The sequence below is a fragment of the Pseudopodoces humilis genome, chromosome 4, assembly GCF_049639895.1.
Source record: "Pseudopodoces humilis isolate 2021_Gansu_Grassland_sample_001 chromosome 4, ASM4963989v1, whole genome shotgun sequence".
NCBI lineage: Eukaryota > Metazoa > Chordata > Aves > Passeriformes > Paridae > Pseudopodoces > Pseudopodoces humilis.
Genome location: NC_142203.1, coordinates 21589504 through 21720412, shown reverse-complemented (window position 1 = coordinate 21720412; position 130909 = coordinate 21589504). Strand labels below are relative to the sequence as shown.

Below are 130909 nucleotides of genomic sequence, written 5' to 3'. Positions count from 1 at the left end.
ACAGGGACCCCTATCTCAGTCCCTTTCCCCTCTCGCCTAGGTGGGAGGGGACACATAGCATCATTGTGAAGTCCAAGCAGCAGAGAAGGATAAGCATGAGGAGTCCTGAATCCATCTCCCACGTAGGCACTCTTCTCATTCAAAAATCCACACTTTTCAGCCAGACTGTTTTCAACACTTTTCCAAATTTAACTTTTGCAAGCTTCATACTTTCCGTGGAAGTTAATTCTGACAGAAACAATGATAAGTAATTGCTACAAGAAAACACCACTGGTTCAAACATTCCCATGGCAAGTGTTCTCTGGTGGCGGTGCCAAGAGCAAGCCAGCAGAGCTGCTTTCATGCTGCCCCTTTCTGCATAACAAACTATAGTTGTCACTTAGTGAAAACTTAAAATGCACAACAGGCATCGTTTATGTAGGGTCATGCCAAGAGCAAGTGTTCTGCTAAGCAACAGAGATCTACTGCAAACAAATTCTAGAATCTGTTTGAAATTTTCAGTGTGCCTGGTGTGCTGGTAAGGCCAATGTGAAGCAAACCTATCAAACAGGTTTTCCAAAATCACATCCTTCAACCAGGTGAATTCCCAGGCCTGAGACCCAAAATTATGTTTACAAAAAGCTGTCAGAGAAGTAGAATCAGGTTGTCTGATTAGAACATGCTGTACTGCAAAACATTAGTGTGCAAAGTAGGAAAATGATAGCAGGCAAGGCTTTTTGGTGCTGCAGCACCAGTAAGCCCAACAGTTAATTTAGCTTAATGCTGTCTATGACAAACAATGTTCATCAAGTCAGTAGCACCTGGATTAAAAGCAAATGACATTTAACCTGCACTTTGCCTTAGGGATTAAACACAATTTGTATTGCACCAAATTTATTGTCAGCATGACACAGCGCTCCCACCTTTTGACGGAATTAAGATACAGACCCTCTTTTTAGCTGTATTTGCAGAATGCTTTAATGTCATGAAAAATACGAGAAAAAATATTTCATCACTGGTTCTATCACCTAAGACTGTTAATTATTTTAAGTTACGAAATGGATCATTGTATGTGACAGATAAACAAATACTAAAGGATAATAGTGCAGTTATGGAGTAAAAATCTAGCAAGTACTAAAACTTAAGATACCATTTGCCTCACAGATCTAACAGAAAGTTTATAAATAGAAATAAAAATATGTTTGCATGTTGTAAACACCTACGTTGACCTATGTGTCTTCAGAAAATAAAAAATATTTTTCTCCATTATATGATTTCAGGTGGTAGACAGGTAAGACTGTTGTTTCCACATGAGCTGTCTCAGATGTCAACTCAAGGGTCTGAAAATAGCAAGAGAAGTAATTGCATTACAAGATTTAGGAAAAAAACCCTAACATCTTGCTATTTTTTATTTAAATTAATGAAAGTGTTTTCAGATTATTAGTAATGAGAAACAAACTAAGCAATACTTCTACTCCAGTTTAAAAGCCGACCCCAAATCCTTAACATAAAGTTCTCATCAAAGTGATGGAATACATTTTCTATTACAAGTACCATCAATAAGTCAGATTGATTTTTAATACATTACTATGTATATAAAACTTGGTAATTTTTTGTATAGATTCATACCAACAATATATTAAAGATTGGTGAGAAAATTCCAGCTGAATTCCTGATTGGCATATCATGTATGTATATACATATGCTTGTATGTATGTAGATGTTTAGGTATTTGAAAAAGCAAAAATGGACAACCCTGAAAAATGTTTGCTTTATTACATATACCATACGTGCGGTTTACTGCAGCTGACTGGTACAGATCTCTGTGTTATATCAAATTAAATGGTACAAAATTACATTTAATTTCTTCTGGTTTGTATCTTTTCCATACTCCATTATCAACTCTTGCTGACTAGCAAGCAAAAAAAAAAACCACAGGAACTACCTTTACCAGAGAAAGAAGAACAGCAGAAATTAATTTCTTTCCATTGTGTATCTTCTTCAAGCCAGACTCTATCACATAGTGGACAAGATACTCCTTAGAACCGGCTTTATTATGTGAAATAATTTATATTTCATGTACGTGTGCAATTAGGGCACCCTGGCATAAAAGGAAGGGTCATACAGAAGCCATGGGAAACATCATAGGATATCAATGTGTCTGATGATTTCCCAAAGGGCCTGAGACAAACATCAATAAAAATATTTGTGCCCAAGCAAGACAGGAACAGCCCTGATATAATCATTTCGCACATATTTTTGTAACCATCATTCCAACTAATAACTCTTTTGCTTCTGCTGCTCTATTTTGCTTCATCCAAAACTCTGGGTGAGATCCTATCTGAAGGTCAACTTGGAAGCAGCAGAGGAACAATAAATAAACCATGAGTATGAATAATGCCTTAAAAAGTAGCTCGGATGGGGTAAAGGTGAGAGGTCATCAATTTCTAGGACTTCTTTATTTTTAATGTTTATTATAGCTCATTTGCTCATGGAGAGAAAACAAATGAGGGAAATCCATTTCATTATACATTATTTTTAGTTTCCGGCTTGCTTTTCTGAAAGTTTGGAAGTGTTTGATACATGTCTTTCCCATTACCAGTATTTCTTTTCTCTTGTGTGTAAAGCAGTAATATTAGCTCCACATAGGAAGATTTTCCTATGACAACTTGTTTTGGTAACTGAAGATTAAAAACTTGACTATTCAGCCCATGAAATCAGTCTATGTTTAATATGATTCAGTTGTTGTGAAGACATAGGAGACCAATGTATTAATTTTGTGACATTGTCTTGTTAGGTGCCACCCTCTGGCTTTGCTCTACAGATTAGCATGCAGACCCTACCTCAGAGTGTATCTTCAAAGCATCTGAAAAAATGTCAGTAAATTAATTACCATCTGTGTTCAGTAACTTTTCTTTTGTGAAGGAAGGTTACACCGAGGCTGAGAGGAACGCGTGCCTTGTTTTCATTACCGTTTCCAGTGGACAACCAGAAGACAGAAGAGATTATGTTGCAGCTAAGAACACAGTTCAAACGTGTGCAACCAGATTTCCCTTTGAAGCTGGAAGCTTTCCCAGGAAGATGGATATGGCTGCAGCTGAAGCAACAATCATTTTTCATAAAGAGAAATACTGCCACATGTTCCAAGGCTGGACTACTCCAAGCAAATTACAGAGTGTTAATGACATTTCCCCATGTGACCACCTGAAAATACGTAGTGCTTTTTTCATCACAACTGTGTTTATCTCACAATTATACTCCTATGATACCTTTGATAATACTTGTCAGTAACAAAGGTATGTGGGAAAAATGTCAGATCCTCTGAATTAGTGTCTACAACAAGAGAAAGAGAAATTCTGAGAAAGAATTCTGAAGCTACAAAATGCAGTAAGAGGGAGGAAGGATTCTTGTGTTTGGACAGAAAAAGATCAAACCCAGTATTTAGAAGGAGTAATGGAAGAATAAGTGGCAGCATGAAGATTGTAAAATGATGAACTTCGCAAAAAAAAAAAAAAATTTCCAGAAGGAACAATTTTAATTAGTGCACTGAATTTCTCCCTATTGGCAAGAAGGTTTGATGTAATAACCAAATCGTTGGTTATTAAAGACATCTATATGTGAACTGTTTCTGTCAGTGGTTGTGTAGTGCTGTAGCCATTAGTCTTATGTTTCTCAGTCCATCACAAAGGATGCATATTATATTGCTCTGGACACTGCTATAATTTTATGCTCCCTCTTCAGGACTGTTGTTGCAGGACATGGTAGCCAGGTTTATTGGCCAGCCTCCCCAGAAAGCAGCCTGAGAATCATCACTCTGCACACACCAGAGCTCTCTGCTGTGAGTTTCCTCCCCTGACTGCCAAGAACATCAGAGGAATTGGATTTGCAGAAACCCGAACTCCTCGCCTCCAGCTCAGGGCAGCCCAGGGCTCCTTTATACAGCCTATACATTTCTTCCAGCCCCCTCAGAGTGGCTGACTCATTGCAGCCTCACACAGTCTGCCATTTCACACTCTTTCCCTTCTTCTTATGTCCCACATAGGCAGCCACCATTACCAAAAGCTGTCCCAAGAACTGGAATCACTGGTCTCCAGTGCAGCCCCCTTTGCCCTGCTATCACATTGTCTAGCCATCAGCGAGCTTGTGCCCCAATTATCAATACCTAGATGCAAATTGGAACAGCAGTGCATCAGCTGCAGGGGAGCCCAGCTACATACACACAGTATACTTCAGGATGAGACGGTGCAACAGATGTTCCCCATTCCAGTCACTCATATTACTGCTCCCTGGATGCCCTTTTTTCCGCATTATCTTTTGTACCTAGTGTACCCTTCTCATTTCATAAGCATCTTTCACATCAAGAAGAAAATAGGTAATCCTATTCCAAAAGAAGGCTTCCAACAAAGCAGAAAAAGCTTAACAGCAACAACAACAAAAAGGAAAAAAAAAATAGAGGCTGAACTGTATAAAGGTAAATATAAGATCAACCTATTTTAAACAAGAAGGAATAAACTACCAGAGGAGAAACTGTTAACATGCATTGAGTTCTTCAACCCCTCAAATCTCCACATCAAGCCCACCTGACTTCAGGAAAGACAGGCTTTAGTAGCTGCAAAATTAATTGAATTAAATACTATGGCCATGTTACACAGTAGGTCAAACTAACAATCTGTTGATCCCTTCTGGCTCTAAAATCTGTGAGTCAAGTAATTCTTCCTAAGTGGCCCCCACAGGGATTTGAGCCTCTGCGACTTAAACTCCTACCATTTCTTTTTGCATTTACATGCTAAAGATTTTTGTTTTTTAATCTACCAAACATTTTTCTTCCTATTTTGTCACAGTAGCCCCACCAAAATGGATCTCCATGCAGAATAGCTCCAAGTGATTCCCAATCCTCTGCAGAGGATATTTTCCCTCTAATAACTGCATTGGAAAAAAAATAAGCCAGAAATAATGTCAGCAGAAAGGACTGATTTACAGTTCTTCCTTAAAAATCTCTCACAAGCAAGATCCAGAATTTAATTACAGCCAAAAAAATCAAGAACTGCACTTAGATCAGTTTTTATCCCATACTTCTAAGCCAAGATGTCACTAAGACAACAGCTGCATATTATAACTGGAACACAGACTTTAAACTCTGCACTCAACCAAAGAGTGAAGAAAGTCAGAGATTCTCCATTTCAGACCCATTTCAGATGGGTCTGAAAATACTTGAAGGCCTCCTATGTGCAGTCTGTAAATGCATCAGGTGCCAAATGTGTAAAATGTCCACTGAGCCATCTCCTGGGAACCTAGATTTATGTTCTGAAAGAGACCAGGCAAATTCTTGGTGTGAGAAGTAGAGTGGCCACTTTGCAAGATCAGCAGCCCCTTTGTATTAATAATAGATGAAAGAATCTGTCACTGTCACATTGGTCACTATCTCCCTTTTTTCTGTCTGCTTCCTCTTTCCCTTCCCATATTGCAATCTTCCTTTGTCTTTTGGTTTTGGGTTTTTGTTTTTTTTATCTTTGTACTCTTTATCCTCCTAGCACTTGACTTCGGTAATGTTCTGTTCTGTGGTGAGCCTGCCACTGCCAATTTCCTTCTTCATCATCTTTCTCTTTTTCCCCAATTTGTTTTCTCTGTTTCACTTTTCAGCATGCTCACCCTTTGTATTTATTGCCCAGCTGTACTGTTTGAGCATTTTCTCTCTCCTTTCTAAGCCACTTACCTATTTCAGTCATATATTTGTGTCCCCAAAAAACTACACCTATCTTTGTCCATGACACTCTTTTAATTGCTTGTTTTATTGGAGGCCCATATACAGGTTTACTATTCAATATATGTAACTTGTAACTGCAAGCACTGTGTTGATCTCCTAATTTGCTCATGCAAAAAACACTTTAATTTCTCCTTCAGTACTTCTTCTACTTTCTCTGAATCATCTTCTAGATTTCCTTCCACCACAGCATTCAAGTTTTCTAGGCTTTCCCATCATTCTCATAATTTTGTAGTCAGGTTTTGCTGCTGAAGAGAAGCAGAGGAGTTGAAGATGAAGCATGGGAGCCATTTCTAATCACTGTCACCTGCTAAAGTCATCCTTCCTATTTATTTGATTTAAATTCATTATTATGGAAGACAACAGAGACAATCTTTCACCCATTTTCTCCTCTGGCATTGATCCCCACATATTGACCCTTTTTGGTACCTTCTTGAGTATTTTCTCTTTCTGTATCTCTTCAGCTGTCTGTCTGCATATCAAACTACGCAGCTCACCTCACATTCCCTAAGCTCAGAGAATTTCCTCGGCCCTTCCAAATCCTGTATGATGCAAGCATGCCAGACAAACATTTAGCCCTAAAATGTACTTATGTAGTCTCTTGTTTTCCCCCTGTGTAGCTCTGAAGGGTTATGAAAATAAGAGGCCAAACAAATTCATGCCAGCAGTAATTCCAGCCCCACCCTGCAGAATGGGCAGACACCACATGGCCCAAGGAACAGCCAGATTTCATGATTACATTTAAATAAATGTTGACAGTTGAAAAGACTGCTCTGTTTCCCCCAGTTTTCACTCTCCTCATGTTCTTTCACTGCAGGGGGCTATCAGCACCTTGGCTAACTTGGCTGCAGTATGACATGAAGAGATTTCACTCTGTAGGAACAAAAAGTTCCTTTGAAAACTTGGAAATACCCACGTAACAAAGCAACACTGGTAAACAGGATTTCAGCAAGGACCACAAAGCTTAATGACTTTGGGGGTTAAGAAAAGTCACAGATGAGGTGGGAAGAATGAACTGCTTTTCCAAATAGTTCAAGTTCAGTGTTTGCCAAGAGCTGCAGGAGGGAGACACAAACAGAAATATTAATAACAAGAAAATAAAGGCTTTAGATCAGTATTTCACTTAATTTTGTAGGCGGTTTGGGTATTTTGTTTGTTTGCTCTGCTTTTTTTCTGGGCTTGGCTGAGGATACCTGTGGTATTATCTAGACACACCAGACAGGAATTTATAGTTGCCTTTTATTGAATTGTTCACAAGCTGCATGGACGGTACATTTCTTATAGTTCTTCTCATCCTTAGTTCTACAGCAGACTTCTATGCTCTGCTTCTGGCTGTACAGGACTTGGTGTTACCAGAATTAGCAAGAGTTTTCATAAGCCTTTTGAAGAGTGAAATCTTTGTTACCTGATTCAGAAAATCAAAGGAAGATATTGTATATACATTAAAGAACTTTTTAAAGGAAATAATTAGGAAAAAAAATTAAGATTATTCTCAGTCCTTTTGGTTTCTGAAAACTGAGAATATGAGTTTTTTGCTCAGCAATTTCACTTTAATTTCACTGTGCTCTGTGATCTGAATGCTGTCAATACAGATTAAAGAGAGCATATGAGGTTATTTTTAATGAATATTTCATGGTCAAATAATTTAGAAAAGTTTACTTTACAGTGGTTGGAAATACAACTGAAAATTTTGCAAATCCTGTCTTCATAGTTTGTTTTATATTTATTGTTAATGGCAAATACAGAATTTGTTTGGGTTTTTTTAACTCTGTTACAGAAGAAACTTGAAATTTAGCTGAGACCTCACTGAGGACCTTCTTGATGTTGCCTATCTTACAAAGAATAAAAATATTAACAACTGCTCTGTAATAGATAGCTGTCAACTGTAAAAATGCTATGACACATTTGCATTTTCAACTTCAGTATTTTTTTAGAGGTCAGAATGGGGCTTATGTTGTTATTTGCTTGGCATCAGTTATAGTATCAGTACAATACCGTGATTAAAAGTTTTGAGTCTATTAATAAAATGTGCTAAAGACAGCATGTAAGTTTGGCAGTTTGGGATATACACTAAAGCTAGATTACTTGTATCATCCTTTCAAACTTGTTTTTTCCACCTCCCCTAATTCTCTTTGCAGGTATTGCCAGTAGCAGACTCTTGCAAGTTGGCCTTCAAGATGCCTAAGGATGTGGTTATAAGTAATAAGAGAGCAATAGCATTGTGTCGAGGTTTCGTGGACAACACAGTGCTATTTGACTTTCATGTCCTCCTTGCAGATGGCAAGACAGAAAACAACAAGAAATCAAGTGGCACAAGCATAAAATATTTCTCCATATATTTCCCACTCGACTCTTTGTCAGTGATGGATCTATACCATTGATTAATTGTGTCACAGAAGACAAGAAAATGCTGGTTGTGCAAGAACCTATCTGGTCTCCTTGGGATATTATCTTTGGGCAAAATGCAGTTTATGCAGAGTGTAGGGTAGGCTTGGACTGGGTTTATCTCAGTAGAGAGCCAGATTTGTTGTCTCTGCACAACACACACCAAACCAGTACTGTGGAACCCTCTGAAACTGCATCCAACAGGCTCTTCTTTGCCATTATGACGCCAGCAGATTTTATGCACTTGTGTTCATGCCATATCAGGCATCATCTGGCTCCTACTGTGCTGCAGAGCACTCTGGGTTCCTAGAAAGCTTGTTAGCTCTGTTGAAATGTGGTGCACTTAGAGATCGGTTAAGGTCAGGTGCTGTGCATGAATGAGTGCACTCCTCCTCCAGTTTGGAGTGTTGTGGGGTACAGTGAAGGGATACTTCTATGTCTGGCTGGTCTTGTGAGAACTAGTTCCCTGACTGCTCCTGGTACTTGCATCATCCATGTTTTTCTGCTATGTTTGTTTCTTTCCATCAGATAATGGAGAATTCACCATAATTATTTTTGGCTGGAGTACTGCCATTAAGAACTATTTCAAAGTAGTGTAATGCAAAATGGGCTCATGCCAGAGAATGGTTTCTTTGTTTTAGAGAAAATGGTGTTACTGAAGGTCAGACTAAGCCTGACTTAGGTCAGGTCTGACTTCTGGCAGAAGAGAGAAGGCTGAAACCCTGGTAAAAATTACAGTGATGCATAAAACGGATTGAACCTACTTGTCACATCAGTGTCCTAGCGCAGGGACTTAACCTACTGTGCTCAAAATGCATTGACAGCTACTGGGAGAGAAGGACTCTGCAGCCTGGAGGTGAACACGACCAGTGTCTGTGACAAAGAAGCATCAGGCCAGGGGGTTTGAGAGCCCAGGCATCTCAAAATTTCCTGGTTTGCTAAGCAGGTAGCTCTTCTTCGCTTCAGAATGTTCAAATCATAATTCCTGTGACCTGGGAGAGGCATCAGATCTGTATCCTGCCTGCATATCACCAAGTGCCCTGGACACTTCAATGATGATTAAAAGCACTGCCATTGGCATTCACTGTCTCAAAAATGTGAACTACGTGCATGATTTGTTTCCTGAATGGGCAGTCTACATGCCTGCAGAAAGAGAGACAGAAAAAAAGAAACAGAAAAATCACTAAAACCACTGTATTCTTAAGCCTAAATGTAATAATTTTTGCAATCATGCTCACAGGCCTAATATGCCACAGAGAAGGAAATTTACTTTTGCACATTTTGTGAACAAAGACTGGTCTTTTCAAAGTTCAGTCACTAGACTCTAGCAAGGTGCTTTGGAGGAGTTGTGTTTCAAAAGAATGTTACAAAAAATGTGAAAGCTTCTACACTGGCATAACATGAGAAGACCCTACAGAAATTGAAATGCCAGACTAGTGAGTTGGAATTTGCCTGTGTTGCTAGCTGGGATGGGAGCAGGGGGAAGAGCAGTACACATTCCTACTCCAGAAGGAAAAACCTGGTTGTGACTCAGACTGGGGAGAATTTTTTCCAAGAACAGTTCATCCTAGTGAAACTAAGACATTCAGGTCATGTTTCCAAGGTCATTGACATTTTTGTTTATCTGATCCTTAAAGGGAAATTACCAAGTTAAAAGTCGTTGGCTCTATCTTCCATAAGGCAAACTGTTGCACTCCACTGGAGCCACTTAATGAATGGCACTATGGGTTTCATGCTGTTTCTTAGGAGTTCCTTTCTCATGTTATTTCAGTTTTGTATTACATCCAGTTTTCATAATCTTTTCACAGTAAATTTCTGACTCTTCACAGTCTGGCTTCCCTATATGTAATCCTATAGCTGCATGGTGGTAAACAGAATAGTGGAATGAAAACTTGCTTGAAATCAAAAACAATGTAATGAGCATGCTGCATTAGTGTCTAAAGCAAAACTGGATCACAATTCCCTGGCACTTGCTATTTCCTACCTCCCCCATTCCTGATCAAGCATCTCACAATTAGGCATTGCATTTATTAAATGTTGAACCCATGATCTCCCTATAGAATAAGCTGCACAAAACCCATCACCATTGCTTTTACAAAGGGCAAATTCTTGCCTCCAGCAAGAATTTGAAAATAACTTCTTTCTCTAGGTAGTGCCATTTTTGTTATTTCAGTGTGATGAGTTCCATCCATAGTTTGAAATTGTGGGATTTAACTAGCACAATATCAGTTCTGAGCTCTTCTTACTTGTCTTCTGAGTGGACAGACACTTGCTGGCCAATAAGGGAGATAAAAGAGTAGTCCCAGATTCACTGCGTGTAAATTAGACCAAAAGCCAGCATTTCTTTCTCCCCATTGCTTCAGTATTTTGCAAGTGTATAGTGAGCCAACAGAAAAGACTCAGCAGAGTCCTGGGATCAGAAGTTATTTTTCAGTAAAAGCAGTGATTCTCACACACTCAGATAGGTGGGGTTTTAAGAGAAGTATCTCTCTCTGATAAGAGTTATCCACTTGTACCTTTTGTCTTTAAACACACACCCAAACTGTGAACTTGATGGGGCATGTTTTCTTTCTGCTGTGACCAGGGTATGCAGGGACCTCTTTCTCTCCTTCTCACTTGAAACTTGTGGATGACAGTGATATGATGCCATTAGCAAAATATTAAATGGCTGTCAGTAAGGACAGATCTGTGAAATCTGATGTCCCTTTGATGAGGTTCTCTGGAAGTGTAATCCTCCCAGGCATCAACAGGGGACCCTGGCATATACAGTGGCACTACAGAGAATGTCAACAATACAAACATATTCCACAGATCAAAAGAGTGGTTATTCTCCATGTCTTTGAGTCATTTCTCCTGCAGAGTGCAGCATGATGGTTCCTGGCAATACTCCTCAAGGAAAGGTTTTGAGTAGGTTATCACTTCATCTTCTCATCAAGAATAGGGTCCAGGTTTTCCCAACCACATCAAGCCAGACAGTCAGAAGCCACTGTCATTTTATGTCTGACCTCAGCACTGCTTAACAAAATATTTTCCTGTTCTGGAAAACACTTGTCTATTCAAAGTACAAACGGAGACCCTAGTAGTCCCTTCAAGCAGCCTCAGTGTGAAAAGAGTACTCAAGAGAAAAGTGCTGAAGGTTCAATAACAAACATATTTAGAAAACAGTAACTAATCAGATGGGAAACATCTTTCTCATTTCAGCACTTTGCTCCATGCAAGATTTTTTTGTTACAGAAGGATTACCGAATCAAACTGTTGATTATTGAGAGAGACTTCTTCTATGACTAAACATTCTCCCTAATAAAATTACATATAAATCTACATGAAATACAAACTTTATCAGACTTCTTTGTCTACAAACAGTCTCTGCATATCCCTAAAAAATTCAATAAATTCTTGTCTGAATTTATTTGAAGGCCATGTCCATTAAGCAGTCAATTTTTGTTGCTCCCCTGAGAGACCGCTTGCGGCAAAATTTACTGTATTTCCTTCCCTCTTGGTATTGACTTATAATAAAAGAAAAACATTTTTTCCTCGTTTAATGCATTTTCCAAAATTACATGAGTATCCATCCGCTTCAAACAATTTCTAACAAAGGCCTGGTCCAGCTGGATAAACAAAACGATTTTACATATATTTCATTGTGTGTTTTTAAACTTTTTTATTGTGAAATATTAGAGCAAAACTTCTTGCCACTACTCAGACAAATAATGATTTACATGTTTAAGCTGAGGTGTACGTGCTTTTACTCTCATGGTGAAAGTTAAGAAAAACATCCCAGTGTAATGAACTTGCAGTCTCACATGAAAAAAGGGCACTAGTATGCAGCAAGGATATCTCTGGTACAATAAATACTGAAAAAAGAAAATAAATTTATCATGCTGATACACCTGTTGTAAAGATGAGAAGCATAAGATATCTGAGCTTGTTTTCTTTTTCAGAAGATTAAACACAGATCATTACCAAAGTTGATGGACAGATTTCCTGAGTGCAAAACCATTCCCAAACAAGTAGCAATGCAGGCTGCCTACCCAGTGTCCCATAAGACAAAACTGTTTTCATCCCCAGCTGCTGAGGGCATGCACTTCGAATATGCTTAGAATGAAGCTCTAAGCATAAACTTTTGTGCTTTTTTTTTTTTCTTTTTTTAATTAAAAACATTAAATCCAAGGAAACAAATCCAGTATGAGCCATTCTTCTTCCTTTGGTGCTTTAAGAAGTTTCTGTTAAAGTTGCATTGAATTCCATTTGATGTTAAGGAAAGGAAAGCCTGCTCCTAAGGACAAGCTGAGTGGCAAGGTGGGCATGGGAAGAATGCTGCTGTTTCAGCATCTCTGGTTATTTTTTTAAATTTCTTTTAAGGACATAAAGATAGCTGAAAATTAGTTGACAATACAGAGGAGTTTTGAGTTACCCTGAAATATTCTTCAAATCTAGCCTTCTCTTCCATTATCCTGATTTCAGTGGAGTCATATTTTCTTGTGGTGTTCTGCTATTGACTAGAGAAAATTTAAGAAAAGGGATTCTTCCTGTACTGATTTTTAAACTGATGAGTGCTCATAGCTGCCAGAGTTATCCTGACTGCAGTATCTCACCACAGAAAGTCCATGGAGTCCAGTTTTTTGAGAGCAGCAATGTACATCAGTAATTACTTGTTATATGAAGTACCAATTAAGTGTGTGTGTTTTCTTTATGTCAGGGTTTCATTTTCCCCCAGTGACATGTATTTTACAGCATCAGAGAAACTGGTGACTGTCTAGCTGATTCATAAGCTTGTGGCACAGGAATTCTGGGTCTTGCTCCAGGGTGGTCTTCCTGCATAATCTTTACATCAAGGGTCATTCCTTGTCTGATGACAGCTGTGACCTCTGCATGCCACCATAACACAGTAATGCATTGTGGTGGGTTAGCTCTGGCTAGCAGCCAAAATCCCACCCAGGTGCTCACTACCCTTCTCCAGCAGAGGAGGAGAAAATGTAGGTTGAGAAAGTTCATTGGTTGAGATAAAGATAGGAGATTGCTTAGCAGTTGCTTCATGGGGAAAACATAATTGGGGAAAATAAATTTATTTTATTTTCAATTAAAATAGATTTACATTTTAAATTTCAATTAAAATGATTTACAATCAGGGGAGAAACTCTCCTACCCTCCATTCCAAGGCCCACACTGACTCCTTCACTCCTCACTTCTCTATCCCACCCTGAGCTGCACAGCAGGGGCTGCAATAAACACAGAGAAGTCAAAGTCCCACCCAGCTGCTCCTTCCTCCTCACAGTGTTCCCATGTTCCTGTGTGGGTACTCTTTATGCACTCCAATTCTTCAGGATAAACCTGTTCCAACATGGGTTTTCCATGGTCTTCAGGGAATTTCTGCTCTGCTGTGGAGGATCTCCTTCTCCTTGTCTGACCTTGGTTTTTCTCTGTGCTGCTTCTCATTGTTTTTTGTTCTCGCCTTCTCATTTTATGGCTTTTTCTGCACTTTTTAAAGTAGGTGCTCCCAAGATATACCAGCAGCATGGCTGAAGGGCTCAGGTATGTGCTGTGGTGGATCCACTGGAGCTGCCTTGAGCAGCTGTGGCCAGCATGGGGCATCCCCTGATCTCCTCTTGCAGAGACTGCTCCCAAACCCTTTTTGGACACATTATCAATATTGTATTTCCTGACTGTGCAAAGAAGTGCCTGCCATGATACTTCTTTTGTCATATCATTCTGTGCTGTAACATTAAGAAGGAAAAGTGGCAAAAATTTTTGACTGGAATGTTGTATTGATGTTGAAGGTTTGCCAAGATACTCCTTGTGTTCTTTTTGTCCCAGCAAATTTATTTTCTCTGTGTCCCTCTCTCAGCTTCCAGAACATACAAAAACTTGTAGGTTGAACCACATGGGAAGATTAAAACAGAAAGGAAATACTGTACCTACAGCAATTTAATCATCTAAACAAATATTGTCAGACAGCTATCTGTGTCTGTGTGCTTGTGTGTAAAAGAAGAGAGGGATGATAAAAGGAAAATAGGGAGTGAGAGAGTGAGGAGAAAGAACTTGGACATGAAGAAGGGGAAGTTAAAAACATACACTCCAGACATTATGAGGCATTTCAAACAGCCACAGATGTAGTTACCTATGGCAAAATAAAAAAAAACCAAAACCCATGCATAGGTGCAGACTGAACTAGACTCAAAGAATGTTCACCTGCCTGTAACTTAGCCAGTAAATCCATACCATACAAGGTCCCTCCATTTTTCTGCTGGAGTCCCAGAGCTGTGAGGAATGTAGAGTTGAAATAAAAAGGATTAACGGAGTAATAACAGTATTTTAGGCATGGAAAGTGATTTGTGGTATCAGATCTTGGCTGAAAAAAGCAGTTGAGGACAGTGGCAGTTAAAGCGTATTTGATCGAAGCTGCTACAACACATTACAGAAAAATCAGCATCTGTTTAATATTACACCTATAACAAATACTTTAAAGAAAGAAATTCTGAAGGCAACTACAGAAACCGCAGATTTTGAAACGAGTTCTGTACTCTTAGTGTCAGTAATCCTTCCTGTACCAGCCCTGTAATACTAAACAGCCTGAGCTTTGCACAAATTATGAGCAGTAAAATGCAGTGTATCATATGGGCAAAAAAACAGAAAAATCTGCAGTTGGGAAACTTCTGAAAGTTAAAAATTACATATTCAATGTGAACACATTGTGGCTGCACTGGATCCTGAAGTATGATGAAATAAACAAGGAAATGCTTTCACATTTAATTGCCTTTTTGAAGCACTTTAATGTTTTCAGAGGAAGAGGTTTCCAGTTCTCATGTATTTGATTCTAGGAGATATTTATTTTTCCTAGTCTCCTTTTTTCTTGCCTTTTCAGAATTCAATATTTCTCAAAACAGGAGAAGAGCAAAAAATACCAACAGGAGGAAATGAGAAAAATATATTTTTAAAAGAGAAAAAGAGGATATGTGTAGCTAATATGTTTCAAGGTTTCAAGAATGGTGCTGTTCTGAAGAAACTTGTCTGACAGTTTCCTGCTGACCCATGATTTGTATGGGCTCACTCAATGTATATATAAAATAAAGCCTCTCCCATTTTTAGTCCTTATTGGCATACAAGAAGAGACACAATGGATCAAGTGCAAAGTATTTTAATTCAGTTGTACAGAGCACCTGCAGTTCAGGACAGGGACAGATTGACTAAGTATCAAGCGGATACTGCTATGAATTCTTCTGGAGTAGGACAAGACAATTCATATGGCTGACAACCTTTTAAATGTCATAGCAATAGAGTTGCTATTTGTCTGGTTTGATAGAAATCAAAATAATTTCTTTATTAAAATACAGTGATGATTTCATAGATCAGATCTTTTGTGCCTTCAACTCTTGCTGAAACCATAAGATAGAAATAATATAAATAGAAATAATTAAATTGCTAAGTAGTAGTTTTACAACTTAATTACTGTCTGTTGTATAGAATGATCATCTAGGATTGGAAGGGGAGCTCAAGGATCATCTGGCCCAACTTTCCTGGCAAAAGCACAGTGTAGACAAGATGACCCAGTACCATGTTCAGCCAAATTACCCAATCATGCTGGGGAATTCATGACTTTCCTGGGGAGAATAATCCAATGGCTTATTGTTCTCATGTGAAAAACTTTCCTCTACTGTCCAAACAGAATATCCCCATGAGTAACTTTACCAATTGCCCCTCATCTTTTCCATGTGACTCTTTGTGGAAAGGGAGTTCCAATGTTTTCTTTGTAGCCACCCTTCAAATACTGGAATGCACCAATTAGGTCTTCCCTAAGTCTTTTGCCATCTGGCAGGCATCCTGGTTCTTTGTGCCCCTCTTCTGGACTCTCTTCAGACTATCCATGTCTTCCATTTTGTGTGGCAGGGGCCAAAACTGAACACAGTGTTCCAGGTATAGCCTGACAAGTGCTGAGTAGAGTGAGACAATGACTCCTCTGTCTCTGCTGGTGGTGTCCTTGTTGATGCAGCCTGGCATCCCACTGGCTTTCTCTGCCATAGCAGGACTGTTCACTGAGTTAGTCCAAGGATAACAAGGTCCCTTTCCACAGAGCAGCTCCTTAGCCCAGCCCCTGCTGCACTCATGAATTCTGTTTATCCAGGTGCCAAACTTTACACTTGTCTCTGTTCAACTCCGTAAGGTTCTTGTTACACCATTCTTGCAGCCTGTACAGATCTGGAATGCTGGGGGCAGTTTTGGGTGCCACAACACAGAAAAGACATGGAGCTGTTCGGGAGTGTCCAAGGAGGGCCATGAGGATGGTGAAGGGCCTTGGGGGGAAGCTGTGTGAGGAGCAGCTGAGGTCACTTGGTCTGTTCAGCCCGGAGGAGACTGAGGGGAGACCTCACTGCAGTGACAGCTTCCTTGGGAGGGGAAGAGGAGGGGCAGGCACTGATCTCTGCTCTGTGGTGACAGCGACAGGATGGGAGGGAATGGCCTGAAGTTGTGTCAGGGGAGGTTTAGGTTCTTCACTCAGAGGGTGGCTGGTTACTGGTACAGGCTCCCCAGGGAAGTGGTCACCAGTCTGATGATCAAGAAGCATGTGGACAATGCTGTAAGGCACATGGTGTGACTCTTGGGATGTCCTATGCAGGACCAGGAGTTAGACTTCAATGATCCTGATGGGCCCCTTCCAACTCAGCATGTTCGATGTTTCTATGGTTCCTCAGGGGTGGCTCTTTCTTCTAAAGTGTCCACATCCCCACTCAGTTTAGAATTACCAGCAAACTTTTTCAGGTTACGTGTGATGCCATTTCCTCAGTGACTTACAGAGCTATTAAACAGAGCATTGAGCCCAGTATTGATCCTTGGGAGACCCCACCTTGTGCCAAGCTCCCGGTTTTAGAAGGAACTATTTGCCACCACCCCCTTGATGCATCCAGGCAGTCCCTCATTCACCACACAGACCTCTTGTCTAGGCCATAACCTATCAGTCCTCCTTTAGGAGTAGGCTGGGGAAACTCTATGATTTATTCACTTGCTTTAGATGTAAAGTGACACCTACTTTAATAAAAACTGAGCATTTCATCTTTTCTGGTTTTCCTGTTTTTGTCTGGTTTATCTGTTTTTCCCATATGCAAAGAAAGAAGTGAAACTTAGCCATACACATACAGCATCATGTCCTGTCCTAAAATGAGATTAGGAATGACAGCTATATGCAAGACTGTGTGTTCCAAAATTTCTTGCTTCATATTGCTTGCTGGAGATTTTCCCCATTGATCTAGTGTAGATCTAGTGATTCATCCTTTACATCTAACTGAAACAGGTGTGTTTTGCTTCACAAATAATAGGCCAGCTTTACTTTGACTCTAGGTTGCAATGATATTTGGGAATAATGTTGTCTTCCTGTTAAATAAGGCAGTCAACTAAAGTAAATGCTACTTTTGTTTGTATTTTGGAAGTGGTTCACACTGACTAAAAGTCTGGAATGGCAAAGCCACCACCTGTGGCACCCTTCATTGTCAAATTGTGGGAATCACGGTAGTACAAAAAAATGGAAGAATCATGTCCATTTAGCTAGGACAAAGTTGATAGAGGCTGATAGAATGGCTTAACAGAGATGCACACTTGAAGTGTGTTACTGTGAAGAGTAGCCACAGGAAAAAGAAGTGATGGCAAAACATAAAATATGCAATACATTATACCCCATTATACATATGCATTATACATATAAAAAAGTGAACAGTTCAGAGCAGGTTTGTATTTTGAGCCAGGAGCACGGAATTATTGGGCTAGGAGCACAGAATCATTTTGATGAGAAATCACAGACCATCAGATTGACTGCAGCTCCAGAAAATATCTTGGTACCATTTACAGGTATAATTAAAGCTTTCTATAGTTTTATCTGGTTTCAACTATATAAAAATTCTTGAATTTAATTTGGACTGGGGCCTATGTAATTGAGAGTTAAATACACTATTCTGCTAATTAATTAATTTGAATTGAATAATTTAGGTGATATTTTAGGAATATTTGTTTGAATGGAATAATTTAGGTGATGACTAAGTGAAATAGAAATACAACCATCATATCAGCCTTGCAAAATTCTATTTGTCTACTTATACACAATAAGTAATTTATTATTACATACACGTTCTTTTGATGGGAAAACAAGTTATAAATAGTTTTTGCATCAATAAGTATGATGCAAGTATAAAGGGGAATTCATGTGGGTGTACTTACTCATTCACATTATCACTTGGCTTTTATGCCAACATCCTTTCTTTCTTGAACACTTTTTGACATATAATGGTTGCAAGTTATTTAAGCTGTAATTCTCCCCTCAGCTTGTGTAACATGGTGTACCTTGAACAACACAGCACTTCCTACCTTTGTGCTGGACGACGGGCTTTGTTAGCAGTCAGAAGGCTGTTGTCACCATGTAGTGCAGTGCTTTACAGCACTATACCTCCATAGAGCTGGAGAGAGCTGAATATATATTGTCTGATTTCCTCTGGACTACATTTAAGACACTGCTTCTCAACTATTCTCTTGTATTGTTTTAGCTAATCTTCAGCTCTCTGTTTAAAAATTGCTTTGCATTTATGGTTTCTTAAATACATTTAAAGCACTTTATAACAGAAAAGTATTTGTACTCTTCAATATCTAGTGGGCTTCGTGATCTTAGTTAAATAAATCATAACACATAGAAATGAGCCTAGAGTACAAAAATATGTTAAAAATATATTTTAGAAGTATGTTGAAAATCTTTGCCTGAATATTCATTCGGTACTACTATTTGAAAAATCAAAATAGTTGGTCTTATACACACACACATGACCCTGGAGCTATAAGGAGAGTAGCAAAAATCATTCCTGAAGGATGCAGGAGTCCAGGAAGGCAGGGTGTGCTTTCAAAAGGAACTGTTAAATACTCAGGAGCAGGATGTCCAAATTTGTAGAAAGACAGATTGTCAGGGGAAAAAGACTGGCCTGGTTAAACAGAGAAGTTAGGCTAGTGCTTAGAGGAAAGAGAGAATCTACCATGTCTGTAAGGGGGGGTCAGGTAGCTTGGGAGACCTATAAGAACATCCTGAGGTCATATAAGGAGAAGATTAGAAGGGCCAAAACTCTGCTAGAATTTTATTTGGCAGCTACTGTTAAAGTAACAAAAAAGATTCTATAAATACATTAGCAGCAAAAGAAGGCTCAAGGAGAGTCTCCGTCATCTGCTGATAGCAGAAAAGTACTGTAGTGACAGGGGGTGAGGAAAAGGCAAAGGCGCTTAATGCCTTCTTTGCCTCAGTCTTTAATGTCAAAACCAGTTGTCCTCAAGATACTCATCTCCCTGAGAAGGAAATTGGGGATGGGGAGATCTGTGAAGCCTGCACAGTCTGGGAGGAGATGGTAAGTTACCTGCTGTGCCTCCTGGAAGGAGGTTGTGGTGAGGTGGGGATCAGTCTCTTGTAAGGTGCCTGCAGTGAGAGGATAAATAGAAATGGCTTTAAATTGAGACAAGGGAGATACAGATTAGATATCAGAAAAAAATCTTTCCCTGTGAGGTGGTCAGACATCAGAATAGGTTGTTCAGGGAGGTGGTAGATTTGTCATCCCCAGAGGTGTTTAAGAGGACTCTGGATCTGGTACTGGGTGTAGTCCTGAAGATTTACTAAAGGAAAGGCAAAGTAATTCATTCCTTTCCAGCCATTTATATGCATTAGATGAAGAGTCATGTAGTTTGTCATGGATTTGGATTGGACTGAAGTATGTAGTCACATAACAAATAATCTACAAGTAACCACTGTGTAATAGCTCTTTATTTTCAATTTAAACCACAAGGCTCTCCCACCTTGAACCCAAAAACATTGATGTGCCTTAGATAGCCACTCCCTGTGTGGTGGCACATGATATAACCTCTTCTATACTCTGGCTATGGATCTACACAGGATATGATGCCTTGTGGCTAGTATGCTAATAGTCACTGTATATCTTTAGCTGTAGGACAACCAGAAGCTCTAATCCCTGTTAGTGTTACCATGTTATATAAAAGCCAGATTCCAGGATGTGGACATTTCCACTAAAACCTACCAGAATGTCTGTTAAATCTGGCAGACAGATTATTTTGGGAGCACTATGAAGTTATTTTAGACAAATTCTTTAGTATAAACAGTCAGTTCAAAGTCTCATCCCATCAGAAGTTACAGACTTTTTACTCCTGGGAGGTCTTGGAACCACCAACATACCTCCTGGACAATTTGGGATCTGAATGGAATTATCTTCAAATGTAGATTAATACATAACATAGCTAAAGGAAAAGTGAAATTTCAGATTTGTCCCAATATTTTGGCTTTCACAACAACATAGCATCTGCAAGTTTGTGAGGGCATATGAATTTGTGAGATGCAAAATTTTGCTTAAATAATTGTAGATGTTAATGCAAGTTTTCTAACAGAGCAAATGACTGAGGGTTTGATAAATAAAAAATGCTGATCTTGCATTATAAAACACAGGGTCTTGCCATTCAAAGGAGGAAAATCTGGGATGATTCACTACTCTGTCTCACACCCCTAGGCTTACTGCTGATGTGACCCTTATGAAGCTGCCCTTGAAGACACCTGGTTTGTTCACTGTCACACTTCCAGGCCTGGGAGAGTCTTCCCTCAGGTGTGGGCCTTCAAAGTCTCTTTTACTACTTCAGCATTGTCATTTTGTAGAAGCAGGACAGCAGGTCAGAGAATAACTTTCTGAATGAAATGTACTGATTGTATTTACATTTTATACATGTACACATGCATGTATAACATACACACACACAAAAGAAATGTGTGTAGAAATGAGATAGCATTGTGCCCTCTACATTACTCAGATGTAGCAAGTTCACAAGCTAAAAAAAATTACATCTTAGTGTAAACTTGGCAATGGTCATGTTTTTTAGTACTTAAAAATATCTCCCTATTCCCCTTCCCTGCACCAGTCATGACTTGGCAATTCAAGAAGTGCCTGCATGGCCTGAAGTAGGTGTTGCAGTCAGGTGCTGCAGCAGCACAGGGAGAAAAGAGCTCACAGGTGTGACTGCAGTGAGACCTCTTGCCTGGTATCTGCACCCTAATGAGATGAGAGGAACCATTTGTGCTACCTGAAAATTGTCTTCATGAGTGACACTTTTGACTGGCAAGGGCAAAAAGTCTGTCCAAGGAGGGCTTAATGTTCTTAGGAAATCCATTTTGGATATATTAAACCTGAAAACTTACCAGAGGAAACCAGGAGAGGGCAATGAGCACACAGAATATTGCTGATAGCTAGAAAAGCCCAAGTTACTGAATGGTATGCCATTTTTTATTTATTTATTTTTTTTTTTTATCAAGGGATAAATATATATTTGCACCATCACTGGCCCTGAAGAACCTGCAGTTCTGGGGTTAAATATTACTGCATTGCACACAATAGGTCTAAGGGTCTCCCAAAGCAAACCAAAGGTTTCCTCATCCATCTTGCTAAAATAAAAAACAGTTCAGGATTGCTGCTGAGAATTTCCTCTTGCGCTAAATGGAAGAATGTGTTTAACTGGAAAAATTCCCAGAATTAATGCCACAGAAATTTGCATTAGAAAACAACAAAAACCCCCACCCCAACAATCAGCATTTAGAACTGGAAAACCCATTGAAAAAGATCTGTTCTAAGAAATTGCTTTCACAACAGTCTTCAAATGAATGCACTCTTGAGTTGCTTCTTTCCCAGCACATATTCTTTTTAATAATCCTATTTAGTTCATTTTAGTCACTTTCAGGAAGTTTGACTTTTGGTGAACTCTGAAAAAATCTATGTGTTCATTAACAAAAGGAGGACAGCATTTGTTTGGTTTCCTCAGAAAAAAGATGCTTGCTGCTCTATGTGTTGCTGTTAAGTCCACTGCAGACATAAACAACAATAAATTGTCCTTCTGGATTGAAGCATATAATTTTCTTAGTTTAAGAAGACAGGGTAACTGTTAACTTCAAAGATGCTGCAATAAAAAAAAAGTTGCTTTAGCAGAAACAAAAATAACCCTCTCCAAAAGCAAATGAATAAGGTACATCTTTATTCTCAGGTATAAACAAGTGCAGGGGTTTAAACTGGAGGCTTTTTATAGCTGAATTGGAAATATGTTCCACCAAAAAAATATTCTTCTGAAGCTCAAGTCCTGATTTTTTATTTTTCAACCTTAGTAATTTAGGTGGCATGTGTTGGATTCTGTTTTTGTCCTAAAGGTATTGGTTTAATATTTTATAACATAATATTTAAAGTCCTGAGGAATTCAGAATACTTTTAGTATCCACGGGAGCAAACAAACACATATTGCTTGCATACCTAATAGTCTAGTGGTTTACTGCAGTGAGAAGCTGCCCACCACATTTTATGGTTTAACCTCAGTGCTTAGTTTTTTATGGGTTCAAATGAGTTGAGTTCATGTTTCTCCAGGACATTGTTTTCTCACCCTTAACCTACACAGTTTGCTCGCTGCTTGGAAGATCCTTCTGACATAATGCATTTTAAATACCTGTTTACAAAAACATGATCTCATGGGATATGAAGAAGATGACCATTTTTTTGGTCACAGAAAATGACTGAACTAAATCTCATATTCTTCAAGAGGACAAACTTTATTGTTTACGAGAGCCTTACTTTTACAATTGGGGTGCTGCCACAGGGAGCAAAATAAAAAGGAAGGTGAATTTTTTCAACAGTATTTTAAAACCTAGAGATGAGAGGTGCTCTCCAGATGCTATACAGCCACAAAAGGTTCAAAAGAACAGGAAGGAAAGTACCAGTAGTGTCTATTTTTATTTGCAGGCTTTTTTTTTTGAGAAGTACTTTCCAGTAAGGGTTTTATCACACAGAGATGGAGGTGCAACAGACAGGTGCACAGGACTCAGTGGGACTGCACAGGCAAGACAGGACTACCTGGGTCACACTAACTTCAGTGGAAATGTATACCTTGTTTCTGGCCTCTGTTTGCTATCTTTTGACCCCAGAGAAAGGAACCTGGTCAGTTCCTTCAGGTATCCAATATAGTTTACCTGACATCTTTTAAGCCTGGGCAAAAGCTGCAAATCATGTTGTAAGACTAAACATGAGGACCTCTGTGGTCCCCCAGTACCAAGCTTTTCTTGGGAAGCCCCTCCACCCAGTGTGCTTTTTGACTGCAATGTGGATCCTAAATGTAGTTTTATAAGCTACATTTATAAATGTGTTCTGAATATAAATTTTGAATGGTGAAGCAATTTGAATTTTTTCAAGCGATGCAGTGCTCATTCCAATCCCAGTGTTCAGCAAGCAAAAGCCATATAACAAAAGAGAAGACTTAGCAATTTCTCCTAATTAATGTGTATGTGAAGACATCAGACTGTCTTCAGGAGCATGGATATGAAAACTTCCCAAAATGCTTCTGGGGGATAAGTGGATCTCTTTCTCCCAGCTGACAGCAGTTTTCTCAGACCAGTATCACTCCATCATTTGCAGGAAGAATGAAAAGTTAGATAAATACATTTTCAGCACACCAGAGTCTGCATCCAAAACTTCCTTTACAGCAACATGCTCCATTCTCAGTTAGAAACCCAGGGAAGGACAGTCACTCCAATGACCAGATAATGGCAGGGGTCATTTTAGAAGGTGTTCCAAAGCTGCTGCAGCTCTTCAGCCAAAACCTCATCCTCCCTCATAAAGCAAGCAGCCAGGAGGGAAAAGTGAGGGACCTTATAAAAATGAGGGAACAAGAACAGTAAACAAAACTTTGCTTTCTTTTTCTTAAGTCTCTAGTCAACATTTTTCTTAATACAGGTGCTGTCCTGAATGACAACTTCAGTGGAGGTGTTCAAATTATAAACAAGGCACAGTTTGTTTTGTTTTGTAGGGAAGGGAAAAAAGTATTGCATCAGCTGACTTTGGGATGTGGTGTGCTCTCTATCATTTGACCTCTTTAATCCAAGACTGTCTTTCTAAAAAAGATATCTTAGCTCAGATAATTATGATCTTTATGCAGAAATTACTGGGTAAAATTCCATTGCCTGTGTTATGCAGAAGATCAGACTGTACAGGTCCTTCTTGGCCTTAACATTTTGTAAATCCAAATTCTAACACATATAATCTTACTTACAGATTTCCCCAGGGATTTCTATAAAAGAATATTTCTTTTTTTTTTGTCCAGCACTGGTCATTTACATTACTGCAACAGAGTTAACATGCTCTTCCTCCGTGTTGTGCAAAGATCAGTCATGGGAGAGATTTCTGTAACATGCATTTGAATCTTTCATGACATGGCATGACACAAACCAAAGTTTCTTCTTGCTGGTTTTCAGTCTTTGGGAAATAATAACCTGCAAGGAGAGTGCAGTAATGATGGCAAGTCAAGTAGTAGTTTGAGAAATACAGTACCTTGCTCATCTTAACTCAGGACTCCTAGATTTTGCTTCCTATACATTTAAACTTAAACTTTAATTAACCAAAATTTTGCACCAGAATTGCACTATTAACCATTATGGTTTTAATGAGAAGTGAAATCCAAAGCCAGAACTACAATAGTTTTGTCTCAATGAAAGACATTGAGGTGTTAGGGAGTGTCCAAGGAGGGCCATGAGGATGGGGAAGGGCTTTGGGGGGAAGCCGTGTGAGGAGTGGCTGAGGGCACTTGGTCTGTTCAGCCTGGAGGAGACTGAGGGGAGACCTCACTGCAGTGACAGCTTCCTTGGGAGGGGAAGAGGAGGGGCAGGCACTGATCTCTGCTCTGTGGTGACAGGGACAGGATGGGAGGGAATGCCCTGAAGTTGTGTCAGGAGAGGTTTAAGTTGGATATCAGGGGAAAGTTTTTCACCCCGAGGGTGGCTGGTTACTGGAACAGGCTCCCCAGGGAAGTGTCACAGCACCAGCCTGACAGAGCTCAGGAAGTGTTTGGACAATGGTCTCAGGCACATGACGTGATTCTTGGGGTGTCCTGTGCAGGGCCAGGAGCAGGACTTGATGATCCTTGTGGGTCCCTTCCAACTCAGCATATTCTGTGATTTTATGATTCTGTGAAATAAATGGAAAATACAATACCTGGAGCAATTTTCATTCTTTTAAAATTCCATCACAGGACACATAAAAACATGTTAAATGCTCTACTCTAAGCTGCAAAGTCTCATGCTGATGTAACTCAATTTCCATGGGAGTTTTTCACTAGAACTCAGTATTATCCACAAAACTTTTAAAAGGAATCCAGACATACCGTATTCCTTTCATGTCTGTGGGGGAAACATCTGCTTCTGGAACCAGACATTCACTCTCCTCAAGCAGCATCTTTGCTTCTTAAACCTGCCAATGCTTAATCAGGTTCTGTCTTTCTACATGGTCTCTTCTACTGATACGATTCTGCAGCAGCCCTATAGCAGTTTCTGTAGTTTCTACTCTTCATTCCTCAAGAGGTCCATGACAGTGAGTGAAAAAATGCCACCAAGTCAAGATTTTTGTATGTGTTTTTGATTTCTCGTGACTCACTGGAAAAACTCTATCTGGTTTACCCAACAGTGACTTCCCTGGAGCAGGCACAGAAACTTGAAAAAGCAGAAAACCTTGGAGCATGCACACTCTACAGCCCCTTCAGACTGCTGTGCTGGAAGTTGTAGTCTGTCATACTGTGACTGCTAAGACAACCCATGCTGCAGAACAGCTGCTGCCCTGCTGAGTTCCCCATAACAAAGGATGGAGGCGATCAGAAGTATAAAATCTCCTGAAGCTTAGGATTTTTTGTGGGGTTTTTTTGATGGTCTGTGTAGATCCAAGAATTTGATTTTGTTCAAGCTATGCTTGGAAATTTTACTTGTACCTAGATACAATGTCATATAGACAGATGCCTAAAGAAAGTTGTGTTAAACAACAAGTACAGAAAGAAATTACCATGGTAAAACTAGACCAAAAGAAAAAGCACTGTGGATTTAACTATAGATTCATTGGGGAGGATAAGTAAGGGGTTTAATTGTTCCTGTTTTTCCCTATCTCATGTCCTCAGATCATGCTTCCATGTCACCACACAGGTAATTCATACAAACCCAGCCACTGTGTGAAACCACAGCTTTTCCCCAGTGCTTTCAATGCCACAGGGAAGTGAGTGTTGCAGCTGAGTCAAGGCTGATGGCTGTGTCCCTCAACCCACTGCCTGTCCTTTCCTAGGCCTGCCTGATTAGCAGCATCAGCTCAGTGCCTCACCTGATGCTATCACACCACCCAGACACAGCACAGGGAGACGACACAAGTCAGATGGAGAGACAGAGAAGGGGCTTCCCTTTCCTATTTAAAGGCAGCAGCCACCTCTGTCACTGCAGTGTACAGCTGAATGTACACACTTTTGAATAAAGTACCTCTTTTCACAGAAATTTCAGTTTGTCTACATGCCATTGAATGTTGAGAAAATCTTGAATGCTTTGAAATTACACACTTTAGAGTAGTTGAAACCAATTACTGTGTGAGACTTCAACTCAGAATAAACCTAGTGAATCAGCTTGGCCTACCATACAGGTTCTGAGCTTGCCCTCAAAGAGTGGTCTTCAGTTAGGACCTGCTTGGCCCATTCACTGTGAGGGAAAAAGGTATTTAACATCAACTTTATTTCAGCTCATTAAAACAAGTTCTTTCTAAGTACACTTCTATATATTCTTCTACTCCTAGCTGGTAAAGCAAATATTACAGTCATTGCCCTGATATACCTTCAACATATTTTTATAAACATTCCTTTCAATCTAACTGAATGACTTAATGTTTTGATGTTTTATGTTTTTAATGTTTTACTTCAAAAATTTTCCCCAATCACTGAGAATATCTAAAGTGAAATCTGATAATTATGTGTGGATGAAAACAGGGATTAGATTAGGAATGTATTTCAAAAAGGATCTACTATAAAGCAGAATAGTAAAAGAGTTCATAATATTGGTATGTAAGACAAAATATTATGATGAAATTTAGACCAAAGGGAAAACCACCATGGGTGTTTTATTTGAGTCAGAATCACTGAGTGTCAGCTCTGTTCAATAACACACACAGCTGCATGAGGGTTTTCACATGTTCTAAATATCACATTTGTTCAATGCAGCATTCTGTATTCAAAGCTGCTCTTCACATTGCAGCAATGGCCAAAAGTACTCAGTGTCCGACTGTGAGCATCGCTGAGCTGACACACAGGAAGCTATGATCCCTGTCTCGGGGAAAAAGGGACATAACAATTGGATAAAAACAAGAGTAGCAAGGAGGAAAGATAACAGAACCAAGATCCTGTGCTTGATAGGATGAGAATCTGAACAACAAACAATTTCTCAATAGGTTTAGTGTTCTCTTCATCTTATAAGAAAGGTAAATAAATAAAGTCAGTTTTTCCCAAGACTTATTCCATTAGTTACTGCTTATTTCAATCTTCTTAAAATAGTTTAATTAGTTATGCCTACACAGAAAAATGCTGAGAAGCCAAGAAATGCTCACTAGTCCAGACCATCACTTTAGGCTAATTGGCATCTATCTCTACTGTTGCATGTATGCTGGCTTGTTTCAGGATTTGAAGTATGTCTATTGTACCCCTTCTTTCCAGCAAAGAAAACTGCACCACTCAGAAAACTTTTTCAGGATGCCTTCAATCCCACTGTCTGTGTCATCAATAAAGGTATTGAGCATTACTAATCTAAATATGTACCCTTGAGGGACACCCTTTGTTACTGATCACCATTTGGACAAATCCTGTTGGATTTGGATTTTGCCCTTGGTGAAGTCATGCTGGCTGCCTCTAATTAACTCCTCATCACTCCCATGCCGTGACAGATCATCCAGGAAGATGCACCAGATATGTTTATGTAATCCACACAGAAAACCTTTTTCAGACTTTGCACATAAAATTTTCTGAACACAGCTGTCTGATAAGCAAAATAGAACCAATAGGTGTTAATAATACCTAATTTTTGCTTGCCATGCTAGGAACCAAGACTGAGTTGCAAATGTGAGGTATTTATTTTAGAAACATCCTGCCCCTGATCAGGTTTCCATTTTGACATCGGTACAGCAAAGCACTACTGTAGATATTCAGGAGGGATATATGCCTAAACAATACCTTTCTGTAGGAGCTTGCCTAATACAACTCACAAGCTGGAACCTGCCTTTCTTACCAGAAGACCTTTGTCAGGTTCCTGTGTCCTGCTAGAAGCAGATCTCATTGTGCAGAAGTTGGACCATTCAAGTGTTTCTATTCTACTCTCATTTCTTTTTGAATGCAAACTGCAAACTGTATTTCTAATGTCCTTGATGCCTCCAAACATTCTCTCTAATGCAGAAGTGAAGGGAGCTTGCTTGTTTTTTACCTTGTACATATTCCCCAGTGAAAACAAAGCAGACAATTAAAATCCTAGACACAGGAGTTCCTCTGCCAGCTCTTTATTTATCATCAACAGTGCCCCACTTTTTATGCATTCACATTTGCCCTATGAAGGGCAATACTGATCACTGTTTTAATTGAGCCTTGTCAGTATAAGACCAAATTTTTTTCTAATGTCAGTTACGAAAATTCACCTTGGGATTTGAAACAGGGATTTTCTCTGACATTTTTCCATCAGGCATTGAAGTTACATGCATAAAGTTATCTGTGATGTCCATGCAAATTCAGGGATGGTTATGAAGACTAAGATGCTATTTAAAAAAAAACATTGCATCCAGGTATTTAGGAGAGTTTTTGATGAGATGCATAGTAAAATCATGTTCCAAAATTTCTGCTGACAAGTTCCATTCTTATATTACGTTGGGCAGTGTTGTTCTTTGTGGATGATTTACAGGGACTCATCCCCTGCTGAAGATGGAAGGAAAATGACAGATTTGGAAAGCTATCCATTACTCTCACTTCATACATAATGCTTATAATCCAAATCTGGTAAATGTCTCAATTCAAAAGTAATTATTCTCTCAAGCCTTCCTCAGCTTGAACTTACTAGATGGTTTTTTTTACTTTTATACAAAATATGCAGAAGGGAAGACTCATTTTGGAGCAGTGCCACAACAAAGATATACCTGTGTATACAACTGTTCTGCCAGTTTGTGTTTTTCACAGTAACCTCCCCTCAGTATTCACAAGTTTCAATAAAACTAGATATTTGTGTCTGAGATGGTGGGCAGTCCTTTAGCAGGTGCTCAGCTTGTGGAGACAATAGAGGACTGAACTCCCAAAGCAATAAGGCACTGTTTACCCATGCACTGTCTAATCTAATCTGAACTTTATTGACCTTCCTAAATGAATCCAACTCTGGTACCTATCACAGGTGTTAATGCACAGATAGTGGGCTCTTTACTTTGAGTGTCTTGGATTTCTGTTCCTTTGAATGGGTCATCAGACAACTTGCAGACCACTGAGTAAATACTACATAGACAATAGGTAGGGAAACTTTCATTACAGGTGCTAATATGTAAGAAAAGAAAAAGCATTGGTGGATTTTCAAATCTCTGACTGAATTTGCAGTAACTGAATTTGTATATTTGCATATTTATCTATTTATCTCACATTTTTAGAAATCTCGCTTTTATAAAAATCTTGGAAGACAGAAAACAAATGGGAAAATTAGAAAAAATATACAGAGATTGAACACATTATAAATTCAAGAAATGAAAGCTTTTTGTTTCATATTCACTATGCTCTTTTAAAATCCACATTCAAGAAAGAAACCATACAACTGCATCCTGTGAAACCACTCATGTTCAGCTTTAGCAACACATCAATACTCAGTATAATAATACAGTTTAAAAAATACTGCTATTAAAACCTCACTGTAAACCTCAGATTTGACAAAAAAAAAAATCCACTGATATCAGAAGGCTTTGTCTTCAGCCCTCACCATGCAAGAAAAGAGCAACAGCTATCTCAGGTCCTGTAGCTGCTTTTCCTGATCAAGTTGTCAGATCCTGAAGAGACAGACAAGTGAGATTAATTTACTTCATCAGGTGCACATTTTTGCAATTCAACAATCCTACCCATGGTGTATAAAGCAAAGCAACCACAGATTGGTACTGTAATGCAGATAGATAAAAACAAAATATTAGATAAGGGACAGGTGGCCTTTTGTCAGTTAATTTTGAATTGAGGATGTTACCTGCTAATAAAATTATAATGATTTTCTTTTTTCAGCAAATTGACAAGTTTATTGAATGAACAAAAATCTATTTGTTCCTCTATAAGTTCAGAGCAGAAAAAAAAAAAAGTCTGAAAGTTTACTTTTGCATTTTACTTATGGCAGTGGAAAGTTGCCTGATTAGAGACTTCAAAATCAGACATACAAAGGGTAGCTAAATTTAACTAGAAGACTAACTTTTGTAAAAATAATAACTGTCTTCTCCAAAGACCAAAGACTTCTGATGTCAGAAAAAGTCTATAGCCCTTGTCTCTAATTAAGTTGGTTGTTAAAAAAAAGCTCTTTACAGACCTGAATCTGAAAGTTCTCAGTGTTCTTAGGTTCTAGAAAAGTTCACATACTGTAAAGAATACCTTTATTACAGTAACTTAATCCAAAATATTAAGGAGAATTCATTATAACTAGGAACCTTTTAATCCAATGGATTTACAAGTGACTTCCTAAATATACATGTATGTTCTGTAAAATACGCTTCAGAAAAAATCCACAATGTTCAGGTGTGCAACAAAATTACACAATTTGTAATAGTTGAATGCAAAAAATGGCAAGTTATATAAAGTATTATAAGTAAGATCTATAAAATAAGATAAATTTGAGTAATCTAGTTGCAACTCAGTGTTTATGCAAACAGAAGAATCACAGTAAATTCTTTGTCTATTCAAGCATAAATCATATTAGTACACTAATAACTAATACACAATATTTCCCTGGTAGAAAAAGCTGGAACCAACCACTACTTTTCAAGATTTTTCTTGTAGTGACTCCTCAACACACAACTCTTCAATTCCAAATGAAAAAAAAATCAATTTATAAATATACTTAACTCATATTAAGTTTGTCTAGTTTTCTGTTAAGATTTTTTAAAACTATTTTTATTTCTTGTTTTATGTGAGTGACCCTAGCTATGCATATCAGTTTATGACTAAACAAGAACATGAATTATCCAACCCATTACTGATATTTAAAAAATAATATTAAAAGCAAGAAAAAATGTGATTAATGTAAACTGACATTTAAAATTCCTTCCCCTTTTTTACACTATCATACTTCTTTCATAAACATGTCAAATAGTAAGATTAAAGAACCTTAAAATGGGTGTCTTAGGGCATGTATTAAGACATGCCAAATTCAAATAGCTTTGGTTCTGCTTGGGATACTTTTGTTGATTTTTGTGGTGAACAGGTTAATATTTTTCCATCTTCCAGATTCACAACTGAATTAGCAGTTTAGCAGTAGTGTACACATTAAGGTAACTCCAAATGCTACTAATGCCATTGGAGACATTTTTCTATTTGTAACATCTGAATGAGGACTACTACAACCTTACAATTAAATGTAAATTTAAATATAGGTTACCACCTGATACCAGGTTTTGAGACATTACTGCAGTTACTTACTGACATCTGCTTTAATTAGTGTCATTTTTTAGTGAAGGAAGATTTACTTTCTCAGTTGATATACACTGTATTTATTTCTGTAGGTGACAGAAATCAAAACCACAGTGCAACAAGTACCCAGGCATACCAGTCATTCCAGACAAAAAAGAAAAGGGAAAGCAAATGCTTAAGTAACTAAATTAACTGTGATCAGTATCAGAACTGGACTTTACAAAGCAGCTGTATCAACCTCATGAGAAAGCTTAATACCAGAGGGCATGACTGTTTTTAAGGCAGTTTTAAAGCAGTAGCAGTACCTGACTTGCTTATGATCTTTTTAAAGTATTGCAGAAATTTTCACCTCCACACCTCAGGTCACAGTGCTTTTTGATGGTCTTTTCAGACCCATGATGTAAAAACCTGGTGTAATTAGGCAACCTGTGGGGAGAGGAAAGTAGTTAAATGGACACAGGCACCTAATGCTAAGTGAAGGACATGACTCTCTATGGATGCTAATAATGATTTTTCAGGCATTATGAACCCTAAATGAATTAAGAAATGAAACTTGTGCTATGGAAAAAATGGCAAACAGTGTGAATGGCTGATAGATGGGTAAGAATACCAGCCTCAAATATTCTTTCTCCAGTTTCATGAAAAATAGTAACTTAATCAGGCATAAGAAAAAATGGCTCAAATCCCACTGTGTGGAAACATTGTCTAATATCACACATTGGGCAACAACCTGCTGTTTGTAACATTAGTAAGATTTGGAGGAAGATTAAAAAGACAGAAACCTCATTCCTTCAGTGTTGCATTTTCCCTATCTTCAACCTTTCCGTTTTACTCAGCCTTAGTCACTGATTGTTCCAGGCAAACCCGTAAATGGATTTTCAAAGCCACAACGAGAAAGATCGCAGGGGATGAGCAGCCTGCAAATACGATGAATAAGAGAACCCAAACCAAACCACCTCTGCAGCAGACTGCCCAAACTAGCACACACAATCTGCTTGCAGAGAGACACCAGTTACTGTCCTGGCTGTGGGCCAGAAGTCCAGCAGATGCTCCCCAATATCATGGTGTTGGCTAGCAATGGTTACAAGCACCCACTCGGCTATTGGAAATGTTCTCGAGTAGGAAGACTTTGCTGTCTTTGGAGCACTGGTGCTTTGAATGCCCTGTGTTCCTCACTGCTCTTCAGAATGACCATTTTGCAGTGAGAGTGGAGCCAGCAAGCCTGCTGTGGCAAGCAGCTGGTGCCAGCACCATTTAGAGCCAGTGACCCCCGTCCATGGGGGGACCTTTTGCATGCAGGGTCACACCACTGATTTCAGGGTGGTGAAAGTACTTTAAAGATGAGCACTGCAACCAAAAATTCTACGGCAGTGTAAATCAGCCTTCACCATCCATCACAGCCACAATGTGGGACCACATTTTGCTAGTTTTCTATTATAAAGTGTGCACCATTTAAAGTAAAATGCAATCAAAACAAACTACAGCAAATGACAGGAGAACTGTATCAAGAACATCAAAACCCAGTGGCAAATATCCACCTGGCCAGTAGTAACATGTGGACTGTTAACCTGAACTGGGGAAGCTGGCAGCAGTCCCAGGTTGCCTTAAATCTACCTGAGTAAGGTGAAAACCTCCAGCCCAGGCTGATCCTCGCTGACAGGATTCACTTAAATATCCTCACCACCAAACTTTTGGTGAAGGAGAACTTTTGTGTATTCTCCTCAATTCCTTTGCAAGGATTCATAAGCAAACAGCCTTTGGAAAAATACACCCAAAAGAAGTTTTGGCTGAAATCCATGGACCTTAATTCATTTGCCTTACTGGGTGATTGTACTTATCAAAACACAGCCCCGATGAACTCTTGCAAAAGCAGGAAGGAAGGGAGAGGCTTTCGGGCCGCAGCCTGCTCCTCTTCCCCAGCACAGTTTTGGGGAGACACTACCCAAACTAGGTTTATTTGTTCTGGTGATGGGGCTAAGCCTCTCCCATGTGAAATTTCACTTTTCAATGAAAACTTACTCCAGGAGGAGCATCGCCAGTATATTTCTCGTGTGACTCATATGCACAAAACCCAAAAGTCAATAGTCAAGAGTTTATTTGATGGAGGTTTTCTCCTAATTAAGAGGTCATTAAGGGGATCCGACTGTTACTCAGCGCTGAGACGAAGGTCACCAGCAGCTGCTCCAGCCCGGGAGATGTGCAGTCCAGCACATTTTCCAGAAACATGTTTCCTCTCTCGCCAGCGGCCCCTTCCCCCTCCCCGCCACCCCGTTTCTAGTCTCTCCAGCGCTGATGAGCTAATAGCATTTTTCCTTTGCATACTTTGGCGCTGCCCCACGGCATACTCTGGCAGCCTACGTGTGTCTGAGCGCGCCCGCCCGCCCGCCCGCCGCAGGCTCGGCACGGCTTGGCGCGGCTCGGGGCGCGGGGGGAGGCAGGGAGGCAGGGCAGGGCAGGAGGCCGGCAGGGAGGATGGGCAGGGGGGATGGCAGGGAGGACGGGAGGGAGGATGGGGAGCCCCCGTGGCCCCCCCGGCTCGACCCGCCCCGTCCCCCCCGAGCCGCCCCCGCTCGGGGCGGGCGGGGGTCGGCCGTGGGGGAACTGTCAGGGCCGCACGTTTCCAGCCGCATTACGTGAACAAATGGCGGGGGTGCAGCCAGCCCAGCCAGCGGGGCTTGTGTAACTTTGCGAGCGTGCCAGCAAGTTTAAAGTCCCTGGTCTCTCCTCCTCCTCCTCCTCCTTCCCTCGCTCCAGACACCAGCGCGGGCCGGAGGACGAAGAGAGGCTGATTGTTTGCTCCGGCTCCCATTCGCATCCCCTCGCCTATAAATACCGGGGAGAAGAAAAGCCGCTCTCGCCGCCTCCCCCCGGGCCGGGTTTACTTTCCAAGGGCCCGACCTGCCCGATGGCACCTCCCGGGTGCCGCAGCGCCTGAGACCCCGCTGCCCGCCCGACCCTTCCAGAGGCGCAGCCCGCACCCCCCGGCCTCCCCGCACCGCCCCCACCCCGCTCCATCCCGAGCAGGAAAGGCGCCCCTCGCTCTTCTCTCGGCCCCCCTCTCCCCCTCCCCTCCCGGTTTCGCCCGTATCTCTCTACCCGCCGGCGCCCACCAAAGAGGAGAAGATGCGTTTCGCGCCGCCGGGGCTCCTGCTCGCCCAGCTTCACGCGTGCATCTACTGGAGCTGCCTCTGGCCCGCCGGCTGCCAGCAGCAGCAGCAGCCGCGCCGGGATCCCCCGCCGCCCCCCGCCGCCTGGAGGCAGCGGATCCAGTGGGAGAACAACGGGCAGGTGTACAGCCTGCTCAGCCTGGGCTCCCAGTACCAGCCCCCGCGGCGCAGGCAGGCGGCGGAGGCGGCGGGCAGCCCCATCCTGCTGCTGCGGAACAACGGCACGGGGCTGCCGGGGAGAGCCCCCCCCCGCCCCCCCGCGCAGCCCCCGCCGCAGCCCCAGCCCGCCGCCGGCAGCCGGGGGGGCTCCGGCGCTCGGCACTGGTTCCAGGCCGGCTACCAGGCTTCCTCCGGGGGTCGCGCCGCTGCCGCGCAGCGGAGCCCGGCGGCCGCCACCTCTGCGGCCCGGAGCGGCTCCCCGGGGGCGCCGCGGCCCAGCGCCGCAGCCAGCCCCGGCACCGGCGGCAACGGGAGCAGCACCGGGGCCGGCAGCCTGCCGCCCCTGAGCAGCTCCAGGCCCGGCCGGGAAGATGTCATGGTAGGAGACGACCCCTACAACCCCTACAAGTACACGGACGATAACCCCTACTACAACTACTACGACACCTACGAGAGGCCCCGCCAGGGCAGCAGGTACAGACCCGGCTATGGCACCGGCTACTTCCAGTACGGTAAGAGCCCTCCTTTCCGCCCGTCCCGTCCCTCCCCTGCCGGCGGCCCCGGCCCCGCCGCACGGTCCCCTCGCTCCGCTCACGCCGGTCCCGGCGGGATCAGCTGCGGGGGTACCCGGCCCTGCCTGGCCCTCGCCCGGCTCTCGGGCTGCGGGCAGCCCAGTCCCCGCGTCTGGGAGAGGGGGCGAGCTGCCGATAAGCCAGCCGCGGGGCGTCGTGTTGGCCATGAGGTGTTTGGGACAAGCCTGAGCAAAGGGGAACGCGAGGTTAGCGGAGAGCAGGGGTCCGCAGCAAAACGACGTCTCCTAACGACTGGGATGGTAGCCAAGTATTTGCAAACGTGTCCTGGGTTGATCTTGCTGTTATGTGGTTGGTTTGATGAACTGCAGGTCTCCCTGACTTAGTCCCGGATCCCTATTACATCCAGGCGTCCACATATGTCCAGAGGATGTCCATGTACAACTTGAGATGTGCTGCCGAGGAGAACTGCTTGGCAAGGTAGGCATCGTCCCAGGATTTTGCCCGTTTGCTGTGGCTTGCTGTGCTCCTGTTTCCACCTGTGAACATGGTGAAGAGTGGAGAAGGGTGAGGTTGGAGGGCTCAAGGAAACAAAACACAGCCCTTTGTAACCTTCCAAGTTTGTGGCAGATGGTAGAGCACGCGCATCAGAAAGCAATCCTGCCATATTAGAGAGACAAGCTGCAGATCTCCTGAAGAACCTACGTGCTGTGGGAAGTTGTATTACATGTTTCTATTGTCGGGATCACTTGAACATTTCTGAATTTTATGAAATGGAGGCACCTAGAAAGCCACTTCAATCTGTTGATTTTCATCTCTCTCCTCTACTCCCACAAGATCCTATGTTACTTCATTAAAAAAACAAAAAACAAAAAAAAAAAAGGGAAAGAAAACCTAAACAACAAAACCCCTATTCTTAACCAGCACAATTTGCTATTAAGATTATAATAAGCTAATTGTTTCTGGGCCTATGCCTTTTACCGTCTCCTAAAACTAAAATCCCTCTGAAAAGTGTTTCAAAGTCTCTTAAGGGGTTGAAATAACAGCTTTGTTATGAAGTTAGGTCTTGTCCAGTTGGCAAAGAGAGATTTTTCCTGTTTTGTTTGGAAAGAAATCAACATGGCTGTTTTTAACCATTTTAACATGTTTGATACCTTATCATGCAAAACAGATTTATTTATTTACCAGCATGATTACTTTATGCAGACTGTTTCAGGGTCTTGCTCTTCACTTGCAGAAAAAGAAAACATGACATAAGAAGCAGTATTCTTTTTTTTTGCTAGCTTCACAGTGAAGACTCATTGAAGTGTTCTTGCTGGCTATTAGTTGATTAAAATATTCCAGTATTTAAAAGAGTATAGATAATAGCTATGCAGAATAGGAAAACACAGCCTGATTCAGATACGTATTATTTTTATTTTTTTTTTTACAGTGGAATCAAACATCTGTTGTGTGATCTTGCATACACAGGGAGTTATTTAGCAACTAATGAAATTCTGTTTTTTGGTACCACAGTAGTTTTATAGCTCAGCAGTGATCTTCTTCATAGACAGAGTTGGTCAGTGGTCAAGCTTCTGTTTATAAAATTAAAAACAGATCTGAATTTTAGTCAGGTCTTGGTCAGACACCAGGAATTTCCACACCATATGGAATTTCTGTGTGACTCTCCAATGCATGAGGCTTATGGGGCCTGAAAAGATCTCTGCTATCAGTTACTTCTTATACAGTATAAAGCATTTTCCAAAGTATTTCTTGCATATACTTATGGCTTTTTCCTTTGTTTTCTTTGATTTGCATCATTGCAGTTCAGCTTATCGAGCAGATGTTAGAGACTATGACAATCGGGTGCTCCTGAGATTCCCCCAAAGGGTAAAAAATCAAGGCACATCGGATTTCCTGCCCAGCAGACCCCGTTATTCCTGGGAGTGGCACAGCTGTCACCAGTGAGTGAAGTGCTCAGTATGGCATCTTTTAATTATGCTTTTCACTAACAAATTGTCACTTATAAGGGGACATTTTCTAAAACTAAAGTGAAGCAGTGAGAAACCATGGGGAAACTTTAGCCTTTTATGATCTGATTAATTTTAATTGTGGTAATTACTCTTTGTATATAGTGATAATCACTCTATACAGACACATGAAACGAGGATGGATACAAAGCTCATCCATATGTTTGAAATTCTTACAATGTGTAGATTCAATATAAATATAAGTCTGAAATGAGATTTGACAGTAGCACTTTCTCCTTTTATTTTACATGTAGTTCACTTACATTTAAGTGTAATCTGTAAATAAAAGTCCCAACCATGTTAAAATAAATAGAAACCCTAAAATGTACATTTATTAGCGTATTTCCTGTAATACCACATCATTTTAAACAGTGACCCATACTTCTTGAGCTGAATTTAATGAGCTAGGTCTTCACAAGGAATGATCTGATCAGTTTGGAAAAGAAAAGCTATTGGGCTGACTGATCCCATTATCAATAATATATATATGATATTTTGACACAGCAGCATTGCTTTAGGAATAGTATAAGTTGTAACTTTTCAGAAAACTCATATGCAGGTTTGTTCCAATATTTGCTACATCTCAGCAGGGGAATTTATAAAATATTAGAACTAATTATTCAGAATACTTATTTCCACCTTACTTGAAGTCCAACTCTGCTCCTACAGGCACATAAAGGATAACTTAATCTTTTTAAAAATGGCATGCAACGTGGGCTTGATGTGAAGGCCTCTGAGCCAATGGAATATTTCTCTCAAGGTTCAGAAGCTTTAGGCATTGAATGAAAAATCAGTATCATTAGAACAATTTCTTTCAAAAAAAGACTCATCAGTTTATAAATCTTGTAAGCATCAAAAAGCTAAAGCTAAATCAAACTTAGCAAAAATGCCTCCACAAATGCTTTAGCTAACATCTATCCCTAAACAAAATCTTCAGCAAAAACAAAAATCCCCAACCTTGTGTTTACAAACTTGATAAATAAGTGGATGAAATGGGTAGGGAGCAGTAGCAGTTTTCCATTTGAGAAAAACGGCTTCCTGCTGTGCCACGATAGCCCAGCTATCACTGTCCAGATGCAGAGTGTCTCTGATACTGATTCAGTTCTTGGATAGAAAAGGCATTGCCTACTGAAAAATACATCTCTGGTGATCATTTCCATAACATTGAAGAAAATTAATTTGGAAATGAACTCTTAACTGCCAATTACTTTGGCTAGCCATCAGACCTCAGTGTTAGTCATCATCATCTGTAGATCAGTTTTAGTGTTCTGCATGGGCCTGCTTGTGGGGCTCCCGTGCTGCTTTGTTTTACCAATACACTTGAATTTTGTTCAATTAGGCCTTTTTCATTTACCTCTTGAGCTGAAAGCATTCAAAAGTAACTGCAGCCAAATGCTGCAAAGACACAGTGCAGGTAGAAAAGACAAGTTTATTTTCCCACACCTTTGGAAAAAGTGGAATTACAAGAATGTGAGGTGTTAAAACTCCACAGTATGAGCTAGAAGTCACTTCGTGTGAAAGCAAGAAAAATGCATCACTTTGTCCAAATCAAAAGCAAACACACTTCTGAAGTAGACAGCATTAAGTATAGACTGTAAAAGTAGTTGATACTGAATGAAATCTGCACTGCCAGTACACAGAAGCTGATTTCTTCATGCAGATTTTGTCTTCACCAATGTTATGAACGTGTTACATTGTCTGTGGGCCATGGAAATGTGAAACCAAATAGTTGGTTGGTTTCAAGTAGCAAACTTCCATGGAAATTATAGTATGTAAGTATGTAAGGTAAGCATTCCTAGCAAAACTCTGGTTAAAGGTACATGACCTACTTCATACTTGCTATTGTTATTGGAAAAGAGGTGAAACAGAAAATTTTAGAAAAACAGTGCTGCTATGGAATCTTTCCCATAACCAATTAAAACCTTTTATATATGTGTGTGTGTGTATATTTATACACACACACACACACACACATATATATATATATATATATATGTAGGAAAGTTTACTAACACACAAGTTTTGAGTAGTAAATAAAATTTGTCCAGAGTTAACAGGATGTAGATTAAGTAGGAATAAGTGAAAATGTTATTGATAAGATCTGAACCACCTCTAATAATCTATCTATGGTTTAACAGACATTATCACAGCATGGATGAATTCAGCCACTATGACTTGTTGGATGCAAGCTCACATAGAAAAGTCGCTGAAGGACACAAAGCAAGTTTCTGCCTTGAAGATACTTCCTGTGATTATGGATATTACAGGCGGTATGCATGTACAGCACACACACAGGTAGGAGCTGTGTTGGAGACAACCAAGTGTCTTTGCCTTTCCTAGTCTGTAGTTGGATAACTCTTCTGCCAGTCACTTGATGCCCTAAATGAGCTGATGCCCTAACTAGCTTCTGAAATTCCCCATTATAGAGACCAGGTACTAAGCTGGAGACTGATAATTCACCTGTGGGTTTCTTATTAAAGGGCAGTGACACTCACTAGTGTAGCAACACTGGTAACTGAACTATACTGAAGCACACCACAAGTTCTTGTGGCAGTAGAGCTGGTCAGGCTTGCTAAGGGGCACTCAAGTTATCCCGAAAATAAGCCGTTCCCAGTGTTTATCCCCACAACCTGATGTCCTTGGCTGGTGCCAGGGTTCACAGCTGGTATTCTCTCCCTTGCGGAGTCTGAAGATGTAAGGTGCTGGATTCCATTAACACCTGCTGCTGCTGGCTGGCAGTCTGGCACGGAAATCTCAGTTTTGTTCTGTGCCTGTACAGCAGGAGGCTGTTGAAGGGAGTGGCAGCTGTGTGATGTTATGATGGGTCATGTACAAACGTAAAGCCAGGTGCCAGGGCTGATGAGGGGAACATGGAAAGTGGAACATGCCGTTACGATAGACAAATCCATGCAAGACTCCTACCTTGAGTATTGCATCACCACCTCTCAGAACTGCTGAAGAACAGCTTAAAAAATCCTAACCAGCCAACTCCAGCAGAACAAGGTTGATCAGCAGTGTAGTATGGCTAAGAGATTTCATAGACTATTCCATTTGGGAAACCAGAAGAGGAAAAATTGAGTGGTTGTGAATTGAAAGAGGAAGTTATTGATATTTACTGACAATTGTTGATGTTTCTGACAATATATGAACTTAAGACCTGTAAGGCAACAGCTTTAAAACAGAGGAGTGCTCTTTGGACACATGAAGTATTAAATTCCTTGACACTGGATGTTGCAGAGATCAAAAATCTCCATGGGCTCAAGAAGAATTTACACAAAGTAATGGATGTTATTAAACACAAAAATCTGATGGTACCCCATGCCTTAAATACAGTGAAATGCCTGGTGGAAGGAGTTTGCCTGACATTACACATCCCATTGCTTATGTTCTGATCTTGTTAAGCATCTGCTGCTGACCACTGTCAGAGACGTGAGACTGAGCTTTGATGGATCTGTGGTTTAACTCAGTGTGGCCATACGTACACATAAACTTGTATCCCTTATTCTGCAGTTTCTAATCTAGAAGGTAGTTATTCTGTCACAGAGAAATGACAGCTATGTTTCACTGGCTGACGTGTCCACATTTGAATTTTAACTATAATGAATGATCTGCAATACATAGAGGCTTTGAAGAGGTTTTATAAATACCTTTTCTACTTCTGTAGACTATGACATCTAACTAAGCAACATCCATATTTTACAGCTGGAGTATTTGTGTCACTAGAATCACGGCTGTGTCAGCATTTCCACTGGAAGCCCGTATTTCAGGGGTTTGTAATTGGACTGTAAAACTTTCCTCCAGCCTCAGACTTGGCACAAACATGCAAGAGTCTGAGCTGATCACCAGCTGGGTCAAGAGGGAATTCCTGCAGGACTTGGGTTTTCTGCACTCTGTGTGTTTCCAGAACAGATCAGCTCTGCCTAGAGCAATCTGTATAGGCCACACCTAAAGACACTAGATTTGAATCACAGATACATTCATATGTGGGGATTCTTACTAATACTCCTAACAACAAAGAATTTTTCAGAAAGATGCATTGGGAATAAAGGCTACATTTTCAGTTCCCTCAGATTTTGTGTCACTATTTGCCTGGAGAGACACCATTTCCATGCAAAGCTCAGTGTGAAAACGGCTCTTAACCCTACTATTCAAAGATGGCACTTGGGCAGAGTACATCCATAGCAAAAAATTGTGTCATTCCTAAGGGTAGAGAGAGGTTCCAACATGGTGATCAAGTCTGACTGTACTCATGACCTCAGAAGATACTCACTCGACATTTATAGATGCTTACCTCCAGTCTCTGGTCAATTTTCATTGTATTTTGATCTTATGTAAAGAACAGGAAACACTAACATCAACAGTTTTTACACAAAAGGAGTACTGTAACAAGTGATGATAAGAAAATGCAGATACGTCACAGATGAACAACTGTCAACATTACGGGTGTTTTTTTATGCATTAATAATAAAGGGCTGTCTATCATCATGGTACATTGGACATAGGTGTTCTAGTTTAGATACACAAATAAAATGGCAACTAAAAATAAGACTCATTTTCTAAGATATTTTCTAAGTGAGCTGTGATAGTTAAGTGAACTTCAGTCTGAGTGTCCCTAATGTCTAGAGTGTCACTGTTTCTGAAGATCAATGTTTTTTTACATCCATCTTAACTTCATTCTTAAGGGTCTGAGCCCTGGCTGCTACGACACTTACAATGCTGACATAGATTGCCAGTGGATTGATATTACTGATGTAAAACCTGGAAATTATATTCTGAAGGTAAGTGTATTGGGAATGGGGAGCTTTGGGGTTTTTTGGGAGGTTTTTCTTTTTTCCTGTTTGAAGAAGCAAATCATTTGCACGCATCCTTTGGCATCTAAGTTACCAGCTGAAATGTGGCAGTAGACAGCACTTTGCTTTCTCCCCTCCAGGTGAGTGTAAACCCCAGCTACCTGGTGCCTGAATCCGATTACTCCAACAACATTGTCCGCTGCGACATCCGCTACACGGGCCACCACGCCTACGCCTCCGGCTGCACAATCTCACCGTAAGTGCCTCCCCACTGCTGGGTTTTCTGTCACTGTGCCCCACTGTTGGTGTTTTGTTTTGTGGGTTTTGGGAATTTTGCTCTTGCATTTGTGCTGTTGTGTGTGTAACACTTTTCAGAACTGCTGCTCCTGTCTGGTCTGCTAATTAACGATGTCTGGCTCACACACCTTCTTTGTACTTGCACTGGGACCTTGCTAGGATCATTCAGTACCCTTTTACAGCACCCACACACAACCGAGCAGCAACAGTGCTCATTAAGACATTCTGAAAAAATCCCACATACCTATGTTACTTTGCTGCTGCTGCTTACACAGCAGCCACCCTCCCTGAATCAGTTCTTTCACACACCCTCCATTTACAGTTTTGCTCTTTAAAAGTTTAAGCAATGCCAAAATTATGCCTTTTTTACATTTTTTTTCCTCCAAAAAGGCAAAGTTGTTTAATAAATGTCCTCCTGGTAGGTCTACTGTACCTTAGTATCTGTGAAACACAAAAAGATAAACAGAGAAAGCAGTGTTCTGTAACACAGAGGTAAGCAGCTCACAGAACACTGTGTTAGTTGCTCATATGAAATACTTATCAAGAGACTTCATTTGGATTGTATAAAGAGTGAGAATTAACATTGTATAAATGTTCATACGAAACAAATTCCAAGCAGTAAATGGAAAGTAAAACAGATGACCACTGTAGTGTTTTACAACAGTACCAGTGAAGCAAATAGACCGAATTAATGCGCCTTGCTTAATTAGCCTGTAAAATATGCATTCCTCATGGAATGAATTCCTATCCATTCCTTTGCATTAGGAAATCAGTAGTAAAATGAGGCAAACCTATGTTTCATGCTTTTAACTTCTAGTCTCCCCATCCTACCTCTGAAAGTGTTACTGAGTACATAGAATAATAGAATGGCTAAGGTTTGAAAAAGACCTATTAGATCATGAAGTCCGGCCATCAACCTCGGATCACCAGCATGCTCACCATTAAACCATGTTCTCCAGTGCCATATTCATACAGCTTCTGAATGCTTATGGGGATAGCGACCCCACCACTTCCCTGGGCTTGCTGCTCTAACGCTTTACAACCCTTCATGCGAAAAAGTTTCCACTGATATCCCATCTAAACAACCCCTTGAGGCCATTTCCTCCCATCCTGTCTCACTGGTTACATGCGAGAAGATACCAAACTACACCCCACCATGGCCTCTTCTCGGGCAGTTGTAGAGAGTGATGAGATCTCCCCGCAGCCTCCTCTTCCCCAGGCGAACACCCCATAGATATCTGTGTATATATATGTACACCATACTTTATACCTCTCTCAGGTACATGTTTGTGCAGGGCTAGGAAAAATAGTCTGTTACTGTTGTCTGACCTGTGCTTTCAAGCTGACAAGTGGGTGTTTAGTTCCTCTTTCCCTGTGTGCCTGCTCACCTGCATAAAATTATTTCTCCTCTTTCAACAGATACTGAGAAAGATGCAAGAAATGGATGAGATGGTGCCAAATGTTTGGAACTGAAGTATCATTATACAAACTTTACTAGGATGCAGACACTATAGAAACAAAACTACAGAACATACGCAGATAGATCCACACACCTTATGTGACTTTGAAGCACTTCTGCTGCTTCTCAACCAAAACTTAACTGGATTTTAAGAATCTAAATTGGCATTACTTGTATTGCTATTGAAACGTGTGAAACTGGTGCTTCATGTAGAGATATTTTAAATTTTGATAATCTAACTCATTCATAAAAACATGGGACCATTTCTTAGCTCCTTCAGATTTGGAGTTTATGTGGTAACAGACTTCAGTGGGAATTCTACTGGTGAATGAGTTAAACATATTTTAAATGGTAGAAAAAAATGTACACAAAATGAATTGAATAAAAACTCAAGAGAAAGTAGTAATGCCAGCTATCTCAGAAAATACCATAATGAAAACCAGATTAAGACTAATGATACAGTACCATTAAAAATTCTTGCTACGATACATTGATATGAGAGAAGTATGTTCAGTTTTCAAGGAATATTAACATATAGCAGAGAAATACATATATATTATATATATCAGTTATACCCCTGCAAGAAAAGTTATGTTTACATTTTTAATACATTAGAAGAGTTTCCATTTTCTTAAATGAAAAACAGATGGGGTTTTGAAATAGCACCTTTCATCTGTGAAAATTAATGAAAAAGCTTACCCACCTTTATATGTTCAAGAAACTTTTCAAGGTGGTACTCTTAAAAAACTTCTGCAAACTAAATATGGATAAAAAATACCTGTCAAGAAATGGGCTCTTGAAGATGATGAAGAGTACCTGATGTGGTCATCTGTGAAAAACATCCAACTTGAACAGGTTAACCATCAAAATAATACAGGCAATTAACTCAGGTGGCACCACAAACAGAAGTAGGTCAGAATCTCTTAGAAAGTATTTTTAGTGTGAAGAAAACCTACTACCTGCTTCCCCCTTAAGTACTGTAGTTGACTTTAAAATGTGTATCTCAGTATTCAAAATAACAAAGCTGAAAATATACTATATAGAGAGGAAGAGCAAAAGTCAGTCCTACTTTAGGCTGTTCAGGAACCAAGTGCAACATTGTTAAGGGGAAAAACTTCCAGCTGAAATTAATGTTTTTGCTGAACTGCTTAACTGGTGCTGGGTATACTACTCCTCCCATCCCCAAATTATTTTGCTTTTGCAGTGCACCCTGCTGTAAGCTACAGTAGCTGTGATTTTTGTTTTAAACTGTGAAATGACATATCACAAGGGGATCTGGCGGTTTTTTTCAGATTTCTGATCATGTAAAATGAAGAATCTACTTTTGGAACAATGGGACCTAGAAATATTGATTGGTATTCATTAAATTTGATCCGCAGTTCAAAACACCTAATGAAATTCTGGAAGCTCAATAAATTAAAAAATAAAAAGGAAAAAAATGTGCTATTCAATATAGTTAAAAAAAATCTGAGGAGTATGGAGAGGTTTTATTGTCACTGTTGAGAATACTTCAGGCAGTATTTGGAAATATTTTATGCATTAGAACCCTATGGATTTAATTTGGAAGTTTGATGAATTACCACAATATCCTTCAAGGATCAGCTGTTCTTTAGAACATTTATTTATTTCCACCTTAATCATAACTTGGTTACAAATTTGCACAGTTAGAACTTAAAAAGAACCTGAGAACCAGCAACCTGGTGATTACTACCCACCAGTGGGAGAGGGTGAGGAATAATATAATTTATACGTGCAGGTCCCTTTCTGTTTGCTGTGGGATCCATTTTAGCAATCTGTAACCAGTACGGGCAATGAACAGAAGCAAAATTCGGAAACCTGATTTATGAGAAAACCATTTGTTACCTATGTCTACAAAAATGAGGGCCTGTTTTAAAGTCCAGGCTTCTGAAATCTCAGCCCAAAGAGTTTTTAAGTTTAAGAGGTGTTAAGGGATGCAAGCGCATTCACCTTTCTACAGACTTAGGTCAAAACTGGGGTCAAAGTGCTGAGAGCAGCTCTGGCAATGGACACAAAAGCTACTGAATGGCAGCCAGGTTGTGGGCATGGGCTGCTTCCTGGGAAGAGGTGGTGTGCTCGTACCTCATTGTGCCTGATGCTGGATGTGGGATATGAGAGCACTAGCTGGAGACGGAGCAGCTGCAGGAAGGGGGGTACCCCTCGCTCATGACAAACTCACCTGCTCACACGTCTGTGCCCAAACCACGTGCAGAACTCCACTGAAGTCAGCAAGGAGCCAGAGGGCCTTGAGTACCTGTGTAGATGGAGCAAGTGGGAATGGCCTCATTTGGAAAGGTGTTGAATGCTGTAACTTTGAATATTGGGGATATTGGAGCTACAAAAATGTAGCTTTTTTTTTTCCGTAGCAAAATATTTTATTTGTTTTGAAATGTGTGTTAAGCAACATGACATTGATGTACAATAGCACAAAAACTGCCTTAGACATGAACAGAAAAACAAGGGATTTTAGGATTAAAAAAAATGAAGGAATGTGACTTTAACCCTGTCTAACTATAGTAAATCACAAAGCAGTAGAAGTAGAAGAGTTTATTATATAGCATGTGTAGAAGTAGTTTTAAATAGGGGAGCGCCAACCAATATTTTCAGTATCTTGGCTCTGCAGATTTGACACCTTACTTTTTGCATACTGGAATATATTTTTGGGATTATGTGCATTTTTGTTCAAAAACATTTTTAAAAACTGTTGTGGTAAAAGCTTTTGTTTTAAAAGCAAGTTATATTTGGATTCCATTTTACCAGACATTGGGCTTATTCCCTTGTCTTTGAAAAGCATATTGACATTGGCCTCAGTGGGAGCAAAACCAGATTTGAATTTTCTGAGATTTCTACTATGAATTTGCTGTCTTGCAGTCTCAAATTTCTTCTGAAAAGCCAGAATGTATAAATGTGTGTGAAACAATAACCTCCCACATTTAAAACCTTTACTTAAGAATTGCACATAAGGAACATTATGTATGTCAGGCTCATTAGAGGAAGGGTTTGTTATATATTTTTTTTTTAATCCTGAAATACATTTGATATTTGCGTATTTCTAGACAAAAGTGTAACAAAAATGACAGACTGGTCACCAATGGAACCAAAATACTGTGTAGATGACATTTTTGTGTTAGGAAAAGTCTACTTGTTTTTTCTCTGCTCCAGAATGAATGCACATATCAAGTGTACCTTCCTATTGTCATTCATGCATTGTTTGCAGTGTGCTCATTCAAAACCAGCAGGGTGGTTTTCATAAATGAGACATTGAAAGGTGGTTTATCCTGTGTCTCACATTTATGCCAAAAAGGCATTTTAATTTTCTCCAAATCCTGAAAGGTGCTGAAAGATTTTAACTTGAATTAAAACCAAAGAGTATGTAATTGGGAGGTTTTTATTATGCAACTAAGTGCTACAGATACAGTGAAATGCCACTTGTTTTTGCAACTGTCTTCAAGACTTCATATTTTCTTCACTTTTCTTGAAACAGTCTTAATTTCAGTAACTTTGCATCTTTATCTGAAGAGCTCTAATTTATAATATTCAGGCACTAGCTTTGTATTCTTCATTGCACTTTCATATTCTTGTGTTACATGCCCGTATTATGGTTGCAAGTTTATGTGAAAATGACTTGAATAAAATGTTTCAAGCGTTCTACTTGTCAAAGTATTACACTTACTGCACAGGCCAGATGCATCTCTCAGTGAGAAGGCTTCAGTTAAGGTTGTTATGTCTACATGAAGAAAAGCCTGTCTGGCTGATGTGGTCTCTGAAAAAATGTCGCAAGAAGGTAGAAAGAGGAAATAAAAAATTACGAGGCATGATAAATTACCCCTCATACTACACAAAGGATTGACATGTCAAGGCTGAACAGGAGAAAATATATGGTTCATCTGGACACACAATTTCCTTATCATATCTGTCTCGGTAAAAACAGGAATTAAAAAGCACATTCAGAATTTCTGCTCCAAAAGTATGCTTTCACAGAAAGAATATTTGAGCAGTACATGGCAGGAAGTCTATGTACTCTAGAAAATTGACTAACAGATAAAACCTGCAGTTATTCCAAACACATTTTATCCTGTTACTCACATCCTCCCAGTACAAGCCAGTGTCCTGCTGCCTCTTCAATCTGTATGCTAAACTGATGAAACAGTCTGAGTTGTGAAGCATCTCTTGTCCCTTCACTGGGGGACTGCTACAGAAGAGCATGGTTAAAAAGCTTGGAGACTTGTTCTAATACGAAGTCATCAAACACTTCAATTATCAAATAATTGGCACTCTTGGCTTCATGTAAATGGAGATAAAACCAATGTAATATCTTTTAAAGTTTATACAATAAAGGTAGAATTATTTCAGATATAACCCACTTTGTGTAATGTTTCTCAATTGAAAAATTACTTCCTATCCACTACTTATTAGAGCTGAGAGCTGAGAATTTCTCCATCTACTATTCCTGAACTAGATCAGAATATGCAAACTCTATTTGAACAGAACCTGGAGTAGATCAGAATCTGTGCAAATACATAAATGCAGTAAAAACTGAATTATGACAATTGCAGACAGCATATTCAAATCTATTGAAAATATTTCACAGTTCCCAAGTACCTTATACCCCCATTCTGCTATCTCATTTTTACATTAGATCACCTGCCTAGTATCCCAAAATGATCTACCACCAGTCTACATTCGCAAAGCAGCTCAACACTTTCGCTTAAGAAAGTACTGCTGTAACTGAATTTTCATTCAAGACCCGTTTTTCCTGATCTAATAATTCCATAAAAACTGATTAAAGAGATAGTTACGCCAGTTTGGAAGTCACAAAATGGTCCCATCAATAATACACACACATTTTGTATTAAAAAAATCCAATAATATTTGAACTAGTGATGACTGTCTTAAAAGATACTGAAAAATCTGAGATTATCTTGTTGGTAAGCCTGAGGTGAAAAAATCGTGCACCTGAAGCAGCCTAGTAGTATCTGACTGGTATGTACCTGGCTAAAGACATTTCTTCATGGTACGGTACTGAACTGAAAAGCACAGTTCTCAACATTTTAAAATCTAATTATCACAGAAAGAAATAACTTCCCATGTCGCTATAAAAATAAATTGCTAGTACTTTGTGAGAGGTCTCTGTCTAAACAGTGCTATAGATATGAGTTAAAATCACATGTATGTTGAACATGTTATATTGTTATAATGAAGAAAAAACATTCTGAACTTTATCAACAACCTCCAGGCAAGTTCACTGGGTTTATCAGTCCACAAATGAATTTCCCAGTTACATGTAAGAGATACTATCAAATCTCCACCATCACTACTTGTGTAATGAATTAAGGCTGTGATCCAGGTGACTCACTAACCACCAGCAGAAAGTGGCAGTAACCCATTAAAATATAAAGCAATGCCAGTATCCTAATCTCTCTTCTCTCATTCATGCTCAGTGAATGTTATCTTTTTTCTTTTCTTTAAAGTAAGAGCTCAGAAGTATTTTTGAAGAAAAAAAAAGAGAAAGGTTGTTTTGGTAAGTCAGGCTTCCTTCAGGGAGAATTCTGTGGCCACCAATTACAGCTGTAATAATGCAGTAAGAAACTTGCTCAAGTGACAAGATAAACCAATAATGCTCCTAGATCTTTTAAGCACATGCCAAAAAACCACTTTAGAACTTTAGCTCCCTAGAGTCTTGAGGTTTTTTTTCGAACTATCTGCAATCTTTAATTCTTAAATAGGGTATTCATCTGCTAAAAGAAAGGTAAACTGTCCACAAAAAGCTGTTACAGCTGATAATATCTACCAAGATACGTCTCTTGCCTTACACTGGAAGCAGAGAAGTAACACACCAAACCTTTGTTTGGTGTGACATTCATCTAGGACTTACTTTTTTATTTAAAGCTTTAAGGATTAATGTTTGCATATGAAAACCTTGGAGTTTATAGAAAGCAGATAAATGCATGGCTTCTTCTGTGAAATATAACCCTACAAAACCACTGTAAACATTTTTCTGTGCTTTATTTTGAAGCTTTTGGCCTTAAATACTGTTCCATACGGTACAGTGAAAATAACAGCATCAAAGCCACTTTGAAATGGAAGGCTGGTTGAATTTATCATTCCTCTGGGAGGCAATGTCATTAAAGACAGTTACATGTAGTGACAATTAGATATGACATTTGTTCAGTATATAGAAAAGAAACCCTAACTAAGTGGGGCAAACCATGCCTAAATATTAATACAGAACAGACTAACTTGAAGGTTTAGTCTTCAGGAGCTTAACACAAGATGGGACATGTATAATGTAGCATTATCTGTGTTTACTCCAGGGCAAGGATCCTCATACTGGCTAGCAACATTTTCTAATGCAGCCCAGAAGCCTCCTGGCTTTGCCTGAGACTCAGAAAAAAACTTGTTTTTTTCAGACTGCAATATGTAGGAAGGCCATCTACACCTTAAGGGATGACATATTCTACAAGTTAGCAGGGATTTAAGAGCAGACAAATCTGAAGAAAGGAAATTGATAAAGGATTATTAAACATCCTAAGCTACAATACCATAAGATGTCACAGAGCCATAAAACTGTAAGCCTGAAGAGATGGATGTTGTATGATGTATCAGTGTGTGCTCCCTCTATCCTTAAAGCATCCCTTTTTGGCTACTTTCAAAGATACTAGGTTAGATGGGCCTTTGGGGTGATGCAGGGCATCTCAAAATGCTACATGAATAGCACAGTTCAGTCATTTACCAAGTTTATGAATTAATCTGATTATGAAAGGTAACTGTACTGAAATAAACAACACTATTAAAAATGAATTACATGTTCAGAATTTCTTTTTAATTAGATAGTAGGAAAAGCACCTGAAGCAGTATTTAATGTATTTTTTTATGTCAAATCCAAATCAGATGAACTCCCAATCTCAGACTGCCACTTAAAAGTCAAATCTTTCTTAGTGTACAAGCTTTTTCCACGTTTTCACATTCTTGCAGAAAGTGCAAGACACACGTTGAAGGATCCAGACATACCTACCAGAACAAAGTTTTAAAGACACCTCATTTCTTCAAATTGGCAGTATAATCAGAGAACAGAGATCACAATTTAAAAGCACAATACTTTATTCTCTCCAGAAATTTTCATATTATGCTTACAACTGATTTGACTTTTCCAGCTATCCAACAGACTGATTAATTTATGAAGTTTCTTCAAACAGAAGAATCTTTTACTTTGTCTCAGTTGAGATGTTAAAATACAGAACCTTTCTTTTGAAAACCAAATTCTCATATAAGTAGCTTTTTTTACATACAAAAAACCCCCTTCCAAACTCCTCTCCAAAGAATCTGTAATATTCCTACAGGGCACAAATTACATTCCTAAAAACCCTTTATTCACATTTTATATTAGGGTATATTTCATGAATATACTGGCACTGGTGGCACTACATAATTTGACTTAAGAACCAACCCCAAACGGCCATTACATTAATCAACAGCACACAAAATGAATGAAGCAATCTTGATACTCTAAGATGGTAAACAATAGTTGCAATTTTGTAGGCTGCAAAGGATATGGACAATATAACAAAGATGTTCAAACAGCAGTTTAAAAAAATTTTTTTTGAACCTCCATATACATATAGTCTAGTCATCAAATTTAATTTTTTTCCCCTGGAATGCTGTAATTTGAGACATTTGCTCTCTGCGTCTCCTGCTTGCTTCCCATGAAGGATGAAGAGGCTGCTCCACAAGTGCTTTCTTATTGTTGCACTTAATACCCCCTGAAGCTTTTGCAAATGGTTTCTTCTTGAGCTTTGTTTCACTTTTAAGGAAACCTGTGCAAATACAAAAAAAAAAAAAAACACCATTAACTACATCATGAACATTCATAAAAGTATGCAAACTACCTTGGGATTGCAGATATTTTCAAAAATTTCATAATGAGCCATGGGGAACACAATCATCTGAATATTCACAGCAAGATTTCTTCATCTTGTAGCCTGGTAAATTGCCACTCACTAGACTGCAGACAGTTCAGATTTATAAATACTGCACTCACAATTTGTGTAGACAAACATTCAGCACATTCTAAACTTTTTTCTTCACAATAAACCAATGACTGTTACACAATGTAAATCAATAAGACTGGAATTATATCCTCAACCAAATGAACTCCAAAATGGTACCACAGAATATAAATGGAGTAAAATATTCCATATTCAGGAGCTATTGAGGAAATTACTGATGAGATAAGGTACTAGTTACATATCTAGTACTTTTACCTATGCAAAAATCACGCTAACTGCTTGACAGACAGAAAAAACATTTCTGGTGTAAACCTTAATTATTTCTAATATGAGAAAATAGAAAATAGCACACAGTATCCACTGATTAAAATGAAAGCTGAACAGTTTGACCATTTTAACAACAAATGTTAAAATATATTCCATAAACTTGAAAAGAAACAAATAACACCCATCATGACTAGATGAAAATGTTTTTTTCCTCTCCTAATTTTACCAGGTTAAGTAATACATACCTGTTCTCTCATTTTTGAGAGGCTGGTCTTTAGTATTTCTAAAAAAAGAATGAGAAATTAAGATTTTTCAGTAAAATTGTAAGATTACAAACACCTGCAAATAAAGAATCATCATGCAATAACTTTTCAAACATAACATGCAAGCTTCTTCAATAGTGCTCCACCCATGTTAACAGTAGAAAGAGAAGAATTAAAAAGTAATTGAATTTGGGTGTAGATCTAGTTAGCATTCCTATGCAGAAATCAGGGCTACTGTGAATATAAAAAATATGTATTTTCAAAGAACTTTAAGAAGACCAGTGAGTAGTTTCTGGGAAAATGTTGTAGGGTTTAATGGGCTGAAATTCTCTGTTTAGTAAGGACTATTAGAAATCACAGCCATTTCCATTACCATGACAAAGGGAGGGAATGGAGAACATAGCATGAGGAAAAGGTTTACCTTCTGCTCTGAGATTTCTGATTGGTAGTAGACAAAGAACTGCAGAACACTGACTCCAGCTTGCTTGCTTTTGCAAGTGGGTTTCTCTCTTCCATGATCAAATCGTGGGCTGCCCCAGACACCGTGCTCTTTTCTGTCTTTGTTACATTTTTCTGAACACTACCCTTTCCTTTTGTTGAAGAAAAATTATTAACTGCTGCTACTTTTTTCTTTTTTTTTACTTTGCCAATGAAGAAATCATCATTGCTGTCACTGTCAGAATCTGATGACTCATTATAAAACCTCTCCTCAGTACTATCATCAAAGTACTCCTTTTCACTGGTATGCTCTTGGTCACTATCATCAATTATTTCTTTTATTGCACTTAATTTGTTCATACTCAAATTTTCTTTCTTTTTTTGGTAGCCAAGTTTCTTTTCTGTTTTGTTTTGAGTAATTGTTTGCATTTTTACTGCCTGAAATGAAGGTTCTTCTGGAGCATATGCTCTCTCCATTTCCACAGTATTCTGCTCAGATTCACTCTCACAGAGCTCTTCAACCACCTTGTCAGTTTCTATTTTCATGCCTGATTTTGTTTTGTGTTCACATCCCTGCTGTTTCTGAGGCTGCTTAGAAGCTTGGTCATCCAAGCTGCTGCTGGAATGTTCTGCCGATTTAGGCTGTTCTTCTGACTGATCCTTTTTCATAGGAGTGGCTTTGTCTGGGTTCTTTCTTGCATCCTTAAAAGCTTTAACAGCAGCTGTATAAGGGGCAGAAAAATATTTTGTTGCAGCTACATATGAATTTACCCAAGTTATTTTTACATAAGAAAACATTTTTTCAACTTGTATGTGTTTGTATTGAGCATACTTTGAATGTCCTTATGAATTATTTACCAAACACATCGGACAAGAGATACCTTAGACTACAGCATCAACAAAAGTGAAGGAAATCCTTGAAAAATATTATTAATTAAATACACGATAAAGTTTGGGTTAAACTGTGAACTTCTGCTTCAAAAAATAATCATGCCGATAATCAAGCAGCCGATAATCATGCTCACTTAGGGCACTGCTTTGTGTGTAAAATTGCAAATTAATATTAATTTGTTCATATATAATTAAATGGATATTTGATATGCTCTGTTATTAATGAAATAACTTTGTGATGTTACTACTAGGACTTGATCCTTTTTAACATTAATTTTAAGTGGAAAATTCCAATTTCAAGGAAACAAGAGGAAGCCTAAATAACCAGGAAAGGTATCCTAAGAATTCTGAGGACAGCCTTCAGGGAAGATTAAGAAAGTAATTTGTAAAACCTTTTAGGTGTCTTTGAAAACCCATTGGTAATGATCCATTTATGTTCCTATTTAATGTAGAAACACTCCATTACATCTCCATTTAATTTTTAGAATTTCCATTTTAAGCTCTGTTTGTTCAACACCCTATATTAAATAAATGTCATGTTGCATATTGTCACACATAAAGCCATATAAACAGTTTCAAGTTTGTGGCTTGGCTCACTGCAGCTAGTTAGGCTAATTACCTAATTTTGTGGGTTTTTTACTTTTGTTCTCGTCAGAAACATACATGAACAAGGTAACACACCAGTTACAGATATAATAGAAAATTAAATAAAATGTTTCATACCTTTAAGTTCAACAAATCTAGGCTTCAAGGTGGGGTGTGTCGCAAGTCTTGCCATGGCTCTCTCAGCTGCAGTACAGTCTGGCTACACAGGAAAAATTCAAAGGCATGAAGTCAACAGAACAGCCAACTTACACAATTCTGTGTCAGTTACCCTACAATGCACACTAATGTGATTCTCACCAGGAACTGAATGAGAGGGAAGCTTATGACACTAACAAGTATTTTATTTTTCGTGTATAACCGTCATTCTTTATGCATTAAAATCTGGCTGCCTAAACATTGACGGAAACATAGCAGATGCTCAACATGTGATTTTTCTCAGGTACTGAACAGGTATAACATGATTTATGTTTTCTTTAAAACGTATCAGACACATCGTTCACTGATTTTACATTTACTATTTCATACAAGAGCAAAGAAAATTCATGAACTCACTGAATAAAGAACATCATACTGGTAGAAGGCATTCTGCTTGAAGGAATGCAACAGCTCGCAAGAATTACAGTATTGGTCTCATTAAAGTTGGCAAAACTACACAGCAGATATTGAAGGAATATATGTAAAATGTTAAAAGGCAAGGTCTAACTTGATCATAAAGACAAATAAGCTTAAATTTGATGTGGTAGAATACAGGAACTCTGCAGACTGATTCAAAGCAGAAAGCAGAAATATGATCTTGTTGCTTCAATTCAACAAAAAAAAATAAAAATAGTGATAAAAATAAATAAATATATATGTAGTTTCTATTCTATTCTGACTTCCTCTTTTATATACTGGAAATCACAGGTATGACACGTTGTAAAAGCTCTCATTTTCAGGTTCTTGTCATCACTCTGCTTGAAAAACAAAATGAAAGGTATCGAAGACTTTTCCAAAGACAGCTTTGTCTTCTATTCATTTTTCTGTGGAATTGCCTGTTTGTTTGTTTCCTTCTTTCTTTCCTATCTTCTTTTTTGAAAGGAGGAAAAGTAGGTCTAACAGATTTGTAAAACACACCTTTATCAGGAGGATTTCTTAAAGCCTGTAGTGGAATTCTCTGGGAGAGAGTGGAAGAGACATACAAAAGACATACCTTTCTCTCTTCTTCCCAGTGGTACTGCAATGGACACACATTCAAATTTTTTCTGTGATTTCAGCTTTGTGCTATGGAAGTATCACAGCAGAAGCTACAAGAACCAACAAATGATGGTACTCATAAAGAACTAGAGAAGTGGCCTGTGACGAAACCTGAGCTGATTTTGGTGCCATCAGCTCAACAAAGCATGCTGCCTCTCCTGTCCCAAGCAATCACCACAGTGGATGGAGCCCAAGCCACGGGTGTTACCTGGTAGATAACAATGAGTGTAAGTGCTACTGGCCCTGTCCTGGGATGGAGTTAACATGGTTCATAGCAGACAAGATGGTGCTGTGCTTTGGATTTGTGACTAAAACATTTTAGGGTTAGTAGCACATCAATGTTTTAGTTATTGCACGGCATCAAGGCCTTCTCTGTTTCTTGCTCTGCCTCTGCCACAGGCTGATGCCTGGTACAGTTGATCCACATGGACCAAAAGGACATCAAGTCCTTTTCAAGTCACGCTTAGCAATAAAAGCTTGAGGTAGCAAAAGGGTATGGGGATGTTTGTGGTTATGACAATTATCTTCCCAAGTAACCATTATGTGAAGTGAAGCCCTGCTCTCTGGGATGTGGCTAAACATCTGCCTGCTAATGGGAAGTGGTGAATAAAGTCCTTCTCCTTTCCTTGCACATACAGCTTTGATTCCCTCCTTGAAATGTCTTATCTCAAGAGAGAAGTTTTTCTGACTTCTGCTCTTGGGATGCTCTCCCCATCTCGCAGGCGTGGGGTGAGTAAGCAGCTGCTGAGTACTTAGCTGCTGGTTGGGGTAAAGCCATGACGACACACGATACCCAACACATCAGCAATTCACATTTAAAGCAGCTGATGTGATCCATGTAAGACTGCTCAGTGGTGAATGTTACTTGTTTGCATATCCATTTTCTTCCAGCAGAACCATGTAACTATAAACAATTATATATATATTCATTGCATAAAGACAGATGGGACACTTTCTACCAACTGCTAGTGCGGGAGAGTCACTCTCAGTGCTTTGGTCTGAAGGAAACAGAGCAAAAGAAGGCACTACAAATACACCAGAGTCTGTACTTCGAAATGCAGAAATACTTAATTGGTTTGCCAACCATAAATCTTCTTTCTCAACCAGTGCAAAGCAAATCCCATTCTGTAATTATTTTGCCATCGTTTTAGAGCTTATAAAATATACTCTATGCTCAGCCATATTTCATGTTTGAAGTGTAGAGCATCTGGAAATTCTAGTACTTTCCTTTCCCTCATGTCTGTGCTACTACAACATTATTTCTTCAGGTCAAAAAAACCTGGAAAAATGATCTTCCTTAAGACTGTCTATAGAATGATGAACACTGGCCAGAGGGGACAGGTCAAAAGATGGGTCCATTTCCAAGGGCCACAGACTGGCTTATTTCCAGAGAATTAGCTTATTTCAAGAGCTTAGCTCTGAAAACTCGAAATCTGAATTTTTATCCCCATGTGACAGTGCTTCATGCTGCCACCAGATTCTTGGGACAGAAAGCTCGTATTTCTGAAAATCATATGCTATTTTCTTTGGAGATTTTCCTATAGCTGGAAAATCTATTTCTGAACTTAATTAATACACTTTTTCCCTCAGCTACTTCCTGTGGGTTTTGAAAGAATATACCATGAAGTTCAGAAAGCAGAAGCAGCAGCTTCTGTGCAACATCTGGTGTCTTTTAATTTAAATATCTATAGAAAGATTTTAAGCATATATAGGCCAATCCATATGGAATAACCACATTTTTTTCCTTAGAGCAAAACACTTCACAAACACTACTCACACTGATAGCCACCAGTTAACAAACACAAAATATGATATTCACATTCTCTCAAATTTCTCATTTTTCAGTGTATGGGTTTTTTGGTTTTGCTTTGCTTTGGGGCTTTTTTGGCACACCCTATGCTCAATTTATTTTCCATCAAGTATTTTCCAGTATATAAAACCTTACAGAAATATAGACAATACAGGGAAAAAAAAAAAAAAAACTAACAAAGAAATGTCAACTTTACAAGCAAGACAACAAATGTCTTTACAAGCAAGAACACTTCACCCCCCACTACCCCTGGATGTTTAATTAGATACTAGAATTGTACACTTTTATTCTGACATACTCCTGTTACTTCTTGTTTTATTTTGCACTACTTATTTTTTATGTAAGAATGTGCTAGTACTTTCTACAGGAACATTCATCCTCCTTCAGTGTGCAACTGAGGCACTGGAAAGCGAACAAAGCAGTACAGCAGTGTATAGTCACACTTTACAGAGAGAAATTTTAAGTTACTATGCTGGTTGAGGCTGGAGTAGAGCTAATTTCCTTCAGAGCAGCTGGAATGCGGCTGTGTTTTGGATTTGTACTGGACACAGGGCTGATAATAAACACAGGTTTTTGTTACTGCTAAGTAGGGCTTACCCAGAGCCAAGGCCTTTTCTGCTTTTTCACTTCCACACTGGTGAGGAGTGCCTGGAAGGTTGGTAGAAGACATAGCTGGGGCAGGTGGCCCCAGCTGACCAAAGGGATATTCCAGACCATCTGACATTATGGTCAGTACATGAAGTGGGGGATAAAAAGAGGAATGTGAGAATGAGAAGCTGAGTGTCTCATGGTCTTGAAGCAGATGGGACTGCAGGAGCTGAATGGTATGCCTTGGTAGAATGCCTGAGACAAGTAGAGCTTCAGGATGAATTGAAGGGCAGACACCTGTGATTAATCTGAGAACATGAAATGCAGACTTTTGACCATTGCTTTATTCTGAATAATCTTTCTGTTCCAAGACTACTTTTGTCTGTACCCTGTCTGCTATAGTTATAATCAATAAAAGGAAAGAGGTCATACTTCTGTTCTTCAGCTGACTTTTGCACAAAAGGGAATTGCCTCATTACAGATCTCATCAGAAACAAGCCTGCTGTTAGAAGCATATACTACTATAAGGACAACAACTAGAGTTTCACCTGGGCGAGTGTGCTACCAAACTGGTAATGCTTTGTGGCTCTGTGTCTGTCAATAGTCAGTTATTTAAAACAATGAAATTCAAATGGAGACAGTAAGAAACCCCACTGGGAAGTAAGCAGTACATGGCAAAAACCATGACACAGAAACCAACCTTGGAGAATGTCATACTAGTTTCTTGAAGTCCAGTTTAATTTCAAACATTAATAATACCCTGATTTTAAGAAGAAGAAAAAAAAAAAGAATCAATACTAACTAGAGTAAGCATAAAAAGGTAACACCAAATTCTGGGCCAAAAAAAGACATTATTTCAATACCCTTTATAGCAGCTTGGGAGAAGAGCGCTATTAAAAAACAGCAAAAAACCAAATAAAAAACCAGAAAACCTGTTAATCCACACATTCTTTACAAAACTCTAACTAGTTACAGCTGTCCTTCATAACAGCAGATGTGATTAATGTGAAGTCACAGGGTGATTGAAGGTGCCAAACCATGGCTACCACCCAAGTCCATACCATGACCTCATACTACTTTGGACCAAGACTTGAGAGAAGTTACTTTTAGACTGTGAACTGCAGCTAGTTCTCCCTCTTGCTTTATGTCTGTAAAACATATAGCATGTGATTTGTGGCCATCAAACATGCTGAAGATTTTGGTATGGGAGGCAAGTGGTTAATGGTATCACTCACGGCAGCACTGCTGTCTCTCAGCTCCTGAGAGCAAGGGGTTGGTTCTTGACTGCATCTCACATTAATGATGACTAATTATGACAAATTATTTACTCATCATCTGCCAAAACCTCTCATTTTTATAAAAATCTACTACTTTGTTTTCACTCAAGCTTTAACTATTTTCAATGTAACACCAAAATGATTGTTCAGGTGTTATAAAGTAGCAGTTATAAAAGCTTAACAGCATGACAGGTGAGAAGTTCTTACAGAAATCAATTCTTTACGGATCTCAGGAAATTGTCCAAGTTTAAGCAGAATTTTTTTAAAACTGGATGATACTCAATTTTAAAAATAGGCTGATGAAAAATATCCATTTGAAGTTAAAAAATGTCTTAAGAGATATAAAACCTTTCCAAAAACTCATCAAGACAATGTTTTGTGATAGAGCTACTAGAATTGAAACTGAAGAATTTCTTACAAAACATCAAGATACACAAGTAAACCACTTTATTTTTCTTTTCAATGCTTGTCACAGTTTGTATTAATTTACATTGTTTTATTTTATCATGGTAATTCAACTATGTAAGTATTTAGATATTTACTTTATTTATCTTGATGCATGTCGGGCGCCCAGTGAAGCTGCTTTATCTCTCCCCTCCTCAGCAGACAAGGGTGAGAAAATTCAATGAAAGATTCATGGGCTGAGATATGGACAGGGAGAGATCACTAACCAAGTACCACAATGGGCAAAACAGAATGAGCTTGGGAAGTATTAATATAATTTATTGCCAATCAAATAAGAATAGGGTAGTGAGAAATAAAAACGAAATCTCAAAACATTTTCCCTCCACTCCTCCTTTCTTCCCAGGCTCAACATCACTTGCCATTTTCTCTACCTCCTCCACCCCAGCAGCACAGGGAGATAAGAAATGGGAGTCTGTGGATCAGTCCACACACTGTCTCTGCTGCTCCCTCCTCAGCTCCAGTGCCTGAACCTCCTCCCCTTCTTCTTCATGGCTCCTTCACCCTCATATTTTCACTCCTCTCTTCCCTGGCTGCAACAGCTCCTGTGCATTCCCCCCCATTCCTTTTCAGCTTTCTTATCTCAGAAGTGCTGCCACCATTGCTGAAGGGCTCAGCATTGGCCAGTGGTGGGTCCACCCTGGAACTGGATGGCACTGGCTCTGTCAGACACAGGACAAGCTTCTGGCCTCTTCTCATGGAAGCCACCCCTATAGCCAACCCATCTACCAAAATCTTGCTGTACAACACAACACAAAACATTATGAAGAACATTATGAAAAAACATTATGAAACTGAAGACCATAGCAACGTGGACAATCTTTTTGCTCATATGTAAAACTGCACTCAGTAGAAAGCAGAAGTCTGGAAAATCTATCTAAGCTTGGGCTGCCATCAGCAGCACTGACTCCACTCATCACTGCCTACCACAGACCCTTGAATCCAGTATCAGGGAACAGCATGAGATTCTTCTAAATACTACCAACGTACTTAGACTCCTCTAATTTTATCTGAATGTCTGGACCAAAGGTATCCTTTTCCCAAAAATTTGTTTACTTAGATTCACATTCCTTTTCACATTATCTTTTCTTGTTTTATGGCTTATCTTTTATCAAAAAGAAATATATGTATAAATATGTTCCTATCAATCCTCCTCTTCTTTTAAAATAGGAGTTCCAAATAGGTCAAAGATTAAAACAAAAACAGATTATCTGCTGTTCTTTCCTACAAGCATGGTAAAAAATACCTACTATCTAAGCATTTTAAGAAATTCACAGGCTCTTTAAAAAGCCTAGCACGCTGCAAATGTTAGATGACCATATTTAATGTAAGTATAAAAAAATCAATAGAGTTTCTTCAGACTAACCTATCACAATTAATTTAGCCAGGCAAAGATGTATGAAGTAAATTCTTATTTTTCAGATTCAGAAACGGTTGAAGAAAAATTGAGTCCTTCACGCCAAACTATCAGAGTGATCTACAGCAGAGCCTGGCATAAACCTCAGACCTGCCCAAGTACAAATTATGTACTTAATCTTCTACACTTCTTCCCTTTTTCTCTTTATGCAAATAAGCAATTCCTATGATTGTTTCAACAAAGAAAAGTCAGAAGAAAAAAAGTTAAGATTAAAGTAAGCATGGATTCTTAATTATTTCCTTATGGAGAACAGGGTCAACTCTAGGTGTAAGTGGAAACAGCAAAGTTGTGAGAAAATTCAAATGCTTCTAATTCATCTTCATTTTTTCCAGGGCTAGTAAGGCTATGTGTCTATAATCATCTCGATCTGGCATCCCACACAAACAACATGCACATAAAAAAAAAAACACCAAACAAACAACTTCTTAAGGTTGAAAGAGGACATAAAGTGAGCACCGTGACAACTCCTCCCTGAGTTGTGATAGTCTAATTCATACCAACACTGAAACCACTCCTGGCCCTAAAGAAAACCTAGGAGAATGCTGAACATTACTTTATGCTGTAGAAAGCTATGGACAAATTCCGAGTGGAAAACAGTTGTGAAAGGAGTGCTCCCTAAGTTAGAGTCCAAAAATATTATTAAGAAATATCAGTAATCTAAAAATATTACATAATTTAAATAGTACAGCCAGGACAATCAACCAGGATAAAATACATACACTTCTGACTTACACAAACATAAAATCAAACACATAAAATCTAACAATATAAAGTCAACATGTTTTTGCTTTTTTTTAATATATATAGCTTTCTATAAAATATATGCCTTTCATATATTTTGACATTTGGTTGAGGCACAGTATTGCTATAAAATACATTCACCTTGCCAAACTGCATAAACAATTTTTGGGGAAAGCATAGATGGCACTAGACAAAACCATCCAAACCCCACATAAGAAAACCAGGCAAACATTCCACACAAAAAGGCAAAAGACAATCATATTGAGAGATTAAACTGGAAAGCAAAATAAGATGAAATAGAAACCCTGAAACAAAAGATGTCCTTCAGGGGGAGTAAAAACAAAATACATCTTGGATAACAGACAGTATCTGTCAGAAAGTTCTTTGCCACAAAATTAATGTAGTCTTAAGAGAAGAAAATTAAATTTGGAGGAAACAACCTAGTTAGTTGGACACCAACTATGTATCTGATCTGAAACTACAATTGACTTTTACAAGAAAATGAAGCTGAGATAATTTCTTGTAACTGGCCATCTTGAATGAGGGTCTGAAAAATTAAAACAGGCAATTGTTTATTAACTCTGAATAGAGAGTTAAGATAGGTATTATATAAAAAGGAAATCTGAAAGAACCATTTCTTAGCAAAAAAAATAATATTAATTATTTATACATATTTGTTATAGGAAAGAGAGCAGAAACACAAAGGAGACCAACACCACTTGGGCAGCACTGTAAACCAAGCAGTAAACAGAATTCTCTGACTCCACTTTAACTTGAATGCATCTGAACTCCCATGAGTCAGCTCTGTACCATGGGCTTGTCTAAAGATTTAGTGGAGCTCATGGTAGCAACATGGTAGCAATGATACATGGATGAGCTCTGCATTATTAAAACTATTATAATGGGCCAAAAAATATTCTGTCTTGGATGAACCAAAGAAGTTTCAGAACTGACATATTCACAGCTCTCCCTATGATGCCAATATGCTGACAAAACTCTGCACCAAATTATCAGGGGTGTAATCTTGAGATATCCTTACAATATTTCACTTCAAAACAGATGCTCAAACTTCGAACTGTAACTTGTCAGATGCAGCTTGATACTGTGCCATAAGTATAAGCACATATAAACTTAAGTTTATAGCAGAGAAAGTAGACGTAGTTTAGTTCTTCAAATTTAAAACAGATGTAATGCTTGAAAACTAGCTAGCAAAATGTTTCATAAACAAGCACCACTTTAATCAGGTATATTTCAGATAATTTATAACATAAAGGAAAAATAAGTATCCCTGTGGACGAACCTTGTTTTGTTCAGACCTTTAGATTTGCAAGCATTACCACCAGGGAACACACTTATATGTAACTAAAGTATTGCCAGGTTAATGTCTTCAGATAAAACTCTCAGGAGATATGTACTTCTGTTCAAAGCACTGTTGAAGGAACTAAGAGAGCCAGGGATAGGCCATGTTATAATAAACTACTCAAGACAGGATTTTTTGGCAACACATCATAATTTGCAAGCATGATTGAAAACAGATTTTTTTTTTTTTAAATATATATGTCTTTCAGACTTTTTCTGAAAAATACAATGGAAATACAAATTCAGTTCACTGAAAAACTATTAAAACATCAGAGATAAACATGCCTCTGGCAACAAAACATAGATTTTCCATCATTAAGTCTACTGACTTAATGCATTCAAGACCTACTCTAGTGATAAACACACGTCAGATGCATATGTAATCCTTGGTATTACTTGTGCACATCAGCAGAGTATGGATATAAAATGAATGGTAATCCTGTTCAGATTTTATAGCAGGTATTTCAGCATATGGCACACAGAACCTTTATGCTTAGAGGCTCTCAGGCATCTTCTAGGCTATTACATTGTTATTACTTAACTCTGGCATGCTGTTTTCCTAATGTGCAACCATTGAACCACTCCAATCATTTGGCAGTTACTTGAATTCCAAACCCAAGAAAAGCTAGATTATCACCACTTGAAATTTAATGTTGTTGTATTTCCATTAAGTCACTAGATTCCTCCAGTTTCCCGTATTTGTCTTACCAACCAATATTGCCAGAGGTGCGATGTGCTGTAAACTTATGCTGTCATTCTATCAAGCTATAACCTTTACACATGTGTGATCTTAGCAGCTATGTTCATTGGTATCCCAATAGATGAAAAATTTTTCTAAACAGAATTCCAGTAATTCAGGAACATCTCCAACAGTTTCAGGCAACAGTGGCTCCAGCACTTTTCTTCTAGTTTTCCAGTGTTAACAACAGATTGATGGGCTTCCTCATGAGCTGAAAGAGCCTGCTTAATTCCATAATCCTTGTTTTAGTTTTTTAATTTTTACAAGTATCAATTTCTTAGTACTGAGTTGGGCACCTGAAAAACTTACCTGGCTAGGATAGATGGGGAGAAATCAGAATATTTTACTTTATTTTTACATAATATATATATATATATATAGTGAAAAACTGATAGAGTTTCATTTGTAAAAATAGAAGGAGCATAATACATCAGGCAGCTGTTTTTAAGTTTTAGAAATATCAGGAATATCAGATTTTTTTTTCTGATTTTGCAATGCAATTCTGAGTCACACTACAAAGCAAATATACAGGAGCTTTTCCAGTTAATGCACAAGGAACTATTAGTCTTTAGCATCATTTAACATCATTTAACAAGTAATCACACTTGTTTATATAACATTAAAGATCTTAACACTTAAAAATCTCTAAGCAAGCAATCAAGGTAATTTTTAAACTCATGTAAATTCTACCTTATGTTGTCTCCTTACACTTTTCTTCTTGATAGGGATGCATTCACTTGGCACACTATCACAGAATGCCAACTCTATTCTGCTTCCCAAAACAAGATCAATGTAATAAACTATGGCCATTTTCCCCTCCAGGGTTCACTCATCTTTATTTCTCACATACACACACATACACGCAAAAAAGCCTTCTTCCTGGAAGTTAATGCTCTTAAAACCAGCTACAGGAACCAAGGTGGAAATTGCTTAATGAGTATCAATTATCAAAGGATATACAGATAGATGACAAGACACAGGAAACATTTTGCTTTGTCATTTGGTTGCACAAATCCATCTCCCTGCCTCATCATAATTCTCATGTGGATTGATTTTACAAACTGATTACTTTCCCTATGGGTACATTAAAGATAAAATTAAAAGATTTTGTCTTTAGTACCCAAAGGAATTAAGAATAACTGAAAACATTGACTCTTATTAACTGTCCCAAATTTGTCGGCTTTCTAGTCTCATTGAACATTTTCTGCTCACCATTACCATTCTCACTGGCGCCTGTAGTACATTATTGGTATCAAACTTCTGTGACACTTGGAACTTCCATTCAAAATGCTTCTAAGTGCTTTTTTTTTCTGGTAATGCCTTTGAGCTGTTAAACTGCAGTGCTTCACAGAAAAATACCACCATCATACATGTACATCACACCCCATTATCCCTGTAAAGATGGTAAACTACATTAAGTATCTTGAAAAACTGGTGGAAGGAGGCTATCTGTATTATCTGTGATGATGATACATGTCAGGAATTCTAGCTCCCTGCCATTATTGTTTTCAGTGCAAGGGTTAATACAGAAGCATTCATAATTTACACTCTTTCCCTCAGTATTGGAGGAGACAATCAACTGCCATTGTAGCCAGTCTGATATCCCTTCCTTATTTGCTGGATCGAGCTGTTCTGTCCTTGGCCTGCAAGAGACACCCTGAAAAGTAACCACGTGCTTCCTGTGTGTCACGTAATTGTTAATTTGATGTTCCTCCATGCATATAACCTTTCCTGTGTTTTTAAATATTCCCTTATGTCCTTTAAAATTTTCAGTGCTGAGAGTCCAGTGCAATTTTGATTATGCTGCATATCATCCTTAATGTCCAGCTTTTCCTGGCCCCAAACATACTACAAATGCCTATGTGTCTCATTTTTACACCATACACTCATCAAGGCACTGATATTCTGTCTCATAATCATTGCATGGGAGTCTGGACAATATTCTGGAGAAGAAAATTGTGGCCATCAGTAACTTGGCCTTCCTTTAGTTTAAAAAAAAAACTAACACCAAAACAACGAAAAACAAACCAAAGCAAACCAGACCAAAAGGTTGCCAAATCAACCACAATATACTGAGAACCTCTTGTTATACCATTTTTCCTGTATTTTCTTCAAGGAAAGCATAGAAACAAGGTTACTTCTAATATTCTCCTCTATTATTCCCATGACAACTCATATCCAGTAAGATACTGATCACTCATCACTCAAATACTCATTTAAAATAGGAAGGAAAGTTGTGACTTGCTTGTCTTGTAAGTGCTGTAACACAAAGCTTTCTGGGACCGAAGAAGTACAGCCATGTGTATGTGCAGCACTATGAATCATGACACCACTACCACAGGCCTATCTGACTCTAACAGCACTGTTCCCACCCACCTTTTCATCCATTATACCCTCACAAACATATTCATTGTGTTTGAATTACCTGAGGGATCCAAGCCAAGTATCACTCACAAAAATGTGAATCAACTTCCTCTGAGCTTTACTAACTACGATATGCTTGCCCACATTCTGGTCTGGCACATCAAGTAAGTGAAATGAGCACATTCAAATCAAAGGCAATCACACCACTTCAGAGTCTGGGTCCTGTCTACGAACAAGACTGTACTTTAGCAAATTTGAACTATTCAGCCAGGCAACAAAATTTAGAAATACAGCCTCACAGGAATGTAAATGAGTGGTAGAAAGATTCTTGGACTAGCAATTTAAAATCTGAAAGGAGACAGCCCTTTTGTGTCAGAGATTAAACAATACCTCTGTGAAACACTGCCAAAGTTACTAGCAGTTTATTTCAATACTGAACATAAAAGAAGACTCCTTCCAGAGTGAAAAAAATCAAAGCTGTGGTTAAACTGAGCTCATTGCAATTGATACTCTGATGTTGAAGTTGATACTAGCATTGGTCTAGTCTACCTCCTTGATCTCAAACAGTGGCAGTAAGTGGAGTGTGTACGTATGGCAGACTAGTTTGAATGTGAAGGGACAACTGGAGAAGATACCTACAGATTGTTCCAGAGACAGTAAGGGAAAAGTGTGGTGCAGGGAAGGAATGGCTAACCAAAGGTGGGAGCGACACCGACAGAACCCAGTAAAACCCTGTACTCTCCCACTAGAAGCCTGGAGAGGGATTGATACTGGCTGGGCCAGCAGACAGACAGACAAGCGCAAAGCGGGGAGAAGACTGGAGAGAGATTTGTCAAAAATTGACAGACTTCGTTTATACTGACATAAAATTTCAGTTGCAGTCACAGCAATGGATTCTAAGCTCTAAAATACAGCCTGGTATATATAAAGGCCATGCTAAACAGCTTGGAGTTCAAGTGATCAAACTTGGAAGATGAGGAACTTTCAGGAAAAGAAAGCAAAGAACAATCAGTCACACAGAGAAAGTATTTACACCTGAATGTGATATTCATCAATGAATGCAAAATTCTTCACTTCATCAGGAGTCTTAGGAAGACTACAGACATTCCTGTTTAACACTAACATCTGGTGTTTGACATGGAAAATTCTCAGGAAACTGTGGCTTCATACATTTAGCGTAACTTCCATCCAAACTGAGTAAAAATATTCAGGACAAAAAGAATTTAACTCCGTAACACTGATGCGCAGCATAAAGACAACTATTTTGGTCTGTGATGCAGGAAATTGTACTACTAAATTAATGCAACACATTCCATGTGTTCATGTCAACAATAACATGTTGACAGATACATCTATTACAGAGAGAAAAGTGTATCTGGCATCTAATATGCAAACGAATATCTATTGTTTCATACTGAGACAAGATGAGAAGGTAACATTTTAACATGTAGAAAAGTAAATTAATATTATTATTCTACTAATTTCAACATAAACATGCTGGAGAATGTACATCCATGTACCGAGTAAGGCAATACATTCCTTCTGGAGCAAAAGGAAATAACGTAACAATGTTTCTAATAATTAATACTTATAGAGAAGGGGGCAGGGAATGAGATGGAGATTATCTATGAAATCCAGGAAGGCTATTAAATCATCAGTGTAACAACCAAAACTTAGATAAAAAGGAGAATGAAGTTTTTCATGGGTTCCTCAAAAACACCAGCCATTTGCCCCACATAGTCAAAATCAACACGCAAAATTGCAACGTTATTAATGATAAGCATATTATTCAATGTTTATGGACTATCACATCAGTATTACAAAGAAAACTGATTCATACAATAGTCTCGTCCCTATGGTTTATGAACTGCAAACAAAATATTTCCATACGCAATGTTAAAAATCTGTGTACATAAGAATCTACTATTAAAGGTACTAACAACAGGAACAGAAGTTCTACATAAATAAACAGTAACATCTATCCTAATTAGTATGTTTGTATTGTGAGTAGAATTCTTCAGGAGGGCTGGGGGAAGGAGAAGATAGGAGGTTATGGAAAAATCCTCCAAACCCCAAATGAAAGACAGCAACTATTCTGTGTCACATCCAAAGCCTTTGAAGTTAACAGCAAGCCTCCAATTAAAATGCAAAAGAACCTTTTCAGGGGCCCTTTTTATGATTTAGTACATTTCCTCAGATTGAATCTACAGTGCATGCAGAGGGGTTTGTTTAGATATTTTTCACTAGGAAGTACATTTTTAAAATGAATGAAGGCAAAGATCCCAAATGTACATTTAGGATTACCAGATAAAAGAGAAACCTTTATATTTTTCAGTATTAGGAAATGCAGATTACTGGTCCTCTATAGATGTAGATGTGTTTAATCAAAAAATCTACTTGATTCAGAAATTACATCTTCCTTTTCCTGACACAAAATTCAAAAGTACTAGGAGTATGAAGTTGAAAATTTCCTTAATAAATACATGTACTTAGTAAAACAATGTCTTGTGTATTCCTTCAGCAAGAACGATGTCTTGTATCCATCTGGACAGCAACACCTTTCTACCTCTTTCTCATATCCTTTTTACCCAAGGACTTCCTTAGCCCCACACCGGAGATCGAGTGAATTAAAGAAGTTTGGGAGATGAAACAGAAATATTCTTCTCACATGTGAATAAGTGTAAATGTTTTATTCTGGGATGCTTGCTGCTCCAATTAATTACTCACTGTTCTTTAAAGCCTCAAAGCTAGCAGCCTTTCATAAACTCCTTTTCACTTACTTTTGGTGTGAAAAACATTTTCAATATAAATCTAAAAAGAAGAACAAAATTAGCATTGTAACTCCACCCTTGCTCATCTTTTTGTTTACTTATGACAGAGAGACTGTGAATTAATAGACTAATCTCAGGCCATCACCTGCATAATTTAAAAAATGACATGAATCTGACAAATGCTATTTTGATAATGTGATTGAAACACACTTTGGATAGGAATAAAATTAATACATATTTAGCCCTTTAACTTTGTCCTTCTTCCTGTTTGTCCCGGACAGCAAATGTGAATAAGTCAAAGTACTGTTTGATAAATGACAAAAAACCCTTTCATATTACTGTTAGTATTTTGGTTGGTTCCCCCATCCCAAGTTCATTGAAGTCAAATAGGTAAAGTGCCACAGACATTAAGTTCACTCACCCTAGAACTTGTAAGTATAATGTATCAGTCTTTGGGCATCTGTTAAAATATCTACACCAGAAGCCACACAGCACTTATGTCAACCCTCCAAAATCCTGCTAAGCCGAGTTGTCCTCATCAGGCAGCTTGGATTTTAAACTATCAAACTCACACTGTGTACCCAGTTGCTCAGTTAAATCCTGGCATGTCTCCCTATGGCTATTCATGAGCTGCCTGAGATCCTGTTTCTAAAGTCTTTGAATTCCTTTTAAATTCCAAACAAGACAAAGTTGGTTCCTGTACATGAAGCAATCCAAAGTAAGCTTGCCAGACCTTAAATTAGGGGAAAAAAAAAAAAAAAAAGGGAAATAAAAAGAAGCAGCTACTAATGACTTACATTTATAGCCTACAAAAAATGTCTCAGCACTCTTAGAAACCGTAAGCTTTTCAGTAATCTTGAGATTCAGAGGGATGTGGCCACAAAAAACTCTGCGGATCATGGTATACTCAAAATTTGCTGTGCAGAATCCTCTTTGCACACAAGTATCTACATAAGATTCAAATACAAGGTTTTTTTTGTTTGTTTTTGGTTTTTTTTTTTTTTGAGCAATAGGTGGAAATACAAGACTTAATAGGAAAAGATGGCTTTCTTCTAAAGGACCACAGATTAAAGATCAGTGTAAAAGAAGGGAATACTATACTCCTGAGGATATGTGAAGACTGCATAAATACAACAGTTAATTTCTGTTTCAACCCTGCTTCCCAAATCAGACAGTTGCTGGATTTTGAAATACACAGAGTTTATTCTTTAGAAAAAGTAGGTATTTTGACTTGAGGCAAGATGACATATCACTGTTTGTAGCAGAGCTGGAATTCTGTCATTCTCAAGTGTTTAAAGCATAGGGACTTTTTCCTCATGTGCTACACACCAAAGACTTACTGGAAGAAAAGCTAAATGAGATGCTACAGTAAGTTAGTCAGTGTCTGTTAGCAAAGGCAACAACTGTGGTTATGATGAAGGTGTTTGCAGTTGGACCAACATCCCCTTTTCCTGAGGAAACAGCCCAGATTATAAACAAAATTTTCTAATACTGGAAAAACATTAATTCGTATTAACTTATTTATCCTGCCTTTCCTCACCTATTTGAATTATCCTAAATCTATGTTAGCAACAAGTTGAAGATAATAGTTAAGACTTTGCTAATGCTCAGTTCAGTTTTCTGCTTGTAATGAACTGCATTATTAGGATTAGCTTCCAATTTATACCTTCGGTGTCCTGGAGTACAACACAGCGAATCAAGCTTCCCATACACTGCAGGAATATATGCTGTGTGCAACAGTTCAAAATGCTGTCACAGCTGCAAATGTGAGTTTAAAATGAGTTCTACGATACCTTTTTCTAATTTTAGTAATGTCTGTCAAATATACTTGTGGCAGACAATGTACAACTTGGTACAAAAAGCACACAAGGACTTGGAGAAAACCTACAAAATACAGGTCCTGTTTTAAAACAGCTGTAAATAGAACCAACAATATAAAGGTTAGTCAAACTTTCATGGTAATATTTATTACAATTTTTACAGCAGAATTTATCACCTGCTGGAAACAATGGTGCCAGATGCAGCAATATTCGAGTGGATTAAAAACGTTTCAGCAGACATGCATGAAGAATTGTTCACCTGCTGCTTCTTGTAATGTTTTCATAAAAAGTCATTTGTCATGGGGTTGGTAACTCCCACCAGTAACCCCTGCAACTAGATAAATCTGATCTGCTTATTATCAATACAGCTGCATTGAAATCTAAATCATAGGAACTCCCAGTAAATTGCCACTTGCAAAATACTTAGCACAAATTTATAGTACTTGATTGAAATATATGCAAAGTTTTTTTAAACAGAAAAGAATACTTAATTTGTTCTGAAAAATGTTGGGAAATAGAAATGGAACATAAAAGCTCAGTGATGAGAAGCAATTAAAAAAGTATCTTGACTACATGACCACTATGCAAAACTAACATCCAGCATTCCACAGTGAATTAAAAGCAGATTGCCTTTTGTCAATGAAAACAAACCTATTCTAAAAATGAAAACAGCCACAGGATGTTTTCCTTCAAATATTTTGAAACTCAAGTTAATGAAAAGGTAAACAGTGTGGTCTGTATTTCATGAGACTACAGAATATTGCTAAGGATAGAAAATAAGAATTTTTTTTATTGTATGTTTAATGCCTACTGTGGGAAAATAAGAAACAAAATATTGGAGAATTAATTTCTGTTTAGGCACAGAAGGGATGCCTATGTTGGGGATATGCACAGCCACCACTTGTCACACAATTGTACATATTCTTCTACTGCAGTGAGATGAAAACTCTCTATGGGTTTAAAAAAAAAAACATTAGCATCCATCCATCCATCAGCTTGATATGAAATGTAAGTTCCATCCACTAAAAACTGTGAGATTAACAAACTTCCATTCCCCTGAAAAACTGGACCAGCAACAGAAAGTAACAGAAACAACAGATCAAAACCCCTAAACAATTCCATGAAGATACCTGCATTATATGTTTTCAAGAATTAAAGCTAAATTAAAGCCTATTTTAAGACTTTAAGTAAATAATATGAGAAGCACAACATCAGTCATGACTATGAATATATAAAAAATAATGGGGTGAAAGTAAGATTAATTATATTCCTTCATCATTCTTGTAAATAAAATTGCCACCTTAGAAAATAAAACCTAAAAAACCACCTTTAAAAAATAGCATCAATAATTTCATTTTGGTGCTTCTTCACTTTATGAAATCAGCATAAGCCTGATGAATTTGAAATCTTGGTAGAAGAATCTCCTGTGGTTAAGTGATAAAATGGCACTGTTCGAATTTAGCATCCTTCTTCAAGAATGAAATCCCTCTCCACATGTCCTCCAGACATTTGAAATCTTCATGTCTGCCCCATTTCTAACATTACAATAAGCAGTTTCTGACTACCTCATCCTCACACTGGAAAATCCTGGTCAAATAAATGTAAAAGAAGAATGCTTTTTAGCTTCATGTCAGTGTATCTGTGACCCTTCCTTACCTTTTCCTCTTCCATCACTGAGATAAGGAAAATCAGTTAAGATGCTTCTACCCACACTACTGCAGAAATACCAAATTCCTATGATATTTTCCTATTAACTTGTTTTTGCTGACATAAAACATTGAAAAACTTGCTGCACATTATGCTAATAACTGAACTACATTACACATGACTGTAATATGCAACATTAGAGTTGTATTACAAACTAATGATGCCATTACAGGAGTAAATGACCAAATCCTACATTAGAACTTAGCCTGTGTACTATAAACACTTCAGGTTTCAGCTTTCTTCAGTGGACCAGTCATAGGAATTAAAGCTGAAGTGAAAAAACCCATAAAAGTTCATGTAATGACACTTTTAAACTCAGAATTGCTTTCTGGCATCAATAATGTAGCATGTTCTTTGAAATGGTACTGCTCTCAGCCTCAGTTGCTTATTTCAATGAGCACTTCTATGTCTTCATTGCATCTCTTACAGACGTTACTAGTTAGGCAGTTAATATTTGATACTGTACCTTCAGGCTTCAAGAGAAACATTACACTGAAAGCAATGAACCACAGAGGTGTTAGAATTTCACCTTCATTTCAAGCTAATGTTTGTCATGTTTTGTTTACACGTGGAAATTTCTCCCTGCATTTCAAAGTATTGAGAACCTTTTTCCAACTGTTGCAGAAAGATTACTTATTTACACCAAGTGAATAATTTATATATACAATATAAACAACACAAATCTATTTTTAAAGACTAAGAAATCACTATTACGTTTCCTGGTATTCTGTTCCAATTACTAGGGACTAGCCCACCAGACTAATGACAATTCATACTAGACAGCTATTCACTTTTCTGTAGATATGTCCCAGTGGACAAACCCCCTCAGAAAAGGATGAACTACAATGAAGATACAATACAACAAACAGTGTGTCAAATCCATGTACCTGCACCACATATACACCTTTTCACACTCAGAGAAGGAGGGGAAGGAAAGCAAAAAACAGCAAGTCTTACCTTTTTGCAGACACTTTCAAAATTAACTTCTGTCCTAAGAGCAAGTCTGGTAACTTCATCTGGTTTTATTTCCTGTAGATGGAAGAAAAGTTTATTCTTCTTATGATCAGACTTCATTAAGTCTTTCTAAGGTTCACCTGCTTTATAAACATTTGAATCATGACACCTCCCTGAGAAAGAAAAGGAGTTTGTTGTATGGCATATTTTTTCGTGTGTATGTAAACGCTACATTTATACTGACCTTTTGAAAACACAACCTTATACTTAATCTGACTGTATATACTAGTGCTGAAAGCAAAAGAGATTTTTCAACAGTAAAGTATGCAGAATAGGTGGTTTTATTTGCAGAAACATTTCAATTACCCGTATTGTTCTACTACAAATAAACTTTGGAAGGCCTTAAACTCCTGACTTATCTTCTAATGAAGTTATATCAGAACTTATCTATGTACACGAATATATAAGTCAAAGACAATGAAAATGAAGCTGAGATGAAAAAAATATTCTATTTTTTCTAAAGAAACTGACTGAACATGCAGTTTGCATTCCTGAACTTAAGCATTTCCATTGGCAGCTGAAATAGAGGAATGAAAATCCTGGACAAGTGGATTTTGTTAAAAGCTGAATATTTTATGAAACATGCCCCCACAACAGAGTTCTTGTTATTTTAAGACACATGCTTTATGTAGGTTGCATTACAAAATGCTCTATTAACCTCATCAACTGAATTAATTGAACATTATTTTCCTCCTAGGGCAGTGAAGCAAAAAATCATGGTATATACTAGTTGTTTCCCAGATGGCCATTTTAAAAGCAATTTAACTATTCTTATGCCAGACTCAAATAATGTCCATGCATTTTAAAAAGTTAAATTCTGTACAAAGTAACTTAATTATTCTGATAGGTTTCGTGTTCAACTATATTGTATTTGTTAATTACTTTATTTTCCTGCTTAAGCACTCTTTAAACCTATTCCAATACCTTCATTTTTACGCCACTGTTAAGTTCCATATTCTATCCCTTTTCTGTTGTAAATCTGGAGCACTATACTTCCTTGGACATTATTTCAGGAAGAACCACATAGCTTACCTTCTTATAAAAGGTCATAAATCTTGAGTCTCAAAAATTATGTTTTTCTTTTTTGTATAGTTAAGACACTTTACAGAGACTTGCAATTTATCTAGACCTTTAAGGTATTGCATGACTTGCATGTCTCAAAACTGTAAACAGTTATCTAGTAATGGGAAAAAATAAGAGAACTTAGTTAAATCAACAACAACAACCTCTTTCTGTGAATGTCAGAAGAGCTTCCTGACAATGAGATCTAGAACACTGCAAAATCATCTCCCAAAGGTACTAGTGGAAGCCACTGAGAGGACAGGATCCACACTGGAAAAACACTGGTAGATGTAGGAAACAATCTTCTACTGGCAGATGAACAGTTGGCTGACCTAATAGAGATGGAAAAGACCTATGATTCAGTTTTGCATGACTTTCCGAAGTGTTTCACAGCTGGTGAAAGTAGGACATGCTGGTAAGTGACATGCTTACTGTCACATAGGAGCTTGGGGGTTACGAATGAAGATCTGGAACCCAACATTATTCATTAAATCAAGCTGTTGGTTTATTAAAAAAAACAACCACAAAAAGATAATTCCTATGATCTTCATCCCAAATAAAACTGCCTATTTCCTGTCTCCTTAGGATTTAAATGCAACAACAGGGTTCAGGGCAGAGGCAGACAAACTTCAGCGATCCCTCCATGAGAATGTCAGAAGTTTAATTTTGATAGGACAATATTGCAGAATTCCCAAGACATTGCAGAATCATGAGTAATACTGGAGAATGAATTACACTTTGGAATGTGAAATCATGAAAGCCACTCTGAAATGCCTAGGATACAGAATGAGGCCAAGAACCTTCTGTTCAGGCTTAAATCTCCAAATTTATAAATTATTTCCTTCACTTCTCCTAGATTTAAGGCAAAGTAAGCATTTTTGACTTAAATGCTCTTCCACAGAACCTTGGTTTAGTAAACATAGTCACATGAGTCAAGTTACTGTAATAAGCACGTTTATTCTGTCTCTATTAATGGTGTCTCTATTAATGGCCAGACAATAAAATAGAAAATGGAGATAGTGGTATTTTTCCCAGCAGAGTTTTCTCAACTTTGAGATGAACCTGTCTCACAAGGAAAACCTTAGTACTTGTTGAGGGTTAGGTGTCCTTTTTTTTTGTTTTGTCCTTCTGGCCTGCCCGGGGAATTTTTACCCATTATGTGCTGGGACAACCTAACTACCGGTACTTAGGGGTGCTCACAACGGACAAAGAGTAGCCGGGCCCAGGGGAGGGGGAAGGGGGCAGAAAAGGAGGGTGGGGACAGTTTTTTAGCTGGCTTTTCTTCGGCTTCGGGGAAAGACGTTCGTGTGCTGGGTCGCAGAGCTGCTGCAGTGGAGAGAAGGGAATTTTTCGCCATCACCCAGACAGAGCTGCTGCTTCTTCTCCTTCTCCCCTCTTGGTTGGTGGCCTCGCACCCCCTGTCCTGCCGGGACATGTGGCAGTGCCAGGCACCGCCGCGGAGCTGCTGATACACCTCAGCCACCAGCCCAGGATCTCAGCTCATCCCTGCTGTTTCCAGCCGACTGTTCCTTGGAGCCCTGCAGAAGCACCAGGACTGACTGCCCGAGGGGGTTTGTGAAACAAAACCTCTCCTCCATCCCATCTCAGCTGAGAAAGCTGTCCTGGGGTCCCTGGTTCTGTGTTCTTGTTAATGCTGTAGTTATTGTTTGTTTGTTTGCCTGGTTATACCAGTAAAGAACTGTTATTCCTATCCCCAGATCTCTGCCTGAAAGCCCCTTGATTTCAAATTTATAATAATTCGGAAGGAGGAGGTCTACATTTTTTCATCCCAAGGGAGGCTCCTGCTCTCCCTAGCAGACACCTGTCTTCTAGAACCAAGACAGTACTGAATATCGATTATGTAACCCTCTTTCCAATTGTGCTAAGGGATGTTACAGATGGATGTCCCCTCCAGCATCTCTGAGACCAGTCTAGGAATTCCACCTGTCCTGATGCTCCAGCCCAGCCCAGTATGTCCAGAGACACGGAGGTGTCTGTCCCAGGTCCACAGATACAGCAGATGCTTTCTTATTGACAGTTTCAACCAGTAGTGAAGCTCTGCTATGCAGCATGTAGCACTCCCAGGACTCACAGGAACTGCAGTAGTGCCAGCCAAGGCCTCTTCCTTCTTTTCTGATCAGGACTGAAGTTCACTATTGAGATTATGCCACCTCCCACCCCCTCAAAAGGCACAAACACACTTGTGGATCCCTCAGTATCAGTGCAGTATATCCCTCTGTCCATCTAATTAATACCTCTTGGCCTGGGTCCATAACTCTTGTGCCCCTCTCCTGCGCCTCCTACTTGCTGGCTGGCAGCAAGTCACTATCAGGCAGATACCAAGACCCACCTTACAGACACCAGCAAGGGCCCTCGGGCCACCTGATACCCCTTCCCAGATGACAGAACCTTAGAAACACAGAATGGTTAAAAGAGGCCTTAAAGATCCTCTAGCTCCAGCCCTCACAATGGGCAGGGATACCTTCCACTAGATGAAGCTGCTCAGGGCCCTGCCCAATCTGGCCTTGAACACTCCCAGGGATGGGGTAGCCACAGCTTCCTTGGGCAACATGTGCCAGTGCCTCACCACCTTCACAGTAAGGAATTTCTTCCTAATACCCAATCCTAACCTACTCTCAGTTTAAAGCTATTACCCCATGTCCTATCACTACATGCCCTTGTAAAAAGTCCCTCTCCCACACACAGCTACTCCAATTTGAGGTTTGCTAGTGAACTGCACATGCCAAAAAGACATACACCTGGAGTCAAAGCACATGAATATTAGACAGTCTGCCTGCCCCATCAGCATTAGCACACAGGCCATGAGCAACAGCCCAGTCCAGATTGTGCCAAGAGCTTCACAGGCATGACTCAGCCCAGTTTCACCTGCAGAAACATGTAGGACACAAACTGACTGTCCTCCCTGGTGCTGCACATGCTGTTACTGCCCACGCCTGGAGCTGGGACCCCCCACCCACTGTTGCTGACACCCCACCAGGCTTGGGGCACCTACACTCCTGCCCTCACTCCTACTGCTTGCCCCATACACCCATGTCCTGGGGTGACTTCATGATGCTTGTATCCCCAGTTGTCTGTTTATGCTGGATATTGAGTTCTGAGAGTGAAGCAGGGAGAGAAGCGCAGAGTCTGTGTTCAGAAATTGCCCTCACTCCCCTGCATCCTGCTCCTGGACTGTGTTGTCTGCAGTATGGATGGACAGTGAGACAGAGCTCTCCTTTGCTTTTAGTTAGTTTTTTTAGCTAGCTGAGGCAGAGAAGTCCTTTGGGCTGTGGCTTTTCTTTTCCTTGGAATGGTTTAAACCTGCTCTGAACTGAAAACGCAGAGAAATACCAGGAGCTCATGCCTGTGGCCCACCAGGGCTAGGATGTGGTATTTTCCAGCACCAGAGGGACTGATAAGAGACTGAGAGAACCCAGCTACACACCACGACAAGAAATTTCTTAACTTTCCATCTCTTCAGAACAGCAAGAGGTTTTATTGCTTAATATTCTTTTTTTTTTTTTATGCTTGTGAATACTTTACTTGTTAAATAAACAGGTTTTTTCCACTTTTCCCCAAGAATATCTTTTCCCAAAGCAGTTGGGAGAGGGGCTGTTTCCATTTGCTTTCTGGAGGGGCCTCATTCAGAGGTTTCCTCCCAAAATTTGCTCTAAACCAGGATACCCCAGTAGCTGGCACCTCGTCCTTACTGCACTTTCAGGCAGGGGACAAAGACATGAGATTACAAACAGGTAAGAAAAGAAAAAAAGGTGACAGACTATGTTGATCAGTTGCATTGCTTGGTCAGGTAAATTTACTGACCAGAACTGGCTGAGACTGTCCCCTCAAATGCTCACTCCCAATTATGCCCCTCTAAGTGCTGCTTAGTTAAGTTCTGTGTAGTCACAGGTCCTCCCAATGTCCCTGAATTCTCATGTTCCTATTGTTCTCCCTTATCAGTTACAAAGTCAAGGTTGGCCTTCTGCAAAGCAGTATCAGTAGTTTTTTTAATGGCCCATTATTTGTGAGTGGAGATGATTTGCCTTTGTTCCTGTCTGTTTATCCCTTGTCCACCAGCTCTTTGATTGTCCACCAGCTCTTTGACTGTCTGCTTCATCCCTTCCCCTTTTCCTGTCTATCCCTTCAGCACTGCGAAGATCTGCTTATGAAGGCCCCTAATGAAGAACTCTCACTGCCTTCCAAATACGCTCACAGATTATAGCTGTTTTCTGAAATCGTATTAATGCTTGGTGTCATAACCTATGCCACTTGGTTTCCAAGAGAGATGCTATGTTCCAGTGAACAAGGAATACAAAAGTTAAGGGGGAACAAGACACATATGCTACTTTATGAAGTATACAAACTACAACAATCTCAGGTTAGGGAAATACAGACAAAGGTCTCCTAAAAACCAATGCACACACTCTTTCGCCTTGAAAATCTTCCCTATTTCCCCAAATGTCTAAAAATACCCCAAGCCAAAACCTTAAAAGTAAGGTGCTGACATACTGACTGCCTATGGAGGGATGATAAAAAACTGCTGAGATCAAGAGACCCTTCTCCTTTGCAGATTGACCATGTTTTCTCTCATGGAAGATAGACAACTTAGTGCTCTAGCTGGCAAACTGGTGGATAATGAGCAGTAAGGAACAATGGAAGAGATAATTTTCTTTTACTTATAAACTGCACCCTTATCTCAATCTTTATTATGAAATCCTTTGGAGACAGGGGCGTGAGCGAGGAAACACTGCAGTACATGCACATGACACAAAGCACAATGGTGTAGCTGTTTGTCCTGATGCTTCGGCCTGAAATGGCCACTGGAATGCCAAGATGACACTGGAAAGAGGTGGCAAAGGAGTAGGATCAGCAATTTTTTCCAACAGTCTGGGGATGATGCTCCTCTGGGCATTCACTGCCCAGGCAGCTGCTCCAGTGGGCAGTGATGTCAGGAGAACTGGCCTGTCAGCCAGTTGGATCCTGTCAGGCCTGCAGGCAGATGACCAGGCCTTGGCCTGAGATTAAGACGAATAAACAGGATGTGAAAAACTACTGGACATAAGAGAACTGCTGGATGTGATAGATAATGCAAGAAGCTGCAGAATGGCTGTACAGACCATTAGGGCAGAGTTACACAAAAACAAGACAAGCTCCATGGAAAGGTAGAATACAGGGCAGACTTCAGGGGTGGACATCTTGTTAACAAGGTAACTGAGCTAGTAACAGCACATGAAGCCAACACAGCACACAAAGTTACAGTGAAACACCAAATTTATGGAAAAAGTAACTATAGATAGGCAAGGACTGGAGTGGGCAAAGACTGGCATGGTCTGGGAAAAGTGAGCACTAGGGCACAGGAATGGGTAGCTATGGGGTAGGCACTCATCTCTGAATAGAGTACAGGAGGCAGCGAGCTCACCCCAGTACTTGGAGAAACTTAGAACAGCAATGTTGGGAGATTTTTTTTTTTTTTAAATACACCGTAACTGTCTTACACAGAAAGACAAGACTATATTGAAGTATGTCAAGCATAAGCGGTATGTGAAAATAGGATTTCATGTTTATATTGATTGTGGCAGCTCAGATGACACTTTATCCAAGCGATACTGAGTCAGAGAGAGGTCCTAACCTAAACGGCATGGAAATGTAATTTATTGAACAGCCTCTGGAAGACAGCAAAAACAAAAAAATTCACTGTCAAATGAGGCTTCGACACATCTCAGAAATGCAAGCTTTTTCATACAAAATGTATTCCCAGCTATGCTGTCTCAGGCAGTTTTAAATGACTCAGGAAAAAACCTTAAAGTCTGCCAGTGGCCTGTGGAAACAATTTAGGAGTCCTCAGACTACTAAAAATGACACAACTTCAATTTTGTTTTGACTAGTATTTTTTGTTTACCTTTATCATAAGAATTCATTACTTCTCATAATTATTTTTTCACATTTTCTTAGTTGTGTTTTAAGCCCTTCCATATGAAAAGATGACTTCTCAAAATGGTGAAGCTTCTCCAAACAGTAAGTAACAGAATTAGGATATATAGAAACAGAACACCCTTACCAAAAGTCGTATTTCTGCTAAAATCTCAGCTATAGTTTGCTACCCAATAATACCTTCAGCTTTTAAAACATAATCATAATTTTTACTCATAAACCTGTGTTTAAGACTACTTTCTCACAAAGTTTCTTATATTTTTCCATGGCATTCAGTCTGATTTTGCTACTGTCATTTTTCTAGGTTGCTTAGTGTGGAAAAACATGTAAGACAAAAAAAATTCCAGAACGTTTTCAACTTTTTTTTTCCCTGTAATTTAATCGCTGTATGTCTTCTTGTCATAACCAATTTTCTCCTCTAAGTCTTTAGAAGTTCAGAATTTTACTCATTCAGAAAAAAAGTAGTCTTACACTTATGAGTAAGTATTACCATTGTGAAAATATACAAAAATGGGATATCTTCAAAGCAGTGCAAGAAATCAGCCATGGGCACCTGAAAGTTTATCCAGCTTCCAAAAAGAAACTAAATCCATTATAAGAGCACAAATTTGTTTAAGTTACAAAGTAATGTTTTCTAGAAATGCATTGCTGCAACTGATTATTATCAAACTGATTATAAATAAAAGGAATACTTTCTTTCCCTAGCAGTTTATAAAGACCAAATCCTTTGTCAGTAGCTGTGACCTAAGTTTCATTAGTGGACCACCGCACTAAAGTAAATGGCACTCTGCCTAAACACAAAAAATAAAAATAAATAAATCCCAAACCTCTATCTTCTCATGGCCTCATTTTACTAGATGTGGAACCAAGATGAACAGTACTACCATAAGAGAAACTTGGATAAAATTAACAAACAGAATAACAAAAAATTGATCCAGTAAATAAAATATGACATTGTCTAGTTAAGTGTGACTTAAGCTTATTAATAACTTGTTTATTAAACAAGTCTTGTTTGTTAAGACTTGTTTATTAAACAAGTCAGTGCTATATTGACATAACTGCTTCATTATAAAATCCCTACGTAATTTTACCACAGACAGTGCTAAGCACTTTCAAATAGCTGCCTACCTTACTGCCAAGTCTTTATGAATGATTACTAAAACACCTCTGAAGCTCTCCTCAGTAATTAGATGTCCTGAACATCACCTACCACAGAATAAAAGTTTAAAGATCTGTAAGGTCTCCAGATATTTTCTGTATTTGCTCTCATTTTTTTAACTACAACTTTTAAAACAAGAATAAAATGGGAGGCAGTATCTCTCCTGGTAATATTGCGCAGAAGAAGAGAAGTCTAATCCTAGACAGAAGTCTGTAGTCTTAGCCCTGGAAATTTCATCTTCCATTTGGCTTTAGTTTTTTCCTCAATGGAATCCAGGCAATCGAGGTCACTCTCATCTTTATCCATTACCTGTAAATTACATAAAATCCTTCCAGAGAGGCCTACTGATTTGTCCCAAATTTCCCTAACTGTACCCTGATGATAGGTAAACTCTGAACGCTGTACCTCCCACTTGTATGCAACTGCACCTTCTGCAGTACAGCATTTCTTACCTAAGAACTCACTTTTGTTTTAATGATTTGCCGCTTTTCTGACTGGCAATTCCCAGTAACAATTTACCGCACCCTGGCTGAATGAGAATGCTCAAATAATGAAATTGCTCCATTTATTTTACTTGGTATAAAGAAATAGATTCGATAATCATTAAAATGTTGAATTCATTGCATTTCTAAAGCAATTCTAAAAAGACCCGCCATTGTCTCCTTTTGCAGCAGACACATCTCTGGATGTGAAAAAATTACACACCAAGAATTTCCTGCTGAGAAGAACTGAGGTTTTCAACCCACAGGCGAGAGTCCAGTGGGGGCCAGTACCAGTCTCATGAGGGGTAGACTGATTTGACAGGAAGTCCAGGATGGTGCTGTTAGGGCCACCCCTCTCCTAGGGCTGAAGCTGACTGATATCCAAAAAATTATGAAGACTGACAAGTCACTCGTTAAGAATACTATAATCCTTCATGAATCTAGCAAATATCTATGCATCTCCATGCTAAAAACTTTCCTGATAGTTTTTTTTTCAACCATCACTAGGAAAAAACCTGCACTTGTCCATCCTGAAACGTCAGCTCATATTATGTCCCATGCAGTGGAAATGGGGACTTATTCTTGGGAGTTCTTGGGTAAACCACACTTGGGGCTCAGGGCAGAGAATGTGCTGGGAAATTTCAGCACTTCACCTCCCCTCTATTACCACAATCCACTCATACCACATAGGGAATGGCCTTGCTATGCCTAAGACACAGTTATGCTGGATTTAAATAAAATGCCATTAAACCCACTGCTTTCAATACTCAAAAAGGACAGAAACATTTACAAAGTTCTTAGGAAAAGAAAGAAAAGACAAGGTATACCTCATTTATTCACACAAAGGTAAAAGATTTCTCTGCCTCACTCAGTTTGACTTGCCATTCTTCCTGGCAAGACAACATTTAGAATTTTCAATGTTTGCACACATTTACGCCAGAGCCTACACTTTCAGATAGAACAAATAAAGGAATCTATTTTTGGGAGCTATTTTCATGATTTCTTTGGTGACTCACTGGCATAATTCTTGCTTTTTAAATTACAGATGGACATAAAATCTAAGTGGTGCTAACATGTAAATATTTTTAAAATACAAAGGACTCAACTGAGTGATAAGAGACCATAAAAGATAGTAACTAACCACTGTGGGATGCATGTGTTTGGGAAGACCTTTTTATCTAATATCTAATATCTAATATAGTGACAAAGTAAAAAGACTGTCTGTCGAGGCATATGTGCACTCAAAATTAATACAAACAAAACAGATCAGCATATTACTAATGTACTCATTATTCCAAGAAAATCAGATACCACATTACAATGGGGGCAGGTGTATCTTTCTAACTAGTAATGCTCTTCATGTTGTGGAAGCTTCTCACTACCAAAGACATATATGTACTAACAGATTTCGAATAGAAGTCTAATAGTGCTTGAATAAATACTATTTCAGAAGTTTACACATATTCAGAAACAACATATATTCTTTTGATAAATAACTTCAAGTTAGCAAGTTCAACAAGTTAGCCTTTGCTAAGCTTACAGTCAATGCAGCAAGTCCGATAAATGTCCGAAAATAAATGTATGTAGAGATGCAGCTTTCTGTGGAAGTCAAGTTTTACTGTACATATCTGTGTCATAAAGGACAGGCAACTACAGGAAAGCAAAGGCATAATAAAAAATTCCATGGATTTTTTTTTTTGTTGTTTGTTTAACCGGTGTAGCCAACAAAGCTTTTGCTGGCAACCTGACTGCGTGACTTGGTTCTGTTTCACCATATACTGAAAACAGAGGTCTTATCCAGTAGAAATGAAGACATTTTCTCTCTAATTGGAGACAGGTTAAGTGAATTATCTTTTAAACACAGTCCCCTGGATCACCTGGGTTTAAGATTATTATGATGTTCAAAAGTAGTAGGAGTTTTTAATTTATAAATTATCTAGGGTCTGTATTACAAAGAGGAAGAAAAGCTTAAGAAGAAATGGTTCTACAGTTTCTAGTTTTCCTGAAGTATGCACCAAAGACATTTAATGCATTTTTAATGACTTTGCATGCTTTATCAACTGCCTTATATTTTCGAAAGTTTTGGTGAATTTTATGTTGTTTTAACTGGTCTTTGATTTTACTATAAGACCTCTCCAAATAAGAAAATAACCTTTCTTGAAATCATTAACTTTCAACTTTGTTGGATAAATAACAACTTGGAGAGAAATACTACAAAACACATTAAGAAAAAAATAGTAAAATTTAATTAGTATTTTAAAATAACAAAACCAAAGACATCACTAGAGAAAATTACCAGAATATAGCTTCCCAAAAAAATCAGAAGCTTGAGAACCACATCACTTTAGACAAACATAGCACAATTCATTTTGATGGGAATTAACTATTCCTAACCTGTCAAAACAGAAAGGGAAAAAAAAAAGAAAAAAGAAAAAATAATAATACTCCAAAATCACAGTTAATCATTGGGAATGTAAGAATGTACTTCTAGGGGAACTTGTCTAGCAATTGTTCTTTTTGTGAACTGCACTGGTGTCAGGTTTTTGCTGGCACCAATTTTAAACATTACTAAATGTCTACAGTATTGCTGTCTCAGTTTAGATCCAAGTGAAATTCACTGTCAACCTGTGAATTTTCATCTAGTAAGTTTCACAATACAAAATTTTATTGTTTTTTTGGCTTATTGTTTTCTATTGTTTTGTTTAAATTTACAGAAATACTCATCTAATAAAAGTACATCATATTCCTGTGAACACAGTTTTGCACAAATTGTTACCTTCCTCTTGCTAAATACCCTCATTTCTCTACACTGCATAACCTTTTCTAAAAGCAGAACAAGCAGATGAGGGAAAGACTACTTATTCATGCTTTAATAACAAAACATAATGAAATAAACAACTCTCCAAAAGAACACTTAACATGGCTAATTGTTTGAGCTCTTGTAAAATACCCAAACTTTATTTGGCAAGTATAGGCTGCTCTTTTCTGCCACGTTTATAAACTAATTTAATATTTCAAGAGGTATGCAAGTCAAATGCCAGCAATTACATCAGTCTACCGAGATGAACACTGTGAACTTGGCATTTTTTTCTGTCAATTAGATTAAATGAATTGTTTCATTTTGGAGGTTCACATCTGATTCAGTAGTCACTTTCAGAGAGCAGTCACCGTTTTCACCATTGCATACAGAAAGAGATGAGCAAGTCTGCAATTTCGTGACAATTTCAGAAGTAGAAGGTACTATGAAAGTAAACTACAATTACAAGCATTAAAAATGACAAAGAAAAGAGAAGTAAAAAAAAACTTAGAAGCACAGCAAGCATGATGCCAAAAATTATTACTTGAGTATTCTTTTTTCTTCAAACATCTCTTAGTTCTGAATGTCAGCGTTCACTTGTGCTGTAATGCAATCTGTAATTTCATTGTACTGACACAATTTGTTCCACAGTGCTTTCCTAATATTAAAATAACAACCACATGCGATTTGAGGGTTTCCATATTTCCAAGCAGCCCTGCTGCTGGCTGGAAGCGCCTGGGGTTTTGAGTTACTATCCGTGGTATTCGGCGCGGCTGCCAGCAGCGCCGGCGGGTGCCAGCAGCGCGGCTTGAGCGAGAGCGGCAGGAAAGCGGCGCTACCTGCCAGGAGAGGGCGCGGGGCACCCCCGGCCCCGCTCCCGCCCGGCAGCAGCGACAGCCAGCAAGGCGCCACCGAGGCAGCCAGCGAAAGGACGTGCTGGATCCTCACAGCATTCCCTAACGACGAGACTAGTGACTGACAAATGGGCGCCATCCGCGTAGTAACTCCCCACCCGCTACGTTCGGGTTTGAAAATAAGACGCGGAAACAGAAACAAGTAGCGAGGACAGAAGAACCCGGAGAGATGCAGTGTGAAGCAGAAGCACGTCAATACAGACCCCGTCTGCACAACCCCTTGGTCTGCTTCTAGAGGGCAAAAGTTCAAAGATTAGACATCATGCAGATAAAAAGAACTTGTTTCCATTCCTTTTCCCAGTATGCATTGTCACCAGGAAAATTACTCTTCCTCCAGTCCTTTCTTCAAGCTCCATGGAAAAAAAAAATGATTTAGTTTTTGTCCTTTCCTAGAGATCTTGAAACTTCAGCAAGACAAACCTGTCACCTGATTTGCCCAGGGTGAGGAGTAAAGGTGAAAAAACCAGATCGTAACAAAACACAAAAAGAGGTTTTTACTTTTAGTATATGCAGATTTTCAAACTGACTGTTAAAACCTCCTCAGCAAAATACCAGTACACAGTATCTATCCAGGACAAATACGTGAATTGTGTTGAAACTCCAACACCAGTAGTTCACCTTGTATTCCGGCAAATCCTCTTCCAATTTTGTTACATGCTATATAGATGCCGTGCCATATCTGATCGTTCTTGACACTCTTCTTTATACTTTCACTAGTTTATTTGGTTGTTTTTTACATACACAAACATGATTTATGCAGTATACAGTAAAATAATTAATTTTAATAGGAAGAGGCTGACTTCTGTCTGAAGGCAAGGAAGAGCAATCTAGCATTTTCACAAATATCTATGGAAACTCTGATATCCACCTCCTAGCAGTATCAGCAAAAAACAATTTCTTTCAATCCAGTAAAAATGAACTACTGGAAATGTAATTCTCACCACCACCACAAGTACTAAACATTTATCACCATTGAATATCTTCAGTCATTCTGTTGCCCAGCTGATCAGCTCAGCAGTGTTTTAGTATCAGTATCTTCACTACCCCAAAATTCTGGAATCAAAGTTCTGTCATTCATTCACTTTTTCTGAATCATTTCCAGCACTGATCTGCACAAATCTCCGCTGTTAGCTTTCCAACACTACGAAAGCCAAGCATCTATTCTTCTCTTTTGCTTACTATGTTTAACTCTGTGACTAAAAGAAGAAAATTCATATCCATGAACAACTTCAAAAAAAGAAAAGCCTAACTAAAACAACATAAAACCACTGGAGGCTTTGGGTGAAAGCTGGACAATGATGTTGTTTTTTGGTTTTTTTAATACAAAACACTGTACAGACTCAATCAACAATATCTACTATGTACTTACTCCTTCAAAGAACTCCCACTGATTTGCCAGGCATGACTATCATCTCCTAAAGGTACCATTATTCTACCTCTTACTATTCATCCATGTGCTCACTAAATCCTCACTTAACTATTAAGTGCCAAAACATCTGTCCAGCACTGAAGTCATATTCACACTAGCATTACATTCCCAAAAAGACTTAATTTTTCTTTTTTTTTTTTTTTTTACACAGGAGGTAGCCATGGGGGAAATAAGATTTTACACTCAAAAGCATCAGCTGGAATAAGGAGTCATAGCAATTCACCATTCATGCAGTCGTCATTCCGAATTAATTAATTTCCAAGTGACTATAAAGATACAGCGATCTCAATTTCTTTTTCTCTCCCATCACACACTCTTCAGTTAGAAGAAATACGAATAAAACCTTTACCACAATATTAAAGAAGGATTTCTATTTATGAAGGAAAAAAAACAAACTTCTATGGAAAATTTCTTTAGAAGAAAGAGGACAAAAAAGGACAGTTGATTAAGGATATTTAGATAGTTTAATATTGATCCACCATACTAAGTAGATTCACTATTTACTGTAGATATTATTCTTCACTTCTCCAGAATAAATTAAGTACAAAGACCAGCTAGTATAGAGCAAGGAATTAATTAGAATTGCCTCAGAGATCCCATGAGGATTATCTTCTTTTGACAACTACCATACCTCAGCATAGGATGATCAAAGGAAAAGGAAATCTATGTAGTACTTATAGAAACGTTATCTTCTTTTTCAGGTTCTCACAAATTACAGAGACATTTAAGAAAATGCCCAAGTTGGTTCAGTAAAGTGAAATGCATGTTGGGATGATGAAAGAGTCAACAACAAAAAAAGTACCTATTTTGAAAACACAAGTACTTTCAACATGAGCGCAGAACAAGCTGACACTTCTGTCATTATTTTGATTAATAGTAAGTGGTTTGTTTTGCTGCCACTGGTCTATTTTCACATAAAGGCATATGAGTTGCATTTTTTTTTTTAAATATTATTGCAAAGGTTGCCTCTTTATTAAAATAAACAATGAAAATACACATCTGCAACCCCTATTTTTTCAAAACGTGAAAATGGCTTATTCTGCATCTTACAAAAAATAAGATAGTAAAATTCTTATGCAAGACTTGATTAGAAAAAGCTTCATCTGCAAGCCATATTTTTAAGTCAGCTGACAACCTGCACTTAGAATGTACTTTAATATTTTCCTTAAGTTGTCTCAAATCCAACAAAAAGCTGCCCTTGTGATCTGTTTTGACTTTGTAACTAGGAATCGAATGCATTAAAAAAAACCCACGATAGCTGCTTCTATTTAAGTATCTTGTCAACAATAAAGTTTTCAAAATGAAGCTGATGATATTTTTACTGACTTTTATTTTTAAGAAATGCAGCCCATTTTTTATGTAATCCAGGACAGTATTTCAATATATTAAAAAAACCAAAAAACTTCTGCTATCATAATGTAATAAAACAGTAAGAATGGCTGTCAGCTATTTTATTCCTTCAAATTACAACTGTACAGTACAAGATCCCACACTAATTTTTCTGTCTTTCTTAAAGTTTTAAGTATCCTTTTATGCTTGCTATATAGAAAAAGAAAAGTATATTCTATAGTTTTCTTATGCTGAGATTGCTCATTCAGCGTATTTTGACCCTGCGTGAAAAGCAACCAAGAGACTAGTTTAGGAAAACAGATAAGAATATGAAGTATGGAGTTTCTCATTTTAGCATAAATATGAAAGGAAGCAATGTATCAGTGTAAAGAGCATGAAGTGCTATGCAGATAAAGAACAGAACTCAGACAGTGATTATACCAACCTGCCTTCTCACTACTTTGAGAATCAAAAAAGGATATAGGTAGGAATATTCAAGTAAAGTGGGCACACTGAGGAGACATATTTATGTAGGTTCCTGGTGAGGCATTCCTTCCTCATTCTTATCCATCAATTAAAAAAAAATACATTAAATAGCCCACTTTATTCCTTATCTTCACACTGAGCAGTGGAATCTTATTTTCCTTTAGCCTTACTTCTACTGCAGTGTACCTACAGAATCCATTCGTGCAGTGCTTCCCATTCCTCACTACTTGAAAATCCATCAGTTTTGTATTTACTAACAATCTCTGCACATTCAGGCAGTATCTTCTACATTCCTGACAGGCTTGCTGTTCTTGCTTCCACCTTTGGTGGACCTTCTGGTTATGTTTGGGCTCAGGAACACACTGAAAATCTTCATACCACCTTCTCCATTACATTAAGTGGTCTTTACATTGTGTTCCTTATTTGGTAGAGCTTTTACTTCAACCTTGACATAATTTTAGACAGCCATTGAATTAATATGCAGTTCAACAAAAATAATACTCCCTACTAAGGCATATGTTGTCTAGAACAGCCATGAACTGCCATAAGCAAAGTAGAATGTGCTGTTAAGAGCACAAGCAGCCAACTTTTGTGTTTCCTAATAGTGCTTGACTCCTTGCATGTGTATGCCTGACCAATGCACACATGGATATATCGGACACTCAAAGCCCCATGGCTTCCTATATTACTGCAGAGGAATGCATCATGCACAGATAATAAGTCAGACACATGCACCAAAGCAAGGATCTGGACTGCTCCACTGAAGGCGGAACAGCTTTAAGTTCTGCTCCTTCCTCCTTCCCTGAAATGGTCTACATGTGGCATGTGGCCCACACCATTGTGAAATCTGACCCACTCCTGCCTCAGCCTTTTGTTGAGAAGCTCAACTTCTTTTGTTGAGAAGCTCAACTTCTTTTGTTGAGAAGTTCCTAGGCTGATTACACTGAAGTTTAAGCACTTCCCATTACTATTACAAAACTTTTAAAGTTTAAAGATTCTATAACATAAGGATGAATGTTTGCTACCTATTTTAAAAGAAGATATGCAAGACTGTTGGAAGCACATGTTAATAGAACGAAAAAGCAAAAAACTGCGTTAGTTTCCACTCTGACTTAAGACCATTTAATGGCAAGATGTTAACTGAAAGCCAGGTTACATAAGATGAAACCATTAACCAAGAAAGAAAACACCACTGCTAGAAGGAAATTATAAAGATTTTCTAAAAAGCCTGCTATTTCAGGATATAAAACTTCCATGCAAAAAGGCCATACTAAAAGACAGACCTACCAAGCTCCTTAAACCGACCTGCTACAAAAATTATCAGTTACCCAGCCCTGTTCTCAACCTTACCTCTATTACTTTCAGGAAATGGAATGACTTTTCCAAGGACAATGAGTATGAAAACATCAAACTGAGGCTCTACTTTTATAAAATAATTTGGCTTTTAAAAGCTTAATAATGGAGTTCATATTTAAGTCTACTTCTGTTAACGTCTTCCTAGAATATAAAACTAAGAAAAAATAATGTAAAATTATTTTTTTCTTGTATCTATTGTACTAAATTCATTATTCTGTGATAAATACTGTGGTTTGAGTGTAGTAAAAAACCCTCTTTGTATTAACTGATCTGTTTCTCCAGCGATAATTTTCAGGACAGAGAATGCATCTTTCCTTTTTCAAGACACCTGAAAATGGCTGAAACAAATTGCTGCTCATTCCTGACAAATGGAAGGCATTTTCCCTTCAAGCACTGCAAACTGCCTTTTGTCCATACTTTCTTAATGGGCATTCCCCAAACATGATATAGCAACACCTTCCATAATGCCAAGGTTTTTGTTGTAAGATAAAAAGTAGCAAAAGTACTCCTAGAGACATGGTGAAGAAACAACAGTTATATTAAAATCTTCAGCCAAGAAATTCCAACAATTCAAGGAAAGCTACACATTACTAAGAAATCACTAGACAACCTGTTTTTTTTGTGCCAAGAAACTTTCAAAAAAATAATAGCTTCTTAAATATGGGAAGTTGTACTCTACATGGATAATGAATCCATTTTGATAGTATCATCAAGCCTGACAAACAAGTAAAGAAATACCTGTAAGTATACACTGTTTTGTATTTCACAGAAGTAGTATCATAGTGGAGGACTAGAAAGCATCATACCATTCTCTTTCCCCATCTTTTGTGAATGGTTGAATAAATATTTTATGCAGTTTTGGAAAAATGAAAACTGAAGGAATCAAAAACTGGTGTATTATGCTAATAGCTTTGAGAACTCCTGTAAACCATTAACCCAGTTCCTCCATCCACAATGCAGGACACTGCTCTAATTTCTCACAATGTTTACTTCTGATTGTTGTGCTTGAGAACTTTGATTTGCCAGTTAAGTTTTTTTTAATTCTTCAGTTCTAACAATGAAAATATAAATATAGAGAAGAAAAAAGTTACATGTCAGTCTAACAATACTACAATATATACTATTTGCAAATTCAAATAACAAAAGGTTTTTTCAACACAGCCCAGCACTAACACTTCATAGATTTTTAATATATATGCAGAATTGTGCATGCATGTCTATGTAGAGCACATTAAAAAAAAAAAAAAAAAAAAAAAAAAGAGGACACTCTATTAAGCCTAAAAAGTAAAAGTATCTTATACCATCTCACTCTGACAAACCAATGTGTTTAAAGTGATATTATGTCAGCACTGTCTGTTCAGAATTTACTTGAGGATGGGAAAATAGCATCCTTGGGTGCTAGTGATACCACTGCTGGTAACAGCAAGCATTTTGTCCTTCCTGTTGTGTCAGATTATAGTTAGAAAAAATATAAATTAGAAAGAGAAGTTAAAATCTTGTAACTGGAAATTCAAAACTGTTTCATTCTGAGAAGTCCTGCTGAGCTGCAGGCTCAAAAAGTTTGTGAGTTTACAGGCAGCTGAACTCACAAACGTAATTCTCAAGAAAGCAAATGATTCTCCCTGATTAAGATCTCAAACTATTAGATTTCTTTTTCTGAATAAGAGAAACTTAAGCCACTGAATTAAAAACTTCAGTTAAACAGACAACTGTGTCAAGGTTGCAGAATTTCAGTCTTTCTCCCCCAAGACTGAAACAAATTCCCTGTAAAATGGAATCCCCCAATAACTGCTCTGAGGTCATCAGAATACATAAAGTCCTTCCAAAGACTTTGCTGCTAACAGTTCTCAGGTGGCTTTTTCATTTCTTCTGGATACATGATAAGGAAAAAGGAAGTCTGGGTCTGTTCTTGATGATGGAAGAAAAAGGACTGATGTTTAAAAGAGATGGCTTTGTGCATTTGTTTAACACAATAGCTCTAAGTGGGAGTGGGGGCTCTGGAAGTGGCTTCTGAGAGAAGCTCCTCAAAGCTTCTACTATGTCCAGCAAAGCCAATCCTTGAAGGCTCTGATGATAGACATGTTGTTGACCCAATCAGAGTAGTTAGTAATGCCTCTGCAATGACATATTTAAGAAGGAAAACAACACACACAGTCCCTCCTCTTCTTCAAGCGGCTGCTGGGACTGCACAGCTTGCAGTGAACTTTGCCTGTTTAGTTGCCTTTAGCCAGCTGTGCTGCAGGCAGAAGGGCAGAGGTGCCAGCAGCGGCTTCTCCTTTTTAGTGCCACACAGTAAGAGCAGTGTGGAATGGTGCCAGCACCGTGGTGGCTGGCACAGCCCATGCAGTGCCAGTGAGGCTCACGTGGCCAGCAGCGAAGGGCATAACAAGCAATTCCCCCAGTACTGAGCCCAGACAAGATCAACCTTTCAGTGCTACAAAACCCTTCAAGAACTTTTGAAACAATTGATAGAGCTTGAGAACAAATGAACCTACAGACAACAATTTTCTCCTTAGTCATAGAAAAGGAAAAGGTGAAGACACATGAGGGGAACAACATAGTGACACTAAGCCCACTGAAAGGAGGGAGGGAGAGAAGGTGCTTTAAAAGTTCAAGCTGAGGTTCCTCTACAAGCTGTGGTGAGGACTATAATACAACAAACTTTTTCCCTGTAGTTCATGAAGTGCATGGGGGATCCAGAGATCCACTGGCAGCCTGTGAGAAAAGGTGCTCATGTTGGAGCAGGTGGATGTTGAAAAGCTGTAATCTAGTAGGAAACCCCAACAGAGAGAGCTGATCCTTGCTTCCAGATAGAGAGGAATCTTGCTTCCAAACTAGAACAGCTTATCCTTAAAAGACTACATATATCCCATGAACTAAAATGACCCATGCCATGTAGTTCAAGAAGACTATTTTCCCTAAGGGCGGGACTTAAATTACAGCAGGTTGGGCAGGACTGCTACTCTAGATTACAAATCTATCCTCCCCTGACAATCACTCTTAAAGCTACCACTTACAAGCCCTGTACATATTCAAGCCAACTGAAGGAGGAGTTGAATGTACTTGGCCAATACAGTCCTGAGCGCAGGCAGGATTTAAGATGTTTGCCATGAGCCAATCCTGGAACGAAAAAGCTCAATGTGGACAAAACAAACACTCCTGGTAAATGCATGTGGAACAAATCTTTCAGTGAAACCATCTCAAGGACACTCACAAAAGCCCCATAAAACATGGGCTTCTAAGCTCAGTGCTGTAACACATGTGATCACTTGATCATTCTCTTACAAACTGAGACACACATACACGGCATTTAAACACAATTAAAAAATTAGAACAAAAAAAGGAGAGAAAAGGGAGCAAATACATGACCGAGTTTAAGACTGATGACAAGTCAGTAATGCAGAGTGCCTCAATGTTAATGTCATGGTGTTTGAGCAGTGCTGACCACTTTCTTTACCCTTTTACTTATTTATGAAGACTCTTACTGGAAGTATGAAGCTAAAAATCCCTATGGTTCTGCCTGATCTATCTGGCACATCTGAGTTGGTCAATGAAACCTTTCCTGTTACTAGCCTTTTTTTTGAAGACTAAGGTCTCTGCAATGCTGAGGAAAAAAAGAAAGAAGTGTTAAAAAAACCTAAAAAACCTCCCAGAACAGCACACAATAGTAAGAGTAGTATCACTCTTGGATAGTAGTAGTCATGGATAACTACAGTTATCAACTACACTTACCAAGGAAGCAATCAAAACAGCAATATTGTGAGAAAACATTTGTCATGACCAATACATGACTTATGCTCAAGCCCTATGATTGGAATTCATAACTCATTTCACCACACATAATCTTATGCAGTATCACTAAAATTGAGAGACTAGCACAAATTATTAAGAAGTTATAAAGTTTCTGAAGCATTTTCTTGATGTCATAACATATAAGATACAAACACTCTGTCAATTAACAGCAATTAAATTAAATTAAAAAAAAATCTGACTCAAGCATAACCAGTCCCTTGCAGCTAAAATTTGAAACTCTTACAGAACCAAATACAAATGGCATGGTATTTAAAGCTTGCAGATAATGAGGATACTGTATTGTCAGACACACAAAATGCCTTCCCATACTCCTGAGTGGCACAAGAACTTTAAATTCTGTGCTTTAACTTACAGTAAAAACTTTCAATACAACACACTACTAAGCAAATTCATGTTTAGCCTGGAAAGCTTAAGACTCAAATTGTTTAACATCTTGACAAACACAAGCACTCATAGTTTGCTAGTTATGTTAGTCTTACTCTGAAATTACTTGAAGTTTCAGTAATGCAGCTGCAGAAAACAGACAAAGCTTTCAGTTACTAAAATAATTGTCTCTAATATTGAATTATCTAAACATGGAATTACCTTCATGGCATGGATTTCTTCTATCAATCTCTCAACTCGTTTTTGGTTCTTTAATTTCAAGTCTTCTGAACCCCTGCAAGTGAAGTCTATCTTTATTAAGAAAATCTCAGTTTAGTTACTTTATTTCCTTTCTGGTAATAATAAGCAGCAAAATTAAAAATATCAGGAGATGGTTCATAAACACAATACCTTATTGGCAAATGAATGTTTTAGCAAAGAGCTGAACATAGACTAATCCTTTTTTTGGTGTACTGAACAGCAGAAGAAACACTGAGGATTTAGCAGAACCATGTGAAAAACAAATGTTACTGTATTAGAAAATACTAAACCACAATTCATATCAAGAATAGGTGACAAGAGTGTCTCAAACATAATTATATATTAAGATCTGTAATATTTAAATATGGCAGTTCATTGGGCTTGCTTCATATTTTGGACAACTTGCTAAAATTGTGAGAGTATGCTCAATTTACACTATGAACACAGTAACATATGTATCTCACACCATCTCTAAGATGCATGCTATGTTATTTCAGGCCAGTAATCTTTAAAAACATAATATACAAAATATTGTTTAAACTGTTCATATAAAAATTAATTAATAGTAATTACTAAAAATCAAGTATGATCTGTGTATCTAGGCAAACGAAGTATTTTTTGCTACACAATCCTGAAAGACAGCTACAGTGAGAAAACTTGGTGTAACTTAAATTCAACAGCAGAATAACCTAGAAGATGAAAACTGACATTCAGACGTGCTGTGAAAGGTTCTGTAACTGATTCAGATTACCTTCCAATACACTAAATCCCATTAAAAAAAGCCACCCCAATTCTGTTCTATAAAACTCCTTTTAGATAGTATTTTTAGTCTAAAATGATGTAAAAATAAGACAAATAGAATTTATGTGTTTTAGTGCCTCAAGTTTTAAATGTAGTACATTTTTCTCCCATTTTTCCATTTTTGTGAAAACAATTAAAATACTGCCTCATTTATAAACCACAAAAAAACATTATTACTTAAAACTGACTTTTTCGATTTTAATTTCCCAATGTGTCTGGTTAGTCTGCGAATAGTGAGGACTCTGGCCTTCTTCACATCTTTTCTCATCTTCACAACCTGTGAGAAATATGGAAGACATTATAAAGTGTTTTCCTTGATTACATTCCATATATAATACATTCATTATATTGACTTAAATTTTAGAATTAGTTGAACAAAGAGAACTACTTTGAAAATAGAGTGCATTTCCCTGCTAACCAAATCCCATTTCAATTGAATTCAGATTTCCATTAAAATCAAACTGCTTCCATAAGCATCAGAGGAAGAACAACCAACAGTTTAAAAATGTGTGAGGTCTAAACAGAAGACAAGACATTCCAAACTAGCCATTTAATATTATTCTTAGAGCAAGACTGAGCTAGAGATTTGAGAAGTCTCACCTTTTGCCTTCACTTAGCTTATTTTTGTCCCACTGAAACACCAGCAGTACATTATGTCCATTGGTGCATAATACATAAAAGTATTTTCATCATGAAGCATCTTGAAGTGTTAAGGAAAGACTCAAAATTAACATTATTATGGAGCAGAATTTGAGATATTAAATTGTTTTTATATATTTGAATTCATTTTTGTTGAAAACAAAAATCCAAGAGATTTCTAACTCACTGTAGTCTCAACTTGCCATCCTAGCCAGTACTGTGCTCCCAAATTTAAAGCAGGCAGTTTTAAAGAAAATCGGGAAATTATATTTTTGTCTTACCCCAATAACAAAGAAAGAGAATTCTCAATATTATTATTATTATTCTAAAGATAGGATGAACAAAGAAATCTTTCCAATCTTTTACAACTAAATTCCAAAACAGAAAACCCAGGTGCTGTCTAATGGACAAAAGCCAAATTTATCTTAAATTTATCAAGTGGGATAAGTTTCGAAATTAAGTGGGCACCTCTTTCTCAATAAAGTTCTTTACATCAGATTTCTATCCTAATTTCTTAGAGATAACAAAAAAGTAACAGATTGATGATGACAGCACACCTAGTCAGGTCAATGAGGAATATTAGTGCTACAAACCTACAACTAGCTTGAACAAAAAAAAAAAAAAAAAAAAAAAAAAAAGGAAAGCAGAACACATATTTTGCATAACTGATTATGTTTGTAGCTTAGGTTACTAATTCAATCAAGTTGTTAATTCAGCAGTGGCTTAAATGAAAGCTGAATCAGAGCAAAACAATTGCTAGAGAGGGTCATGGGCTGATTGTCAGCCTTACCTCTGCCAGGCAAGAAAAGGAACATGTGAAGCAGTACTCCTCTGAGAAGCAAGGGAAGGGGGCATGTATGGGGGGCAGTGATTAGTCACTTGCACTATGACAAAGAAAAAGGTAAAGGTTTTTGGCCCAAGAACAACTGACCTAAAAGTGGTCTCCTGTTCCAAAAATAGTTACAGCAAAGGTTAGTACTTACCTTAGTTACCCTAGTAAAAGTAACTGTACACACAGGTCTACCTATAAAAGCATTCTACTCAGTTAATAACAGAAACCACATGCCAAAAGGATCAAGTACCAAGTTTCTGCTACACAGCAGCATTGCTCATGTCTTTACATGCTAAGGACGAAACTCATAACATCACCATCTGCCTTCAAGGCATGCAGATACTTCTTTTTTATAAGACAGTGAATAAGATTATCATAGGTCCCTATGGTACATCTTCTTCTAAAAGGAAGAAAACAATGCAGCTTCTGACTGAACTCCTCTTTGATACTATGTACATTCAATGAGTTTGGAATGTCAGATGCAAACCTTAGATATGCCTTCTTAGAGGGGAGGTTGTTTTGAGTTTGGGTTTTTTTATCCTCTGAGTTTTTTTTAATAACTACTTAAAACATCCACAAGCTAGAAACATACTGGAACTTAAGTAACTCATACTTTACATATTAGTTACTGTGTACGCAAACATTAAGTATATTTAACTTTCTCTCAAAAATATTTTGTCAGGTACTTTTTAATAGAAATATTAATGCACACACAGCATGTTTCCAGGGCCTACAAGAGCCAAACTTCAGCCTCCTCTGCTGCCAGCCAATGAAGGCTGTATAGACATGACAGAAGGAATGAGGGAAGGTATTTGCTCTTTGGCAGACTAGGAGTATCAATTTATGTAATCCAGTCACTTCTTTCACACGGGACAGTATGCATCAACTCTGTTCTTGGAAGTACTCATAATGTTCTCAAGAAAACAGTCAGCTCTTTGGGAAAGAAATCAAAAAAGTTTAGCTTCAGATTTACAGTGTGCCTTAAACAATGGTGCTTAGACCACCAGGGTAGGCCCTGGTCTCTTGTATTATGAAGTGAGAGAGGCAACTTTGCCATCACTAGAAAAAAAAAATCAACTAAACCAAACCAAACAAAAAAAGCCCACCAAGAATAGTCATGATTTTCAAAAAAAACCAAGTATGTATTCATAATAAGGTATTTTTTATAAATAGTTCAAGAAGAGACAGGAAGAAAAGGAGAAGTCTTTGCACTGAAACATAAAAAGGCTGCAGTGTAAGTCAGGATCAGACTATGCTTTAAGACTGGACAATTGCTTATTGCTAGGCAATAAGGATTTGTAATCTACTCAGCAGTCACGGTAAGCACAAAAGAATAATTATAAACAAGCAAAACACAAACCAAACAATTTCTTCTATCAATAGGATCTAGGATTCCTGGAAATTAAGGAAGTCAGCAATTTTATGGGGAAATAACCACTTCAAGGACTTCTTTGAACAAAGAATGAGACATGCTTTCCTTTGTTGAAAACACTTCTTTATTTTGTTGGGAAATACTATTTATGAGACAATGGAGCCATTCCTACTCATTAATGCTCCCAAATGTCTGTGTTCACAAATTATTAATAATAGATAATATCAAAGTAAGAACAGACTACATATCAATTATTAAATACAAAAGAAACCATGAAAGAAATTAACTCACTTTTGAAATCAAGCCTAGGTAGTAACATATACTAGCATGAATGCACATAAGCATATTTCAAAAGATATGCTTATGAACAAAAATCATCCATTTGGCATTCTGCCTTTTCACAGAATTTTTATAATTATTTATATTTATATTACTACTGATGCTAAACAAAGATGAAATCCTGAAAAATTCCCTAGCTGATGGGATTCCACAGAGAGGCATCCATCAACCCAACAGCCTGCCACCTGCAGCAAGCACTGCCACAAACCATGGCAGGTACCAGCCAGCTGCACATAAACCATTTCAAGCCACAGGCAGATGGCAGCTGCTGCTCCCCTTCCAGAAAGGTCAAACAAAGAGCACAGCACGGGATTAGCAAATAACAAGCCAGACAAGATCTAGAAACTCTCCTGGAATTCACCTTTTCCAAGGAGTGCACATTACTGAGGGAAATTGTAACAGGAACTGCTGTCTTCAGCACAGCCTACATTAAAGTGATACTTGGCTCAATGCTCCCGGTACTCATCTGGCAATGAAAAAAACCCCAGCTTTAATGGATGGGTACTATTGACACAGTAAAAAGGCACCAGAGAGGGTACATATCAAACCAAGAGGGTGATTTCTAGCAAATAATAAAGAACAGATGTATGTTTAAAGACATCATAAGAACTGTATTTAACCCAGAATTCACAGCTAAGAAAGGGAGAAACTAATAGCTTCACCTACTTTGCCTTTCTATCTCAGGTTATAGCTGGCTCCAAAGGGTTAACAGCCATTCCCAGAGATTTGTCTTTTTGTGTGGTAGTCCAATCAAACCTTTCCAATCCTTAGCATGTCCAAGCCTTTCTCGTGCCCAGAAAGAAACTGACACAGGATTACTTAATTGTGCCTTTGATCTCTAGGTCTTTTTCATGAAATACTTCCGATTTGACACTCATAGTTACTCCGATATTTCACTCACAGTTACAAATTAATTTAGACTAACAAAAGTCTTGGAAGGGCTGAATCAGTTCCTAAATCAGTATTAGACTGTCTGGAAACGGCTTCTGATCACAGACATTATCCTTTTCAAATTAATGGGACATTGTTATTGTACATAACACAAGACAAAACACATGTGCAGTCGAATAAAAAGTTATTTTAAGAGCCTCCCACATAATTAGGCTGTTCCAAAAAAACTTGCTTGAAAATTTTCAAGTTTCTTTAAGAGAAACATTAAGGCATTTTTAGATAAAACAATATCAAGAAGTCTAGTTTAGGTTCTGAAGGTCTGTATTACTACAAAACAGTCCTCATATTAGAGATGGCAAGAAAAACACAGCAAGGAATGTGAATAAAGTGACAGTGTAGGTACAATTATACATTCAAATTCACATGACTAGTCAAAGACACTTGCCTTCACATTTTTAAAGACAACAGCAGCAAAGTTTTTAAACGAACATTACATTAGAATAAAATGTTATACTTGGCCACTTCTGAAACTTGTTTTGAGGTCTGTACAAGCAACATGACTCCAAACTAAGCTAGTGTAAAGCCAATTAGAAAAAAATAAAGGAAAGTGTGACTAAAGACTTGTAGATGTATCAAGAGAGGTACGTGTCTACTGTGAACTATAGTATCAACTATACTTGACAAAAAAAAATCCCAAACCCAAGCCATTATTAAAAAAAAAAAAATCCAATGCATTGAGAGAAGCACTAATATGTTTCTGCTTATGACTTGTTTGAATGCATTTTATTCAAAAAACCACTGAAATTCTAGAACAACTGTGAAGAAAAAGTGCTGGGTTTTTTTACATTACCACATACAAAAGCTAATACTGTATATGAAAATACCTGAAGGACTTAGAATGTCTCAAATTTTTCTTAACTAAAGGTAATAGAAGTTAACTTACAGAGTCAGTCCCAGCTATCCAAAATGCATTAAAGCAAATAAACTGATTGACATGTCCTTTTCTTCAGAGCAGTCTGAAGCACATACAACTGTTCTTCTTGGGCTTCAGCCCACGACGTACTGAATATTTTGGTCTTGACCCAATAATGCACTTAAATTATTAAATCCTTAAACAACCCGCACTAGACAGACAGAATTTCTTCATCCACTTCTGCTTAAGCCAGCACACAGTCTACTCCTAGTTCTGGTACAAGCAACCAGAAAAGACAAATCATTCTGTTCTCTACAAGGAAGGACACTACATCTAACCTCATCTAGTGAAAAAGAACTTAATCTTAAATGTTTATAACATTGTCAAATATCCATAATGTTGAACAAATACACACCCATTGAACAGAGGCCTCCAGCCTCCTCCTGAACATGCTAAGGTCTCTCCTATATAAAAACTGTCTTCAACAAGACAATTTTTCAGACACAACTGCAAAAATATTTCATTCACAATTTGAAAACGATGTTCCTAAAGCAGTGTTCTGTAATTTTATGCAGACACATCCAAATTCACCATGCAATAAAGATCTCTTATATCTTTTCTATCACTTGATGCCTGGAAAAAAGGAGGACAGTTCTGAGCTTACTTTTCCATTTCAGTTTCTTCCTGTACTCTCCAAGCTAACAGGATTTATCTGACACGAGGGTCACACGTTAGAGTGAGATAACAAAGAGAAAACATCAAGAACCAAGGCTGTCAATTCTGTCCCAGGAAGAGTCTATTTTAAATACAGCCTACCATATTGCTAATGATAAACTACCATACACCAGGATCAAGTGAATGAATGACAGAAAAAAGAAATTGCAGGTACAGGATATACTTCAGTCTTCATACATTTCATTCATGCCAAGAGAACCCTAGGAGGTTGAAATGAGAGCCTGATCTATCAGGATCAAAATGGCTCAAAGAAAAAGGAAAAAATTATTAATATATGCCCATAGGTACACAATAGATTTTAGATTTTAATGCAGTAAGAGATTTAATTTTGAATCGGTCAAGTCTGAATAGTGCTGCTAAAGTAGAAAGGGAAGAAGTCACTAAAATACAACAAAATCACTTGTGCTTTGCACAGTGGCCATTTTTACAAATTTTTTTCTAAGTGCTTAAATTACAAATCAACAAGTGTCAAAGCAAGAAATCCAGCTTAAAAAAAACCCAAACGAAACAATAAAAAGAAAGTGAAATGTGTTTAAGTTGAATATTCAAGGTCTCTCTAATACCTACAAAAAAAAATCATGGACTCAGTAATGTTTCAGTTCTCGCTGATCTCTTTTCCCTTCCTCGTTTTAGGGCACATCAAAAGCATCGGTTTCACTTTATAGTTACTTGGCATTCTTCTAACCAAGAAATTACCATGGTAACACAGTATTCTAAATGTTAATTTTGGTGTTATTTGGCAACACAGAGTTTTAAAATTTGAAACACCTGCAGTTGGATCACATATTAGCCAGAACTAACAATAGTACACAATCTTTTGAGTGAATAATCTAAGTGAAAAAATGTTTCTGGAACTTCATTACAAATATTTCTCTCTATTATCTGGAATGCCAGCTTCAAAGATCTAATGATCTTTAGATTTTTAGGAAAAGTCAGGAAAAAAGGAAACCTGGCAATTTGCTTTCTTTTAACAAAAAGAATTCCTGTATGACAGTATATATTTTATACATATTAAAATACGTGGAAATAGGCAGAAAGACTTAATACAGCTTCATGCATCTGCATTTTAAAAACATATCTAAGTAGGGTGGCAAAAGCAGCAAGAAACAACATAAACACACCTGTGTGGAATATCAGTGTTCAGCTCTGGAACAGTTTTATACTAATATATACCCCAAAAAAGAATACATATAAAAACCAAAACAAGGTGAATTTTCAGCCAGATCAGTTTCCTGAACTGTTTTCCCTTATGGTCACATGAATGTCAGCTAGTTCCAGCACCAAAGAGCAAAGTAAGAACATACAGAAGACAGAGAGATGGACCACAACAAAGCAGACTACAATAAATGAGCTATCCCTTTATTTAATATAAAGATCAAATCCCAATATAGAAAGTGGTAAGGAAATCAGTTTTTCAGTTACTCTTTGTGCCATTCCAATGTGGTGTTAATCTTGCATTTGCCATCTGCAGCTACATGAGAACAGGTTTGAATCAAATGGATTGAATTCTATCCCAATACAATTACCAAAACATACAAAAATTCTTGAAACATGAGGTAAATTCTTATGGACTGAACTATTGCACCCTGCTACCCAAAGCAGGCAGAAATATTGGTAGCTGGAGCATCCAGAAAGCAAAACACCTGCAGCATCTCAGGCCTCTGAGTACTCATTATGTCAGGTTTCCCAAGGGCTTTGCTAAGGATGAATGAAAAAAAGCACACTGCACACTTGGGTGAATTTCCACCTTCCTCACAGGAAAAGTAATCCACATACCCCTTGTGAGTTACTGTCAAACCCTTCCTCCACAGTCTGCCCATGCTGCTTTCTTTGTACTTTCTCCACCGAAACACTGAAATATGAGTTTCTTTATTCAATATAGCACTGTATTTCCTCCTGCATGGAGAACAGTTGTTGTTTCTAGCGTAATTTCTCCAAGTGGAAACCACAGTGAGTACTCGGAAATGCTCGAAAAGATGATTTTCATCTAAACGTTTTGAAAAGCAATTCCAAGTATCTAAGCAGTTGGGAGGGAGTAAGGCTAGCCTAGAATTACTTGATCATTGCCAAAGACCAAAATTTAATGGATTTGCTGCTTCAAAGTCAGTGTCTCACTGGATGGAGTCAGACTCTCTGCAGTACTTCAGAAGGCATTCAAGTCCAAACAAGGATCATGAGATGGCTAGACACATTTCTAAACCCTAAATACACATTAGTAGTTGTAAATGTCCAGATAAGAAATAACTGCTATAAACTAGCCTCAAGATGCTATATTAGACATATCACTGCATATATAACCACGTGGAAGTAGAAACTAAACATGTTTTTCAAAACAGAGGACTACCTCAAGGTAATTTTTAACACTGTATTTAACTGATCAGCTGAATACAAGTCTGAAAAACCCCAGCTATCACTCTGCTAAAAATATTTCCATGGAATGTTGAAGGAGGATGTCATCAAGGCATCCAATACAGACAAGCTCAAATCAATTGACTTCGTTGTCTAGGACTTCTTAATTAGACCAGAGCTCTAGCTAGAAGTCACATGTGAATTTCATGACTCCTGAAGTTTTGACTTTACAGAACGACAGTAACAGCAGAAGCTGTAGTAGCGACTTAAGAATTACAAGGGTGAACACACATGAAGAAACAGTAAGAGCGCTGAGGACTTTTACCCTTCTTCAAATGGTGAACCCCAAGAATAACACACAGAAAACTAAAAAGAGCAGAGTAACTGATGATATCTATATAAAATTTTATGGAATACTGGACTCAAAGCTGTAACATGCCAGGCATTACCAGTTCTCAACTTACACACATAATTTTTATTATTTTTACCACATTGTTTGTACTGATGATTTAATCTGGTGATTGAAACTTCAAGGGAAACTAGAACACTGACAACTTGTTGAAGGGGACAGAAGAAAGAGAGCTGCTTCTGTGCAAGACACTTCATTGAAAAAAGATACTTTCAGAGTTACTTCAATTGCCCTCAGCTTGCACTTGTCTCACACACCAAGAGGCCAGGAAAAAAATGGGAAGCCTATGCAATGTCACAGCATCACAATATTTGACAAATATTTGTATTTTAATATTATCAGGAAATGCATCATCATCATCATTATTATTATTATCTGCCATTCAACACACTCATTTTGTAGTAAGACTCATCCATTTCAAAATCTGTATTTCAATATCACTATATAGTTGTTATTGTTATGCATGCATAAAGGAATAATTAACGAAAAATTTCTTCAAGTTTATTAAATGAAACAAAACAGCATCAGGAGGGGAGTGGTGAAGTTGAAGAAACAGCTATTAGATCGTTTTCCATTTTTCCCTAGATCTGAAAAATAAAAATTTTAGCTAAATACAACAACCTTTAGATTGACCATAAATATATATTTAGGCAGCATTATGAAAGTAACTGATTTTCCTATGGGAAGAAAAATAACTTTTCTTTTAAACTATTTGTCTTCAAACTCCTCCACTGTAAAGGCTGTCCTTTGTCAACACAAGAAAGAAGAGGCCTAAGTACTGCAAAAAGGGTGGAAGGCTATTTAGATACGTGAAAATTCCCATTTAAAAAGGGGAATGGTCATCTATCAACAAAAAGAACAGCTATCAACTTCTGCTCCTCATGCAGAAGTCAGTGTTCTAGATAGAAGGAAACAAGGCCTCAAGTTATGTCTTGCACCTGTTACAGCTAATTTTCATGATAAAAGTAAACATCACCAGTATTGATATATTTTGAAGGGATAAGCAGCTTCCTCCATTACACTCTCCTCACAACCTTAAGAAATTTCAGTTGTGCAAGTATATTTTAAAATAACACTAGAAGTTTCTCGTCTCTAATCTGTAACTTCCAAGAGTGTGTTTTCTTGTCTGATGTTCTGATATGTATAATGTTTAGAAAGAAATCTATATAAATAGCATCACAAAACTGTAACAAAAACCTTCCCAAAGGAAGGAAGTAGAGTAGTATCTCATGGAATTACACAGCACAATAAGAAAAACATGGAATGATGTTAAGTCCGAAACACTGAGTAAATGAAAATTATTGAGCTGAGTTCCAGGAGGAAAAAACAAAACAACAACAAAACAACCCCCCAAAAAAACACAACCAAAACAAACAAAAAAAAACCCAAAGAGAAAACCCAAAAAAACTGGCCCCTGAAAAACCATAATCACTTTCTTCTTATGCCTGGGAAAAAAGCTATTGAGAAACAAATAATAAAGATATAGTATCCACATTTTTAAAAGAAAAAATCCTTTGTTTAAAAAAGAAAAGAGAACAAGCAAATTGGGAAAGAACAGAAAAGATGTGTTTGTGCTTCCTGAATTTCAAAGTATTTGGTACTTCTTTTCTCATTTAAACAAAGGTCTGTCTTCTTATTCAGAAAAATGCTACCAATTCCAAATTTCTTTGAAGAAGCATGAAACTTTTACTAATAGACTATCACGTCTAACTTTTCATCTGTCTTATGGTGCCCCTAGCACAGATATCTGACATGTATATAAAAAGTAAGTATCAAAATGCATCCAGTGAGCACAAGTAAGCACAACCCCTGTTCAGACCTAGGGTATGCCAGTGACCAGCAAAAGCCATGGTCTCCGGAAACACACTCTGATAAAAACATCATATAAAGGAAATCCAAATTTGCATCACAGATCTTTCTGAATTACAATTCCAAACAGGATGAATGATCAGCCAAAGAGCACAAACATCACCAGAATGTGAGGTAAACTTCCATTCACTTCGAACATGCTGCAGTATTACTGGCCTGATGAACTCTTAAGGTGCTTTCTGCTGTTATGTCTCTACAACTTGTATTTTTTGTGGGAATTTTCTCTCAGTCATTCGTTACAGATTAATGCAAAAAAAAAAAAAAAAATTAAGTGGTACTACCATATAAGGTACTCTTCAGTCTTTTCAGAAGGATGAGAAGAATTCTTGCTAGTGGGAATGGGGAATTACCTTGCTACACCAGTTGGTGTTCCTTATTCTCTCATATCAGTTAAAAAAAAAAAAAATAAAATTAATGATGAGAATTTTTCATAAACACACAGGAAAGTCAGTGTTTAAAAAATCCCCAAAAATCTTAATCTGCATTCTTCCTCAAAGTTTCTCCATGACATCAATACCAACTGGGGAAAAGGACAAGTATGAAAAGTAGAAGGAATAAAGCACTTAAAATATCCCTGCCAGATGACATCTATGCATTAATTTAAGTACCTTTCCACATGTTGTCCTCCATCAGTTGCCAAGATGCCAAATCTACAAGAGATTTGTACACAACTATCCCAGTATTACTTACAAACAACATGGAGCAATGATAAAAGTTCTTGCAGAATCTTCTATGTAATGACAGAACAAGTACTCTCACCTGTCTTCCCAATGGTATGTTCACTATCCAGCCATTGACAACTTCTCTTCCACACCAAGTGCTGGTTCTGTTAGAAGGTTTTCTTCTTCTGAAGCTTGGTACCTCCTTCCTCAGTTTCTAGTTTTTCTTATTAAACTGATTTCCCCTTTTCCATCCTTATAAACTCTCCTCATTCCTCAATCTATTTCATCTTGTTCAACACCTCATCACACACACATCATTTTTGTCTGTTCTAATATTTAAATACTTACAAGCTCCTTCCTTCCTTCCTTTTTCCCTTCTCCTCCCCTTCCCTGCACGAGCAAGCTTAACTGTCCTTTTGTTTTCTATTGTTTGGAACTTCTACCTTATCCATGTAGGGTATGCTCCCCTGTGCTATTCACAACCTCTGCAGCATTTCCTCAGTGACACCTGTCTCTGGATGAAATCCACCATTCATTCCTTTGAACCATTTGCTATTCAAAACAGTTCTTACCAGCCTCTCGTGCAAACAGCTTTTATCTGTTCATCTCTTCCTATATTAACATACCTGTACATGACCTTATGTTTTCTCATATGTGTCTTCATAAAACAACAAAGAGGATCTACAGAATCATTTACATTGAAAAACACCTTCAAGATGGCAAAGCCTAACCATAAACCAAACACTGCCAAGCCAACTACTGAACCATGTCCCTAAGTGCCACAGCTACACATCTTTAAATACTTCCAGGAATGAAGCCACTACCCTGAGCATCCTGTTGCAGTGCTTGACAACGCTTTAGGTGAAGAAATCCTCCCTGAAAGACAGTCTGGCACAACTTGATACCATTTCCTTTTGTCCTGTTACTTGGGAAAAGAGACCAATCCCCACCTCACTACAACCTCCTTTCAGGTAGCTGTAGAGAGCAATCTGCCTCAGCTTCTTTTTCTATGCACAGTTTCGTGTGGTATTAAATTAATTAAAATAAATTAAACAGGTATCACTGTGACCCTTCTTTGCAAAGGAAATAATTTTTTTTAATATAAAATCAGTACAGGAAATTTAAATCCCTTTGTATTACTTGAATGACGTTCAAAACACTCACTAAATTTAGTACTTGGTCACTTTACTTTTCTGTTAATTGCTCTTTACTACTGACCTGTCTGCAGCACAAGACAAACTGCAGAGAATTTTATCATTGTGTACCAATATGCAATTTGCAACGAATTCACAATTGACTAATATTCTCCTTCTAGGAACATCTCCTCCCCCAAGCCTCCAAATTCTATTATGAAAAAGCCTAACAGCACACCTTCCCTTCTACACCCATTTCAGCCTTCCTCCCATCTTCATTTAGCAACAAGTTCCAGACCCAGCAATGTAAAGGCTGCTGAAAGACCTCTGCAAGGACAGCAGTTAGCAATTATGCATGCACATTTACTGTAACAGAACCATTTTTAAATTGTGTTTTACTCCGGCATATATAGCCATAAATTACATTTAATAAAAAAAACTATACTGGGTACTCCAAGTACCTCACAGTTCCTTTAAAGTAAAAGTTACTAAGTTTCCCATGACAGTTTGCATGTTTTTTTCATTATTGTACACTACCACACCAAGGAACCACAGATGTTTTTGTTTTATGACAGCATCTTACTAGCCTACGTGGCCTACCACACACACTTTATATAAACCATTTGAGCTAAGAAAAAGTTTTCATTACTGTCCTGAAGTACAGTAGTCCAACAGTGGCTGTATACAATACTGTCAGAAGTAAACTGCCTTGTTAGCCTTGGTTAATTGCTTCAGTAATCTGCTGAAAAACCGTGTGAAGAGCAAGCAGATCAGAATTTGCTGCTAATATTAGTAAAACTGATGATGTGGCAACTCTAGAAACTTTAGAAACAGCTGCTGGAAGAGTTCCTAGGGAAAAAAAAAGCCACAATTCCTCAGAATTTTATCTCACAGAGTATAAATTTGGAAATTTCATAGCTTTCAAAAGACTTTTTCCTTAGGACATTTACATGGTCTGTAAAAGAATGTCAGCAATTTAACACTTGAACTGTTTTAATCAGAAATCAAGCCCTGTGTAGCACAACTTTCTTCTTCTTCAAGAAACTGTTGTGCCTACAATTATTTATTAGTAACGCAACTAATGCAAGAATTTTTACTTGCATTTCCACAGAGCTAAAATGACTGCTGCCAAATATTCCAGAGTTCAAAAAGAAAGCCGTGTTTGCTTTCCAACTTTGCATAGACTTGTAACATACAGAAAAAAAGTAGTGATTTGCCAATATACTAAGAAATGAACTGATGGAAAAGATTAGCTATTTAGTTTTGAATCGTGCAGAAATTTATCTTTTCTCAGTTCTCATAACTTGTTTATATGCCTTTCCAAGACTTTAGACTGACTTGTGACATTTAAGAGAATGCAGAACCAGCTTCACGGAAGCCTTTAAGACCTATGTGAGCCAGGGATACACAGATCTTGGCAGTGCCAATAATCATCCACAGCTCCAACTTGACCACAAAGCATCCTAGACACCCATACTTTTTCAAAAGTATCCAAGTGCTAGCCACTCCACCTTAAGAATAATTCTGAAGTGGTCACAGATGAACTTCAAGCCAGCTTAAGATGACCAAGAGACAGAGACTCTGTGATACATATAAACCATACTGGCAGATAGCTCAGAAGAGTACAAGAACTGGTGTCCACCATCTGAGGAAGAGTCTAGATGCTGGGGCACTTAAAGTACTGAAAAACCTAGTATAAGAGTCTAGGGTAAATACTTCTACTTCAAGAAAATGGCTTGGCCAGCATACTTTATAGGTGCTGGATGAAATACAGCTCATAAACCACAGAGAAAATAGCAAAAAAGAACTTATCTATAGACGAGCAAGAAGAATTTTCTCAGGAGTTCTGAGTTCCAGTTTTTCCTTTCAGGGAGCTCAAGTATTTTATGCTAATTGTTGGATAAGCAGCCCTTGGAGTACGGTCAAGGACTTTTCCTACGGAAATGCTCCCACTGGTGAAATACATGACCAGGCTCCCCTCATTCCATAAAATCACCTTTCCTTGCCAGACAGTAGCCCAGCAACAGTATTTGTTAATATTTGTGATTAGTGCACTCTGCTGGTCATTGAGATTCACAGGATTCAACTCACCTCAGACTGAGGGAACCTATACGTCAGCTTTCTCAATTACTGGGAAGCTTTATAACAACTAAGCCATCAAACAAAACATTTTCCTCCATCAGACAGCTTCATGCCTTAAAGGACAAGACTATATTTTGAATTATGAGCATTAAGACATCTCACAGCTCAGTCCAATACCAGGTAACTGGTCAGATGCTTCACCTCAAGTCTCATTTCCTCTTTAAAGAGAGCAGACACAAATACTGAATTGCCCTAAGGGATTCCTTGATCACCGCATAGCCAGGAGACAGCATGAAAAGAGATCTTTGGGGTTATGTACTTTATTTCAGTGAGACATTGGATAACTGCACTGGACTGGTTGCCCAGTATTTTGAACTGCTTTACACACAGTAGCGTCTACAGCACTCTGTCAGTGTTGATTTGAAAGTTCCTATCTAGGATTCTTTTTCATCACTGTAAGGAAGGCTTAAGAATATGCTTTAAAATATCATAACTGACCTTTGGTAATAAAAGCCATTTAGATCTAGTACAGTAAAAACCTGAATTCACACATCAAATTGCCAATGATAGAAAAAAGCATTTTGAATGAAAGCCCATGAAGGCCCAAGTGTTAACTTCTAAATTATCTTTGGGAATACAACTCAAACATTACATTTTCCTCTACTTATTACCAGACTGCAACTTGCTCTTTTGCAACAGGTAAGAGACCATTTTTTTTCACCCTTAGTCACATTTCCCAAAAAGTGAATATAAACCTAGTGACAAATAAGAGACTGTATGACCAGGTTCAAGGAAGTATTTAAGATCACGAATTGTCAGGGATAAATAGATCTTGGCAGCACCAGTATCCAGCCACAGTTTCAATTCTGACCACAGAGCATCCTAGGCACCTGTATACCTAGACACCACTGAAATGTTGAGATTCTTCTTTCAAGCTGATTTTTAACTAGTCTCCTATGAACTATGTAAAGTTATCAAGATTAGACAAATATGAGCTTCTTTGACTTCCCCTTTGAACTCTCTAATTTTCCTGCCTGTACTGCTTTGACCACTAGTTAACTTCTGTAACAAACACCTGCCAGACAACATAACTGCACATTATATATCACCCTATTTTAGGTTTTGCTGGTTCAATACCCTCCCTAAAGCTTATGTTTATTTCACAGAAAGACAGTGCTTAAAGAGAAACACGTAAGTGAGATGAAAATCAGCACAGCTCTATCAGCCAAGCAAACAGCTCACTCACTGTGGTGGGATAGTCCATCTCTCCACCTCTGTTCCCATTCCACTCACCTCAGGTCCCACATTCCTGCTGAATTCCATTGCTTTTAAGACCCTGCTACCATGAATATGTAGTAGAAAACTACTCTAGTAGTTTCTTACGATCACAGAAGAGTGAAGCAAGACCATGTGGCTGGAATGGGTGAATGAGAAGCCCCAGACTCAGAAGCAGCAAGTCCAGATGCTTGTCAAAACACAGTTGGAGAATCACACACCTTCAAGGGCACGTCTCATCTGTCTGAACTCCAAAGCAATTCTCCACAAAAAGCCTTATATGAAAGGCACTTCAATGTTAAAAACTCTTTTGGTTTCTATAGAATAAAATGTGTGTAAAAAACCAGATCACGAATAAACAAGATTTTGAATTGTATGTCTAATTTATATTACACTATTATAATTATTAATAATATAATAATAATAATACAATTTAAAAAATCAATTATATTACTATTTATTATAGATACCCAAGTCAATAAAAAGAGAGGTATATCACATCTGAGTTACAAGCTAGTCATACATAATGCTGAAGAAAGCTGAAAACAAGGATGATCTTACACGGTGAAGTCTTAAACTCACTTTGTACAGAATGCTTCTTGCAAAAATGGTGACCATTCAAAGACTAAAAAACTTCATGGAAATTTTATTTTGTATCAGTTCAAAAATATTTATACAACTGTCCTGGACGTAATGTATAAAAACTAGAAATAAATAATACACTAAGAACTAGAATGGGTAAATACTCAGATCTTTCATATTTAGTGCACCCTACAAAAATTACAAGGCAGCTCTTGGTTATAGAAATCAATTCAGCTTCAGGAAGAATGAATAACCCACTCAAATTCCCCCCTCCCTAATCTTGCCTGATCTTCCATTCAGACAACGTTCTCTTTACTGCTATACAGAAATTTTTGGTACCCAAAAATTTTTACTTATGAAAGGATGCACTTGAACTTTCTTCAATTTGTGAATGAACACTTGTATAAATGCAATTTCAACAGCTCTCTCCTTTTTGTTTTTTATCTTAGTTGTGTCTGAACACCTAAGGATAAACACAACACATACCCATGCTACACCAAGACAACTCAGCCTTTATATAAGCACCTCCACATATACATTTACTTCTGTTTGTGCTGGGATAAAAAGATTAAGTAACTACTGATATAGTTCATAATATAGTATAGATATGTACTATTCTATCATATAGTATAATTACTGAACTACCGCTAAAACTCAAGACTGCAGTTTTGGACTTCCAGAGAACGTATGTCAGTCTTTCTCCCTAAGTTAAGACTATTCCCCACGGCTTTTTATCTGACTTTTTTCATTATCAGCCATGCTACTCATACTTGACTTTGCCATACACTGAACTAAATTCTTAATTTACATATCCAGACTGCTTTCTAAACATGCCATTACCTAAACTGTTGCCCAGCTAAACCTGAGGTCAGAATGTCAGCCCTAAATCTACAGAGTAGAAGACCTGAGTGTTGCCATGCAGAGCATCACAACACAGAGTATTGGGACCCAAAACATTACGAATGGAATTTATCACCTTGAGCTTCATTACTAAGCTCCCAACATAACATTTTTAATTCTGGACTTTGCTTAGCAGGCTGAAAAACATCTGTGCACACACACCATTCTCAAAGATATGGTTTTATGTTGGTCCTACCTTCTTAGGAAAAAAACCCAAACAATCCTATCATGGATGACAAGCATTATGCAGCCATCAGCTTTTATTATCTAAAACCTGTATCTTTATAAATGCAGAGAAAAATTACTTTGTCTGCATGTGATTAATTATTCAAAATTCAAGAGAAAAATTCACCTGATATCAAAGTTTCAATATCCAACCAAGCCTAGAAAATTTGATTCACATGTCCCACAGACAGAAATGAGTCTCAACTCTTAAGAATTTGCTTTATACAATATGATGCCTTACTATTATTCACCTTCAGTCATTACAGCACTCATGGAGGTACATATTAGAGCACTTATTTTTAAAAAAAACTATACATACTTCAATGCATCTGTTTGCATTCATCTGCAAACAGAATACTACTCAAAATAAAAAGGTAGGAATATAACTATATTTGTTGCAATAATACAATATTGATAGCAGATTATGATAGTGAAAACAGAAAAGCATAGTTTAAGAAGCACAGGTTCTGAAAAAAAACCCCTATAAATCTGTAGAGCTCCAATTCAACAGCCTCCGTTTCACACTACTGTGTACTGCTGATTAACAAGGATAATTTTTCACATTAAACATGAGATATCTCCCTTTAAACTTGCCCATATGCATGGTAGCTGACGATTATATGCTGACGATTATGTGCTGCCATCTAGCAAATGTTTCCAGAAAAGTTTAACTTTGGAAGCTATTCTGTGGCAAGACACCTGAAATGTCTTAGAAAGCTTTTTGAAACAGGAAACATATTCAAGACAGCAACAGGTTTTTAAAAATATTCCTTCAGCCTGCCTGCTTATAAGAGTAAGCACAATTGGAGAATACAACCAGGCTTAATACATACAAACTGTTCAAAAGTAAGACCATATGCAGTGAATATAGAATTGCAAAACTGACATTTTCATTCTATGACTTACACTTTCCTTTGTTTCAATGAACTCAATGAGTAGAAAATAGTAAGAAACTCTGCATTTTCTTCTTTCCCAAAATCTCTAGTCTTCACTATTTCACTTTGTTCCATTTTTCTATGTTTTTTATTTCCTTTGCACCCATCCTCTCTCCTTCTCCTGCCCAATTCCCTCTTGGGCAGTAATCAAAAGGCAGCAATCCCATAGACTAATACAATGCCCAAATTACAAAAAAAAAAAAAAAAAAAGTGTTTCTTAACCCTTCTTAATCTCAATTTAGTGCAGCAACACTAAAACTGTTCCATGCTATTTACCAGCAGCAATATGGCTTCCTACAATTACTGGACTTTGCTCACTGTGGGTTCTGCCAAGACCTTGCTTTTTTTCTCTTATTATCTAGGTATATATTCAATTAGGAAAAATAAAGCAAACATTTATACAATTTTGGCACAAGTCCTACTTGTTAACATGGAAATAATGTGACATTTTGAAGCATTTACACTGCTGTAGAAACTTTTAATGAAAAGAAAGATTAATGAAATCTCTAAACTAATTATTTGTGAATAATTTATTATGATTGGTTTCTTATTATTTTCTGTCTTATTTCACCTCATCCCAACTGCAATTTCCTCTTTTCACCCTGGGTCCCTAACACTGTACAGCTACCTTAGATCTCTCATTCATATAATCACCTAAACAGTACATTTTCATTCTTTGTTCCTTATAGATCAGAACAGCTGTGACAATATTGCTCCATGGAGGTAGTTTTCTTTAACCAAATCATAATTTAAAAAATCCTAAAGCCCAACAACTTTTGAGGTCTCCACTCCTTTCCAATTTCTCTGAAATTATCCAATGAGTTCAAAAGCTATCAGAATGGACACAGGCATCACAGTCCACTATTTGTCTCATTTCCCTGGAGGATTTTCTTAATCATTATCAATCATCACACAATTAAATGTCCTCTAGTTTCAAAGCACATATACAACTCATGTAGTAGACACTGCAGAACAAGTAAGTTTTTTGACACCTCTAACTATTTGTTAGCTACTAAAATCAAGCATAAAGCAGTAAGTAATTAAAATAAAGGTCAATTAAGATAAGTGCCAGTTCATATCACTGAGAAACACTGGTCTTAAGAATATTTGTTCTTCCTATAAACAAAATGTAAATTGGTAAAAAAAAAATTTGAAATCTATCATTCAAGAATTCCTTAAGATTCCACCATTTAGCAGCACATGGTATTTTATGTTAATTAAAGCAGAACTCTTTGTTTACTAGAATTAAAACCTGAAGTATGTAAATATAATACCACAGAATTTCATGGAATGGTTTGGGTTGAAAGGGGCCTTAAAGACCACCTGGTTCCAGCCTTGCTGTAATGGACAAGGACACTTCCCACTGCACCAGACTGGTCAGAGCACATCCAACCTGGCCTTTAACACCTCCAGAGATAGTGCATCCACATATTCACAGGCCTACACACACTAACGGCTCACCACCCCCACAGCAGAGAATTTTGTTCTAGTATCTAATCTAAATCTACTTTCTTTTAATTTAAAGTTGTTCCCTCTTGCACTATCTCTACATGCCTTTGAGAAAAGTCTCCCTCCAGGCTTGTTGTAGACTCCTTTAATACTGGACTCCTGTAAATCCAGCAAAGACATATAAGGGTCATAAAGTTGTCTCTGCAACAAACACCATCATGCCTACTGTATATGGCCTAATGGGGATAAACCAACATGATCTCTAGTATTGCCTAACTGCAAAAAGCTTTAGTGAACAGAATAGAGCTGCTCTGTAACTTGCTTTCCCTTAGCAAAGTGGAAGAATACACAAGAAATATTATTTAATAGACTGCATTTTCAAAAATTATTTCTTTAAACATGGTCCTAATAGAATTCCTTCATTTCATCGCTTATTAGAGGAAGACATGATTTTTATTCTTAAAATGCTTTCGTACAAGGGCATCTCTGTAACAAATACAGAGAGGATATATGTTACAGAGATATGAAATATCCAGGTGTTGGTAAATAATTTATTTCACATTTCATAACTAAACACCATAATTATTAATATAGCTCTGACACTTACAAAAGGACATATGCATAGAAATGGAAAACACTTTTTAATCTATTCTTGATAGGTCTCCATCCTACTCTAAGCCAGACTGACCTTCTGTCCCTGTTGAAGAGATGGCATCCAGGATTTCGGTCTCTGTCCTACCTTACATCTCAGATATTATTACGGAGTGTCTACTTTTTGTAGAAACTGGTAAAAGCTACCTCCTCCAGAACTTTCAGTTTCCTCTTAGGAGAAGGTCATGTTTGAATTATAAGATGAAATGACATTCCCAGTGTCCTTACTGAAATCTTCCAATCTTTTGTACATAAACTTAGTGTATTCTTTTTCTGAAGAACTCCTCAGTCAATGCTTCTGTTTTCATCCCTTGTTATATTGGCATTTTTGTGATGAAGGACTATGAAACATCACCCAAACTTGAATCAATCACAACTCCACACTACAACAATGAATGAAATACCCTCTTCTTTCCTTGGTAATTTACAGATATATTTCAATGTCAAATCAATTATTTCTGACCTTACTTATTGTTAACAGTACTTATTGTTAACAGTAAGAACCAAAAATCACTGAGTAAATATCTCGATTTTATGTACTATCAATCATTTTTCCTGTTGAAGAGGCTACACTTCACTAAATTCTTGACCAGGAAATCAACTTGCGAATCAACCCCTCTCCAAGTTACTATATGTGTAAAACACAGAAATTTTTGTTCTGCTGATAACTGCAATTAAAGCTGCTAATTATGTAGGAATTCTGTAAGTGTGCAGTGCCAAGTGCAGATGCTCACACCACACATGCTGAGCAGAACTGCCAGCTATTCTAAACTGTTGGTGCAACACCTAAAAAGAGGTTACTTCAGCTGTGCCAGGCTTATTTTGCATAATGACTTTCAAATATGTAACCAAAATCCAACACAAGTGAAACACACATAACCGAATTCACACTATAAAGAGGAAAAAAGATATACTGAAATAAATATGAAACACCAGACTTCTTACAGAACAGGAAATAGCTGTAACCCATTAAATTTTCATTTTCAGTCCCTCAGTGTCCAAGAAAATAAGGCAGTATCTTTGTCATCCAGGAGACAGGCAGCTGCGGCTCTGGTGGGTCCGCCAGATCACCTGCAAAACTTCGGTGTGAACACAAACACAGCAAGATAGGCTGATGAAACGACACTTAGGGACAGGACATCGCGCAGAGGCACACGTGTCGAAATCGAGTGTCACCCCCCTTAACTTCACGTTGTTTTCATCACAGCTGAGCTCCAACACGATGAGATGCCGAGGGACGACGGCACCTACCTGGGGCCTTCCCTACGGCTCCAGGCAGCCACACCGGCTGCGGGGAGGGTCGGCCCCGAGCCGCCTCGCTCGCAGGGCGATCCGCCGCCGCTGACCGCCGCCCCGGCCCTTCCCCCAGCAGCCGCCGGGCCTTTCCCGGCCCGAACCCTCGCGGCCCGCTCCACCGGCGCCCCGAGGCCGCGGGTGTCTCACCTCGTTGTTGAGGTTCAGCACGGGAGCCATGGCGCCGCCGCAAAGCCCCGCAGGCCCCGCCGTGCCCGGGCCGCTCCGAGCGCTCCCCACGCCACCGCACGAAACGAAACCGCGCGCAAGCGCTGAGAAGCCGCTCCTGCCCCGCCCCGGAACCCTCCTTCAGAAATGGGGTTAAGGAGCTTTGATTGGGTGTTTTTTTCTGGCGCTCTCCCGTGATGAGCGGCGTGGACGGGGGCGGATCCCGAACCCGGGCTACCCCGAGGCGTCTGGGCCATTCCTAAACAGCCGGCTTTGCATAGGGTGGGAGCTGTGGCCCGTGCTCGGCTGAATCCAAAGCCGCAGGGATGTACGCTTGTAAATCCTTTGACTGAAGTGGCCTCTGACCCCACGATTAGTTTATAATCTTAGGAATATTTTGGGTTTGTTTTCTCCCCTTGTTGCTGCTGAGTGTTACAGGAGTAAACCGTGACCGCTGCTGTACCTCTAGAACTTACCCTATCCCCACGATGACAAAACATGCTCCATTTTCAAAGTGCTTTACAATTTTCAGATTGAGTTTTCCATTTCTGAAGTAGGAAGATTTAGGGTTGGGTAGAAACTATACGTTCTGAAGATTGGTTGTATGAAATTTTATATACATAACACATTTTAAACAGCTTTGGTGAAGCATGACTGAGCATGTGTTTTGGACTGAGTGATGTCTTAGTCTGAAAAGCTTGGCAAAGTTTCATCAGAACTTTCCTTATCATTGCCAGTTTATTGTGCTAGAAGGACATGTTGATTTAAATTGCTACAAATACTGTACTGAAACTTTCGCAAAACTCTTGCTTAAATGTAAGCAAAATTTGGCATGTCTAGAGAATGAACTGGAGTTTTTCCACATTCCCTTTTATCTTCTGCAGTATTCAAAAAAACTGAGGTCATATTTGAAAATATTTGGGGAAATAATTTTAAACAAACTGAGTTCTGTTTATACAAAAAAAAAAAAAAAGAAGAAAAAGAAAAACCAAAAACATCACAAAAAACCCCAAACACAATAAAAACAAAACAAAAACCACAAAAAACCCACAAAAAACTAAAACCACCACCACCACCAAAAAACCCCCCAAACCTATCCCCCCCCCCCAAAAAAAAAGGAAACCCCAAACAAACAAAAAAAACCAACCCAAAAACAATTTCAGAAAATTCTTTGGATGTTTACCAGCAATTAACTGACCCCTGGATGGCACTGTTGTGCCTCGAATTCTGCTTTGAAGTCTGAATATTTAAACAAATACAACTGTTGTCAGCTGTCTCTGTAATGTATTTTATCTGCAGGACCTAGCATTTGGATCTTGTTATATTTTAGTGTTTGATTTCTAACTGGTGCTTAGGCATCTCCTGTGAGTGAACTGCAGCAAAATCACCCTTGACTGCACTTTTTTCATGCTTTATGTGCAAGTGAGGTTAGGCCAAACTAGTCCTTTCAAAGTATTGCTTTTGAGTTCCATTTAGGATGTTTCTGAAGGTGGTGCTGGATGTTCAGTAGCAGTCTAGGTTTCATCTGGATGTGTAAAGAGCCAACTGGAAATACTTTGAACTGATCGCTTTATCTTGTAGTAAAGGAATTTTGTACCAACAGGAGCTGAACTTTATTTAAAGTGTATGTTTGCTTTGCGACTCACTGCAGATGTGGGGTGTTTATCACAACTGCTGCTTCATAAAAATTCTGGCTTGGACAGTTATATCCAGTTTAGCAAAAGTCAGCCAACCATCAAAGAATGAACTTTTCTTTGTAGTACCACCAGTGTCAGGCAGCTATAGTGATCTACAGAAAGAGGAGGTGAATTTCACTATATCTGAGTATAGATTAGTATTGGATGTGATATACACAATGCTGTCAATACGTGTTTAAGAATTACTGGATATAATCTTACACCTACGTTGTATTTGTTTGCAGTGAGTGTAAAATTGAATAAAAAAAAAAACTGAAGGAAGGATCTTCAGGGAAAATAAAGGGCTCCTTCCTTTTGTCTTGATATTTCATGCAAAACTAATCCCTAGATATGCCAGTCTTAAGTTCCATTGTGCATCTTAGCAAAGAGAAAAGCAGGAGCAGGGAGCCAGCTCCGGTTCTGTGAATCCAACCAGTGCCAGCTTGGCCTCACATCAATCTGTCTGTGTTGCCTACTGGGTCATAATTTCAATTTTCCTTTCCATTTCCTCTGAACACTGAAGTAACTTGCTTTGAAAGTGTCTTGTAGGACCTGATGACATACTTCTGGCCCTTCTTCATCCAATGATTTTGTTTTATTCTCACTTAGTGCTGAAAATAGGTGGTTTTTCCCTTTTCCCTTTTTAAACCTCAGTGGCCTTCCAGAGTTAAGAATCTTTGTGCCTCATAGCTTCCTTGTCGGCCCTTTGTCATACTATTTTTTACTTAAATGCATTCTAAGTCAAGATTTTCTTGTCAGCTTGTCACAGCCAGGATTCTTTGAGGCATTGCCCCATATAACACTTACATACTTCGATGCTTTTTTCTGACATTTCTTCCCGTCGTGTTGGTATTTCACTGCAGTATTTTGGCACATATTCTCATTGTTGGAATGCATTTTTCTGAGCTATTTTCTCTCCTTTCAGAACAACTGTCTGTGTGTGCGCATTGCAGGGCAGCATATACTTACGGGCTACGAAGATGGTGAATGGCCTAGAGGGGTAAGCCATACAGGGAGCAGCTGAGATCACTTGGTCTGTTCATCCTGGAGAAGGGGAGGCTGAGGGGACACCTCACTGCAGTTACAACTTCCTTGTGAGGGGAAGAGAAACTGGCACTGATCTCTGCTCTGGGGTGACAGTAACAGAACCCGAGGGAATGGCCTGAAGATGTTTTTTTTTTAGGTTGGACATTAGAAAAGGGTTTTTCACCCAGAAGATGGCTAAACAGGCTCCCCAGTGAAGTGATCACAGCATCAAGCCTGACAGAAGTCCATAAGTGTTTGGACAATGCTCTAAGGAATGTGGTGTGATTCTTGCGGTGTTCCAACATACGATGTTGCAGAACAATACAAGGGAGTGGAAATGGAAAACTATGTAAAGAAAGAGGGGGTTATGGCTGGGTCCTATTTCTCTCCCTTTATCTTGGCACTCTCCAGATTCATGTGATGTGGTAGCAGCTGTGAAGACCATCTTGTGGCTACAACTTGATCCTGGAGGCAATGCCTAAAAGTTATGTTCTTGGAATACTTGCTGAAATATGTGATTATTGCAGACACTTGCATCTGTATGCTCAGTACAAATGTAATGAAATATATGAAGTTTGCTTTGTGTTGAAAATGCCAATAAGTAAATTTTAGAAATTTCTGTTAATCTTTAATGTTTTGTGAATCAGCTTTAAACTTTAAGTTTCATAGAAAGAAGTGCCAGTAGTGCTAACTAGACACTGAGGACAGCAAAACCAGAAGGTTTTCTGCAACTTATTGTTTCCTGCAGCTTGTGCTTTGACTTTTGCCAGAGGAGTTTCTTTTTACTGATACCAAGACATCTGTTCTGAGCTTGCTCCCTTTCTTTTTGTCATGACAACTTAAAGTAGACACTCTAAAATGAGTTAACTCCCCCTAATTTCAACCAATCCCTTTCCACCTACAAGCAACAAATATTAGTAGATATAAGATAAAAAACAGTGGTTTACTAACATACAAAACAGCAACAGGCAAAAAAAAAAAGAAAAAAAAAAAAACAAGAAAAATTGCTAACCCCATGGGAACAGAGAGACTCTTAAAATGGTGGAGAACTGCCCCTTCCCAAGATGGTGGCCCCCGCTGCTGACCGCATGTAGGGAGACAAAGGGAAAATGGTGTCAGCTTCTTCCCCAAGATAGGAATTCTAATTTACATAGGAAAATTAATGAAAAAATATACAGTAAAACATTCCTTCATCCTCTATAAACATGTTCTATGAAATGAGTTGTTTTGACTTCTAAGATAGAATAGAAAAATTTGCTCTTATTATTGCAGATATTTTCCTTATTACTTCTTTCACTTTTGAGTCTTCATACACACTTACACGTGTTACCGTCTTTATGTATGCATTAGAATACACACTTTGGTGAAATACACTGTATTTACATCATAAGTAGTCGAATCCCTCTGTTATTAAATCAGAATTAACACTGAGATTCCTTCCTACTTAGAATCCATTCAACATTCAGTGGCACTTTGAGAATATAATTTTTTTTTAAAATACCTGAATTTAATGATTATTTTAATGTGTATGAAACCAGTGCTTAGAAAGAAGATTTTGTGGTGAACTTCAGACTGGGATATTAAGCTTAAATGTGTAAAGCACACTCTTTTCTTCTACAACCCATACTAAATGCATCACTTAATTATTCCTATATCCTACATTTTTCTTTTTTAAAAAGCAGTTCTAGTAGTTCAGCTGATTATTTCAGTTACTTGTTGTACAAGGCCAAAATTTTCTCCTATTACCCACAGGTAAAGTGTTAAGTAAAAAATGGCATCCTAGTATCTGCTAGATTCCTTAAGTCCTAATATGAATTAAAAAAAAAAAAATTAAAAAAAGTCCCATTAAATTGTCATGGGTAACTCAAAACATTCCATATCCAAAGATTGTTACAACCTGGTCAGTGAGTTTGGAGCAGAAAAATCACACCTCTGTGTTTCAGTCCAGAGATGACTGCTGAACTTATGACAGCAGAAAAGACCATTCGAAGATAAGATTCAGGGGGAGAAAAAGACAAAAGACCAAGCTCCCTCTTGATGCTTTGCAGGAGAAACACTTGAAAATAAACTGCAGAAGCACTCTGAAGAGATCACATGAGCAAATGATGGACAGTGGGTCTTTGTCATGGCTCTCAAACAACAGATGTGCAGGGAAGGATGGGAATGAAGTGGGTTCTGACTCATTCACAGAGTGAGGCTGTTGGAATTCACAGTAAATGATGCACAGGGAGTGCACATCTGTGATGTCTACAGCTAGAGCTGTAGGATGAGCCCTCGTACCAAGTCTCTGAGAAGGAATTTGGAAGTGGGTGATGTAGCTTAGAAATGGATGGGGAGGGGGTCTATGGGATAGTACTGGAGTGACTGATGGGATTAATGGGACTGTCTGCTGCCTTTATTGCAAATGGTGCAGGGAATGAGTGGGCAAGAAAAGGATAAATTGTATTATGAATTTTTCTAGTAAGTTTGATCAGGAGTAGCATGGAATCATTACTACTAATGGAGAGGTATGAACAGACAAGTAGAGGAGAAACTTCATGGCTAAAATGGAAGACAATTTTACATCCATAGAATAATTTTAGGTACTTATGTCAAAATACAAACCAAAGCATTGTTTCATTTTACTCTGACAATTCAGAAATTTTTTTTGTTCCAGAATTTAGATTTGGTAAGTATAAATTTTCTGTATAGAAAAGTCTGAAGGCCAAAGTTTGTCACCCCCAGACACATCCTGACTAAGTGTTAACAGGCAGGAGAGTCAAATCAGGATTATTTGTCACTTCTGTTCCCTTCAGAGGGAGACACAGGGATGCTTCTGTGGAGCACTTAAGACTTATATAAGATCTTGTTTTGCTGAAGGTAACAGAAGTCTAGGGTGACTAGATTCTTAACCCAAGTTCCTGAATTAAAAATTAGTTAGGATGACTCTTGGCACGGATGCCATTGTATTTGTGATGAAAAACTCAGAGATACAGAGAGAGAAACTTGTAGTTACAGTCTACCTAAGTCTGAAATCATGTGATTTACTCCAGATACAACCAGGTGATTCTTGAGTGCTTCCTGCAGTAATTAAAAGCCTTTGAGTCAGTGTCATCTTTCATCAGGTTCATGTACAAAAGCAGCTGAGGAGTCTCTGGGTGTATTCTGAGTTGGCACCTGACTGATCAAGATTGCTCTCTGTTTTCTTTTCCTTTTGGAACTGATCTAGGAGTTAAGTCTGAAACTGAGCAGAATTCAGGTAGTATTCCTCCTTCAGGGGTCCAGTCCAAGGAACTCATCAAACTCCACAGATCAGAAGGTGATCTGTGAAGCTTCCTCACTTCTAAAATGAAGCTTAGTTTGGTAAATCAAATTAATAAAGTACAAAGAGTACTACTTTGGAAATTGCATATTTACACAATACTGTTACGTGGTGATTAATGAGAATCATGGTTCAGCGTTGATACTACTAGTTTTGATACATGAGAAAAAGACATACAACACCAAATTTTAACAATGTAAGTTCTCTGAATTTTTTTCAGGCTACTAGTTAACAGTTATTTTTACCAGAATGAGGAAAAGATTGTGGTATTTTTAACCTGAGTTTTTTTTAGGCATTGTTTCTTCATATCCGATTCTTAAAGTAAATTTTTTCTAGAAAAAAATTTGGTTTTTGTCGCCATGAAAATCAGCAAAATGTAAACAAAAGTTTGGAATGCACTACACATTTTCTTAAAGTAATTAGTTATGCGCAGTAGTTTTTGGAACACTCAAATTTTCTGTCACTGGTCTTCTGACTTTAAAGAAACAGCTGCTGTCACTTAGATTATGAGCATGATTGTAGAACTAATGGAAGTTCTAAAAAGTCTGGGTAGCCAAGAACATGAGTAAACATTGCAATATTAAGTGCATATTGCATTTTATGATCTCATATATATTTCAAAAGCTGCCCTTATATATCTTCACCTGACGATCTGTTACATCTTTGAATTGGAAAGGACATTACTGGCTAATTTCAGGATACATATAATATAATAGATGGATTGGAACAACTTGAGAGCAGAAAGATCTACTTGCACGTAGGGGAGTCCAATCAATGGATACTCATTAGTAGCATCAGGTTTTCAACGATAACTGCATTGTTTCTTTCATCAAAATGAAACAATTTTCAATAATTTCTCTTCAATATATGGCTTATGAAACAGGCTGATTTTTTGTTTTATACAAAAAAAGCTGAGAGACTTATATGCTTTCAAGTTGGAAGTTGGACAGTGGCTGGTTTTTTTTTTTTTATTTTTTTTTGTATGTGCTCCTGACTTAGAACTAGTTTACAGTTAGTCTTAGAAGGCTAATGTTAATACCTAGACATTATTTTATGATGCAAATTTGAGAGTAAGAGTCTGTGGTGAAAATTCTGACTAATGAATCTGTAGCTCCAGCACCATTAGCAGAATTGCATTTCAACGTTTTTAAAAGTGGAGTTGAAAAATACAGATAAAATTAATAAGTCTTTTTAATTTACAAGGTTGTTGAACCAGCACAAGCAGTAAAAAGTGTTTAATTTAAAAACACTCCATGTCACTGCAAGAGAGTACATTATGTGATATACCCAGAGTTTATATAACATGCGATGCTTTGGCAAAGATTACACATACTGAGCTTTCAAGCAACAAAATGATGGAGAAAATCTGGTGTCTTTCCAATGTCAAAGCTGTTGTTGAATGTTTGCTGTGAAAGCACTAAAACCAACATAATTTTCTGAATTCTAAAATCTTGGAGCTGACATGGTAGAAAGCAACTTGGCAGGAACAACCTTGGTGTCCTGGTGGACACTAGTTGACCATAAGCCAGGAATGCACCCTCATAGCAAAGAAGGCCAGAAGATTCCTGGGTTACTTTAGGAACGACGTTGCCTGCCGGTAGGTTGAGGGTAGTGTTCCTTGCCCTCTATTACATGTGGGACACATCTGAAGCTGTCAGTCCAGCTCTAGGCTTTCCAGTGCAAGAAGGACATGGACATCCTGGATCAAGTCAAGTGGAGGATGACTATGGGACCATATCAGCAAGGAGCATGCAAGAGAGCTGGGACTGCTCAGCCTTGAGAAAGCACAGGGGGATCTTGCCAATGACTGTGTGGTGCTTGCTTGATAGGACAAGAGGCAGTGTGTGCAAACTGATAATAATATCAAAACCTGGTGTATAAGCAAGTTTTTGGTGTATATTATTCTATATTTAAACAGATAAATGATGAGAAGAAAAGTCTGCCATTCCTAACTGATCAATGTTTATATCTCAGTTCTTTGGGTTTTGTCAGGAAATTTGTCATATCTTGAAGGGACACATTAATGGCAGAATCTTGTATTTTGGTCACAAGAACAGTGCAAGAGTGATGAAAATATGTTAGCCAACAGACTTTAATGATTTCAACAAAAAAGCTCTCCTTTTGTTTTTTTGGTTTTTTTTCCTGATGTGATTTTGTAGGAAGGCGGTCTTTCTTTTTTGTAGCAAAATTATAATATGTTAGAACATGTAAGACTCAAGGATGTTGTTACTGCATAAATATATTGGGCACCTGCTATGGTTTTCTTCACAGTCTCCAAATTAGGCCTGGCTTTTCAGTCCACTGAAAACTATTTTGAATAGGATTCCACCATAGGGATTGTCAGGTACTTCCTGGTTTTTCTTCCTGTCTTTTTCAAACTGTCTGAGTTATATACATCAGTTCTTGGTCTAACTTCCATTTCTGAAATAAAAGCCTGTCTTAGAAGCCATAAGCTGTGAAACAGAATAGGAAAGTAATTATGTCTGTTGGCTTGGACTTCTTCATTTTTCTTGCTTTTCATTGGTGTTTCTAATAAGCACTCCAGCAATTTTATTAACCTCTGCATTTTAATTTATTGTAACTGTAGGAAGAATATTATCATTTCTTCTTTGCTTTTTTATTTTTTTTTTAGCAGTAGCAATTTTTTTTAGCTTGCTAATAAAACATTAGTAGGGTTTTTTTTTCACTGCTTTGTTATTTGTGTGTGTTTTTGTGTGTGCATATGTGTGTTGTGGATCTGTGACTTTGGTTTGATTCTGCATAAGAGAATAAATAGAAAAACCTTTTGCACTGCTGAGATAAATTTAGAGGAATTAATTCGCAAGGCCTCCATAGGACTACTTAACAGCCTCTATATGGCTTAGTTAGTGCAGACACAGCTCTTCAGAGATTTTGCTTCTTTTGAAGCAGATAGAGTAGAAAAGGAGCTTGGTGAATAACCTGGCTTTTTTGTTGCATCTGTTGCAATAGAAAACTCTCAGTGGTGTTGACGACAGTGTCAGGCAGTCTTTCAGTCACAGTATTTTTGGGGTTTATTGGTGTTCTATTGGGATGACTGGCTTTATACAGTAAGTAAATTTGTATTTGAGTTCCTCTGAAAATGGTCACCAGAAGTAAATACCCACAAGTGGAAGGCAGTTGGGGTGATTGCCACTCTGAATGAATAGCAGATATTTTAGGAAGAAATGCATGTACATAGAGAACTTTTTAAGTTCTCTTCCATTGAATGCACAAAATCTCTACAACCCTTAGTAATATCTTGATCAATACCTAATTGCAATTCTTCCATTCATGGCATCATGCCTGGAAAAAAACAAGTGTGTTCATGATGTTTCAGAGAGAAGCTTGTTTAAAGTGCAATTTTCATGTGACTATATGAGTAAAAAATTCTGTGAAATGATTCTTGTCATCTGATTTCTTGATGCTCAATGATGAATACTGACCTCTGGAAAAGTTTCGGAGAGAAAGACTGCCATAAAATACATGTTAAGGTCTTTTAAGACTTCACAGACTTAAGCTTGGTTTGCTCAACATTCTTGCTCAAATTTCTATCAAGCAAGGAAATAAATTTGGTTTATGCTTTTAGCTTTGTGGCTTATCTACTGCATTAGCAACATTTTAGGCTCTGGTTTCCAAGGAAAGGGTTATGTCAGTCCTTCTGATTTCTCATTCATTTTGTTGATAGGTGAAAGACCTGACATTTGTGTAGTGCAATAGTTTTGGAAGGCAGATAGAAAGTTGATAGCTCGGCCTCCATATGACTTTTCTGCATAGCTTCTGGGGGTTAATTAATGGTAATGGATTCTGATTGTACTCCTTACCCTGACATGGGAGCTCCTTGGGAAAGAAGTGAGGTCAGGATGGTCGTTAGCCACTGAATTCTTTTCTGCAGTTGGTGGCAGCAGGCTATTACAATGCTCAAATTTATGTGAAGGTCAAGAAAGCCAATTGCAGGGCTGCTGGATGTTCAAAACTGATAAAAATTCCTTGCTGAGCCTAGCTCACCTGGGAACGAGAAAATCTAGGCTGAAATCGTATTGGAAACCTGCTGTGCAAAAGCACCTTTGTGCCTAGGCTTCACACATAAAAAGTTTGGCTTCAGCTCATGTAAGTAATTCATCCACTTAGCCATATCTTTTTTATGCAAGTAAATTCAAGTGTCTCATTAAAGCTCAAAAATAAAGGTTACTCTAGAGTGGAGCTGAGGGGTTTGGGATGGGCACAGGGTTAGTCTCATTATGATGATCAGATCAATGGGGATTTTTCAGCTACCACAAGGAGGTATTTTCAGAGATGATGAGGTCTTTTATGATGCCATTAAAATGAAAAATTGGTGAAAAAGACCAGAAGCCAATTTCCACCCTGCTTTTTGAATGTTTATATAGTCATTAAAGTAATACATGGGCATCCACGAACTGTGCAAGTACAACAAGAGGAATGAGGACATTCACCTTGCACACAGAGCTTGAAAAGCAGTCTCTGAAAAATTTATTTTTGTGCCCTGGTGTCAAGCCAGAAACCTGAAGGAAAAGTTCAATATTACTTGGATGTATATTTAAAATAATGATTATTTGCACCAGTTTTCCACTTACCATTTAAACCAACTTTCCTATTCTGTAGAACAACATTTGGAAGAACATCTAGAAAAGAAAAATTTTCTTGCTATACCTTTCTTTGTATTATTGTCTGACAGTTTGCAGAAAAGCTATTGATAAATTATGACTTCTTTAGTCAAAGAAGTTTCTGTACAGCCCTTGTATAGGTGCATTGGTTTTGTAACAGATGTCTGAATGGGGAAAAATCCCCATTTCTTCCGTGTGTGATGCTTAGGATGATTCTGTAATTGACTCATAAGATGTGTGCTCCACCTGAGAACACTGATTTGGGTTGTGTATGGTGGATTATGCTTGTAATATTATTTCTAAGGGCCATATTCTCATTTTCTGATTCTCTAAAAATTTAGATATTTTCAGCAGGTTTGTTTCTGCATCCTGAATATTAGAGAAAGACTATGTGTTCTTGATACACAAAAAGGTATTGCTTGAAATGCATAATTAATGTTAATGACATCAATATTACAGTAATTTGAATATTTTTTCAACTCTGCAATAGCAACTTAATTTTAAATTTGACCATGCATTAGGAATTGCGGGTTCTCTTGATTGGTTCTCATAGATCTTGTGTATGAACTTCTAAGATCTTCTATAAATTGCTTTGCTTTCTGCAGTTACAGAGGTTTGCTGCAAGTAAAGTGACTATAGCAAGATAAAAAGTTCAGTTTTTGGTATTCTTGGTGTTACATGCTGAAATAGCTGTTCTGGTATCTGTGGTAAAGGATAAAGGAGAAATAGACCAAACTGTTGCGTTTTGAGTGTATTTTACAATCTCTTCTCTCTTCATTTCTGAATTCCAGCTTCTGTTCCTCTAGTTTACTTCTCTGAAATAAGTAAGTTTAACCCAGTGGGGTTTGGGTTTTTTGATAGTTCTGGCTTGGCTACTGCTGGACTTTTTAATAAATACTTTAATAAAATTTGTTAACCCCCATAGCAGATCACTGAGACTCTCTATAACTAAATCTCTTTTATTATTATGTTTATCAGTTCAATGGCAGGAAGTATTATGTACATTTTGAACATGTACAGTGAATTGAGGAATGACTGTACTGGCAGAAGATGTCAGTACTTCTCCTGATAGTCTGAAAGGTGAAAAAATGCACAAATCCTGCAAAACATTAGTTTATCTGGCTTGCAGGAGGCCTATACGCAGTGAGGAAATCTTACAGTTTGTTGTTGGCAATTATAACTAGGAAGTTCAAAACCCACTAACATTTATTTACATGGATGTTCAGATGCATTTTGTAGCATACCTTTAGTTATATGCTAATCAAATGGATTTTCATTCTGCTTAAGTCAGGAGAGAGGAAATAGTTTATAGAAAGTTTAATACTTTCTGGTAATACTGGTAATGGTAATACTGACCCAATTCTATCCATTCTATGAATACAAGTCCAACCAAATGCTTACTAAACTATGGTGATCAGTTTTTAAGTAATTTGTCTGGTCTGTGTAATTCCACATAATAGTCTGTGAATGTAGTTAGGCACATAAAAAAAGTGGATGCACCACATGTATTGGAACAAGAGGTGTTTTCTTTTTCTAAGAGTGAAAATGTGATGATTCTATTTGTAACTTTATGTCGTACATCTGCTAATTAAGGTGGATATGAAAGAAGTTCAGCTTTTAATATCACCAAGCAATGCCTTCAGACATCACTCAACAGTCAGATCTCATCATGTAATTTCAGCTATTTTTACGAATTTTGCTCACTAATAAATAAACAGCCAGTCTTCTACCATCATAACCTAGAAGCACGTTTGGGAAGAAGGTGTTCACTGATTGAAGGAAACTTTCAGGTGTTTATACACATGTGTGTCCTATCTTTTGTTCTACTGATACCAATATTATTTTATTTGTAAGAAAGAAAAGTAACACTACTGTTGGAATTATTAAAGGACTTTTCTCTGGTAAAAGAGACAGCTTTCTAAAAGTTCACACTATTTTTTATGAAAATTCACACTGTTTAATGGGAATTTTTTTTGTCTACTTGACAGCATGGGCAATATGCAGAGATGTTCACATTGGGAGAGAAACCTTTTTCACAGTAACAAAACTCTTAGCACACATGTATCATTAGCTGATTTTGCTGCTGTGGAGTTTTTTCTCTTAACTCTGTTTATAAACATCTGAGACCCAGATAAGTAAGTTAAAAATCTATGAATAATTATTTGAAATTTGAATTCAATCAATACAAGATTCTTGATATTACTGGAACTTATGAAAAACTGGCCAGGAGATTTTACTTCAGTTAGAAGGAAATATTCTCTAGTATTACAAGTTTATAGCATCTGTTCTCCCAAAATTTAGGATCTGGTTTATTTAGAATATATATTATTTGCATACTAGATAATATGCAGAGGTATAAAATGCATATATGCTTACAATATAATGCTTAGATACGATCTTGACTTTAAGGATGTATTTCAATTTTTTTATGAACAGCAAGGCACTTAGTGGTAAAACAGCTTTCTTACAAAATACCTTGGAGCTTTGTATGTCAGTAGAAATCAGTTTTGTACATACATCCTTAAATACTATGCTTTCTTTTTATTTAAGGAACACACCAAAGTTTGCT

The 130909-nt window shown here is 38.1% G+C and overlaps 2 protein-coding genes across 3 annotated transcripts; one reads left to right on the top strand and one right to left on the bottom strand.

The window, feature by feature from the left end:
* Window positions 1–34333: 34333 nt before the first annotated feature.
* On the top strand, window positions 34334–42542 carry LOX (lysyl oxidase). The gene is made up of 6 exons (XM_088054464.1): window positions 34334–35465; window positions 35855–35963; window positions 37289–37426; window positions 39631–39787; window positions 42175–42270; window positions 42423–42542. Exons 1-6 carry the CDS (start codon window positions 34751–34753, stop codon window positions 42540–42542), a joined length of 1335 nt encoding a protein of 444 aa, XP_087910590.1. The 5' UTR covers window positions 34334–34750.
* Window positions 42543–50896: 8354 nt separating this feature from the next.
* On the bottom strand, window positions 50897–117828 carry SRFBP1 (serum response factor binding protein 1). 2 transcript variants are annotated; one of them, XM_014257081.2, is made up of 8 exons: window positions 117698–117828; window positions 96201–96289; window positions 95173–95245; window positions 73773–73844; window positions 54645–54726; window positions 53014–53752; window positions 52575–52612; window positions 50898–51870 (listed from the first exon to the last, which is right to left on the bottom strand). In XM_014257081.2, exons 1-8 carry the CDS (start codon window positions 117725–117727, stop codon window positions 51680–51682), a joined length of 1314 nt encoding a protein of 437 aa, XP_014112556.2. In that variant the 5' UTR covers window positions 117728–117828; the 3' UTR covers window positions 50898–51679. The 2 variants fall into 2 exon arrangements, with proteins under 2 accessions (XP_014112557.2, XP_014112556.2); XM_014257082.2 differs by lacking the exons at window positions 95173–95245; window positions 96201–96289 and having other exon boundaries at window positions 50897–51870; window positions 117698–117791.
* Between the last annotated feature and the right edge of the window lie 13081 nt (window positions 117829–130909).

Bases quoted from the DNA above. Each gene is read 5' to 3' on its own strand.
- LOX (XM_088054464.1), top strand. From the start codon at position 34,751: ATGCGTTTCGCGCCGCCGGGGCTCCTGCTCGCCCAGCTTCACGCGTGC. The intron at 35,964-37,288 runs GTAGGCATCGTC...GCATCATTGCAG, and splicing joins GAGGAGAACTGCTTGGCAAG to TTCAGCTTATCGAGCAGATG. The intron at 39,788-42,174 runs GTAGGAGCTGTG...TTCATTCTTAAG, and splicing joins CATGTACAGCACACACACAG to GGTCTGAGCCCTGGCTGCTA.
- SRFBP1 (XM_014257081.2), bottom strand. From the start codon at position 117,727: ATGGCTCCCGTGCTGAACCTCAACAACGAG. The intron at 95,246-96,200 runs GTCAGTTTTAAG...CTTCACTTGCAG, and splicing joins GGGAAATTAAAATCGAAAAA to GGGTTCAGAAGACTTGAAAT. The intron at 73,845-95,172 runs GTAATTCCATGT...TTCCATCTACAG, and splicing joins AAGAAATCCATGCCATGAAG to GAAATAAAACCAGATGAAGT.